This window comes from Rutilus rutilus (genome assembly GCF_951802725.1).
Source record: "Rutilus rutilus genome assembly, chromosome: 20".
Taxonomy (NCBI): Eukaryota; Metazoa; Chordata; class Actinopteri; order Cypriniformes; family Leuciscidae; genus Rutilus; species Rutilus rutilus.
In genome coordinates, this window is record NC_140225.1 from 3,296,680 (window position 1) to 3,440,858 (window position 144,179).

The 144,179-nt window shown below is 38.4% G+C and overlaps 5 protein-coding genes and 1 long non-coding RNA gene across 9 annotated transcripts in view; 3 read left to right on the plus strand and 3 right to left on the minus strand.

Moving 5' to 3' along the window:
- The first annotated feature begins 6,527 nt into the window (after nt 1-6,527).
- Nucleotides 6,528-97,393, plus strand: itga9 (integrin, alpha 9). Of its 2 annotated transcripts, none has more exons than XM_084391172.1 (28): nt 6,528-6,932; nt 9,230-9,357; nt 18,955-19,061; nt 24,132-24,255; nt 28,121-28,188; nt 32,305-32,434; nt 32,517-32,602; nt 32,721-32,783; nt 34,032-34,169; nt 34,360-34,465; nt 39,240-39,334; nt 40,617-40,707; nt 41,803-41,848; nt 41,972-42,126; nt 43,657-43,817; nt 67,569-67,721; nt 69,796-69,872; nt 70,713-70,860; nt 79,272-79,358; nt 79,466-79,545; nt 80,609-80,698; nt 82,695-82,803; nt 83,925-84,032; nt 87,741-87,866; nt 88,126-88,245; nt 88,720-88,815; nt 90,609-90,728; nt 95,464-97,393. In XM_084391172.1, the coding sequence occupies exons 1-28, from the start codon at nt 6,721-6,723 to the stop codon at nt 95,560-95,562; spliced, it is 3,123 nt and encodes a 1,040-aa protein (XP_084247298.1). In that variant the 5' UTR covers nt 6,528-6,720; the 3' UTR covers nt 95,563-97,393. The 2 variants fall into 2 exon arrangements, with proteins under 2 accessions (XP_084247298.1, XP_084247297.1); XM_084391171.1 differs by having other exon boundaries at nt 6,529-6,932; nt 43,657-43,811.
- A 9,193-nt stretch (nt 97,394-106,586) lies between these two features.
- Nucleotides 106,587-117,510, minus strand: zc3h6 (zinc finger CCCH-type containing 6). Of its 2 annotated transcripts, none has more exons than XM_084391930.1 (12): nt 117,048-117,510; nt 114,491-114,695; nt 114,286-114,408; nt 113,971-114,205; nt 113,729-113,862; nt 113,516-113,644; nt 113,296-113,410; nt 111,871-111,980; nt 111,123-111,340; nt 110,284-110,711; nt 110,006-110,185; nt 106,587-108,883 (listed from the first exon to the last, which is right to left on the minus strand). In XM_084391930.1, the coding sequence occupies exons 1-12, from the start codon at nt 117,131-117,133 to the stop codon at nt 107,400-107,402; spliced, it is 3,447 nt and encodes a 1,148-aa protein (XP_084248056.1). In that variant the 5' UTR covers nt 117,134-117,510; the 3' UTR covers nt 106,587-107,399. The 2 variants fall into 2 exon arrangements, with proteins under 2 accessions (XP_084248056.1, XP_084248055.1); XM_084391929.1 differs by having other exon boundaries at nt 113,516-113,647.
- A 263-nt stretch (nt 117,511-117,773) lies between these two features.
- Nucleotides 117,774-120,393, minus strand: LOC311280053 (H-2 class II histocompatibility antigen, E-D alpha chain). Of its 2 annotated transcripts, none has more exons than XM_084391933.1 (5): nt 120,287-120,393; nt 119,808-119,877; nt 119,109-119,378; nt 118,639-118,911; nt 117,774-118,543 (listed from the first exon to the last, which is right to left on the minus strand). In XM_084391933.1, the coding sequence occupies exons 2-5, from the start codon at nt 119,857-119,859 to the stop codon at nt 118,350-118,352; spliced, it is 789 nt and encodes a 262-aa protein (XP_084248059.1). In that variant the 5' UTR covers nt 119,860-119,877; nt 120,287-120,393; the 3' UTR covers nt 117,774-118,349. The 2 variants fall into 2 exon arrangements, with proteins under 2 accessions (XP_084248059.1, XP_084248058.1); XM_084391932.1 differs by having other exon boundaries at nt 119,808-119,914; nt 120,287-120,344.
- Nucleotides 119,880-124,021, plus strand: LOC311280054 (uncharacterized protein). Its single transcript, XM_084391934.1, has 4 exons — nt 119,880-120,102; nt 123,125-123,400; nt 123,486-123,767; nt 123,881-124,021. Exons 1-4 carry the CDS (start codon nt 120,030-120,032, stop codon nt 124,003-124,005), a joined length of 756 nt encoding a protein of 251 aa, XP_084248060.1. The 5' UTR covers nt 119,880-120,029; the 3' UTR covers nt 124,006-124,021.
- A 656-nt stretch (nt 124,022-124,677) lies between these two features.
- Nucleotides 124,678-144,179, plus strand: part of fbln7 (fibulin 7) — a 22,995-nt gene continuing 3,493 nt past the window's right edge. The window contains exons 1-7 of the mRNA XM_084391931.1: nt 124,678-124,816; nt 126,106-126,268; nt 129,873-130,049; nt 137,440-137,565; nt 138,558-138,695; nt 139,840-139,977; nt 142,633-142,771. Of these exons, the coding sequence (XP_084248057.1) occupies nt 124,745-124,816; nt 126,106-126,268; nt 129,873-130,049; nt 137,440-137,565; nt 138,558-138,695; nt 139,840-139,977; nt 142,633-142,771 (953 nt within the window). The 5' untranslated portion in view covers nt 124,678-124,744. The remainder of the gene's footprint in view (nt 124,817-126,105; nt 126,269-129,872; nt 130,050-137,439; nt 137,566-138,557; nt 138,696-139,839; nt 139,978-142,632; nt 142,772-144,179) is intronic.
- LOC311280055 overlaps nt 138,575-144,179 on the minus strand; it is a 10,677-nt gene continuing 5,072 nt past the window's right edge. The window contains exons 3-4 of the long non-coding RNA XR_014625626.1: nt 139,872-139,969; nt 138,575-138,714 (exon numbers count right to left, since the gene is read on the minus strand). This is a non-coding gene — a long non-coding RNA (uncharacterized lncRNA). The remainder of the gene's footprint in view (nt 138,715-139,871; nt 139,970-144,179) is intronic.

Here is a 144,179-nt window from a genome sequence, read left to right on the forward strand (position 1 = left end):
CTTTCTCTTTTTCTTTTTAGGCTAGACTGTTCTTTTTATAAAGCTGCGTTTCTATGATTTGAAGACTTGTGCAATAAGTTTGATTGTAAGTTTCAGTTTGTTTGATCTATTCTTCCTGAATCATTATGTTTGTATTCTTCCTTTCCTCTGTAAGGTGAGATGACCCTTTAACTGTCTGTCTGCACAGCACATGTACAGGATAAAGACACAGGCTCATAGTATGATGACTGTTTACTATGCTTTCTTTTGTTTGTTTGTTTTTGTAACTTAATACTGTATTTTCGGGGAAACTGACTAATTAGAACCATGCTTCATACTGTAAATAATCATCGATGGAAAAAAGGCTATAAATCTCTGTCATAGGGCACTTTGAGGTGGTTAATACATTTTAAGACAACTAATAAAGTTTTATTTACACTACATTCACATGCTCTTTATTCTGCATAGGTGCAGTTGTCAGGTAACCATCATCATTATTCTTACTGTAATATTTACAATCACTGTTGGCCAAATGTGCAAGGAATATCACTGTACTGAACGATTGCCATATTCATACAGTACCAGTCATAAGTTTTTTTTAATCAAAAATAACGATAATATTGCGAAATATTATTACAATTTAAAATAATGGTTTTCTATTTTAATATACTTTGATATATAATATATTTCTGTGATGCAAAGCTGAATTTTCAGCATCATTGCATTTATGCTAACTTTTCATCAATCACTTCAATCACTTTTTATCAATTTAACACATCCTTGCTGAATAAAAGTATTAATTTCTTTAAAAAACAAAACAATACTGACCCCAAATTTTCGAAAGGTAGTGTATATTGTCACACACACACACACACAATTAATGAATTATTTTAAATAAATTCTGTTATTTTTTTTACTTTTTATTCATCAAAGAATCCTGAAAAACGTATCACAGGTTATAAAAAAATATTAAGCAGCACAACTGTTTCCAGCATTGATAATAAATCAGCATATTAGAATGATTTCTGAAGGATCATGTGACACTGAAGACGGGAGTAATGGCTGATGAAAATTCAGCTTTGCATCACAGAAATATATTATATTTTACAGTGTATTACAATAGAAAACCATTATTTTAAATTGTAATAATATTTCACTATATTAATGTTGTTGTTTTTTTTGTTTTTTTTGCAAATAAATTCAGGCTTGATGGGCATAAGAGACTTATTTCAAAAGCATTAAAAATAGTAATGTTTCCAAACTTTTGATAAGTAATGGTCCTCCAAAAAAAAAAAAAAAAAAAAATGAATTACCAAAATGTTTAGTCAGCATTCAGATTTGTTCCTGAGAATGATCAAGTTTGCATAAAAAAAAAAAAAAAAAAAAGTAATATGTTATATGGTGCTCTGAGCCTATGCAACATCATGCAAAACGTCTCGGGTTACGTATGTAACCCTTGTTCCCTGAGAAAGGGAACGAGACACTGCGTCGGTGACGACACTAGGGGAACGCCCTTCAGCGTAGCGCGTCTGAATTTATGAATGAAACCGAATCCAATCCTATTGGCGTTGCGTGATGACGTAGCGTGTGACGGCATAAGCGGATGTATACAAAAGCACGCCGGCACACAGAAATGTCAGCTTTTGCTATGAAGCAAGTGCTCCAGGCGGGGTGAGGTGTGGCGAACCGACGCAGTGTCTCGTTCCCTTTCTCAGGGAACAAGGGTTACATACGTAACCCGAGACGTTCCCTTTCGAGGGAACTCGAACTGCGTCGGTGACGACACTAGGGGAACGAGATACCCACTATACCACAACGAACCCCGCTTATCCTAGTGTGAAGCTGTCTTCAGACACACTTAGGACGAAAGCACTCGTGCACCGGGTGTAGAGGGAAGGTCCAGACTGTAAAACCTCATGAATGTGTGCGGAGTGGCCCAGCCAGCCGCCTCACATATGTCATGGATAGAAACCCCTGAAAGGAGGGCTCTAGAGGACGCCATGCCTCTGGTGGAGTGAGCTCTCACGGCCATAGGTGAAGGCAATTTGCGCACCTGATAGGCCAGGGAAATAGTCTGAACGATCCAGTTGCTGATGGTCTGTTTAGAGGCGGGAAGCCCCTTCTTGGGTGACCCAAAACACACCAGCAACTGGTCTGACTTCCGCCATGAGGAGGACCTCTGAATATAACACTGCAGTGCTCTGACAGGGCAGAGCAGATGAAGTCTCTCCTCACCCGCCGTCACGTGAGGTGGAGGATAAAATGCCTGCAGAACCACAGGCCGTGCCACATTAGATGGCACCTTGGGCAAATAGCCGGGCCTGGGATGTAAGATGGCCTTAATGTTGCCTGGAGCAAACTCCAAGCACCCATTGGAAATAGAGAGCGCCTGGAGATCTCCTACCCTCCTCAGAGAAGTAATGGCCAACAGAAAGGCCACCTTAAACGAAAGGTTCTTGGCCTCAGCCGACTCCAATGGTTCGAAGGGAGCCTCGGCCAGCCCCTCGAGAACCACTGCCAGGTCCCAAGAGGGAACTCTGGTGCGAGTCGCCGGTCTCATCCTCCAAGCCCCACGTAGGAAGCGTACGACCAGGTGATGCCTCCCCAGCGGGCCATCACTCAGAGGAGCGTGGAAAGCCGCAATGGCAGCCACATAAACCTTGAGTGTGGACGGGGTAAGCCCGGCAGAAAAGCGGTCTTGGAGAAACTCCAGTACTGAAGCCACTGGGCAGTTAACTGGGTCCAAATCACGCTCTCTGCACCAAACGGAAAATACATTCCACTTAAGGCCGTACAACTTCCTCGTGGAGGGAGCTCTGGAAGATAATATGGTCTCGACCACTCCAGCTGACAGGCCGGATTCTAGGTACTGTGCCCCCTCAGGGGCCAAACCCACAGTTTCCACAGCTCGGGTCGAAGGTGGAGAACTGAGCCCTCCGCCTGAGACAGCAAGTCCCTCCTCAGAGGGCTCTGCCATGGCGGGCCTGCCAGGAGTGAAATGATGTCCGAGAACCATACTCGGGCCGGCCACAACGGGGCTACTAATAGCAGGCTGACCCCGTCTCGACGGACCCTTTCCAGAACTCCTGGGAGCAGAGCGATCGGGGGAAAGGCATACAGACGTAGCCTCGGCCACGTCTGTACCATAGCATCCAACCCCAGTGGGGCTGGATGTGTGAGGGAGAACCACAGTGGACAGTGAGTCGTCTCTCAAGACGCAAACAGGTCCACATCCACTGGGCCAAACCTCTCGCATATCAACTCCACCGTCTCGGGGTGGAGTCTCCATTCCCCGGGCCTCAGCCCCTGCCTCGACAGTATGTCTGCTCCCTGGTTCTGGTCCCCCGGGACATACATCGCCCTGAGAGACGACAGTCTCCGCTGGGACCACAGGAGGATCTGATGCACCAGTCTGCACAGAGGGCGCGACCTCAGACCCCCCTGGCGGTTCAAATAAGACACCACCGACATGTTGTCGGTTCTCACAAGGACATGGCGACCATGGAGGTCTGGCAGGAAGCTCCTCAGAGCCCGGAATACCGCCAACATTTCTAGGCAATTTATGTGCCAAGAGGAATGATGGTCCTGCCAGAGGCCTCTCGTAAAATGGCCGTCCATGACCGCGCCCCAGCCCGTGAGGGAGGCGTCTGTCGAAATAGATACCCGGCGACATAACGCTCCCAAATTGGGACCCTGGGACAAGAACCAAGGCTTCTTCCAAATTGACAGGGAACGAAGGGCATCTGCGCATAACCCTTATCAAGCGGAATGGGTTTCCCCTCAGGAAAACCCCTTGGTTCTTAACCACCACTGTAAAGCTCTCATGTGTAGCAGGCCAGAAGGTATCATGCTGGACGCTGCTGCCATGAGACCCAACACTCTCTAAAAGTGTTTGACAGTGACGGCCTGGCCTAGCCTTAACCTGGACACTGTGGTCAGGATAGACTCGATCCGAGCAGGAGACAACTGAGCCCGCATCGTGACCGAGTCCCACACCACTCCCAGGTGTCAACACGCTCTTCTTCGTGTTGAGTTTTAACCCCAGGCTCTGGATGCGGGCGAGGACGACATCTTGATGCCGAATCGCCAACTCTCGCGACTGGGCCAATATTAACCAGTCGTCGATGTAATTGAGCACCCTGATGCCCTCGAGCCTCAGGGGTGCTAGAGCTGCATCCATACACTTGGTAAATGTGCGAGGGGAGAGTGCTAGGCCAAACGGAAGAACCCGATATTGGTAAGCTTCGCCCCCGAAAGCAAACCTCAGGAACTTCCTGTGAGAAGGAAGGATGGAGATGTGGAAGTACGCGTCCTTGAGATCTGTCATGACAAACCAATCCCCGGATTGAATTTGACTCACGATGATGGAATAGTGAGCATCTTGAACCTGAACCTCCTCAGAGACCGATTCAGATGCCTCAGATCTAAAATTGGACGCAACCTTCCATCCTTCTTTGGAACTATGAAGTACCGGCTGTAGAATCCGGACTCCCTGACTGGTGGGGGAACATGCTCTATGGCCCCTTTTGCCAGCAGCGAGTAAACTTCCTGTTCTAACACCAGACCCTGCTCTGGGTCTACTGCAGTCCAAACCACCCCGTTGATACTTACCTCTTTTTTGGTGGGCAGACCTGGAACTGCAGCCTGTACACTATTTCTACAGTGCGCAAGACCCATGGAGAAATATTGGGGAGACGTTGCCATGCCTCGACAAAATTCAGCAAGGGAACCAGCCCCTAAGGGCTGGTGTCAAGTGTCTTGTGAGAGCCCTTGACGATACCCTGAAGCGGAGGACCAGCAGGGAATAATCGAAAACGACTCTCGGTGTGCGGACGCCAGCGCTGCCTGGCCGCAATTAAGCTCTTGGGGCAGACAGAGCAGCGTGCGTTCGCTGGAAACTAATGTGTCCCGAAGCGCAATTAGTGGCGGGATGCTGACACTAGTTTCCGGAGGGCCCGTGAGGGGGAGGATCTCGATCGCTCTCTTTTTTGGGGGGGGGGGGGGGCAGCCCTCCAAGGTCTCACATAAGTTAGGACCTCTCTCCCGACACCTTCCTGGCCTGAAGGACGGTCCTCAGATCCGTCTTCTCAGGAGGCTTGGGCGAGAGCGCCGCCTAGAGTCCCAAGCTCAGCTTTTGCTTTTTTTTTTTTTTTTTTGAGGGGGATTTCTAGAAGCGACACTCTCCTTCAGATATTAGGCTGAATTCAAATAACCAAGTTTAAGTCAGATAAATTTTAATTACTTTAATTCCTCAGAATTAAATGCAGCCATAAACACTGGATAGCACCAGAATACTGTTTAAATATTTATACGATCTACTACACGCTGCCTAGGCAAACGCGAGCCGTTACAAATTGGCTTTCATCCCTCGAGAAGAAAGTCAGGCGCGAGGCAGAAACACCCGAAACGCACGACTGTGTGCGGCGAGTTATTTCACAGTGAACAGCCTGCCAGTACCCTCAGGAGCTGACTGTGAATGCCTCGCACCCAAACAGTATTATTTCCCAGATCGCGTGTGTCCCTTTTATTGCAGACCCTTAACGCGCTGTCTCAACAAACGCGAGATACGAGTCGTTCACAATAAGTTTGGCTTTCATCTCTCGAGAAGAAAGTCAACAGGCGCGGCTGAGACACCCGAAACGCACTGTGTGCGGCGAGTTATTTTAATGAACACAGCCAGCACCCTTCAGGGACCCCACACATAATCTTTATTGCAAACTGCAAATAGACTCGTAATCAACGCGCGCCTCGGCAAACGCGAGATGTCAGTCATAGAATCGTATCGCAAACTGCAAAGTAGACTCGTAATCAACGCGCTGCCTCAGCAAACGCGAGATCCGAGCTACTAGATTCTGTATTACAAAGCAAACCTGAAATCTACGCGTTGCCTCGACAAACGCGAGATCCCAGCCACAGAATCTTATTGCAAAGTAGGCTACACTCGTAATCAACACGCTGCCTCGGCAAACGCGAGATCCGAGTTACTAGATTCTGTATTGAAATGCAGAGTTTAGATCTACGCGCTGCCTCGGCAAACACGAGATCCAAGCCACAGAATCTTATTGCAGAGTAGACTCGTAATCTACGCGCTGCCTCAGCAAACGCGAAATCCGAGCCCCTAGATTCTATTTTGCAATGCAGACTTTACAGGACATACAACACCAAATAGGACAGAATTGATTCACTCACACAGAGCGCTTGCTGAATAGCAAAAAGCTGACATTTCTGTGTGCCGGCGTGCTTTTGTATACATCCGCTTATGCCGTCACACGCTACGTCATCACGCAACGCCAATAGGATTGGATTCGGTTTCATTCATAAATTCAGACGCGCTACGCTGAAGGGCGTTCCCCTAGTGTCGTCACCGACGCAGTTCGAGTTCCCTCGAAAGGGAACTGCACTGCATATGAGTGTAGTGTTGCTCAGTACCGAGAGCTGCCGGCAGGGGGCGCGCGCTCTGCTTCTGCTTCTGCTGTGTGAAATGTGATGCTCGTGCGTCAGCTCGCGCGCAACACACGCTTTAACTCCAAGATAAACTCTAGAGACGCAACAGACTGAGCAGCAGAAGGGAAGAGCCACGCAATGAGACCCCTACTCTAACCTCAACCTCCGATTCACACACTTAAATCCCTCTTCGCATGCGGTAAATTCCCAAATTAGGAAAAGGACGTAGTTTTTTTTTTTTCTTTTCTTTAATTTTGAGACTCTTTATACAGATTTAATTGCTTTTATAAAGTTCTCATGAAATTGGCTTCAGCACTGAGGATGCAAAACAGAATGACGGAACTTTCTACACGGAAAGGAAGCGCTTTGGATGTTTTTGTGTATTTGTGTTTTGTTTCGTTGGCTTATTCCTTTAACATCGACTTGCAACATCCCCTGGTGTTTCGGGGTCCAGATGCGACGTTTTTTGGATATTCAGTCCTGGAGCACGTCCATGACAACTCACGCTGGTGAGTTCATCCAATACAGATTTAAATAGTTGCTTATGAGTCTGGTTTTGCAGTATGCGAATTGTACAATGCTTGTAAAGGCGTTCAACGTCTTCAAATGAACTTTATTGTTTTATTTTTTTAAGTATGGTCTCGCGCAACCCAACTTCTAGCAAAGTAAGCCAAAGCCTTTGGCCAACTGTCTTAAAGAGGTTATACAAATAAAATAATTAAATGTTGAAACTTATGTATAAATGTATAATTAAGTAGGCCCATAATAAATAACCACAGTACTTACGGTTTCCCGTTATTTTCCTAACGGAAGCGCTCGAGCGCTCTTCGGTTGCCATGGATACCTCCTCATGCAAACGTCACTTCTTCATCAGTCGCCCCAGGTGAAAATAACCGCACTTTTTAGGCTGCTAACTTCTTTTTAAGTGAACTTTTGTGGTCACTGAAGTGTTATTAATGTTATATTAATAAACTATGTTGGCCTACTTTAACAGACTCCTAGCCGTTTGTTTTAAAAGTCAAGCACAGTATGTCAGATGTAAACTACATTAAAGACATTTTAAATAAAGTTTTGTTTTAAATAAATCTCTAATAATATGATAAATAATGAGTTAAAAGTATTCACCTTTTGTCGCGGTCTTCCGTTTCGTTGTGTAACTGTTATACGAATCGTTTTAGCGCCAAAGTGAAACTCAAATAATTGACGTTTTCTGTATGAATGGTCTTGTTTATTTCGCTTTATCTTGGTTTTGGATTGTCAATTTGGCTCCAAACATTTTTGTCGACCCTTAAAGGGATAATTCATCCAAAAATGAAAATTCTGTCATAATTTATCGCCCTTATGTTGTTCCAAATCTGCATGAATTTCTCTCTTCTGCTGAACACAAAATAAGATGTCGGTAATCAAACAGTTGATGGACCCCATTGACATCCGTAGTATTATTTTATTATTTTTTTCCTACTATGGAAGTCAATGGCTACAGTAAACTGTTTGATTACCAACATTCTTTAAAATATTTTCTTTTGTGTTAAACAGAAGAAAGAAGCGCATACAGGTTTGGAACAACTTGAGGTTGAGTAAATTAGGATAGAATTTTCAGTTTTGGAATAACGTTACTTGAAATGTGAATTTTATTGCATTAGGTGATTTAAAGCAATCAATAAATAAATCAATAAAATTGACTTTCAAACCGGGTTGATTATAGTCACTGAGCAAAAATGATGATGCATTTGAGGGAGAATTACACTTGGTTTGATGTTTTGTTGTCTAATATTTTATGATTACTGATCACAAGCAGCACCACAAAATAATCACACTTAATCACATTACATTCTTAAGCATTAACAGCTCGTACCATAGTAAAATACACAGTAACATGAGCACTGCACTGCAAAAAAAAAAAAAAAAAAATTATTTTCTTACTTAGTATTTTTGTCTTGTTTCCAATGTCTAAAAATTCTTTAAAAAAAAGTGAAGATGTCTTTGCCAAAGTAGTAAAATGCCATAAGATATTATGCCTTGTTTTCTGGGAATATAAATCAAAATTAAGTAAGTTTTTGCTTAAAACAAGCAAAATTATCAAAATGATGCCAATGGGGTAAGAAAAATAATCTTAATTCAAACAAACAATATAATTTTTCTCACCCCATTGGCAGATCATTTTGCTTGTTTTAAGCAAAAACTAACAAATTTTTTTTTTTTTTTTTTTTTCAGAAAACAAGACATAATATCTCATGGCATTTTACTACTTTAGTAAATGGATCTTGATTTAAGAATTGTTTCATATTTGGACTGAAAACGAGACAAAAATACTAAGTAAGAAAAGCTTTTTTTGCAGTGTTTAAAGCACTTTGCATGTTTGCCCTTACTTTTACAGCCGACTTTTGCCAATACATTTCAAACATGCAACTTTTTTTAAATTCTCTTGTGACTGCACAGATGTTAAGCCTTTCTTCCAAAATCTGTCCTAAATTTGAAAGGGAAACACTGGCCAGCACCCAAATCATTGCCTTGTGCTTCAGTGGAGATAATGATGTAGTGCTTACATCACTGAACTGAAGAGCCAAACCATGACAGTGTGACAAGGCGAAACCACCTCCAGTCCTAATTCACTTTTTAGGCATCCTTATTAGTCATATAGGCTACATGACACTTTCAGATAAAAGAAACAAACCTACAAAGAATATTAGTTTTATTTTCCCCCAATGACCAAAAACTGTATGAATGGACTGTTGTATCCTCAGAGGTTGTGTGTGTGCAGCTGTGATGTACAATGACAGTGTGTTTCTCCTCCTGATGTTTGTAGGATTGTGGTTGGGGCTCCCAGAGCAAACTCGTCTTTCAGTAGTTCAGTTCAGTCTCCCGGAGCCGTGTACAAGTGCCGAATCCGCAACAACCCAGAGCAACGCTGCACTGAGATGGACCTCGGCAGAGGTGTGTATCTCGCATCATCTCACAAACATCCCAAACTCACACTGATATCAAAGAACAGCAGAATACAGTCACCAAAAAACTATATATATATATACATATATAGGCTATATATATACAGGTAGTATAGTGCTGTCAAATCGATTAATCACAATTAATCACATCTAACATAAAAGTTTGTATAATATATGTGTGAGTGTGTGTGTATATGATATATATATATATATATATATATAAATATATATATATATATATATATATATATATATATATATATATATATATATATATATATATACATACATACATATGTATACATGCACATGTGCACGTTCGGGTCGACAATGGAAAAGCAGTAAATATCATCACATAACGAATTAATAACTTGATAAAAGTTATCCATCCATCCATCCATCCATCCATCCATCCATCCATCCATCCATCCATCCATCCATCCATCCATCCATCCATCCATCCATCCATCCATCCATCCATCCATCCATCCATCCATCCATCCATCCATCCATCCATCCATCCATCCATCCATCCATCCATCCATCCATCCATCCATCCATCCATCCATCCATCCATCCATCCATCCATCCATCCATCCATCCATCCATCCATCCATCCATCCATCCATCCATCCATCCATCCATCCATCCATCCATCCATCCATCCATCCATCCATCCATCCATCCATCCATCCAAAGTTGGATATATACTGTATTTGCAGTGCACTGTTTTGCAGCAAATCTCACAAAATGTAACCATATTATCACTCAGCTCTTCATATAAAGGTCTATATAAGTATGTCCAACGTATAGGTATATAAGTAGTACATAAGTATATACAATATATAAATATGTCCGCATATGTACAGCACATTCACATAGGCTGATATATACTATGTAGCACATAATCTCAACTGCTTGATTGCTTGTATCGTCACAAAATGTAAACTATATTATCGCCCAGCTCTAATATGCTAAGTGTGACCAAGGCTTGAAGATATTAGGATATTATGATCATTAACATAAAGATTTTCTGTAAAGTTGCTTTGAAACAATGCGTATCATTAAAAAAAGCACTATAAATTGTATATACAAAAAACTTGTATAAGTCAGTGTTGAACGTGTATAACTTTGGAGCTTGTAAAAAGGGAAGTGAAACAGTGTTATTGTGTGTGTGTGTGTGTGTGTGTCAAAGTGTGCTTGTGTTTGACAGCACCAGCTCAAGTAAAAAAAAACAGTTAGAAGATGCCATCTGTGCAGTCAAATCACCGAGCAAACTGTTTTACGCGGGTAGTTTAACCCAAACCACTACACCACTGAAATGGCTCATGAAGTTAAACATGGAATTTGGACCGGTCAATATTTGAAAACCTGCCTGGACGAATGTTTTAGCTGCCTTGTTTTCATCAGTTTTAATAACTTTTCACAGTTATAATCAAAAACAGGGCTGTTATTTTACATCTTGTTGTTTTCACACTACCCGTGTTATGCTAACAGATATTTTCAGCACTGATAGCGGTAGATTTACACTTCTCCTTTTGCAAACATGCATCATACTATGAGCTTGTTTATGTGATAGACAGCAGTATCTTAAAAGCTTTTTCTTTGTTGAACATTATTAATATTACTGTGTGAAATCAGTTAAAATGTCTGTAGCGTTTTCTGTCTGGCTCCTGCAGTATTTTGATAGAAATGATGAATGGTTTGGCTAATATTTTCCGATCGGCCGTGCCAAGGATCCATGTGTAGAAATCTCTTGAAGCTCTTGAGTTCTTTTCTTGTGGTGGAGAGATGAGAGTGGTTTATGTGGCTTTAATGCACACACTTCTGCTTACGCTGGGTCTTACTGACGGAACACACATGAGCAAATGAGGCGTGTCAGCGGGCCTGGGGCCCCAGCTTTGAGTTTACATCAATCATGCGGGATAAGACCCCTCAGAAGCCCCCCTCGAGAAATACTGCTACTGATATGTGGTAAACTAGAGTCACTTAAAAAGGACCTATTATGCCCTTTTTGCAAAGTCTTGATTTAGTTTTTAGGCTCTTCTAGAACAGGTTTTCATGCTTGAATATTCCAAACACATTATTTTTCACATATTCTCCATTGTTGCTGCTCCTCTTTTCCCAGTCTGTCAGTAACGCTCTGTTTAGTTCCCGTCTCTATGAAGCCCCTCCTTCTGAAAAGCACGCTGTGCTCTGATTGGTCGGCTGGATCAGTGTGTTGTGATTGGTCGAGCGCTTTGAGCGTGTTTGGTAAATGTCCCGCCCCTTACCATAACCGCCAGTTTCAACACACTACTAACTAACTCAACCAGGCCCCGCCCCTTTATTCTGCATATGAATTATTTAAATGAGGAATATTGCAATAACTCATTGTAACTTTCCTGGGATTTCGAGATGGTCCTCACTGCAGAACACAAAATCCAGGGGGAGGAGTTGGATCCAGATCCAACTCCTCCCACCTTACATATACCTAAACCTACCCATCTCCACCCCCTGATCCCTAAACCCACCCCTAAACCTACCAATCTCCACCCCCTGATCCCTAAACCCACCCCTAAACCAACCCATCTCCACCCCCTGATCCCTAAACCCACCCCTAAACCTACCAATCTCCACCCCCTGATCCCTAAACCCACCCCTAAACCTACCAATCTCCACCCCCTGATCCCTAAACCCACCCCTAAACCTACCCATCTCCACCCCCTGATCCCTAAACCCACCCCTAAACCAACCCATCTCCACCCCCTGATCCCTAAACCCACCCCTAAACCTACCAATCTCCACCCCCTGATCCCTAAACCCACCCCTAAACCTACCAATCTCCACCCCCTGGGACTCGTGTACTGCAGTGAGGTGCTACTGGGGATTTATTGTGACGTGTTCGTTCCCGGAAGAAACTCAAGACTACAATGGAGGCGTTTCAGGGAGTTCGGAAACACTGATATAGAGAAGAACTCCCGCTGGAGGGACTTTGTGTAATAGCATTGATTGCTATTTTCCTGTTTATCACTGCAAAGCTGCTTTGAAACAATCAGTTTTGTGTAACGCACTATATAAAAAGGTGAATAAGAATATAATTTGTTATGTTCCACAGAAGAAGGAAATGACATAACAGTGAGTAAACTATGGCAGATTTCTTTTTTTATTTTTAGCAAACTATTTCTTTAAAACTTATTATGAATGTCTGTTGTCAATTTATGAAGAATGTTTCATGACTCTTGTGCACGGGGTCAGACGATATACGCAGTGCCATGACTAGACATTTACTCATCCGCTAGGAGACACAAAACAATTTATTGGTTCCAGAATGGTCTTGATCTTGATAATTGCAAGCATATTTAGTGCAGTTCTTCAGCCGTGCACTGAAGAGCTTCTCTCCTATTTTTACAGCATTCGTTGACGTTCATTACTGGTAAAGTGAAATACGTTCCAACTGTCCTCAGTTGTTATGGGAGGTAATTCTCCACTTTCTAGAATGACATTAGCTTCATCAAATACAGTAATTATGATATTTCCTTTTCAAGCAACACAGAGCCCATTCAAAGACATATACAGGAAGAGCAATTACGATCTTTATTTAGAGTAATAGAGTCAGTTAATTGTCTGTGTGATGAGTGAGGTATTGTATTGTACAGTGTACTGTGAACTATAAGAATAGTTCTGACTGATTGAGTGAGATGACTACCTAGACACCCTTTAAAGGCATCATAGATGTATGAAAATAACAAACCTCCTCCTAAACCTAACGGAAATTAGTGTTAAAAAAGCAAACGAGAAATAAAAATACAATTGCAGAAGCTAACATGCAGTAACTTGCGTCCACAAATCTTTACTACATCAGAATCACGAGCATATGAACTTAATTACTAGCTACTAATTACATCTTCGATACTGTACTTATTACTCTCTTTAAAAAGTATTGCATTAGTTATTACTGATTACTTTCTAAATTCCATATCAATCTCGACCAGTCAAGACATGAAATTCTTGACTCTTTTAATTCTTTCAAATAAATAATGTAAAATTGCGTATTTAAAGGGAGAAGCATAATTTTTTGTTTTATATAGAATTGTTCTGTAGTCTATATACAGTATTTAATGCAATTACATCAGAAGTAACTGTAATTAAATTACAGAAAAATTATAGAAGCATTCCTTACTTTACTTTTTCAAGGGAAAAGCAATTAAATTACAGTAATTAATTACTTAGTAATGCATTACACCCAACACTGGTTTAGAAACCGTGCACTGTGGTAAAAGTGTTGTGAGGTCATGATATACTATTGTGCAAGGAACTGTGCAAAAATACGTCTTTATTAAAAATAACAGGTAATCTTTGAATTAAAAGGAAGTTGGAAACTGCAGTGAATTGTCGTTGAAACACATTACTTAAAGCCTTTATATATAATGCCTTATAATTTAGGTATTCATAATGTACACTATAACGCATTACATCTTTTCATAAATAATTGTAATAAAAATTAAAATGCATTATAATATTCGCAGATTCATTATTACGTCGGAAATTGGTTGTTTGTCACGTATACTTTCTAAAGGTGTGTTCAATGAATAGATAAGTATTATAATGTGTTATAACTGGTTACGATTATCATGAAATCATACAAGGTGCATTAGAAGGCATAATTAATGCCCTGAAAATACTTTATGCATTTACTTTATGCATTATATACAAAGACTTTAAGTAAAGTGTCACCATACCAATATGGTTTTGGAGTTGTCTAAAATGTTGGTAGAGGCACAGTTTCCCAATGAGCCTGGGTTGTTTACGTTTCATACAATAGTGCAGTTTGTACAGAAAATAGGTCTAATGTAGTGTAATGTAGTAACTGTGTTTTAGTATTGCATTACTAGCTAAGCAACATGCTAATGCCAACGATTGGACTGAGCTATTATTTGCAGTAATTTTTATTCCACGGTGTTAAAAAGATCCTCACCTGACTAATTCTCTGTCGACCAACTCTCAAGCTTAGCTTAAAGGGTAACTCTCGCCAAAATTGAACCTAGGCTCTCTTTTTTTTTTTTTATGGAAACAAGCTTTAGGAGCTTTCCATCTTTACTTTCCTCATGTTACGTTGCATTCGGAGATCGACTACTTTTGACTGACAAAATTACAGCCACTGGAAACACTAACTGATAAAGTGAGTTGTACAAAACCTTTCTTTTTAGTGAACTCTGTGTACACAAACAATGTTCTTAATGCTCGAGTTCATGTGTAGAGCCCCTGGTGAGACTTCCAGCAAAGTTTCATGTTGTGTCGAGCCTTCTTAGTGTTTTAAGGCGAGACACTACAGGTGAATAGGGTAACATTTTTAACTAGCAGATATCACCATGAAACTTTCCCAGTTGATTACCTACATTAAGATGAGAAAAAAAATGTATTACAAGTTTTCTGTAATTTAATGTTTAAATATGCAAATTAGGCAATATCTAATTAAATATGCGCTAATTTGCATAAAAAAAAAACGAAATCTGAGTATTGGATAACGGCAGGTTAAAAAAAAAATGTTTCATTGTGTTCACATATTAGATAGGGAAAAAATTACCGAGGGATATCTACTTTTGTTATCCTGTAAATCAGAAAATACTGTCAATAGCCTTAAAAAAAAAAATTTCGCCATGTTTTTTGGAATAAAATGCTATATAAATCAGGCGAGGAATAATATATTTACAAATCCCTCTGTAAATGTCTTCATAATATAACTAGGTACAAGACTGGAAAGTTTGGTGTATATAGGTGCTACTGAAGTGGAGATTTCGGACTTGGAGTATGAGAGAAAAGTCACTTTGAGAAAACGGGCTTTAAAGATTTATGATCAGCCAATGAGATTGCGCATTCAGCCCTTTTACTTTCACGATTGGTTGCTGATAAAAAGGAAATGACCATATTTGGATCCGACAGCATTGTACAGGAGAGAGAGAGCTTTCTAACGGTGTGTGTGATGACAGGGAGCAGACAGAGATCGCGGAGCAGCATGTTGGATTAAGAACGCCAACTTTTGTTGAATTTATGAGAAATCTACAGACGCAAACAGACAAAGTGTAGTAAAATATAGACCTAAATGTGTATTTCAGACTTTTTTTCACCACAAGTCTGAAAGAAGACATGTTATTGAAAACAAATATCCAAAAATCTCAAAATTGACCAGTAAAAAAAAACGATGTTTTTGCCTGCCGTGTCTCGCCTTAAAAATAGTGATTTTGATGCTTCATAGTCGTGCCCCAAGCACTCCCATTCAAAAGGCAATTTGACCTAAAACGAAAATACGGTCAAACTTAAAAGTGGCGTCTCCATTCTAATTATGCCTTTACACGAAAGTTTGACTCGGGTAGATTAACAAAAAAGAGCCTAGGTTCAGTTTTGGCGAGAGTTATCCTTTAAGCTTAGCATGACGATCAAAGAAGAGATAGCATGCGCATTTGTTTTCCTTCAGTTATCATTTAACCAACCAGCACACTCCGGCCTCTCGCTCTGTCACTCCAGACTTCCAGATCTCATTCTGCTTCTCTTCAAAGAGAAGGCCATCCCCTCGCTGAGCGGTTCACAACCAGAAGAACACGGCCTTCAGGACCCACAGAGATGAGAAAACAAACACGTCTGTTGCGGAGATAGCCGGGGCGAACCGGGGTCGGTGATTTGATGAGATGTTTATAGTCTGAGGAACATTCCTCGCGCCCTCTCATTTGAAGCAATGGCCAAGGTTTTTTAGAAGGGAATTTCTACTTGCGGTTTTCCTGCCGTCTTGAACCCGTGAAATATATCTGTGTTCGATGAGTAGTGTTTTTTGGATGGCGCTTCGCTGCTAATTGCTGAAAATAATGTTTCGTCCATATCCCAAGCAAACTTCATCTTGGTTTTTTGACAGTTTGTATTTTCCTCCTAACTCGAGATCTGGCGCTCGTCCTTGTGTGCTTTGGATGCTTCGCAGCTTTAGGGGCAAAAGCATTAACTTCAAACAACTCAAACAAGACGTGATTAGAACCATTTGTCCCACCTTTGACAAACTGCTGTTTAGGAGGTAAAAGGTTGTTTCCTGACAAGATTTCGTGTAATAACTGCTGAAAATACTAGCTTATGAACCACCCGAGACAAAAACTTGCCTAGTCGACCATGGTCCTATATATACAGTACATTACCATTCAAAATGACAAAAAGAGTCGTGTAACTACTCGTGTAACTGTATTTAAATAGGGAAACCGTGGAGGTGTTTGGTCGCTTCTAACTTCATCTCTGTTTGGTCCCTAATGAATGAACTGGGCTAAGCTAAGTGCTATCGCCGCGCACCAGAGCGATTGAGTGCACGCACTGAGACGAGAGAGGTATGTATCAACTCGTCTTAGTTAAGGGAATAACATAGTTTAATATGAAAAAACGGTGGAGTGTTCCTTAAATATATTATATACTAGGTAATGAAATATGTTTTTTACGTAAAATCTTTAAAACCTAAAATGTTGCTACCGTATTTTTACAGTAAAGGTCTGGCAACCACAGATGCCATTTTTACCATAAATTTCACCGATTTTCTTTTTTTAAGTGTTGGTAGTAGACTAAACTACTCACCAGGTTTTGGACTGGTGTGAATCCGAGTTCAGTTGGGCATTTCGCAGCCTAAGTCTGGAAGTCTCTGAGCCGATGCTGTCAGTCTGCTGAGAAGGAAGAGAAACTAACCAGAGCCAAAGAAAACAGCCGCAGTCCCGGGAGCCATCACTCTTTTCCTGCGGACAATCACAGTTTGCCCCTCAGAGGGCCGCTGTAGCTCAACGCTCATAGATAAACATTAAAGTCGACCCTTATGCTTAGATAAACTCCCTGCAGGAATAACACGCCTGTGCTCATAAATCCTCCATTTCTGTACACTAATAAAAACCCAAAATAGACAATAGAATACCTCCAAAATAGAACATATCTTATTCAAGAAGCTGATACGTCATGGTTCATATTTCCCGAGGGTCACCTTTAATAATTTTTAATCCAAACATTTCGAGATAAATGAATCGATATCATGCTTTAACCTTGTATTTGAGAAAGGATCCTCGTATAAGAAACAATACTAAAATTCAGAGTCAGTTCATTCACATTCGGAGATCGACTATTTTTGACTGTCAAAATGCCGGCGGACACAGAGACAGAGAGTTGTTCAAAATCCTTCTTTTTAGTAAACTCTGTGTACACACACAATGTTCTCAATGCTGGAGTTCATGTGTAGAGCCCCTGGTGAGACTTCCAGCACAGTTTCATGTTGTGTCGAGCCTTCTTAGTGTTTTAAAAATAGCGATTTTTGATGCTATCATAGAAATGCCCTATTTACTCCCATTCAAAAGGCAATTTGACCGAAAATGAAAATACAGTCAAACTTAAAAGTGGCTTTTCCATTCTAATTATGCTTTTAAACGAAAGTTAGCCTCGGGTAGATTAACAAAAAGACCCTAGGTTGCATTTTGGTGAGAGTTACCCTTTAAGCCTTACATTTTAGGAAACAGACTGGGATGCGTTTCCCAAAAGCAACCATTAGTAGAAATAGTCTTCTTAGTCTTGCTTGACAGTTATTAAACGGAATTGAATGGACGTGCCTTTACAGAGAAAATGGACCTTTCATACGGATTACATAATCAGAGAGTATTTGTTTTCGAATTGAATTGGTTAGTTTAAAAGTAGACCTGCCTGTAGGCAAGTAGCCTATACGCTGAGTTTCGGTTCATTTTAGTTCACTGAGACAGAGACGGCAGAAAGTGCATCCTGTTTGTTTTCTTTATTTTACAAAAGCGCAACATTTTGTTGTTATTGTGAACATAAAAATACAGTATTGAATGATGTATTACTCTTATCTAATACATCATTTTGTATGACTAATGAGTATGTTAAGTTGTTTCCGCTGTTATCAGGAAAAAATGCAAGTGATCACGCCGACGCCTCTGTCATGCAGTAAGCATGCTAATACTTTAGCTTCCACACGCTGCACAAACATGGATATGCGCCTAATAATAGCGCAAATAGAGTGAGCAGCCAAGTAAAGTTGCTACTTCTTACATGTTTCAAATGATAAGCCATATTTGAGGTTGATGGATGATGGGCGAACCTTCGGATTTACTGCCCGACATGTAATTAACACAATGACCCGCCGGTAACGTCCTCACGTGACTTTTTTTCGTTCTTTTTTTTTTAAGCGACTAACCGACCAATGCAATTGTGGTCGACTCGAAGTTTTACGTTTAACGTTTAGTTGACTATTAGGGAGCGGCCCTAGTCTAGACTTTATGATTCCCAAGTAGAGCACACCAGCACTGTGAGCATTGGAATGAGTTCACACACTTTATGTATTCATATTTGTTGAGTTTCACCATTTCAAATATTTTGTGTTGTACTCATCTTACTAACACAAATTCTTTTGTTCCATCTGTAGCAGCATTGTCTGTATTTAAGCATATTAAACTGTCTCAAACAATTGTCTGTTTGAGTTTTGTTTCAGGCTGTCTGGTGGGTGTCTCAGCGTGGTTTTATTGTGTTTCTCTTTGCAGACAGGGATGTTTGTTTCTCTGTTGGCTAACGTTCTCATTCTTTACTCTAGGAAATAAGCAGAGGGAGTCCTGCGGGAAGACGTGTCAAGGCGACAGGAACAACGAGTGGATGGGGGTCAGTCTCGCTCGACAGGACAAAACCAACGGCAAAATTCTGGTATGTTCCGTTTAAACACTGAAAACAACCATTGTTTTCCAACTGGGAATCTAAATTCTGATTGGATGAGTTGTGTTTGAAGCAATGCAGAGATTACGTTTTTTTTGTAGACCGACCCGGAAGTTATCATCAGTTTGTTCCCTCAACAAAAAGCCAGTAGGATTTATCCATTGGCTTTTGGATTATTGCAGAAAATAAGCTCTGTGACCCCCAAAAAGTTAATTTTGTCACAAATAGTTCACAAATGAACACAACTTTTATGAATTTTGAAGCCTAATTACAATCGCATTCAGGCATTTATCAAAAAAACAAAACAAAAAAACATTGGGATGAACCAGAAGTGCAAAAATATGAACTCGTTTCTGGGTTTTAGGACTCATTTTTGCAGCACGATTGCCTTCATATTTTACAGAATAGTAACCTGTTCAAAGTTTAATGAAACATGAGGATGAAAGACTCGAGCGTTAAACAGGTAATTATGGTCAAAACGGTCTAGATTTAACGTGACGGATGTATCAGAGTAGGAAATTGATGCTTTTCGCCAACAGGGGTTTTGTTTGAATACAATAGACTTTTTTTTGTAATAATAATCTCAATCATGCTTTGCTTTATTCGTTGTTCCACTTTTTTTTCTTAACAACCTATTTTTCAACCATCTCAGCAGTTGTTTAATACAAACCACATCGACTTGTAAAACATGGGCAGAAACTAAAGCCATCATTGTTACAAATATCTTTCACGACGACCGCATTGTTAAACTCCAGCTGTTCCATACATCAAGAGAAAGCAAGAGTGTTTGAAGTGAGGGCCATTTTATCATGATGACAAACTGGAGCTCTAGAATAGATGCTCTAAATGGACAAACAAGTCAAACAAGACGTCAGCAACACCGATCTGCTCTGTTTCCAGGTTTCTTCAGGCTTGAATTGTGTCGTGGTGGTCCGATTCGAGGTCAGACTCCTCGTTACGTCTTAACTGCAGAACCCTGTCGTGGGGTTCTCTGGGTTTTGATGGGCGTCTTACAGGAAGGCAGGATCAGGGTGGTCTGACAGAGGCAAGGACACTTACAGCACTGATATGTTCAAATCAAAGAGGTTGAGGGAGAGATGGCATGTTATAGTGGAAGCTGTAATGATGGTAATTTGGTTGGTAGATTAGTATTTACAATTCAGGACCGGATTAAACATATGGGCATTGCCCAGGAGAACCACGTGCAAGAGAGACACCAACACAATCAAGGCTGTATAAATGTTTTTAATTGGCGGGAGATGTGGCACAGCAACCGAAGACGTGGCGTTAGCTCATGCAATAAGATTTTAGAGCTGTTTTATATAGTGTATTTTTTACCACGGAGGTGAGATTGCAGTCAGGGTGACGTTGAGTTTTTTGATCTCTTGATTGCACCATAAACTCGATATGCATGCTACCGTTTGGGGTCTGTTTAATTTCTTTTAGAGAAATTAATGCTTTTATTCAGCTAGGACACATTCAAACGATCAAAAGTGACAGTAAAGACATTAATAATGTTAAAGGGGTCATGACATGGTTTTTGTTTTTGTTTTATTATGTTCCCTTAGTTGCAATTATAGTATTGCTATAGTTTTTTGGACAAAAAAAAACTTTTTTTTGTGTGATTTATGACCTTTTCCCACCCTGTTTCTCATCCTCTGATTCAAACAGTCTGTTTTGGAGGTGTTTCCCTTTTAAGAGTTCAGTGTTAACGCCCACTGTTATGATTGGCTAACGTCATTGGCTAAAAGTAGAAATACACTACTTACAGTTTGCGGCGTCGTTGGGACCCAGAATAGTCGGCACGGCCTGATCTTTAAGCAAAAGTTTTCTAGCAAAGCTAGCATCATACTGCGATTTGTTCTCAAAACAATCATCCTTGAAATGTAGAGAACACACGCTTAAGTTAACACTGCCGTGACTGGGACGTCCACAAAAAATTAACAACATCCATTTTTCCCTGACGTCTGGATCGTTCGGCAGCGTATTCAAACATTTTGTTTGTCCACAGCTAGGAACAGCACGTCTGCGTGGCGTCGCGATCATCTTGTAAACAGACACTCGCTGCACGTCGACTGAACACATGCGGGCGTGACAACGATGCGATGATGCGAAATGAGGCGTAGTTGTCTTGTGCTGGAGGCGGTCATATGCAAATGACTGGTACGTCACTTCGTACCGTGACGTCACTTCTTACCATGGATCCCCAATGAGCTGTAATTAGAGCTTGATTAAATAAATGCTTCATTTATAATGGGGAGGACGCCTTAAGCTATGAAACTTGCAGGAAGTTTTAGTGGTACAAAGACCTCTTATATACCAAAAGATCAAGGCAAATTTGGTTTCTCATGTCATGACCCCTTTAATGCTGTTCTTTTAAACTTTCTATTAATCAAATAATCCTGAAAAAAAAAAAACATTAAGCTGCACAGCTGTTTTCAATATTGATAATAAGAAGAAATGTTTCTTCAAATCAGCATATTAGAGTGATTTCTGAAGGATCGTGTGACACTGAAGATTGGAGTAATGTTTTCCATTACAGGAATAAACTAAGTTTTAAAATATATTCAGATAGAAAACAGTTATTTTAATTATATTATATTGCTGTTTTACTGTATTTGTAATAAATGTAGTCTTTAAAAACATTAAGTCTTACCAATCCCAAACATTTGAATGATCAAATGTGCTTTACAATGAAAGCTGTGTGCATATGTGCGCAAATCCAAAATGTATTTTATTACCTGAAAGCACTTCAGCTTTATAGATGCATGTACATGCGTTTACAGTGTGTGTCCCACCGCAACAAATAGCTGCATTTGAAGGGAGTCACGTTTACATGTAAGGCATGTAAGAGAGCTGTTGGGCAGATGTGTTGGCCTTCCCTCAGCCAATCAGCTCTCAGCATGAGCAGAGACATGATTAGCCCGTGATCCACGGTGACTCAGAGCCTCTGAGGGGAAAAGCACATCTCAGACTCATTCCTGATTTAGTTAAGCATTACGTATTTCACTACGTCTGTCCTGTGTGTTTCCCAATGCCGGCTGCCAGGGAATAAGTTGGAGTTTGTTCCTTTGGTTGTCATCAGACGGGCTGAGGCTGTTTTATTGACATTCAGGTTGTCAAATGTGGATTGTTTTGAGTTTAGATGATAGTAAAAGTGAACTGCTTTATCCCCGGTACACATTGTGTGATTTTTGGGCTGTCCCAGACGAAAGATGACCAATAATGCGGATTTCTGTGGTCGTGGCTCCTTAACGGTGGTCCTACGTCGTACAGTGAGAGGCGTTAAAAGATGGCCGTTGTCACGATCTTGCAACCAAAGATAGCCTGTGATCATTTTCTGACAATGTCAGAAATTTGGCATGATCATCTTACAGTGTGTTTGCTGCTGACTAGCCAATAAAAATGCAACATGAAATGGCGTATTGATCAACACGATATGGTGCTAAAACTTAAAACTATTACCTCGAGCTCCATTTGCAAAATTGGCATGCCAAGTTGGCCTCTTTTCCCAATCCATATTCTCCTCTTTTGCTTCATCCTCTTTTTTTTATCGCACATAAAAACCACAATTGCCAAAATGCGATTCATCTAGCTCTATTTGTTTGCTGCTAGTGCATTCTGATGACTTTTCATTCGTCGTAGCCTACGATTCAATAGGTGTCGTCATCGTACAGTCTACATGCATGTCGCACTCAAGTTTATTCGATCCATGTCTGACAGTGTGATTTGTAATGATCTTATAGGATTGCCGAAATCACAAAGTCTGCAGCAGGCTTAAGGCTCGGACAGTCAAACAAGACGAGCAGTGTTTCTCAACACAACAAACTACTGCCAGATAGTCATCTGACATCATGTGTGAGCATTTTGTATGAATCCGTGTGGCTGTAATATCTTAAACTTGGTTGTTTATCTCAACGGAGCTGTTGTGCCGTTTCCATCACGGAGAAACAGGAAGCTGAACTGTGTTTTGGAGGGAATTTGGTTTCTCCACAATCCTGAGCTTTTCGACAAGGGATTTGACTCTAAATAAAGTGGGGAAAGGAAAGTTTGTGGCATACGATTATAGGACTGTATTAATGAGCGAAACAGAGAGGTTTTAGATTGTTGATGGCAGGGTTTGCGTGATCATTTCCATGTTGTTGTTGTTGTTATGATGACTCGTTAAAAGTTGTTAGTGGTTCGCTACTTGAAGTTGTTAGTGGTGTTTGCTAAGACAAGTATCACTGTTTCTATTTCTCATACAAACACCATTATTAGACTTTGAAGTGTGAATTGTTTGTGCTACAGACATGAATATTAATGCAATGTCAAGATCACCATAAAAAAAACATAAAAAAAAGTGTTATGTTCGGATCTTGAGGAAAATTAAGCCAAAATCAGGAGAATATTGAGAAAAATATGAATGCATGGACTCTTAGGGTTTCTGTAACAATCCTAATCTTACATAAAACTTTAACACTATCCGTCCTTGCAAGAACTTCCTTTAGGCACTTCCTTCAGGAAATGCAACTACTTTAGTTACTGTCCTCTGTCTGTGACCTTTTTGCTTTCTCTTTGTCTGTTCTCTCTCTCAGAGTCTCTCTGCTCTCTGGCTGGCTTCACAGCCTTGAGCGCTTCTGTTGTTCCAGGGATCAGAGATGTTTGAATGAAGATGCTCAGTTTTCTAAAACCAACAACCCCCTCTCAGTGGACATATTAGATCCACAGCCGTGGCCAGCTGGTTTTGTCTCAGAAGTTAATTTGGCTCTGGAATAAAGAGAAGAAGCTTTGTCTGTGTATCCTGTTTGTTTCTTGGTGCAATTACCATGCTGATGATGATGATGATGATGATGATGATGCAAATTTAGACCTGATGTGTGTGAGATATATACACGCCTTAGTCATGGTAGACACCATATTTAATTAGATGCAAATGAAAAAGAGGCTGTAAGGGATGCAGAGTCTGGTCAATGGGTTGTACTTGTGTACCTGTGATTCATGTCAAATTGAATAAGCTGTCTACACTGTCTAACTACTCCTTGTCTCTCTTCCCCCTTCCTTTTCTTTTATTGTCTGCAGGCCTGCGCTCACCGCTGGAAGAATGTATACTATGAATCGGAGTATATTCTTCCCCACGGATACTGCTCCATCATCCCAGCCAATCTCCAGGGCAAATCACAGCCTCTCATACCGTGTTATGAAGGTACTGACTCTCTCTTTATCACTTTAACTCCCTCAATAGTCATTCTTGAAATGTTATTTTTTTATATTTTTATATACTGCTATAGTATTTAATGTTTTGAATTAGATTTTATTTTCAGTTTTCGTTTCAATTTCCGTTTTAAAGTTCTAGTAATTTTATGTGCTTGTGCCAGTTTTATTAGTTGTTGTTGTTGTTGTTTTTAAGTAGTTCTATTTAGCCTTCATTTATTTTTATTTCACATTTAGTTTTGTTAATTTTGTGCTTTTTTCAGTTTAATTTCTTTCATTTGTCTATTTAATATTTTTCTTTATTTTTCTTTTTTGTAATTTTAGTACTTAAACTTGTCTAAAATCTAATATTTATATTTTATTTAGCTTTATTTCATTTAACAACTTTTTATTTTATTTTGTTTTAGTTAACAACAGCTCTGGTCTTTTAAAATGTACAAGCGATTTGAAAGTTACATTCAGTGTATCAGTTGTATCAAGATCATTGATTGTTATTGTCCTGTTATTCAGCAATGAGAGTATGTGTTAGTGGAAACTGCTGAAGCAAACATTGCTATTACTATTACGAATAATACTTAAGGTTATTCATTTAAGCAAACCTCTAACCCCAAGTATTACCATAATTGCACCACAGTTTAACTAATGTAGAAGCAGGTCGTCTAAATGAGCGTGAACTCTGAAACCGCTGTTTCTCAGTGTGGTCAGAGCCGCTTCCATGAGGCGCCATAATGGACTAAAGTGAAGTGAACCGCGCGAGAGACATTGAAACTGATCTTGCTAATACATGTCAGCTGACATTGTTCAGTTCAGTTGTGGTATGGTGATGCATTGCAATGTATATAAATCTTGGAAATGTAAGACAATGTATATTGCACCGTGAGGTAGTTGGTGCTAATTGAGCCCTATTGTAGGAGAAGTTCTTCATTAAGCCCAGCAAACACAAAACTGAAAGCAGGCTACAGCAGTGATGGCCAAGTCTGAGCCCTTGAACCCTCAGAACAAGTTGGAAAGATGACACTGTTTATTGTGGCACATGTTCTCAACGGGCTTCACAATGAGTTATGGCGCCCTGAACTTCCTCCAAAACCTCAGAGTGATGTTGTCTGGCATCAGACATCCAGAATCAAAAAGAAGCAGCACATTTCCAGACTCTGCTGGAGAGAAATATGACCAGAGCACAGCACTTGGGAATCTGGAGGACACATTCAGGGTTTTGCAGATTCAATATTTGACTTTGTACTGTCAAATCGATTCATCGCGATTAATCGCATCTAACATAAAAGTTTTTGTTTACATAATATATGTGTACATTATTATATTTATATATATATATATATATATATATATATATATATACAGACCCTTTCCAAAAAATTTGAATATCATGGAAAAGTTTATTTATTTCCATAATTCCATTCAAAACGTCAAACTTCCATAGATTATAGATTCAGGGCTTATTATTATGATTACTTGTGCATAATTTGGGCTTCCAGCTCATAAAACCCACGAAAACAGGATTTCAAAAAATTAGAATATTACATGAAATCACACAGTAATTACACAGTGATACCATGGTCATTGAACCAGGTTTTGGCTCTTTTGGCAGTGTGGGCAGGTGCAAATCCTGCTGGAAAATGAAGGAAGCATGAAGTGCTCTGGAAATGTCCTGGTAGACGGCTGCGTTGACTCTGGGTTTAATAAAGCACAGTGGACCAAAGTCCTCTTTTCTGATGAGAGCAAATTTTGCATCTCATTTGGAAACCAAGGTCCCAGAGTCTGGAGGAAGAATGGAGAGGCACACAATCCAAGATGCTTGAAGTCAAGTTTCCACAGTCTGTGTTGGTCATCGGCTGGTGTTGGTCCACTGTGCTGTCCACTCAACGCAGCCGTCTACCAGGACATGTTCAGAGCACTTCATGCTTCCTTCAGCAGACAAGCTTTATGGAGATGCTGACTTCATTTTCCAGCAGGATTTGCACCTGCCCACACTGCCAAAATAACCCAAACCTGGCTCAATGACCATGGTATCACTGTGTAATTACTGTGTGATTTCATGTAACATTCACATTTTTTTAAATCCTGTTTTCGTGGGTTTTATGAGCTGGAAGCCCAAATTATGTACAAATAAACAACAAAGTTGTGGGCCCTGAATCTATAATCTATGGAAGTTTAACGTTTTGAATGGAATTATGGAAATGAATAAACTTTTCCATGATATTCAAATTTTTTGGAAAGGGTCTGTATATATATATATATATATACACACACACACACACATATATTATGTAAACAAAAACCTTTATGTTAGATGTGATTAATCGCGATTAATCGATTTGACAGTACTACTTTTTACACATCAAGCTGAGGGATGGTTTAGACTTTATTCAGACCTGGATGCATGTCCAAAAAAACACGATGTCACCATAGCCCCTTTCACACAGCGCTTTGAACCCGGGAAATTGCCGGAAAATTGCCAGAGCGCCTTCTGTGTGAACGCAAACACGATCCGGGATCGATGCCGGGTTGGGGACCTAGTAACATTGCCGTGTTCAGTCCCGGAACGCGCGCTGTGTGAACAAAAGCCGTAATAATGCCGTGTCGTAGTGATGACGCTGAAGCCGGGATCGCTCGCCAGCTGTGAAACGGTACGTAATGTGCAAGTTTATGATCGAATCAGAGTAAAAAATGCACAAGCGTGGTTTCAGCAAACTTAAGACGCTGCTGAGACATTACAAGTCACATCGATGTCACGTGTCTTTACGGGATTTTTATGGGTTGTGTGTGAACGCACTCTCTGATTGCGGAAAATCACTGGCAGTGTGAATGAACCAAAATCGAACGAACCCGGGTCGAATCCCGGGTCACTTTATCCGTGTATTTTCCAGAATCTCTGTGTGAAAGGGGCTCATGTTACCAGATCCCCCAAAAATAATACCATAATACTATTTTAGATACTTATTTGTTTTTAGTTTTTTTTGTGTGAAAGCTGTTATATGTACCCATGAGAGATCACAAAATGTGCTTGTTAAAGAAATGTTTAGGTTTAGATTTACCTGAATTGGTGGCATTATATTAACTACTACAAAAAATAGATTCAACTTTCTCTCATTTTTTTATTTTTATTTTAATACTTGCATATTTTTACATATTTTTAACAAAAACTAAATTCACAGTTACTTTCATTAAAACACTTTTGCTTCATGTCAGTATTCCAGTATGAACCAGGAGCGTTTCTTTAAGGGTGCCAATCAACAGCTGTCATTATCAAAATTCACTTGCACTCACTGTTTATCACGCCCTGTATCGCATATTATACATTTGACAGATGTTATTGTAGTATATTAAATTCATCGCCTCCGTCAGCATTGAATTTAATCATCCCAGAAGGATTCATCGTATTTTACAAGATGTTTTGATTTGCTGCGGAAAGAGCGAGGGAGGGTGCACGAATTCTTGATCTGAATTTGTTTCCGTGTTCAGCTCCTGAGTTATTTATTTCCTTCCATATCTTTTCCTGTCTCCAATGAGTTAGCATTGGGGGCCTTCTATGTGTGTGCAGTGCATTATGGGGAGATCCAAGCCCAATATTTTCTGTAACCGGAGAGCACAGCAATCCCCCCCGTTCTCGAAGCCCTCCAGAGTGTGAGCTGTTGTTGAACGCGTTGCTGTTAGGTCGTTCTCAGTCTGTCTCGCGGCCCCCAGATTCCTCTTGGATGGAGTTGGGACTTTGACTAACTCCATATGGAATGTCGGAAGAACTCCAGTAAATGCTGGCTCAGACTTACAGCGAAATCATTTGTGGTCTGATGGGTTTTTTTTTTCTTCCTCTGTCTCTTTCCCCCTACTCACTCTCACAGACCATAAGAAGACCTATGGGGAAGAACATGGCTCGTGCCAAGCCGGGATCGCAGGCGTTTTCACTGAGGTCAGTAGAAGTACGAGCTTGTTATGTGTTTTCACATGTGTGGCGCTCAGATGACATGATTACACGTATGAACACAGACATATAACAGTGTGTGATTGATATATTCATTCTCCAGGGTTCACCCAAAGATGTCTCATTATTTACTCACCTTCGTGTCGTTCAAAACCTGTGATGTTTGGAACACAAATGAAGATGTTTAGCAGAATCCCCAATCTGCTTTTTCCATCTGTGGCTATCAAGACCAATAAAAGTAGTCTGTACACCTTGATGTGCATCTGAATATTTTCAATTTGCATTTGAATATTGTGCGTATGTGAATGATAGTCGTGTAGGATGGGAATCAGGGTTAATGTATGACTTCAGAAGTCTTAAAATTGAATTCACAAGTCATATGAACAGTCTACTTTATTGCATTTATGGTCCAATTTTGTCCTTTTTGGAGCTTGACAGCTTCTAGTCACTATATGTTTTTATTGAATGGGAAAGAGCAGTTAGAGCTTTCTTTAAAATGTTTTTTCTTAAAAATGTTAGTGTGAACTATCCCTTTAAGAGGAAGGTTGCATAAAATCCAGTCCTTGGCTCGACAGGCCTGTTAGCCTCTGTTTAACAGATCCCTGCAAGAATTTGAACAGAATTCAAACTTTTTGTGTGCGATACACACGTTTGCATGAAGGCTTGCGAGTTGTTTGTCCACTCGCTCTTCGTTTTGCACATTGACCGTTTCGGTGTTTTGTATGAAGTGCAGCCAACCTGTTAACGTGCAGCCCAGGCTTTGGAAACAATGTTTGGATCAGATACGAGAACACAGGCTGACAGATGTGATGCCCAACGGTTCATCAATATCATCACTCACTCTCTGACCCTTTTCACTTTGTTTTTCTTAAACGAGAACGAAATATGACTGGAAAATAAACTCCCTAGAGGTTCTGATTACTGAGGTGTTATTCATTTATCAGACTGTGTGTTTTAAGCGATGGCTGAGAAATGGTAGTTCACTAGATTTTGGAACAGAGCTTGTTGTCTATATAGTTTTAAAGCTGACCTGGGGTCTCATTTATAAAACTGTGCGTAGGAACCTTACTAAAAGTGTACGTGCGCCCGAAAGCCAAAAATGGCGTACGTAAAAAAAATATTCAGACTTATAAAAGCGTTTGTACGCCAGAACCTGCGCAGAATTCACTTAATAAATCCCAGTCAGCGGAAGATTGTGCGCACATGCGTCTCCTCCCCGAAATAACCATATATGGAGCTTACAACGCCTAGTTTTACTATGCAGATCCTCATCTGCATATCATTTGCATATGATTATTCATCCACGTGATAACGTTTAACGGTACAAGACACATTACATTAATAAAAATCATGTAGTTGCCTATCCTTGCCTTGTTTTTGAATACATAAATCAAAAATAGTGTCAAATACATTTCAGAGAAAGTTTTTCTCAATCTTTTCCACTGGCCAAATTGTATTTTTAATTGATTTATATTTTTAATGGAAACAGATGGGCCTTGGGCTATAACTATTTTCTCAGACAATCTGGTATTATCATGATAAGCAATTATCTCTGTGGTTAAAACATTAAAACACAGCACGCCACAGGAAAAGTGTTCAGAAGCATCGCATCCACAACAAATATTTCTATTGACTGAATAGGCTATAAAAAAAAATGTGTAACTCTCACTAATGATTTCATGTTTAAGTGTGTAACTCCATTAATTTGAATGGCATATTTAATCTAAATGTTTATACCAGAAGTAAAACATAGTTTAAATCATTATTTTATTTATTTAAACTGTTATTTGCGCCAGTTTCACTAAACGGCTCAACGCGCTCGCTGGCGCGGACATTTAAGAAGGGATGGATATTTGCTTCAAGTGACAGGCTTGGTGAGTGAAATTATATTTTGTATTATCTTTCTGTATATGTTTAATTTTCTTTAGATTTTCTGTCTAAACGTGACCAAAAAGACATTTAACTCCAGCTCACCATCGGTGTCGCCAAACTGCTCCATCTCCAAAACGTTGGTACGCATGGGTCAGAGTTTGCGTGCAGGTGCGCAAATTTTCCCGTCAAGTTTGTTTTTATAAATCACAACTTATGCGTCAGAAGTGGCGTACGGCTCTTTCAGGGCCTGTTTTATGCGTACGCAACGGTTATAAATGAGGCCCCAGATCAGTGTTGGACATTCACAGAGAGGAATTCAAAAGGCTTGACCCATAGAAGAATGGCATGGCTTTGTAGTTTGGGTGGTAATGGCTCTTTATCATTTGGAAGAATGTGACCATCTAGACCTTAAGTGGCTAAAACAGATGTCTGAAAACTCCTTGATTGAATGCTGTCGGCTCAGCTGGAGGTGGTGTTTTTACATGTTTGGCAGGACTGACCAAGTAAAACAGCATTTGTGAGTTTTTTAGCAGTCATGTGTTGTGAAATGGAAAAAGCAGTGGAGAGCGTCCATTTGTGGCTTGATGAAACTCAAAATAACTACGTAAAAGAGCCTAATTCTTCTGTCATTCGAAGCATATTCCATGTGCCCGAGCTTTTATATTTGTATCTTCAGAGATAATGGGTGTCGGAAAAAGGGAAAAGAGTTTTTTTTCCACCAAAGATTCAGAGCTAAACATTTTTGCCAAATTGTGCGTTTTTTTTAAATGTATATGTCGATTAGAGCACAACCTTTCCAGTGGCTTTGGTTCCACGGTCCAAGTATTTTTCCATTTAATTTTTTTCGTAAAGATTTTATAAGGGTTCTAAGCATTGCCAATTAAACAGTGTAAATCTATATATTCTATAAATCTATATTATATTAATATATTATATTATATTATATTAATAAAAAAATCAAGTATACTGTATGCAATAAATAAATAAAAAATATTGAGATTAAAAAACTCTGAATTTTCTAATTGTTGGATTTCTTTTCTGGATTTTAGTATAAATGTCAGGAATTAAACATTTAGTTTTTTTGTCCCGTTTTTTTCCCCCCTAGTTTATGTCATTGCTTAAAGGGGTGGTATAATGCCCTTTTCACAAGATGTAAAATAAGTCTCTGATGTCCCCAGAGTGTGTATGTGAAGTTTTAGCTCAAAATACCCCACAGATATTTGTGTATAGCATGTTAAAATTGTCACTTTTTGAGGGTGAGCAAAAACGCAGTTTTTTGTCTGTTCCTTTAAATGCAAATGAGCTGCTGCTCCCGGCACAGGGGGCGGAGCTACGACAACTTGCACTCACACAGACATGCACTGAAAATTTCTACAACTTTTAGCCTTTTATGTTCAAACCGGAGTCAGACAAAGATGGAGAGACTCAAGAAGAAGTGACAACATGTAGAAGCAACAGAGCGTTTCTGAATGGTTAGTTGATGAATTTATGTAGCTTATGTGTAAGTTATCTTCTAGTCATTGATTAAGCATATTCTGTCTTGATAATCTATAACTCACGTTCCCGGGGGCGGGGTTTATGTTAATTTTAGGGTTAGTGATGTCACTAACCCGGGAGGAATGTCGTGTAGTCTCTACCAGCCGTTTGTTGTAGTCCTTAAAAAGTGATTTCTTTAAAAGCAAATATCTCCCTTTGCTTTGAGCTTTGAGCGTCGTAACTTTGCAGATGTTGTTTATGCTCAAACAGCAACAATACACTAAAGTTAGAAAAGTGAAATCATAATCAACCACCCCTTTAACAAACTTACACTGATCTTTCACAAAAAATAAATTTCTCTATGGAGAAACAGAATGAGATGTTTGCTTCTTACCCTACTGTTGTGCTCCACTGCGGCAGTCATGTAAATAAAACAATGTCTTATTTGAAGTGTGACAATGTGGAGCAATTAAAACAGTTCAAAGGCTTGAGTTCTCCTCCAGTTTAAAGTCCCATTGAGTGATCAAAGCGAAGAACAGCAGCTGCCATTTCAGCTCACGGTTGGGTTACCAGCAGATAATACAACATGGTTTGTGGCTTACGGTTGACCAAAGCCACACCAACAGCTCTGTGTTTTTCTCCTATAATTTGAAATGTAACTTTCTTTTCAGCTGTAAGGAAATGTGCTGAAGCCTGTTGACATTTTTTTTTTGTCTTTTTGAATGGATCTCCATTGCTTTTGATATTGTTTTCTAGGAGCTGGTTATCATGGGTGCACCTGGTTCTTACTACTGGACCGGAACAGTCAAAGTGTTTAACATGACATCCAATACTCACTACAACCTTAATCAAGACGACCTGAGCGCTCATAGATACAGCTACCTTGGTAATTCCTGCTTATTTGGATGTTAATAACTACTTCAACATTGCATGCTGTAGTCAGTCCATCACAGATTTGTGTTTTTTAGGGTATGCTGTGACTGCTGGTCACTTTTCCTCTCCAAACACCATAGATGTGGCAGCTGGTGCACCTCAAGACAGTGGTGGTGGAAAAGTGGGTGGTTTTCACTTAGTTTCTTGCAGTGTTCAGAAATTGCATCATTGCTTCCAGGTTCTGTTTACATTACACCAACTTCGACATTATAAAACCACATTGTCATCCGTCATTTTAGGTTTACGTCTTCAGAATTGAGGGAACATCTCTTGTGAAGATCTTTCAAGCCTCAGGGAAAATGGTGGGTATAGTGTTCAGGTTTACTCATTTATTCCAAATGTAAGATGTTTATTTAATCACTCATAGCTGTTTAAAGGAATCGTTCTCTTTTCTGTGCAACACAGTTTTGAAGAATTTGTACAAATGCATGTGTTGATCAGGGGCTGTGGAGATCAAAAAAGGACAAAAAGCATCATAAAAATACCATTAACCCTTTAAACGCCTAGTGTATCATATTTGATATGCAAATTTCTTATGCCTCTAAATTGTCAATATGATCAACATTTTTGTTAAAATCAAATCTACTACTTGTCGGATTGATGGTTTATACTTTTTTATACTAGTAAAAGTCATTTTAGTATCTGAAGGATTTTTATAAAGTAAGCATAACTTTTATATTTTAAGATGGACACTTATTGCACTGAAGCAACTTAGGTTTACGTTACGTAATTATCCTTACATCATTTTTTTATGTTTTAAAACATTTAGAAACAATTTAAAACATTTCTTTTTTTAGAAAAAATCGTGTTAAAATGTGAATATAATATGAAACATTAGGCATTGTTGTATTGCGTTCCATTATGCCCCCCCCCCCCCCCCCCCCACACACACACTCACACACACACACATACACAATAAAAACTACAGAGATTTGATCATAAAACTAAGCATTTAAATATCATCTTACTGAGACATTATTGGGAGATATTGAGTATCCACTCATATTTATATGCAATTTCTGTAAGTAGTTGCTATACTGTTATAAAGATCTCATTTGTTTACTTTACAAGCTATTTTTACCATATATATATATTATCAACTGCATCAAATTGCATAGTTTTGCTCAGTTTGAGCCTGTGAATGAAATTGAGGAGTTTTTTCCTCCTTGAGTAAGAGATTCACTATATCATATTAGCCATAAAAGCCTGATGCATCAAACATGATACTCAACAAAAAAAACATATGCCAACTTCTTTCTTATATTGTGTCTAAATGTGTTTTACAGGGTTAAAGTCGTGCATATGACTCATGATCTATGTCCCAAGTTCTGAATGTAAGAAAAAAGGATGAAAATTGAAGTTGTTAGTTGAAAAACAGCTCTCAGATCTTATATATATATTCATGTAGAGTATATTCAAATATAGGTCAGCATAGCTTGACTTTCTTCCAAAAGGGAACAGTATGAGGTAATGCATCTTATGGAGGTGTATGTGCCCTGTGCATGGCGTTGTAACCTGACCCGTTTGCTCTTGGCTCGGCTTGGTTTCAGATGGGCTCTTACTTTGGCTCCTCATTGTGTGCAGTTGACCTAAACGCGGACGGACTGTCGGACTTGCTGGTGGGAGCACCCATGCACAGCAAAATCCGGGATGAAGGCCAAGTTTCTGTTTACCTCAGCAGTGGTAATGTGAGTTCACCATGCCTTACATATACAGAATGTGTTACTTATTAATGATGCCAATATTTGTCATAAACGACACTTAAATGCCTTTAAAGTTGATACACTAATGCCTTAAAGCTGCATTGTGACCAGGTTTTAATTTTAAGGTAAATATCTTCATGCAACTTGACAAAGTTTTTCGTTCCTGTTTGTTCAGGGAGTAATGGAGGAGGTCGCGATATTGAACGGTGACAATGCATACAACGCTCATTTTGGAGAGTGTATCACGTCTCTTGGGGACATTGATGACGATGGCTACCAAGGTCAGTGTCCAAAGTCTGCTTGAGCTCAAAATGATCACACATCAGAGCAGTGCATGAGCAACTAATAGTGAAGTCCTTCAACATAAAGGAATATTCTGTCAGATTATTTCTTTGAAATAAATTAATACTTTTATTCAGAAAGGATGCATTAAATTGATCAAAATTGACAGTAAAGACATTTATAATGTTACAAAAAAATTATATTTCAAATAAATACTGCTAATTTGAACTTTGAAAATGTTAAGAATCCTAAAAAAAAAAAGTGTATCATGGTTTTTCAACATTGATAACAATAAAAAAGATTTCTTGAGCAGCAAATCATCATATAAGAATGATTTCTGAAGGATCATATGACACTGAAGACTGGAATATTGATGCTGGAAATTCAGCTTTGATCACCGAAATAAATTACATTTTACAATATTTCACAATATTACTGTTTTTACTGTATTTTTGATCAAATAAATGCAGCCTTGGTGAGCAGAAGAGACTTCTTTTAAAAACATAAATAAAATAAAAAAACTTTTGAACGGTAGTTGATGTTTTAAATATGCAGTTATCACACAATGAATTGTAAGTGTGTTACTGTACACATATGTTTAACCTGGTATATTCCTTTAAATTCAAAATGATCACAAAAGCAAATTATGCAAAACTCATATTTCCACTGTATTGGAGACAGACAGACATCGTTTGTCAAGTAACTGGAAAAGATATTTTGATGTGAAGCAGATTCAAACCTCAGATATCTCCTCTGTGACTTGTGTTCTCACTCTTGATTTTCCTGGCACCCCACAATCCAGTCGGAGGCTTTTCTTGGCATCTGGTTTCGCTCTTTACCTGATGCATTGCTTGATTGTAGCTCTATTTTCTGCATTTCGCCTTTTTTTTTTTGTAGTTTTAGTACGGACTTTCCTCATAAGTGTTACTGAAAGTGTTTAGGGAGACTGACCATCTGATAATAAAAGACCAAACACAAATCCATTCATGTGGAAACAAGATGGTAAGAAATCAGAGCTTATGAAGCTAATTCAAATGGCCTGAGGAATATCTGAGAAGTGGAGACAGATGTGTCAGATTAAACAGGAAGTGAATCTTTCCGTTGTGGGACAGCGAGGGGGTTGGCAGCACTTTTAAAACAAGAATCTGATTCAAACAATCAAGCATCTTAGTAAAAATGTACGTGTGTATCGAGAAGCGTCTGTGATTAACTTCTTTAGGGGTCAGTGTTGTAGTAAATAGTCTTTTAGGAGGCTGTAACCATAAAGAGATTACATGAGGTTAACCTGTTTCCCTTTGACCTGCCTCTTATTGGGTATAAATTTACATCAGCTTGTGAAAAGCAGGGGGGTCTGTTCCCTAATAAAGATTTCTATTGCAAATAAATCCGGCTCTTTTGAACTTTCTGTTTGTCAAAGTTAGGGGTGTGAACCGACACTGGTCTCACGGTTCGGTTCGATTACGATTATCATGTCATCGATTCAGTTCAATTCGATATCACGATGCACCGCAGCCTCAATTTTAAATTTTACTTCAAAAGTGATGTGTGCGCGCGCGTGTGTGTGCGTGTGCTCGCCTGTTCGGGAAGTCGCAGTGACAGAAACAGTGACATTCCAGTTTAAGTTTCAAAGGAGTAAAGCTTGTTTATGCCATTAAGAAAAGGAAAATTTGTCAAATAAATTTAGTTTTAAAGAAATGTTCATTTAAAAGCAGCGCTCATTAATCAGTGTATTATGTGTTAATGTTAATGTATTAATGTTACCATTAAAGATGCGCGCATCAACCGTCGCCGAGTCCGCTGTTGAAGGTGACGATCATTCATTTATAATCACGCGTAACAACACAGAATAATTGTAATTTGACCATCGGGTGCGGATACTTAAATCAGAGAAAATTATTGGGGCGGGTGGATGATTTATTTTTGGGAATAAATGCGGATTCGGTTGGTGCTCATCCGCTTACACTAAAGCCTGTTTTATGCTTCTGCGTCGAACTGCCGCCGTAGCTACGTCGTAGGCTGTGTGTAGCGCGCGTACCCTACGGCGTACCCTGACGTGCACCTCTCCAAAAATGTAACAACGCGTCAATTCTACGCGGACACAAGCGCTGTGATTGGTCTGCCAGAACCCCTCCCTCGGGGTTTCACACGCTCCCTAGGTACGCGTCAACGCGGACAACGACACAGAAGTATAAATTAAAACCAACACGTTGCCTACGGCGTATAGGCTCCGGCGTAGGTCCGACGCAGAAGTATAATGAGGCCTTAAAGCAGACAGACTCTGCCAGGCGTTAACAGCTCAGGATGAAAACGTCTAACGTGGTTTATCAAGTTAGTGGTATTACTTCCTGCATATTCTATTTGTGCGTGACATGAGCGCACACAGCGCGTCTTCTGCAGGTCGCGCTTACTAGGTTGTTCATAAAAGCCGGAATGTGCCCAGATGTCGGCTTTTAAAGTAGTTGGAGCATTTTTTTTATTTTATTTTTTTATAATTGAAGTCTTTATTTATTTGTGACATTTTTAACAAAACAAGAGTGTGACAGAACTTTGCACCAATCTTCTTTACCAATGGCACAACTCAGATCTCTCTGCCAGATGGTCCTCAAATTTTCACATATCTCTTTTTTTAAATTGGTAAATAATTTGTAGAAAACAGCTGCTCTGTCTGCTGAACCAGACAATTCTAAAAACTCCACCACTGCATTTGTGCTTTGAGTAAATCTTCCTTTGGTAATACAATCCCTTATTTGTAAATATTTCCAAAAATTAGTTTTCCTAGTCAGACCATATTTTGGGGTTATTTCAACAAAGGACATAAACACTCCCTCTGAATAAAGATCACTTATCCTGTGTATGCCTTTGACAAGCCATTCATTCCAATATATAGTTTTTTTTCCCAATCCGTGCAGCAGAGTTGTTCCATAACGAGGCATAAGGTTGTCTTAAGTGAGATATTCCACAAATCTTGTGTACCTCTATCCAGACAGCTTTAGAATACATGAGTACCGGGTTGTGATGAAAGTCTTGTCCATTATTAGCTGATCCCTGTGAGAGAACATCCAAGGGTGTAAAAGGGCTCACTAGTTCCTGTTCAATCTTGATCCAGCCCAGTTCAGAGTCCAACCCTGTCCAGTATTTGACCAGTCTTGACATTTCAATTGCTAAATTATACAGTTTCACATTTGGAAGAGCCATTCCCCCAATGTCTCTAGAGGCCCACATTTTCTTTATATTAACTCTTGGCTTCTTCTTGTTCCACAGAAAATCTTTAATCATCTTCTCAAATTGACTAAATATTTGTAAAGGAATTCTTACCGGTAACATCATGGAAACATAATTGAACTGTGGGGCCGTAGTTGGAGCATTTTTAATTTTCTCTTGCACTCGCGTCTCACCTCCCTCTGCCATTGTATGCTACCGCAACAAAGCACTTACGCGACAAATGACGTCAGAAAAGCGTCAGTACATTATAATCGGTTATGGTCTATTACTGAACCGATACCGAATCGCCCTCGTCTGCATCGCGATGCATCGTAGAAACGATTAATTTCGACACCCCTAGTCAAAGTTCTATTCTATTTGCCACAAAAACATTAAGCATCACAACTGTTAATAAGAATAATCAGAAATGTTTCCTGAGCATCAAATCATCATATTAGACTGATTTCTGAAAGATCATGTGACACTGAAGACTGGAGTAATGATGTTGAAAATTCAGCTTTGCATCGCATGAATAAATTACGTTTTAAAATATAGTTTTCGCATAGAAAACGTCAATTTTAATAATATTTCACAATTTGACTGTATTTGTGTGTTCAAATAAATGCAGCCTTAGTGAATATAAGAGACTTTAACAAAAACATTAAATAATCTTATCTTACCAACCCCCAAACTGAACGCTAATTATTTAAAAGCTTTGCATATAAATTGTCTCAGTCTCAAGTGGCAAAAATATCTCTGCCTATAAATATAGATATTAATGGCTGGTGCTTCAGATTTAGTGTTCGCAAAAATTTCTATAATTATTTGCAGTTATACAAATGTTTTTTATTGTTTCAGAATTCCATCATATACGAAACAGATCCAGAATCACAAATCAGACGAACTATATGCCAACAGATGCCATGAAAACTGTCAACCTTAAAGCAAAGCAGTTATAAAAATGTTAAAGTTTTCAAAGCTCAGCACATTTTAAATATGTGTTAGTGAAATGTGTACTGCTGCTGTTCATGCACAAGGGTTTTTTATGACACCGTTTAAACCCCCCTGAAGTTTCACAGACCTTTACAGGCTCTCAAAAACACGTAAGTGTCCATTAAGTGACTTAGCAGAGCGTCTTTCTAACAGAGATGAGCTTAAAGCAAACAGTCATTTATTGGGGTCCTGACACACACAAATCCACTTCTAGTGTTTCTATTTCAGTCGTAAGCCGACTGCAAACTATGCTGTTTTTTCTAACATTTACGATTGTTGCTCGTCAGACTGTCCGTCATGAACCCAATAAGATCTTGAGGAAAAGCCAAAGCAGACTCAACGACGACTGTATATTAAGTCAGACTGTCTATCTCAGCTAAGACTTTGTTTTAAGATCAATTCATGTGCTATGTTCTTCCATCCATTAATGAGATGCGAAACTCTGTTTGGCCTACGAAAGAAATGTTTTAAAATTTAAATCGTGGTAAATATCATACAGTGTGCGCCCGGCTTTACTCTCTGTTTCTCCCTTGTTTCCATCTTTCTCATTGCCTTGTTCGCTGGTCTTTTGTGCTGTAGATGTTGCGATTGGAGCTCCTGAAGAGGATGACTATGGAGGAGCTGTCTACATCTACCATGGTGATGCCACAGGAATAGTTAACAAGTACTCAATGGTAATCAACCATTATTTTGCTGAAGTGATTTTTTTTTATTTTTTTTATTATATTATTTTATTTTATTTAAAATTTTATTTTGTCAACTTTCAACAGTATACGGTAAAGTCGACCATTAGTTTTTAGTTAGTTTTATGATTATAAAACTATGATTATTTTATGATTATAACCAAGCATTAGTTAGTTTTCTGTTTATTTATGATGCTATTGAGTTTGATTGGTGACTGTCTTAAAGGGGTGGTATAATGCCCTATTCACAAAATGTAAAATAAGTCTCTGATGTCCCCAGAGTGTGTATGTGAAGTTTTAGCTCAAAATACCCCACAGATATTTTTATATAGCATGTTAAAATTGTCACTTTTTGAGGGTGAGCAAAAACGCACCGTTTTGTGTCTGTCCCTTTAAATGTAAATGAGCTGCTGCTCCTGGCACAGGGGGGCGGAGCTTCAACAGCTTGTGTCCTTTTAAGTTTCAAAAACGTTTAGCCTTTTATGTTCAAACCGGAGTCAGACAATGATGGAGAGACTCTAGAAGAAGTGACAACATGTAGAAGCAACAGGACATTTCTGTATGATTGGTTGATGAATGTGTAGTTATCTTCTAGTCACTGATTAGCATATTCTGTCATGATAATCTATTAATCGTGTTCCGGGGGCGGGGTTTATGTACATTTTAGGGTTAGTGATGTCACTAACCCGGATGGAATGTTGTGTAGTCCCTACCAGCCGTTTGTTGTAGTCCTTAAAAAGCGATTTTTTAAAAAGAAAATATCTCCCTTTGCTTTGAACTTTGAGCGTCGTAACTTTGCAGAAGTTGTTTATGCTCAAACAGCAACATTACACACTAACTAAAGTTAAAAAAGTGAAATCATAATCAACCACCCCTTTTTAAAATGAATTTGATGGATTGATTTAGTTGGAAATGGGTCACTTGTTTTATTGAGAAACCTAATAGCTCATGCAGTTTAACAGTTTGATTGATGTGTAAGCAGTAGGTTCATCAGATTATATCTATCGTCTGATATTGTGGGAAAATGCCTTAAATGGAGCTGAGAGTGCTAGACGGATATTAGTAGCTGAAAGAATAATCAAATTAGCTCAAATATTTAATAAATGAACACACAAGGGAGAGGAAATGTGTAGATCTGCGTGGCATTTTGAAATCTCTAGATGTTTTATTAATGTTTTTTTTTTCTTTTCTGTGTTCACGTGTTAATTCAGATGTTATGAAACGTCTCTGATTGGTTGATGTGATTTTTCTCTCTCACCTTGATCGTATGCAGAGATTGTCTGGGCGAAGCATCAACCCCACCCTCCAAATGTTCGGCCAGTCAATTTCCGGCAATGTGGACATGGATGGAAACGGATATCCAGGTTTGGCTTTACTTTAGAAACTTGGCTAGTTCTGCTCGAATGAACATTGAGAATGTTCCGAATTAACTAGATCAAAACCGACCGCATTCAGTGAGAAACCATGACTGGTGCCAGACCACTAACATTGGCCTTTTGCGATCTCTGCGTAAAGATGGGAAACATGTAAAAATTTTAACGACCTTCAGTTAGTTTATTCCATTCTGGAAACCTCTAAGTATTAAACTTCAGTGTGTAACTCATGACATGAATGACTCGTCAAATCATGTGATTTGTCCAAAGCGATCGGGCTTATGATGTGAAAGCTGCTGTAAAAATGGCCAAAAGATGCTCCTCATCTTTTTTTTGCATCCACAGAAGAATCTGGTCCAAGACAGGATTAATTATATGATGGAGAATGTCCCATGCTTCGCTAATCCGAGGAATGTGGATTAAGTGGTGTTTGCTTAATTTTCTCAACCGCTTCTTGACACGTTGTGTCTGCTCGGCCGAGCTCGTAGTGCTGTGGCCAGCAAGCATTTTGTTTACAGCATTCCACAGTGGACGCTCTGATTAAACAGAGGCGAAAGAGAATATCAACAAAGAAGACTTCATCTTCTAAGTGATTTAAACTATTTAAAAAAAAACACTTCCTTTTATATACTGGATAGCAGTTAGCATGTACAATAATTGTGCTGTTTTGCATTAGAGTTTACTAATTAGTGGTGACCAATCATAACCATTTGCTATCACAAAATGTTTGTTTTTATTATTTATAGTATTTATTCATATTTTGATATATATATATATGTAGCTTAAGTTTTAAGAATTTTCTCATGTGCTTTTGTCATTTTTTTGTCATTTATTTTCTATATTACTCGTCTTTTTAATATTTTTTTTGTTTTAGTACTTCAATTAGTTGGCAAGGCAACTTTTCAATTTTTTTAAAGTTTTTCATCTAATATTTATGTTTCATTTTATCTCAGCAATTATGATTTTGAATAGTTTTAAGCTCTGAATTGTACCTTATGATAACATCTTATCATCCAGATAAACACGTCTTATCATTCCTGACCTTCCAGATAAACGTTTTTGTTTGTTTGTTTTCATCCATATCAGATGTGACGATAGGGGCGTTCATGGCTGACAGTGTGGTTTTGTTAAGGTAAGTTGTGCACTTCGGATCCAACAAAAGCTTAATTACATCAGTTCCTAGTTAGTGTTCTCTTATAATCATCCCATCCAGTCTGGTGTAGCTTTGACCTTTCTTTGCTGTTGCATGTGACAGATCCAGGCCAGTGATCTCGGTGGACGTCTCCATCTTTTTGCCTGTCTCAATAAACATCACAGTACCGCAGTGTCATGAGGGTCCACAGCATCTCAACTGCTTCAATGTCACCATCTGCATGAGCTTTCGAGGAAAACATGTGCCTGGCCACATAGGTGACTCACTATAGATTCATTTTTGGGAGGGTTTTTGGTTCAGTGTTTTGGGATTTTTATTTTATTTTATTGCATTGCATTGCATTTTAGATCATTTTAATTTAATTTATTTTATTGCAATGCATTTTAATTCATAGAATTTTATTTAAATTTAATATTTATTTTATTATTTAATTGTTATTATTTTTATTTTATTTTACTTGCTCAGAAAAAAAAGGCTTTTTTTCCCAATTAAATCTAGTTGTTTTGTTTCTGATATTTTTTTACTTGACTCAATGAGCCTGACTGCATGAGAATGACCTCTTGCTAAACCGTTGGGTGTGGCCACTGCTTGCTGAGTGGGTGTGGCCTTATGGGAGATGGAGTATATTAAGGGGGTGTTACATAATGGGAACGTTTCAGGGAAGTACAGAGCACTAGTGTTAGCTCCACATGGCACTCGCATTGGGAAGTGCACCTTGTGTCTGGGTAACGCCCTGGTTCTGTAGGCCGGAGTGAGCTCATAGTGCGCTCACAGCTGGATGTGTTCAAAGAACAATCCCCTGCATTGGTCCAGGAGCCCCTTCCTGCTCACAGACCTTCATTAGAGTAACACCCTGTGAGACTAGCAGAGAAATAATAGCTCTTACTCACCGTCAGGGTTGGAGCAAGGGTCCTGCAATTAAACATTTGACCTCATCACAAAAACTGTCAAGAAATTCATCAAGTTCCTACAGTCACACTCAGTGGAAAGAAAGCAGCTATTTCTGGGGTCCTGTCCAACAGTTCTGTGTTTTTGATCAATTTCTGGGTTTTGGAAAAGCCTGTAGGTGTAGATGGATGAATCTCACCAAGAGATGTCTGGATCATATTTCATCCCAAAACAAAAAGAAAAATGCAATATTATTTTTCATAAAGAACCTGAAACTTACTTTAAGAGCAAGGCCAAACTTATTTTATTTTATTTTTTTGACGTTGTATTGATGACAATTCAGCACATTTCCTCTTTACTGCAAAACATCTCATTATTGTAATGTGAAAAAATATAATATTGTTTGAATTGTATTGTATAATTTTAAGTACACATCATCATTTATTTGTTGTAATAAATTAAATGTTAAAAAAAAAATCACAATATAACAGTAATGATAATGAGATTTTATTTGCATTATATTGATGAAATGTACTTATTTGTCATTAAATATTTATTTATTCATTCAAGTTTTTATTTATTTTATTTTATTTTATTTTTAACTGATTCATCAGTACCATTTGAACCATATTTCTTCTTCAATGTCCTTGCTGTTTTCTCAAACTTCCACAAATGAAACCTTTAACTCTTGGACGTGGCCCAGGAAATGTTCTTGTACTGTTCTCTCTCTTTTCCACAACTTTGACAGTGGGAACTTGATGTCTTACTTGACTTTGTTTTTAAATCTAAAATCAGCCTGGAATGCTTCTGATAGTGTGTGTTTAACCACAGATCATGTTATGAGAGATGTTTACACATTGTTGTCTTACAGAAATGTGTGTGTCTGTTTTCCTCCTCAGAGTTGCTGTACAATCTAACAGCAGATGCAGATAAGAGACTCAAAGGTCTGCCGGCCCGGGTGTATTTTGGAAACGGTGTTGAGCAGACCGGTGCTGTAAGTCAGCGTTTCAGCCTGGAAATCAACCGACAGCAGTGCCATCAGTACACGTCCTTTGTAAGGGTGAGTTTACTCAAAGATATCCCAGCGTACCTCATGTTCCCCAGGTTCAGACTCCAGGGATTTGTTCTTGAAAATCAAAATGTACCCGTTTTACTTCCGTAATATACATTCCTGGTCTTGTTGTGCATTCATCCTTGTTATCCCAAAAGTTATCTCCTTTCATTAAAAGTTAATAACCAATAGCCAAAAAGCTAAATTTTTAGGCTGCTGTTTTAACCATGTGACGGCTACTGTTTTATATTTAACACGCAAATTTTGAATCATGTTCAAATGTGAGTTTCCGGCTCGTCAGGCTTTTGAGGAAGGTTTATTTTCTCATCTCTTAATCATCATTGTATTGCATTGCATTATATGTTTTAAAACTACAAGCTTTGATCGTAAAACTAAGCATTTAAATATCATCTTTCTTATTGGTAAATATAGAGTGATTTTAATGTTGATTAATATCAATTATGATATGTAACGCTCACTTTTAAAATGCATTCAATGCATTCAAAGTCCCAGCCTACTTTCTTTCTCGTAAAATGTCCTGTTTCACCGGGACATTCCGAAAGTAAAATGGGTTGTGAACGCCACAAATGTCTTGTAGTCCGGAGGTATCAGCACCGCAGAATTCATGCTGGTCCATGTGATGTTGTTTGCACTTGTCCTCGACTGACCCAGTGTCTTTTCTCTCCCATGACCTGTACTGTAAACAGCCCTGTGCTGGAGGTCGAGCCATGTTGTGCTGAACTTTATTTCACTCCATCAACATGCACCAAATATGTCCATGCGCAGTTTTCTGTAACTGCTTCGAAATAGTAGCTTTTGTTGGTTTTTATTTGTTGCTGGTTGTCGAATAAAACAAGCTATGAATTTGAAAACGGTGTGATTTCACACCTGCACATTAAATAAATAGTTAGTATGGCAATTTTGACTGTCAAGCTCGTAAAAACTCAAAAGAGCACACTTAAAAATGACTTGTGTGCTGTGTTCTGAAGCAATACGATAGATTTGCGTGAGGAAATGGCCAAATTGTGTTGCCATGTACTGCAATCTTCCCTTCAAAGGACTATCCATGTCTTTGGTGCTCTGATTAAATCATGTAGGAGCTTGTGTGGTTTGAGTCAAAGGAGATTTTCACTAAGTGACCTATAATAAAGTCTCACTATCAACATGAGATACCCACCATCAGGTGACAAACAACTACCTTTTGAAATGCAGCGTACTTAATGAGAGACCTTGTTTTGCGAGTGGGCCGAGAGACAGTGGTCATTGTGAGCACACAGTTAGCCTCTTGTTGTCTGTCTGCTGGTAACAGGCTGCTATCACAGCGTCAGTATCCTCAGGGCGTCCCGGCCGTGACGAGAAGGCCCACACAGAGCCCGTAAACTTCACTGGCGCTGCTTTATGAGTCACTTCTCCATAGGGGATCTTCTTACAGGAAGGGTTTGCTCCATACCAAGCTCCTGTTTTTTGCTTTACACGAAACAGCGCATGATACAAATATGCTTTAACCAACAACGTTAAGCCTGTGACAATAGAGTTTGCTGACCTGGTCTTAAGTACATTCACACATGGTTTTCCTTTGGCAGCTGTAAGACTGGTAAGGGCCATTCTACAAAATGTGCCTTTTGTGTTCTTTCATTACACGCATGACTAATGACTTTAACAACTTAACTCAACAAAAACTGAATATGTGGTATGTATTAAAAAAAAGTTGGAGATATTTTGTTAGTTTTGTCATTAGGGGACCATTTTAAAGGGTTAGTTCACCCAAATTAAATTAAAATTATCCCATAATTTACTCACCCTAAAGCCACTTCTTTTTTCAGCCGAACACAATCAGAGTTATATATAAAAAAAAATGTCCTGGTTATTCCAAGCTTTATAATGGAAGTGATTGGTACCTTTTTTTTTTTTTTAAGCCCAAAAAAGCACATCCATCCATCCATAATAAAAGTAAAAACAAGGTAGCATTCACTCCCATTATAAAGCTTGGAAGAGGCAGAATATTTTTTAATATAACTCTGATTGTGTTCGGCTGAAAGAAGAAAGTCATATACACCTTGGCTTGAGGATGAGTGCATTATGGGATCATTTTCTTTTTTGGGTGGAACAAACCCTTTAAATTGTGAACCTTGTTCCCATGATTTTGCAGACTGCGTATTTGTGGCATTAAATACCAGCATTAAATTCTCTAAGAAGCATACAGTTTCATGATGACCTTGAGTAAAAGGCTTTAAATATCAACTTTTTGAAATAGAAAAGGCTCCTTTTTTATACAATGACCCTTAAATGTCTTTGACTTTAAAGTAGCTGCTAACAAATACACATGAATACAGCTTTGCTGTAGCGAAGGGGAGACTTAATGCATCTTAATATTTCATCTTGTTTATAGGCACTGCAGATTTGTTGCTGCATCTTTCATTGTGTTTGTACTTTCAATTAAACATTGTACAATCTCCTCTCAAGGCCTAAAACAACCAGAGAGCTGCTGTTTATTGCACATTTTTCACTGATGGTCTGAGTCAGCGTGGTTTATTTTATGTTTTAAATGTTCTGGAGAAACTCTTTTGGACTAGGGAATCACAGATCGAGGGATATGTGTTTTAAAGGCTGGTTAATGAGTGAGAATTGTAACGTAATGCCTTCAAAAGTTGTCCTTGTGTTCTGGGTGGGCAGGCGGATCACCATGCCTTCTCACTGGGTGATCCTTAATGGATCAAGCAGCTTAAACACAGTTCATCTACAGTAAATACACTCATTTGTCACTCTTGTCTCGGTAGATTTGACGTGGGTCCTGTCTGTCAGTGGAGAAACTTCTGTATCTCACTTACAAGTCTGAATGTCCAACAAAGACGGCTTTACAAAGTGTTTTTTCCAGGTTGATATTTAGTAGTTCCATGTGGAGAAAACTGATATCTCCTCCGTATCTTTTGGGATTTGCTGGTGCTTTCTAAGGCCTTACTACTTCTGCTCATGTTCCACTTTGGTGTGCATCTCATCCCACAGCAGTTTGGCATCATGACGGCGAGTTTTGCATGGGCAAACTCCACTCACTTCAGAACATGTAAATCTAATCTAATATTGAATTTTCTCTACTAATTGCAGTATGAATTTGTATTATATTGCAAAGTACATAGTATACACAGCAAGAGTATAATCATAGCAAACACTTTCAACTTAGTCTGAAGTAAACTGACCCTGTTAGCGCAGCTTTAAATTACCCTGTCAGCCTAATGTAAGTGAGACGTACTTTTATTGCACTGTATTCTTTGTGCATTTGTGAGAAGTGTTTGCATTAGCAGAGCTGTTTGTGTAAGAAAAGTATCTGTGCTTATGACGTGTCTTAGGATTGTTTAAACTGATTATGCCAGGCATGGCTTTAGTGGAGTTATATTATGGATATTGTCAGGCCGTTTTCATGTGCACTGGGTGGTATAGTAGAGCAAAGGAGTTTCACAGTTCAAAAGTTTGAGGTCTGTAAGATTTTTTTTGTATTTTTGTATTTTTTTTAGCTTATACTCACCAAGGCAGAATTTATTAAATAAAAATACAGTAAACATTTTTTTTTTAAATAACTTGATGACATTTATATTTACATTTACATATTTGGCAGACGCTTTTATCCGAAGCAGCTTACATTGCATTTCAAGCTACACATTTACAGTCTTATCAGTTCTTGCTTTCCCTGGGTATCGAACCCATGACCTTGGCGTTGCAAGCGCCAACGCTCTACTGTTTGAGCTACAGCTACATGTGATGAATAGAAAGTTCAGAAGAACAACATTTTGTAGCATTGTAAATGTCTTTTCGATCAATTTAATGCATCCTTGCTGGATAGTGAAAAGTATTCATTTCTTTAAAAAATGACTTTACTATAGTCAATCCAAAAATGATGCAGATAAAAATGTACTGATTCACTCTCTAATGGATTCCCATAATTATAAGCCTCGTATCGGTTTGTCAAGCAACACTCAAATATGTTCCAAAACATGAGTGTGTTTATTCAGTCGGCGAGTTTAAAGCAGCACAAAATCCCCCGTCATCAAGTGTGATTTGGCTGCTGTCCCGAGGGCCGGGTCTGCACGGCTCTCCTCTCATTTATCCGGGTGTTAGTGTCTCCCCGCAAGAAGCCAGGACCCCCACTCTCTATCTGAGGTATGCTAATTGAAACCAGCTGGCTCTCCGCCGGGATCTCTGGAGGGAACCTTCACTAACTCTCACACGGTGAAAGCACTGTGAGGAACGTCACAGCGGTCCGGGGAGATGTTGTTTTGTCAACTGGAGCTCTTGTTCTGGCCCTCTGGCGACACCGAACTGGTTTCAGTCTGTGAATGCGTTCAGACTCACTTCACTATATATTGCAGGAGAACATTTGGATGAACCTTCATCTTGATTTAAGAGATATCTGCATATTGTTTTTCTTTGTTAAACTTGGTTTCTGAGCAAAGTAAATACCTGCTGATTTAGGTTAGTTGAGGCCAATGAATGTGATATTTGCATTGGCTGATCTTACTTTGTTTTTTGCTTTTTTTGTTCTCGCAAGTTTTTTGAAATAGTCCTTGAAATTGGATTTCACGTTTGATTGACTTTTAAGTCTTTATTGAAGTCTTATTCTTCGCCACATGACCGGGCCATTAGGATTCGGTTGCGAGAATACCTCTGACAGAGATATGAAGTGTCCAATCACAGTCTGCTTTGTTCTTATGTGCTGTTTAGAGGAGTGTTCATTTGAAAAGCCTGAATATTTTCTTTAAATGTTATTTAAAGCATAACTATTAATATATTAATGTTTACAGTTGAACAGTATCTGTTTAAAGCATTTAAAGGTACATGATGTAACTGCATGCATGCATATTAATATACTTTATGTATGTTAATATACAGTATGATGTTCTCTTTAGCATAACTGATATACTGTCAATATTGTGAATATGTTTGCAGTAGATCAATGTTTTTAAAATGGTATAAATAATATATTTTATAATATATTATAATGTTTACATTATGACTAGCTTCATTGTGGCCAAGTAGATGCATATGTTGAACCCTAGTAATATCATTTTGTTGATCTTTATTCAATTAGTTCCCCAAACAGGAACAAGCTACACCATTTCCTGTTCAGTAATGTGCATCGCAGCGCAATCCAGAATTAGTTGTGATTTAATTAGATGAAATTTGACCTGCAGGACGTACGTTTAATTGAACACATTGTTCTTTTCCAAAGGTTGCTGTGGTTGGTTTGACACAAGCATTCCTGTGCACACTGAGGTTAGAAAAACTTTGTGAAACCCCTGCATGAAGCCAAAAGAAACAAGCATCTACACGGGCTTCTCAAAATTCTAGTAAATAGTCTAGTTATAATTTCCCTCCGCTAGAATAGGAGGCATTACGTAACGGATTCATGTTGATCATTTTAAACATGTTTTTATTGGCACAGTTTTATGGAATATCATACCAGACTGCCAGATGTTCTTTGCTTGGTTATTTTTAGCCAGATAAACTGCATATGTTGTGCACTAGCACCTAAGAGCAAGCGAGCAAATGTTTTTTGATCATGATGGATGTTTTTGGATGAACTTTTGGAGTTGAGTGGAAGATTCGGCTGGTTTCTTGTCTCACCATTGCCACCCTCATGCTAACCGTTCGCTTCATCACCTCGTGACATTTTCACAATCCAATGTTTTTTTCACGCACAATGGGTCGAAAAACTGCTTGGGTGGATTTTCCATATTGCATATAGGGATCAGGGCAAGTTTAAATGTCCATGCTGAAGGATGAGGCATTAGAGGAATCAACACTCAAATGAGCAGAACCAGATGCGAGGGACAAATCTATTTCCTGTGTTATTATGGCAGCCACACACACTGTTCTCTCTAGTAGAAAGGAAATGACAATAGTATTTTCTGGACTGTTAGGCTAGATGTGGTTCACCCTGGATCCCATTGCAATAAGTAGGCCTGAATTCCTCTATGTATATTGTCAGATGATTGTCAGGGGTACCTCATATTGATTCAGTTTTTTTCCCTCATAGCAAGTCTATATAAATAGCTTAGCATAATTTATCACATATGCATTTACATTCCATCATATAGGTGGACAAAGTACACAACTTCCTTACTTGAGTGAAAGTACAGATACTACTGGTCAAATATGACTCCGTTACAAGTAAAAGTTGTAAAGACCGATTTTTACTGAAGGAAAAGTACAGAAGTACTCGTTTTTAAAAGTACTTAAGTATCAAAAGTAAATGTCAATGCAATGTTTTTATTATTGTTGCATTGTTGTATGTAATACTTATGCCTCTGAAGCAACCTAGAAAATACACCTATCAGTTAGTAGTATCTGTGGAATTTAAGAGCTTTTAGAATGTGATAAAACCTATAGAAATTAAACTGAATTGACAAAAAAAGACCATAATCATCTTTCTTTCTTTCTTTTTTTACACTCCTACCACCCAACAAAAGAAGTACACATCTATGTGTCATCTACGCACATTTGAATCAATTGTTTCTATAAAAATCCAGCCTGCTTTAAAACCCAGCTCCACAACCATGGCTGTATAACTGCCCGACAGCAAAACTGCTTTAACAAGCAGCAAAACAGAAAGACCTATTTGCCATGGATGCACGCTCTGTGCCGAGGATCTGTCTTCGTACATTTTGCCACCAGTTGAGTAGTGTTCTAGCCTGGAAATCCAGACCTAAATCTGAAAGATTAAAAGAAAGATCGGCCAGCTCGAGGGGCGGCACCAAGCATGCATTTGAAAATCTCACTGCACGCAATTGGATAACACTACGACCAATCACAACAAGCCCCATACGCTTTGCTACCAGCGGAGCTAACTGGTAGATTAGACTCTTGCCGTATCCGGTCGGCAAAACAGCAAAAACGCCCTCGAGCGCCGTCTTCTGTTCCTCTTTTAGATAAAAAGCCAAGTCTAACTCGTTCATTGTTGCGGCCAAAGCCGTTTCAAACAACTGGTGTTCATCCATAGCCATCTTGCAATGTTTACTAATGACTTCGACGTCACAGCGCTGTCGTCATCTGTTTATCTCGCCTCTGGCCCGCCTATATCAGATAACCCGATGTGATTGGTGCAGCTCGGATACAAGGGCATATTTAATGAGCATCATTACTGGACGCCAGAGTAAACTTGCTGAGCAATTTCAACTTGTGCTCTGGCGAGAACTCTGGATTTCCAGGGTAGTAGTGTTCAAAGAACATGATGGAAAATCGCTGAACTCCACGACACGTGACCCTACAAGAGTGATCACTGATAGGCTGTCTGAATGTCTGTCACCTACAAAAAACCAATCACGTTTTAGAGATGACAAAAAACGTTACTACTTTCTACTCAAGGACCTTGACAGAAATGCAGTGGAGTAAAAAGTACGATATTTGTCTTTCAAGTGAAGTGAAGTTAAAGTTAAAAGTTTCCAGAAAAAAATAATACTCAAGTAAAGTACAGATACTCAAGTAAATGTACTTTGTTACTGTCCACCTCAATCACTCGTTCAGCGATAGCAAACCCATTAGTCACGGTCCCACATGAGATAGGCTTGGGATTTGTAGCACACGCTCTATGGAGAAACTAAAGGCTGTCAGATTCCTTTAGCTGTCTGGTTGTTGTATTGTATGTCTCTCATAGTTCTCTTCACCATGTTTACATAAATGCCTCAAATCCTGCACAGGCTTTACTGATGTCTGTGGCAATGCAAGGAGCAAGTGAGGATTGTAATCAATAGCAGCCCATTTTAAAGTGTTACTTTCGTGCTCGATATACAACTGACACAGTTAAGCTCACAACACTCATCAGTTTATACTGTACTGGCATGCTGATAGAGAAACTTGTAAAGCAAGTTACATATACTTGCTTGTAAAGTTGTGGCATAAGCTCCATTCCAAAACCTGGCTGTCTACTGCTGTGTTAGGCATAATCCTAATTCAAGTGAACCTCGAAAGAGACTGATTATTGAGTCTGAAATGATAAAGATGTGATACTTCAAGCATGAACTAAACAGCATTAAAATGATTTGTTTTATCTTTCAGTGTTGAATGCATTATTCACTACCATTCAAAAGTTTGGGGTCTTTATTTTTTTGAAAAAGAAGTCTCTTAATCTTACCAAGGCTGCATTAATTTGATCAAAAAATACAGTAAAAACAGCAGTCTTGTGAAATATTATCTACAATTTAAAATAACTGTTTTCTATTTGAACATATTTTAATATGTAATTTATTCCTGTGATCCAAAGCTGAATTTTCAGCATCATTACTCCAGTCTTCAGTGTCACGTGATCCTTCAGAAATCATTCTGATATCAATGATGAAAACAGTTGTGCTGTGTAAATTTGTGGAAACCATTATTATTTTTTTTTTTCAAGATTCTTTAAAAGTTGAAAATAATTAATAAGAAAATAAAAAATATATATTTTATAACATTAAAAATGTCACTTTTGATCAATTTACTGCATGCTTGCTGATTAAAAGTATTACAAATCTTTAGAACGCTTTTTGTTCTTTTATTTATTTATAACATTTCTCTAGACTATTTCAGTTTTTTTGGATTATTTTTCCCCCCAATCTAATTTGTCTAGAAATGCTGAGTAAATTGGGCCTAAATTAGTTATCTTTGAAGGCAGCCCTGTTCAAAAGCACACCAGAAGCATTGTGCCCTAAAGTGCTGTCTAGGTACAGGCTGCTCACTAGGTTTTGGCAAAGAGCTAAGTGTCACACAACACTGATACTATTTCCCATACATGCACATACTGTGTCAGATCCTGCAGTGCTGATTTGATGGTATTCATAGTACTGACCTAGTGAGAGGACTAGGCCGTTTGCCACACTACTGGCTTTGTGTTGCCACATATAACAGTCCCGCATAACGCTGCAATTCCTCCAGTGCCATTCCACGGGCTTCATTTACGCCCGGCCAAGAAAGCTGATACAATGAATCCACACGGCAGGAAGGTAATCATATCCAGCTGTCTCCCAATAAACACGCTCACGACTCCAGCATCTATTTATAAAACATGGTGACGGAAAAATATTAAATTGCAAGAAACCCACAATACCGACCATTAATGTCGTGGAAAGAACTCTGAAACATGTCGAAATGGGAGAAAACTTCATATGAAGTGGCCAAGCGTCTGTTTAGTTGCTTGCTGAATTCAGGGAAAGTGGACAGCATGATGCTGGAGAGTTGTGTCGCTGAATGAATGTTTCAACACGGCAGTGATCATCTTGATGTGAAATTTTCTGATTTTACAAGTGGTTTTTATTGGTAAAATTCAATATCAGAATCAATATCGGGTCCCCTGACAATCATCATACTGTATAATATGACATAATCAGATTTAATAACTATATATGCCTTAATTCATCATGGCATAGATTCAACAAGGTGTTGGAAACAATCCTCAAGAGATTTTGGTCCATACTGACATGAAAGCATCACACAGTTGCTGCAGATCCATGATGCGAATCTCCCGTTCCAGCATATCCCAAATCTGCTCTGCTGGACTGAGATCTGGTGACTGGAGACCGTTTGAGTTTAGTGACTCACTGTCATGATCAAGCCAGTTTAGATGATTTGAGCTTTGTGACGGCATGTTATCCTGTCGGAAGAATCCATCAGAAGATGATGATACACTGTGGTCATAAAGAGATGGACATGGTCAGCAACAATACTCAGGTAGACTGTGGTGTTTAAATGATGCTCAACTGGTACTAAGAGTGTGCCAAGAAAATATATAACACACCATTACACCTCCAGCAGCCTGAACTGTTGATATAAGGCAGGATGGATCCATGCTTTTCACTCTTTACACCAAATTCTGACCCGACCATCTGAATGTCGCAGCAGAAATCGAGACTCATCAAACCAACGTTTTCCCGATCTTCTATTGTCCAGTTCTGGTGAGTCCGTGTGAATTGTAGCCTCAGTTTGCTGTTGTTATCTGACAGGAGTGTCACCGGTGTGTGTCTTCTTCTGCTGTAGCTCTTCTGCTTCAGTGTTGGACATGTTGAGCGTTCAGAGAAGCTCTTCTGCAGACCTCGGTTGTATCGAGTGCTTATTTGAGTTACTGTTGCCTTTCTATCAGCCGAACCAGTCTGGTCATTCTCCTCTGACCTCCGGCATCAACAAGGCATTTTCACTCACTGGATATTTCTCTTTTTCAGACCATTCTCTGTAAACCCTAGAGATGGTTGTGTGTAAGTCTACATGCCTAGAGTTGCTGCCATGTGATTGGCTGATTAGATATTTGCCTTAACAGCGAGCAGTTGAACAGTTTTACCTGTAAGTGGTGAGTGTATGAATGCTGATTGTATATGTGCACCAAGAAAACATGTTTCAAGCAACATTTCCATTGTGAGATTTGGCTTGCATAAATGTGCATTTTTTCAACCACACATTGTTCTGATAAATTAGTTTTTCTGTTCCCTAAAGCAGGACTTTAGAGGGTTTTATTTATATGGTCTGATGGACATGCTGTCATGTGTGGTGTTCAACACCTGACTTCTCTCTAGTGAATGTTTAACAACAGCCACACTAGTGACTCGGTCAACCTCATCCACACCCTGGTTGTTGTTGGAATCGTGTCTGTTTTCCTATTGGAGCGCGGTGGTGGACTTCCTTCGGTGTGTGGGGCTCAAACATATCAAGTATAGCAGTTTATTTTACAAGAGCTGAAGCGTCTCTCGGCCCACGCGCAGTAGATTTAAAGATTGTATCCAGGCTGCACCGATTAGAACAATAGACCCAGAATAACTGCACGGTAAAAGTGGACCAGTTTTATGAGCCCTGATCTCATCAGACGGAGGAAGCATCTGTCGCTGCCGTTCTGACCGTTCAGGATGAGCTGACGTCCACAGAGATGCTTCAACAGAGATAAAACTAATACAATCTCTGGTGTTGAACAGAAAACAGGCAGTTTAATCTATGAACATTCACTGGACATCTGAAGTCATGCATTGATATAAATAGGAGAGTCAGCCAGTCATTTTTCTCACAATATTGTATAGAAATGCAAAATAATTTCCTAGATGATCACTAGATGCTACTTGTATTTTTGTAGTTGCTTAATGTGTAGGTTTGCATGTTATTTTTTTAAAGATTGGATATAGGGTTTTATTATAAATGGAATATAAATGACAGCTGGAAGTCCATCCCTCACCTAAAGGAAGTCTTGTAACCTTTTTTTGTTGTAGTTATTCCTGTGTTTTTCTTAATAAAACAGAGCAAACATCGAATCTCTGGCAAAAGGCGAAGCATAAATTATTTTTAGGCTCCTGTCAGTTTTGATAAATGCAATATAGATAACTACTGCCATTAAGTCACATAGATATGATCTAATGCCTCTCAATGACTGAATGCTAGAAAAGCAGGAGGTCATAAAGTAAAATTTTCTTTTGCATTTTTGTCTTGTTTTCCAGTACAAAATTTCTAAACCTCCTTAAATCAAGATACACTTTCCAGAGAAGCAAAATGACATAAGATAACAAGTGTTTGTTTGTTTTTCTTCTGAAAAATGTATCAAAGTCAGTGACGCTTAAACCAATAAAAAATATCTGTCAATGGGGTCAGAAAAATAAACTTTTCTCTTTAAATGACACCGCTTGCAGATATGTTTTCTTGTTTTAAGCATAAACTCATAAACTAAGCATTATTTTGATCATTCTTTCAGAAAACAAGTGTAGTTTTTAAGAAGTTGTCCTGGAAAACAAGACAAAATGCTGAGGAAGACAATACTTTTTGCAGTGCAGCTTCTTAAAATACTTGATTTTTATACCTAGTCTCATTTTGTACACGATCTGTGTTCTTGAACTGGTATTTAGGGAATAACTTTGTGATGGAAGCCATATTTCCCAGCCAGCATCCCTAACTCGCATTACAACTCCATAAAAGGAACTAATCCCAATCCTCTCTTCATGACTTGTGCTTCCCGGGTGCGTATAGTGCTGGTGGGACCTTCACAGGAGTGCTCAGTTTTCAGGCAGATAAGAGGACCGTGAGCCGGAGCAGAGAGCGGGCCGGATGATTGAAGGAGGAATGGCTTGGAATTCTGGGAATGAGTAGCAGGAGTAAAGGATTTTGTTGGCTCTCCCTACACTTATCCTTGACATGACCCACCTGCTCACTAAGTGAGTTAAACTTAAGGACATATCAGTTATTCCAGGCATTTATGTTGACGGATAACAGCAAGAGAGCACGTATAAAGCTATGGAAATATTACTGTACATGTCAAGGCCAAAGGGATTGAGTTGTTGCTCTTCCAAATGAAAAGGCACTGCTGGATGTCCTTCTAAATACCAGTGTATTTTTGCACAGTGGAAAGATTTCCAGGCAGTTTAATTTTTGGTGAAGTGTTAAGAGAGTGTGTGTATCTTGGCCTGATGTCTCTGTAAGCATTTGATGAATGCTTTGTTCTCACTCTAATAACAAGTTTTTTTTTCTTTTTTTTTTGTTCTTTGCACAAAACCTGTCAAGAGCATGTGCAGGTCACTTCAACACAAAATCAAGAGGAAAAAAATGGAAATATATTTTGCAAAAAGAATATGAAGCATATTTTTCAGATAAGTGGTTTTTTTTTATTATATTGAGAAATTTTATCCTGGCAAATTTTCAAAGTATTGTATTTTTGAGTTTATTCTTTTATAATTCCTATTTCATTTCAATTGTCATAGAAATATAGGCAGTGCAACTCTATTTATTTATTTATTTATTTATTTATTTATTTATTTATTTATTAAATTAATTGAGAAAATCCCTCAAAAGAAGATGATTCAAAGACATTACTTTTACTGTGGTAGATGGAGACACTGAATAGACCAAACATGTCTTTAGATGTCACTCAATTGTTTTTGTTTTCATATAATTAAACATAAGCCGGTAACTGACCAATCATGCTTAATCATGTTGACATCCATAAAAATCTGGTCCAAAAACAGGCTTTATTTATGCATTTGGCAGATGCTTTTATCCAAAGCGACTTACACTGCAATCAAGGTACACATTTGATCAGTCCTTGCTTTCCCTAGGAATCGAACCCGTGACCTTGACGTTGCTAGCGCTGTGCGCAACTGTAATATGCTAAATCCTTAATTTGTTGGTAGATGTTCCTTAGTCCTGGATGAACAATGATTTTTTCATTGTTCAGAGAGAAAATGTTTTCCATGTGCCCATTTACGCCACGGGAGCATGGCACCTCCATTCCAGCTTTATAAATCCCAGCTGTGTTTTCAACTGAGGGTCACATGACAAATACCTTTTACATTATGTACACCAGCCCATTAAAGTTCACTATTATTGATTTTTTTTACAAGGACATTGCTCCGGTATTTCATTCTCTTATGTGTCATTGAGTATTATATCATCTCTTTCATACTGTACATTTGCTTCTTTATTCTGCAGTATGTACAGTATATACTGTGTGAGTTGCATGGAATATGCAAGGTCATGTGATAACTATGTAGCATACAACTGTTTGAAGCATGTATTGGTGCATATTCTGTATATGTTGCACAGTGTGCAGTGTATATATTCCACTACATAGCCCGTGTGTTATCAATTATCTAGAAGTGTGTGTTGTGTGTGCTGTTTTGCATACAGTAAGGGGAAAGCAGTTAGTGTGGAGGGGTTCTGCATACTAACCACAGATGGAATCAGTTTCCAGCCAGCTGAAGTGATGGGCGTCCCATATGCTCTCACTCCAGTGTGTGTTAACCGTCGTCATTCTCATGGGAAAAATGTCAGCAGTTCTCAGGGGGGTTAATAGAGAGGCTTGGAAACTATTTGTCCCTGTGATAACTCCTGCAGTTTGGGCAAACAAGCCGAAATTGTATCTGCCTTGACATCACAACATTTCAAGAGGAAAGCTTTGTTTTGAAACCTAGTGAGCTGCCTAACTAGACACCACATGACGGCATCAGACAGAGTCACTCTCACAACTTTGTTCCAACTTTGTTCCAACTTTGTTCCAACTTTGTTCCAACTTTGTTCCAACTTTGTTCCAAAAGGTATAGAGTGTAAGTTTGGTGTTTTCTAAGACTTCTAATCCCAGAATGCGTTGCAACAACAAACCAAAATTGTGTTATGCATTTTATATGAGTGTATGCAGTTTGTATATTCAGTTAGGATTAGGGTTGCCAACTTCAGAAAAGAAAAATGCGGGACAATCGTGGTTCTTTACAGGAAAATAAGGGACACTGTATCTGTATCACACAGTAGCCTATATGTCATTTCAGGTTCGTATGTGTTTAACATTTTCTCAGATATAAACACATTTGTTTTGCTTAACCTATGTATGTACAATTTAATTCTAAAACTAATTTTAAGGTCACACAAAAAAGTGACATTAGGCCTACACACAAACCATAGCTCAAAATAATAACATTTATCTGAAATAGAAAGCTTCTGTAACATTATACACTGTTTTAAAGAAATTAAAGAAAGCAATAGCATACTTTTCCCTCAGGAAGATTTCATGTTTTCTTGCGTGGCTGGATGTTGGACTCATGAACAATAATCACGTTGTTTGAATTCACCAAAACTGATTTGCCGAAATCAAAATCCGGCCGGACAGTGAAAGGGATTTGCCGTTAGCGCGAGTCCGGATTGAACCGGGAGCGACCAGACAGCAGGATTCTGTTCGCAAATCAAACAATAATTTGTCCCAAAAGAATAATTAAATCTCAATTTAGAGTTTGTTATTCTGATGCGCGTGAGTGTGGGCTGTGATTGGATGATGCGGTGTCGTGATCATTCTCAAGTGTTGTGTTACTGTTGTATCAGTCAGTGGTTAGATCAGCGTCGCAGTCTGCTTAATCGGGACAAGGGAGGTCCCGTACGGGACAAATAAATTAGACCCAAAATACGGGACGTCCCGGCTAATTCGGGACAGTTGGCTACCCTAGTTAGGATGCTAGTTAGCAAAGCTGCTTACACTAGGTTTTGGAACACAGGAAATGTGACCCTGGACCACAAAACCAGTCACATGGGTCTTTTTTTTTTTTAAATTGAGATTTATACGTCATATGAAAACTGAATAAATAATCTTTCCATTGATGTATGGTTTGTTAGGATAGGACAATGTTTGTCCGAGATAACACTATTGAAAATCTGGAATCTGAGGATGCGAAAAAATCTAAACATTGAGAAAATCTCCTTTAAAGTTGTTCATTTATGTTGGCGATTGTGCTGCATTCACTCACAAAAATAAATGTTTTATATATTTACGGTAGGAAATGTACAAAATATCTTCATGGATCATGATCTTTACTTAATATCCTAATGATTTTTGGCTTAAAAGAAAAATCGATAATTTTGACCCATACAATGTATTGTTGGCACAAATATACCCGTGCGACTTGTGACTGGTTTTGTGATCCAGGGTTACAAATGAGTAACAAAAATTGCAGCAAGCAGACACATATTGTGAAACGAGGCGACACTTTCTCTTGAACTCTTGTTCACTACCATTTGGTATAAAGTGTCGTTTATGGGTAAAGGTTGAAGTGGAAGATATAGGTATATTTTTTTAGATGCAATTGAATAAATGCTCAGAAGAGATGCTTCATTGCTGGTGTGAAATTGAGCATTTTGCCACTTGTGCATTATATAAATCTTCATATATTACTATTAGGGAAAGCGTGTTCTCTGTTGTCTGTTTATTTTGCCATCCCATCTCAGTGTTGTTTAACTAAAACTAGTAAAAAATAGTTTTTGTCACTCGAAATGAAGCAGAAAAAATATGCATAAATATTAGATGAACATTTTTAACTTAAAAAAAAAAGGTAAACGAAAATGAGAAATGCTATTTGAAGTAATTAATATAATTAAGTTGACGATTAAGTTAAAAAATAGCAAACTAAAACTGAAAAAAGCTAAATAGAAATTGCTAATTATAAAAACCCATCAAATTGACTAAAAAATTAAACAATTACTAAGGAACATTATTCAGAATTACAAAGGAAAGCTGAAAATATAACAATAAAAGCTCATTCCAAATACTATAATAATAACACTGTGACCATCTATGCTTATTTATATATCTAGAAGCATTGCTCTCGCTATCAGAACAGACCTGTGACCCATTTATGGGTTGTTGTGACACACCAGTTGTGAACCACTGAACTAAAGCTCATCATGTCTCTCTCCACTCAGTTTAATTATGATCTGTTTGACATCAGACGGCTTTCTTTTCTTTGGCTCATTTTGCAGCTGTTGGAGAGCTGCTAGTTTGATTTGTTTATGAAATAAGGCATTTCTGTACATGGACTAACACTTCAGGAATGAGTGTCTGTGATTTATCATGGGTTTTAGTTGAGCTCGTGGACTTTGGAGAGAGATCTGAGAAATATCTTCACGCTCGGGCTTTTGCTCGGTTCATGACCGTTTGTTTCATTCCGGCTTTTAATGCAGGAATCAAATGCAGATTCACCTGCTCAGCTCCAGAGAACTTGTTCTGGCGATGTATTAATTCATCTTTTATGTTAATTTGTAGTTTTCCACAGACTTAAGTGATCTATCCTGAACTTATGCAACCGAAGGTGGAACACAATTGGCGTCGTAAACGTCTAAATCTGTTTGATCTGACACTCTAATAAGTTAATCTCATTTGCGAACACATGCAGCACATAAACATGGTTATTTCAGGTGGCATGGGTTGTGTACTTCTCCACAGTTATTAATGTTCATGCCCTGAATTGCTTTTTAATTGGTTCCATATGGGATGTTGTTGTCTTGAACAATGTCTGTCAGGGACTATATTACTATGTGATATGACGTTGTTGTACTATAGCTCACCTTGTTGAAGTATCCAGCGGGAGGATCATGTTCAGATGGGTCATGTGAGTATGAATGAAATACTATATGAGGGCTTTTATACAGGAAGTACTTCAGGTTTCACTCATTCATCACTTGCAAGAAATAAAATGGCTGTGGAAAATTTAGGTTACATGATGACTTTGGGTTTTAGCGTAAATAACAGCATTGGTAAATAAAAGATACGTTGTTGTTGTTTTTTATATTAGTTGTGTGCATGTGCAAAACTATCATGTTGCTAGGGTGTTATTATGAAGTTGCTATGTTCTCAGTGGTTTTTAATGCATTATGAATGCATTAAACAAATAATGTGGGATAGATTGCATGCTGAAGTTTAATAGCTTTTCAAATATGAGCAATATAAATAGTGATGGTTTTTTTATACATCTTCGGAATTGAAGTGCATGAATTGCTGAAGTTTATATTTTTAGCATAACTCTAAATACATGTCATGCACGCATCTGGCCTTAAAAGGGAATCCTAGAGCCGAGCGTAAATTAATAGCAGGAACTGTGAGTTTAGCTCCGAGGGTCTTGATCTCGATAAAGCCCCGGTTTGTGCACTGTGTGCATGTATTTAATAACTCTTGGAACGATCTGGTGGAAGCCACGTGAGCGCGGGCAGCTCAGATCCCCTCAGCCAATCACGATCGCCGCTGCTCAGATGACATCATCCCTTCTGTCTTCCCTGGAGAACAGAAAGAAGTTGAGCTCAGCCGCCCTGCTTATCTTAAAGATAAACTGACAAGTTTTATGTGTCAAAGCCTCTGGTTCTGCAACTCTTCTCATGTTGGCACATAACTGGAGAACTTAGGCAATTAAATACAAATTACATTCTTAAGAGCATTGCATATCAGCCTCCCGGTTTCTGCCCTCGGATTTGAAGTGTGTCAAAGTTTGTCAGGGGAAAAAAAGGGTTTTACAGAAAACCTGCAAAAATTGAAAACAAGAACTTTACTTTAGAAGTAAAACTGCTTAAACAACAGTGAAAGTAAAGACATTTATTAATGTTTCTATTTCAAATAAATGCTGTTCTTTCATCAAAAAAATCCTGTTAAAATGCATCACAGTTTCCACTTAAATATGAAGCAGCACGACTATTTTCAACATTGATAATAATCAGAAATGTTTCTTGAGCAGCAAATCATCATATTAGAATGATTTCTGAAGGGTCATGTGACACTGAAGACTGGAGTAATGATGCTGAAAATTCAGCTTTGCATCGCAGAAATAAATTACATTTTAAAATACATTCACACAGAAAACAATTATTTTAAATAGTAATAATATTTCACAATATTACAGTTTTTACTGTATTTTTGACCCAATAAATGCAGCCTTGGTGAGCAGAAGAGACTTCTTTCATTGTCATTAAAACTTTCGAACGGTAATGTATATCTTGCCATCGTGTGTTTTTTTTTTTTTTTTTTTTTTAAAGTTTTTTCACAACCTATAATAGCCTCAATAGTAAGCATTTTATTTTTTATTTTATTTTCTTTAGAACTAGACTAAGATTGACCACTTATAATGACATTCAACACTTTTTTTTCTTTTTCTGATGATCATCAAGATGTCTTTGTGTGAAACTCTAAACAAGCTCTTCACAAGCTCTGATCATTCACTCAGCACTATTTTTCACCACTGTCTCCATGTTTAAAAGCGTGAGGTCAGACTCAATGATCCTCAGATGAGAGATTATATCTCTGGTGAGTTTGGGAATGGACGGCATCCAACCCTGCAATACAGTAAATTAGACACTGTATTTCCTGCACTCGCGACTATAGAGGTTTTTTAATCATACTTTCCTACAAGAGTGCTGAATGACAGCGTCAGATTACGTTCAGTAACACATAACCTACAAACACAGCCTCTTCGAGTCCATCATGCTTGTTTGGTAAGACCTTACAAAAAGTACCATGTTTTAGACACTGTTAGGACAATCAGTATGTGCTATGGTATGTATTGAATGGTTATATAACCAATGTATATCAAAACACCACTAATTACTAGCAGCTCCCCCAAATAATTACCCATTATGCACATGATGTTTATTACATTGGTGCTTGGTTTGGCAGGATGACAGCACGTACAGATCCAGCATTCATTAGTCATACTAGTTTTCAATAGTGTTGTATGATTACTAATATAAATGCAGAGTAACATGAACACTTTAGCCTAAAATGTGACCATTGCTTCTGAAAGTTTCGTTTTATTACTGTCGTTAAAAAAGGCTATTATGACTTGCGAATCCGCCTGTGGGAAACCATTCTGCAGTGCCGTCTCTTTCCGTGAAAGCCTTTACTGTGCCAATTGGGAACAATGTAAGGAAACAGATGACACTTCAGCCGTTCGTCTTGTACAATGAAGCCCTGTGGCGACTGACTGACCTGCTTGGCTCAAGTCTGTCAGTGTGTGTGAGCGGTGTGTGAGGAACAGTTGTTTGGGTTCCTTCAGATACCACCCACCCAATTAAAAGCATGAGGTCGGTCCTGAGGCCTGCTTTCTTCTGCTCTATAAATACATACCGTTTATGATGGAGTTCGGGGGGGCTGGGAAAGGAAGAAACAGAAGGCAAATGGGAACATTAATAATGATGATAAAAGCCTGGGCCAAGGCTCAGATTTGACCTCTACTACTTCCTAATGTGCAGGAGGTGCTTGTTCCTGTTGTGTCTCCTATGTGTGGTTTTCCGGTTTGCAGTGACAACTTTTTTCAAAACTTAACCCTTAAAGGGATACTTCACCGATTAGCATTAAGCTTTGTATCAGTAGAAACCCGGTAGTATTTTGGAATGACCGTGCTTCCCTCGCTCATGTCCCCCTGAGACCAGAGATTTCTGTATTGTGTGTCTGGAAAAAAAACTCAGATGACGCAAAAATCATCATTTAGCATCATCATCAGAGGCTTTTTTGTCCAGAGGCGAGAGACTACAACCCGCCCATAGGGGGATCACACGATAAAACACCATCTTTTCAGTTTCGAGTCGACTAGTAGCCTAGTTGTGTCATTTCTTCCGATACTGCCCTCTGTAACCGGTAGGCGTGGCTTGGGAGTGGCCTTGTAGGGCAGCGAAGCAAGTGCATTCTGGGAGTTGTTGTCTTTCATCCACATGAGCCAAAAATAAATTTTTCTGGCTTTTCTCAGTCTAGAAGGCACCCACTTCTAAAATAATTTCACATTTCTACTACATAAATGACCCAATTTAAATACACATTCATCTTTCCAGCGGTGAAATCCCCCTTTAAGCAAGCCTACAAGTGTCAAAATTGTAATTTGAGTTAGGTGCGCATGAATGGCAATGACGACAGAGATGCATATATAATATATAAAATTATAGTTATATATTAACTAAATGTTTGTCTACTTGGACAAATGGACCAACCTGAAACAAGCCATTTATTGTTACACTCTATTTCAATGGTCCACTTCAGACATTCTTCTAACTATAAGTAACTTTACAACTACATGTCAACTAGCAGTCATTAGAGTATTAGTAGACTAGACTGTTGGGTTAGGGTCAGTAGAATAAGTTGATGTAGTTGCTTATAGTTAGTGTTTGCAGATATTAAGCAGATGGTCTACAAATACTCCAATGACTGGTTGACATGTAGTTGCAAAATTGCTTATAAGCACAATGATATACTTTTGTTTTGCTTTATTGTTGAATTCTTGTGATTGAAATGAATGTTTGGCAAGTATTTGTTCAGCCTTTACCTGTTTAGGTTGATAGAAGCTGAACTTACATGACGATTGCCAACAAGCGTCACTAAAATCAGGGATCAATCCAAGTGAGGTTGTGATCAGTCCAGATAAGTTGGACAGTTTGAAAATAAAGTACTCCGCTTACAGTAGACATCGCTATTGGACTGGTGATTATATTTTACTATGGCATGTTTATTGTCGTAAATGAAGTTGGTACACACTTTCGTATTGGAGAACAAGAGGTCATTCATGCTCTCAATTCACATGTGTCCCAATGAAAGTGGCACATAGACTGTTGGTGAAGTCTGAACGCCTGGTCTTTACTGCTCCCCTGAGTCGGGGTCATCGGTCGGACAGGTCATAAGGCCCATTTGATACATACTGCTTTAATCCCATCTGGGACCTGAGGAGAGCACCAGCTCTTTACACAACACTGAGCTTTATGTTGTTCATTTTACGACTCAAACGTATTACTGTAACAAAACCCTCTCTCTCTGGATGCCAAAGGGCACATGAGAAGCCCTCAGCTGATGAACCAGGGCTCCGGTGATTAATGGGTAATTAGGGTTTATCACACAAGCTTTGATTCTACAGATATTTTGGACACCTAAAGCACAAAGCAGTTTTTTTTTTTGTCAGTAACAGCATCTCTTACTTTAGTTTTTTTTATATATACCTATTTTATTAGCTGTATTTTCAGTTTTCATTTTAATAACACCTTTAGTAAGGTCCGTAGCATGAGATTTATGATGATTATTATTGCTTATATCAAAGAAAGGCAAAAAAGCCCAAATGTTCTGGACCTGTTCACCCAAAAATTATATTCCAAACTTTTTTTCTTTTGTGGAAAACCAATGAAGATATTATACATGGAATCAAAAAAAATCAATAAAGTAATAAATTAAAACTAATATATTCATTTTTTTTTTAACTGTAAATAAAACAAAGATTATTGGAGTACATTTTACAAGAAAATACTATTTCAGTCTTTCTACTTCAAGTTCATGTTTAATTAAATGTGTTTCTTTCTATATCTTTATAATTTGTGAAATTTCTAGCTTTTTCTGAGTGAAAAATAGTTTCTACACCAAATATGTTTTAGTGTATTTGTTTTTTGTTTGTTTGTTGTTTTTTATTACTTTTTAACTGTCACTGTTTTTATCTCCTTTTTCAGCCTGAAAAACTTTACTTGCATTATTTATTAATATATTTATTTCCAATTTTGAGCTACAAACTAATATATGGCACATTTTTGGTGTGTTTTATTGGTAAATTCTTAAATGTTATTGAAATGAAAGCTTGGCAAACATACAGAATATCATGCAGGCTTGAAATGGGTGAGTGAATGATCACAGTGTTTTCATATTTGTGTGAACTATTTTAATTCAAATATTGTCTTAATTCTGTCATCTATAATGAACACATACGCCCCATTTGATGGTGTAAATAAGTCTAGTGGAGGCTAAAAGCTGTCCGGTCCGCCACCACTCCTCTCTTTCCTGCAGTAACTCTATCAGCATGTGAAGGTGTGGGTCGGCTGGACACCAGGACAGGATGTGCACTATCTATTTTATCATGATGTGTTAAAACATCGGTCTAGCGCCGCTGAGGAAGAGGATGGGTGGGTGGACAAACAGAAAGCATGTGATATATCTCTCGGGACGAAAGAAAGAGAAGGGGTGCTCAGTTGGCACTCTTCTATCGCATTGGTACAGATGAAAGCCAATGCGGTGCCAATGAAGTTTAATCGTCAGGGGATCGGAGAGAAGAGGGCACAGGAGAGGTCTACTTTTCCCATGTCCCTCCCTCTTTAGTGTCCTATAACAAGGATGTCGAGGTTTGATCCTGTTCAGTCTTTCGTTCGACTGTTTCCAAGTCGTGTGCCAAAGGAAACACTCCTCGGGCCGCGGCTCATATTGCCAAAATAAGGGAAGATGAAGTGTGTTGGGGCAGGGCAGTGCCAGCTTTTTCCAAATGTTCATCCGATAGCTTTTGGTGGCTCTTTAAAGGCACATAGTACTTGACTGAGCCAACAAGAGCTTTGCAAAGAGCTTCGGCTATAAAGCTTTTCACCGCAAATACGATTTTAGCCCGTGCAAAGCCAGTTACACGGCCACCAATTGGGTGAGCTACTTGTCATATGGGCCATTCATCTAAACTTTTATTAGTCTGTGCTTTTATTTTGAAACATTAGTGGATGTGATGCGCTGTCGGGGAAAGGAAAAGTGTGATTGTTGTTTCAGTATCAGGAATAACTAGATTTTTTTTGTGTGTGTGTTTGTGGCACATTTCAGGGTTAAAGGGATAGTTCACTTTGAAATTAATTTTTGATATGTTTTAGCTTACCTCAAGGGCATCCAAGATGTAGGTGTCTTTTTTTCCGCAGTAGTTTCAATTTTGATATTTTTAGGTCAAACCGTTCTTGTCTGTCAGTCATATAATGCAGGTCGATGGTCACTGTCTCAAAACACAAGCAGGCGGGTATAGATGTATACACTAGATGTCGCCTTCGCTACTGCAGTTCATTGGAACGAAACCGTAGCCAAGGCGACGTCTATGTATATATCTATACCCGCCCGCGCCGTCAGATCATTTGGACGTGTGCTGTGTTCAAGAGATAACAACGATATAAATACTGTTCGTTTTCTCACACAAACCGCTCGTTTCGTGTCTTAGGCCATCAATGTGTACTTACGATGGGGAATTGTTTAATTTGGACGACGGGGAATTGTTTTAATTTGGACTCTGTGCGTGCTCTTTGAGACAGTGACCATAGACCTGCATTATATGACTGACAGACAAGAACGGTTTGACCTAAAAATATCAAAATTGAAACTACTGCGGAAACAAAGACACCTACATCTTGGATGCCCTTGAGGTAAGCTAAAACATATCAAAAATTAATTTCAAAGTGAACTATCCCTTTAACTAAAACATAAAAGCATTTTCATAACTTATTTTATTTAAGCTAGTTGACAAGGATACAAGATTTTATTTTAAGTACTAAAATAAAAAATATAAAGACATTTTAAAAAGCAATAAAACTAATAAAAATGACAAACACAAAGAATTAGAATGAAAATAATGAAGAATTTGAATGAAAACTAAAATGGAATATATTAACAAAAACTTGAATAGTAAATCATTGATACTGACACATTTCAGCTTTTAAAGATTTTAAAGTTTTTCTTATTGTTGTTTATATGTCACATTTTCCCATGTTTGTGCTTTTCAACAGAGAGAAGTGAAGGATGTGTTCGCCGCCATCGTGTTTGAGGCAGCATACAGTTTAGGAAAGCACGTCGTGGATGGATATCAGGACCGTGACCTTCCCTCTCTGACTCCTATTCTACGCTGGAAAAAAGGAGAGAAGATCGCCGCTAAGAACGAGGTTTGTATTTGTCAGCTTTCTCTGCACCTGAAGAAACTATTTTAAACAGGATAGCACCGGAAATGAGGATAACCTTTAGGAATTAATGTCGGATAGCCCACTGCACCTTCGGCGACCCGAGCTTGACTTAAAAACTGCCATATAGATATTTTTTTGGCAGCAGGTATATTAGGCTGTTGTCACTTTAAGACTTGACACACGGATCCATTATACGGCTCAAGGTCCTTTGCCGATCCTCTTTCCCTCTCTCATGCTTTCCAGTCTGATCTGTAATATCCTATCCAATCGATTTAGATTCAATTTAAAAAAATAAATAAAGCCATGAAAGGCCAGAAATAACTTGCCTAACTTAACCTAACTAACAAAAAAAAAAAGACCATAATGCACAAATATATATATATTTAATGCATTATTATTCTTTTTTTAAATTAAATTTAGTATAATTATTTTAACTCTTTCCCCGCCATTGATGGAATTTTCCAGTTTTCCGTGTTTTCACTGTTATACGGTAAGGGATGCTGTTACTCATCTTCTGAAAGAGTACTGGATCTCCTGATCAAAACACAGACGAAGAAGTAGCAGAAACAAGTATATAAAATAACGTGATCATTAAACAGCATATAAATCAAAACTGTCTAATGTTACTGAATGAAATGTCGACCCAGGACGAGCTACAGGACTGTGAAGCATTAGGAGTGTTGATGGACTCGATCTACTCCATCTGTGTTTTGATCATCATTCTGAATCCGATCCGGGCATGCATGGTCTTTGACAAAAACACATTTTTCTCAGATTTTTGCTCATGTTGCCTTTTTATATGAGACTCTCGCACATTCAAGTGATGATAAAGAAAGAATACATGAAACTAGAATAAACTGTTATATATTGCATGTTCAGATATTCATACAACAAAATGTTCTGGGGGTCATGAAAGTTTTGTGAAAATTATCAAAAATGCTGGCGGTGGCTGGCAACTTTTTTCTGAAACGCCGGTGGGTAAAAAGGTTAAAGGGATAGTTCACCCAAAATTTTTTATAGGTTATTTATCTTATATTATTATTATTATTAATCTTATAGGTTTGAAACAACTTGAGGGTGAGTAAATGATGACAGAATTTTAATTTTTGGGTGAACTATCCCTTTAATAGTACAGTACAGTACAGTAGAGAAGAGTAGAGTATTTTTTTATATAAGTAAAAACTACTATAGTTTTTAATACAAGTAAAGAAAATGAATAATCTAAGAAACTTTAAGCATGTTAATTTTCCACGTTAATCCGATTTTCTGTCCTAATTAGCCAAGACAATTTCTGGTTGCTTTTTTGAACATGATCTTCCACAAGCACTGATAAATCATGCACAAAAAGACTACTCGTGTGTTCAGAAAGTAAAATATCACATCGAATCAAATATGTTCTGATTGCCTGTGATTTTGAATGTTTATACAAACATATCACACCTGGTTAGAACACTTATAAAACCTTATATATTGCTCGTTGTAACATTTTAACAATGATTTTATATAGTAGATTATTCTAATTTGCTCTGAGACTGTTACTCACCTCGTACTCATTTGCCGTTGGCATCACCCAGCAGCTCAGAATCCCAGAAATTACAATGCATATGTAAATGTGGTTTTAGTTAGCGCTCAATAATGGCTGTTGACTCTTTGTGAATGGAATGTGGAAGATTGATGAATTTATTTGCCAACAGCCCACTTCATATCCAACCCTCCTGTTAGTCGACATGCTTTTCCCTCTGAGCTCGAGGAAACACGGCGCTGGCATCTTTCAGCGCGGCAGGAATCCATTATGATGGAATCTGAGGCCATTAGTAACTGTGTCCACCAGTTTTGTCTGTAGCGCTAAAGCAAAGGTGTTGATGTTAAAATCTGTCCAGCACGAACACACGGCACTTTCTTCTTCATTACGCTTGAAACCACCACTCATATTAAAGCTTTTCAGGCCATCGTGAAGTCTTGCACAACAGCACCCTCTAGTATTTGCTTCCCAACTCGGGTTATACTGACAGTTTAAGTCGTGTAAACATCCTGTGCTCTGTTTGACTCTTCACAGACGTGGTTTGAGAAGAACTGTCTGTCAGACGACTGTGCCGCTGACCTGAGGCTTCATGGGAAACTGCTGCTTTCTGGGTAAAGCCCCTGGTCTTCTCCTCTCCAGGTTCTGCGCAGCGGCTCGTTTCAGTTCATTGACGTCATTAGGGTTGAGTCGCTGTGGGTGTGGACACACGCTTGGCTCTCACCGGCCCATGACGTCATTCATTAGACCGTCTTTAGGAAGTCCTAGTCTGGTTCTGAATGATCTGGACCTGGTTTCTCTGTAGTTTCCTTAAACGCTGAACCTTCACTGTTTAAAGAGCAGATGGGGATTCACTACTTACAGTATGTATTAGAGCTAGTAATTGAAAACATATTTTACTGTAATGACTACAAAACAGGCATATTCTATGCTCTATGTATTTGTATAAGGAAAATGAAGTCTATTTTAGGACTTATTAAAAAAAAATTTAATAATAAAAATTTCAATATTTTCATTATTCAAATACATTCAAATATTTTACATTTTTTATTATTAGTGCACTATAAAAACTGATTTTGTTGGTTTAACTTTTAAAAAGTAAGTATTTTAAGTTTTTAAGTAATAGTAATTTTGGTTGCACTTTATTTTTTATGTGCCTTTGTTACGCTGTAATTATGCATTTAAGTACTAAGTATTATTAAGTAACTACATGTACTTACTATAGGATTAGGATCAGGGTTTGGTTTAGGGTTAGTTGCATGTAACTATGCATAATTTATAGTAATTACTATTAGTTTTATGTTACAATGACAATGTAAAATAAAGTGTTACCGTATTTTTTTGTTATTTAAACCATCAAAATATAGAAATACAGTGATATATATGACCCAGAAATAGTTTAACAGGTTGAGATTTTCCTTGTCCCACTTTCTTTTGTTTCTCTCATTTCTCAGGCGTTACATCAGTTCTCATCTGGCTCTTGGTGGAGTGAAAAATGTGTCATTAAATTTAACCATCTCGAATGCTGGAGATGACGCCTATGACACCAACATCTACTTGAACTTCTCCAGAGAGGTTCACTACATCAACTTCTTACAAAGAGTAAGTCTGATATATTACCGTTAGTTTCTCTAAACCAGACGTTTGACTGCCAGTTTGCAGCTTATTCTTACCAAGAACTGACTGACATGTAAAGTGACACACTATTGTTAACATGACATACAGGCAGGGCTTGACATTAACAGCAGTGGAGTGTAATGCAGCTACTAGCCACTTGGCGGGTTTAAATGTATACATAATACAGCCTAACATTTTTCAATTGTAGTCTTTTAAAAAGGCATCTGAAATAATAAACTTAGTGCGATGTAGTTGTCAAAAATATAGATTTTTTTATACTAAAATATCTGAAAAGCTTCCAATACTAATTTTCCGCAGAATAGACACATGATACCAGCAGCTCTTTCTCTTTCTCTCATCTCTCCGACAGTGATTGACACAAACCCGCCTCTCCTCACTCACTCCATTAATTTGCTCCGGATGAATATTGTTGGTGTTACAGGGCTTGAATTTCGCTGTGGGGTTGCGCATAATTGTACTCATTTTCAAGTTTTGTGCTCACACCCAAAGTTTGCGCACATAAAGCCGCCTCTCAGAACTAAATTGAGTTATTTTTCGCTGCTTATTGCACTTAAACAGTCAAATACACACATATTAATGTCAAAATGCCGGTCTTGGCGAGTATTCATGTAAACACAGTCAGTTATGTCTTAAGTGAACATAAACAGTTGGGAAAGAACTGAATGTGTAACAGTATAATGGATCAGTGCGTCAGGTCTTAAAGTAACAGCAGCCTAATAAACCTGCTGCCAAATTATGAGACAATATTAATAAATATCTATATGGCAGTTTTTCCCCATGGTATCGATGTCAAAATTGTGGCCAGTGAAAATGCTGAGTGGATAGTAACTTTGGAAAACCACTAGCCAGAGAATATCAAAGTTAATGTCAAAACCTGCTTCAAACTTAATTCCCCAATGTTTTTCAAAGATTGATTGCTAAGAACTTATCCAGTAAGTAGTTCCTCAGGACTAGTACCTTCAGATGTGTTCATTATAGCAGCCTGATAAACACCAATTTGTTTCCCAGTGGAGTTATAAAAACCTACTGAAGATTGTGTAACGCCAGCCTGTTAGACAGAAGTTTGAAGTTTGCAGAGCTCTTGCCACTCTTGTTTATAATACGCACCAGGCGGCTCATGGGTGTGCCATGAACTAGGTGCCAAATACTGACAAATAGATTAAATGGAAAATGTGACCAGTTTGAATCTTCTTTATAAGGAAATGCGGTCATCATATCCATGATTTAAAGGGACACAATGGAAAAAATAGTGTCGAATTTGTCGAGATATGCGTTCAGTCAGCAGAGGAAGTTGTGGAAACAGGAGGAAGTGCACAGTTACCGATGATCGCACTTGCAGCTGGTCAGTCTATCGTTATCTCAGGCTTCTAGAACACGTCTCTCACACTGAAATCTCTGTTACAGCTCCCTCAAGGTCTGTTTCCTCTGCTGAAAAGCTTTCTGTGCTTATCAGAAGCATGAGCAAGAACATTTCCTCCTTTAGTTTGACAATAATGGAGAAACTCTTTAAGATTGCTAAGCGGACCTCTCTGTGATAAACTCAATCTTCTCAAGAGGGAAACGATGCAGCAGAATTGCGCACTTTAATGGTTGTTCTCTAATTTTAAGGGATAATTTTATATTTGGACATGTGACCTTTTTTAGATTTTTTTTAACAACTTTATTGAAAAAAAAAAAAAATGCTGCAGATGCGAGTATTGACTATCAATAACTGCGACTGAAATACTACTACTTAAAAGGATAGTACACCCAAAAATAAATGTTCTGGCATTATTTACTCACCCTCATGTCATTCCAAACCAGTATGATTTTTTTTTTATATATATAAATGAATATTTAAATAAATACATTTAGTTACACTTTATTTGGTAACTTTATTTTACAGTGTCCTTGTTACATATGTTACATGTACTTGACATAGTAATAACAGTAAATTATGCATAATTACATGCAACTAACCCTCAACCAAATCCTAATCCTACCCTAACCCTATAGTAAGTACATGTAGTTTCTTAATATTACTCAGTACTTAAATATATAATTACACTGTAACAATGACACCTTAAAATAAGGGGTAACCCTTTATCTTAAGGTGACGTAGTTACACATTACTAGGGTTTGGTTTAGGATTAGTTACTTGTAATTATGCATAATTTACAGTTATTACTATAGTAAGTACATGTAACTACGTCACCACGTTACCGTAAATCTATATAAAAAATAGTGCTGCTCTTTTCCAAAAACAATAGCATATTCAATGTTTATTTGCCCTTTTTGAAGTTTGATGGTATTCGTCTTCATTCACTTTCAATGCGTGGAAAAGGGCAGCATGAACACTCAACAAAACATCTCCTTTTATGTTCCACAGAAGATAAAAAGTCATACTGGTTTGGAAAGTTATAAGGTATGACATCATTTTTATTTTCAGGTGAAGAATTCCAAACAATTTATGTTTGGTCTAGACTTACTGGATTTAGTAGTTTGACCACCATTTGTTTTCTTCTCCGTCAGCGCTCCAAAATCCTTCTAAATTAATTTGTTTGTTTTTGAAGTGCTCAGATTTCACTCTATAAATCCTTGTGTTTTGACAGAGATGAAGCGCTTAACATTGCTTTACAGTCTTAAATTTCATTTTGATCATTTTTTTGCGGTGCTTCCTCCCTCTTCTGAGAGTAATTGGTCATGACTGTTGAATAGGATGCGTGCAGGGGTCCAGGTGGAAGTGTATTGTGAGAAGACAGTGGCCGTACTTTGTTTGCTGTTCTAGTACTGTACGCTCAGCAGGACCCGTCTAATTACCAACGCCGTGAGAAGTCGTCTGTGTTGATGTGACCCGTCTTCACTCGGTGGAGGTCAGGCCAGAATGTCTCCCTCAGGCCAGTTCAGCTTTCCATCATGCCGAGTGTGAACTTGCGCTCGCCTCTTGTTTTATAGTAGGTCCTGTTGGCCCTGTGTTTGTCTTGCAACCCACACCATCTGCAGCAGTGAATTGGTTTCAGAAGCTCCATCGCCTCATTCAGGTGGCCCCGGGGCCCCTCTTGAGAAGAAACACACTCACTGTAATAAGATAAACGGTGGATTGTCCTTTTATTAGATTGTGGCAGGTGAAGCGAAGACCTTCAAATTGGTGTCTCGGAAACAATTCGATTTATTTTAGAGTTACTGAAGCGCTAAATGACGAGGCCGAGAGAGAGACAGTGAAACAATCTGGCTGGATATGAAGTTTATTTTAGAGAGACTCTGCCAATACATACATCATTTGAGATTTGTTAATGTTTCGGTTTAATAACAAACAAACCAGAGAATGGTGACTTAATAAAAACACCTCGTTCCTTCCTGTACGCCATGGTGGAATACAATTACTGAAACAGTAGTGACGAAACACTGGACAGATTTAGAGAAGTGGCATTTCTTTGAGAGAAAGGATATAGTACAAGCACACACAAATATTTAATATAATTTCAGTCTAAAAAAATTGAATAAAATTATTTATATTATTTATAAATAATAATGATTGATACAATATATATATGTATATATATATTGATACAATCAATAAATTGTATCACAATCAATAAATTGATACAAGCATAAATAATGATACAATAAAATGAACAATAGATACAATTTTGAAAATGAGACTGTGCCACTTTGTGCTTGTGGAACATGTTCATGTACACTATTGTTAAAAAGTTGGAGTTAGTACGATTTTATTAAGAAATGAATACTTTTATTCAGCGAGGATGCATTAAATTAATCAAAGTTGAGAGTAAAGACATTAATAATGTTACAAAGATTCCTATTTCAAATAATTGCTGTTATTTTGAACTTTCTATCCATCAAAGAATCCTGAAAAAGAAGTATCACGGTTTCCATAAAAGTATTAATCAGCACAAATGTTTTCAATATTGCTACTAATGATAAATGTTTCTTGAGCATCAAATAATCATATTAGAATGATTTCTGAAGGATCATGTGACACTGAAGACTGGAGTAATGATGCTGAAAATTCAGCTTTGATCACAGGAATATATTAGCATACATTTTAATATATAAAAACTGTTAGTTTTACATTATATTTCTGTTTTTGCTGTATTTTTGATCAAATAAATGTCATAAATCTTACAGACCTACTGAATCTACTGAAATAAAGCCAGAGATAAACTTGCAAAATAAAATAATAGGATAAAACGACAAACATTTTATGTCACATGATCCGCAGGGCCCTGCTCATGCCCACCAGATACTGTCCCAGGTGGCTGATGGGTAAACACGTGCACTTCCCTGCTGCCCGCTCTTCTCCGTAGGACCACTAACTGTTTGTTTGGCGACGCTTCGCAGTTTAGGAAATAGAGGTCCTTATTGAACTCGAGTTTTCCTGTTAGTGCTTTAGAGGACGTTGTGTCAGAGAGTTGCTTATTTAAGTCGACTTGATGAAGACAAAGAGTACGTCTTCTTAATGAGAACAAACTGCAGAAAAAGTGCTGAGCAAGAGGGAGACGACTGTAATAAATAATGTTGAACAATTCTTGCCACATATCGTACGTGAGGGATCTTATACCACTTATGTTCAAGGGTCATTATGTAAATAGAAAGGGGGACAGAACATTATCCATCTATATATAACATTGTAGCATTTTGAGTCTGATATATTAATGTAATCGGGTGTTTGTTAAGGTCACCTTTAAAGTCATATCTGGCTTAGATGTCTAACAATTCCAATAGGTTTTGATAAACTGTAAACATGATCATTTTTGGGCACAAATGGAGACTGTGTAGATATTTGTGTGGAAAAATATTAGTGAATACAGAACACATTTTATGATGTTCAGGCCAGGGTTAAGAATGCATCGCTATCATATATTTTCAAGATTCACCCAACAAGATTCAATGTTGGGGTCCGTAAGACTTAGTAATATTTTTGAAAGAAGTCTCTTCTGCTCACCAAGGCTGCATTTATTTAATCAAAAATACTGTAAAAACAGTAATATTGTGAAATATTATTGCAATTTAAAATAGCTTCTTTTTTTATATATATATATATATATATATATATTTGAAAATGTAATTTATTCCTGTGTGATCAAAGCTGAATTATCAGCATCATTACTCCAGTCTTCAGTGTCACATGATCCTTTACGTGACATTTCTCTTTATTATCAATGTTGAAAACAGTTGTGCCGAATCTGTGAATCACTTTTTTCAAGATTCTTTCATGAAATGAAAGTTCCAAAGAATACAATTTATTTGAAATATAAATCTTTTGTACATTATAAATGTCTTTTCTGTCATTTTTGATCAATTTAATGCATCCTTGCTGAATAAAAGTATTCATTTATTGATTGATTGATTTATTTTATTGTACGACTCCCAACTTTTGAACGGTAGTGTACTTCAGATTGCATCAGACACATTTGAATATCTGTGCCTAATAATACTTGGGAAACTAGAGTAGCTGAACTACAGACAAAAAAATGTAAAATGCTTGATCTGGTGCGGATATGGACCACAGACCGCAAATTGAGCACCACTGAATGCTCTTGAGCTCAGAAATGATTAACAGGCCACATTTAGTCCGCGGGCCGCCAGTTGAGGTGCCCTGCTGTGCATTAGCAATACTCAAATCTACATGGGGAAACCAGGGTGTTCGTGTAAACGCTCCAAACCAGTGCAAAACGTGAGGCCAAAGCCTCAAACTCTTCCCCAGAGAGCCGCCAAGTGCGTAAAAAATGAGTTTTGCTAGGCTTTCCTGCACCCCCCTCATCTACTTTTGACTTATTTATTGATGTATTTTCTCCGGCAGCAGTTCTTGTTATTGCTGCAACCTTGCTAAGAATAGCTCCAGTATTATAAACTCAAGAATGGGGAACACGTGCAAGACCTCACGTGGAACTGAAGATCCCCGAGTTAAGCGCTCGTCCTCTGCATTGTTCCAGCAGCGAGAGGCCGTCTGGTTGATCAGCGGCCCTGATGTATTTTACCTTCTCGGCTCTGTAAAATGACAGCTTCGTGAACTCTCGCTGTAGGAACGCTCACCCCTCACAGAGTCCAATCTCAGCTGTTTACACAGACCAGCCGGTGCTCTCTGCTGTGTTTAGAAGAAGCTCTCGACTCTCACTGGCGATTGTCCCTGTTACTGTTCTCCTAGTGAGAGTACAGTTATTTATGGGTTAGTCAAGTCAAGTTAAAAAATTGTATATAGCCCTGCCTTTATACAATACACATTGTTTCAAAGAATCTTCACGTTAATAATCAGGAAACCGACAGCATTAAATGTAAAATGAATCAGTTGTGAAACCAAATCAAATTATTTATCATTATTATTAAGTTCAATTCAGTTCAAGAGATGATTTAATTCAGTTCAATAACAGTGTTAATGTTGCAAAGTTCATCAGTTATGAAATGAATACATGTTTTATCTGTGAACCAGCTCTGCAGAACACAATAGTTAATTAAAGTCGATGTTGCAAAGTTAGTATTATTATTGAGCTCACATTTCAGTTCACATTTTGTTCTCTTCCGATAGTCAGTGCCGTTAAATCACTGATATTACTGAATGTTAATTCTTTTAAACCCCAAAAAGTAAGTGCATACATTTTTTTCCTGGTGTTTATTGTATCTTAAGTTAACCATGTATATGTTAATACTGTCCCAAGACTGACTTCAAACTTTTGCCGAATGCCTTATGCACAATATCCATCTCGTGGCTTGTTCCTTTCACAACACTCTTCCAGTGTCCACATTTGCGAGACACATTTCGACTGGTTGTAGATTCTGCAAAAAATGTTAAACGTAGTGCCGTACTAAAGGCAGTCGTTACTAAAGATTTTAAGAACTCTATAAAAACTCCATAGTAACCATCTGTGACAACTACCAACCACCTAGTAACACCATAGCAACCACCAAAAATACCTTAGCAACCGCCCTGAACACCCTAGCAACCGTCTAGAAACGCTCTAGTAACCACCCAAAATACCCTAGCAACCACCCAGAACACCTTAGCAACTGCATAGCAACCACCCACAACACCCTAGCTGCATATACCATTTGCTAAAAAGAACATTTATAAAAGATCATTTGTTCCATTGGCGGTGACTGTTTTAAAGGAACACGCCGACTTTTTGGGACTTTAGCTTATTCACCGTATCCCCCAGAGTTAGATAAATCCATACATACCCTTTTCATCTCCGTGCGTGCCGTAACTCTGTCTGACGCACCCACCGCTAGCCTAGCTTAGCACAAAGACTGGAGGTAAACGGCTCCAGCTAGCATACTGCTCCCAATAAGTGACAAAATAACGCCAACATTTTACATTATACATACTGGGAACTATATTCTCAGAAGGCGAAGCACTGCTACTTCTGCGGAGTGATTTACTCCAACTCTGAGCGAACTCTCTGCTCCTCAACACGGTGCTGTGAGCAAATCACTCCGCCCAAGTAGCAGTGCTTCGCCTTCTGAGAATATAGTTCCCAGTATGTATACGGTTAGAAGATGGCTGTGTCTCATGTGACCTTGTTATTCGTACACGCTGTGACTATACAAATCACAACATGTAAATAGGAAAATGTTGGTGTTATTTTGTCACTTATTGGGAGCAGTATGCTAGCTGGAGCCGTTTACCTTCAGTCTTTGTGCTAAGCTAGGCTAGCGGTGGGTGCGTCAGACAGAGTGACGGCACTCAAGGAGATGAGAAGGGTATGTATGGACTTATCTAACTCTGGGAGATACGGTGAATAAGTCCCAAAAAGTCGGCGTGTTCCTTCAAATCAAATTTTCAATTGAGGTAGTTACTATAGGAGTATGAACGTGTGTATACATATTGTATTCATTTGTTTTAATCATGTATGCCCCATGTGTTTTATTATGTGGTATACAATGTGGTTGTACTGATGTATCTGTTTCTTATGCCAGTGTTAAAGATGAATTTCTGTCTAGTAAATCTGAACAGACAATAAAGTCTAACAAACAAACAAACTTGCCTGAAATCTAGCCGACCAGTCGAGATGTGTGTGCACTGCTCGAAATTGCAAAAGCTAAACATAAAAATTATAATTTTTTTCCCTACAACTGTCTTTATGCAGACCTAAATTGGAGATCTAAACATAATTGTAAATCATATTGAATCCAGCTTGCGAGAGTTTATTTTACTCAATGGTAAACCATTTGTATGCCTTCTGAATGTTTGCCTGGGATGGGAATCAGTGATGTCTTGTTTTTTGTGTGTGGATGTTTTGTAAGGCATGCTTTGTAGGGCGGCACTGCGGTTGCTGAGACTTTCTGCTGGGGTCCGTACCAATTAGTACAGCGTTTGAAGGGTTTGACTGGTTATTCTCACTGTCATTTGGTGTTTTCTCTGTCTGTTTCGGCTCCAGGAAGAGAAGGGCATTTCCTGTATGCTGGTAGAGCTGGACTTCCTCAAGTGCAGCGTTGGATTTCCTTTCATGAGGGCACAAACCAAGGTAGTATGACAGGAGCTTCAGTTTAACAGCTTAATGATTTACTTAGTGATCTTGTTAATTATACAGCAATTCCATTTAACCTTGTAGTTTTAACCTTTTTTTTCCAGTACCATCTATCTGTGCTTTTTGACACGAGTCATCTATCTGGTGAAAATGAGACACTGCTGTTTTTAGTACACGCTAGAAGGTGAGCTTTGAACAGATTTAATGAACTCCCTTAAAAGTTCATGGTTTGTTTCTATGATTAAAATACACATGGTTCACATCATCAGTCCACATTAGTAAATGGCATGATGTTTATATATAACTAGCTAGATTAGACATTTGGACTTTTCCCTTTTTGGCTCATTTGTGAGAAATTAAGTGGTTTTGCTTGATATTGAAGTCGTGATATGAATCTAATGCTGGCCAGATGTGTTTTCTTTGCTCAGAGATGTGCATTACACACTTAAGTGGTAAAGACTAGCACTCTGTGAGGCAAATAAAACTCTCATAATGCACATTTGGCCATCTTGCACTGTAAACCTAATAAATTACACTGTATACATAACCATATAACCACCGTATATATGGTCAGTACCAATACTACCGTTTAACGTTTGGAATCTGCAAGAATTTTTAATGTTTTTGAAAGAAACAAAATAGAGTAAAACAATAATTTTCTTAATATTTTAAAAGTATTTTTGAATATATGTTAAAATATAATTTGTTCCTGTGATCAAAGCTGAATTTTGCCTTCAGTGTCACATGATCCTTCAGAAATCATTCTAATATGATGCTCAAGAAACATTTCTTATTATTATCAATATTGAAAATAGTTGTGCTGCTTCATTTTTTTTTTTTTTGGAAACCTTGATCATTTTTTTCAGGATTCGTAGATGAATAGAAAGTTGAAAAGAACATCATTTATTTAAAAAAAGAAACCTTTTGTAACATTAGAAATATCTTTACTGTCACTTTTGATCAATTTTATGCATCCTTGTTGAATAAAAGACAAAAAAAGCATACTTACCCCAAACTAAACTACTGTATATATGAGCAATATCACACTTGTACTCATGCGATATGGCTCTATATCAGCACGGTTGTGATTCGTTCAATGAAGCGATTCAGCGCTCCTTCATCTCTTGTTCTAAAGTGACAAATTTGAATTAGAAGGAAAGGCAAGTCAACTTGAGATTTGAATCTGTGTAACTTAATAAATCAAATGTAACGGCCTTTGTTCAATATTATTGTTCTTTCTTTCTTAGTGCCAATCCAGAACATAATAGCACACTTCATGATAACACACTGGAGTTGTCCATACCGCTGGTACATGAGGTGGACACAGCAATCACTGGGTAAGATTTACGCTTCACGAGCTTAAAGGAACACGCCGACTTTTTGGGACTTTAGCTTATTCACCGTATCTCCCAGAGTTGGATAAGTCCATACATACCCTTCTCATCTAACTCTGTCTGACGCACCCATCGCTAGCCTAGCTTAGCACAAAGACTGGAGGTAAATGGCTCCAGCTAGCATACCGCTCCCAATAAGTGACAAAATAACGCCAACATTTTCCTATTTACATGTTGTGATTTTATAGTCACAGTGTGTACAAATAACAAGGTCACATGAGACACAGACATCTTCTAACCGTATACATACGGGGAACTATATTCTCAGAAGGCGAAGCACTGCTACTTCTGCGGAGTGATTTGCTCACAGCACCTGAGAAGCCCCGTGGTGAGGAGCAGAGAGTTCGCTCAGAGTTGGAGTATGTATGGACTTATCTAACTCTGGGGGATACGGTGAATAAGCTAAGGTGAATAAAAAGTTGGCGTGTTCCCTTAAAGGAAAAGTTTACTTGATTATTTATTCACCCTCATGTTGTTCAAAACCTGTATGACTCTCTTTCCTCTGTGGATTGTCAAACAAAACCTAAAATACCTAAAATTGAGTCTATAAGACTAAATATTGTACACCATATTCTGAAGCTAGATGATAACTCTGAAGAACTGCCCAAAAATATACGCACTTTCATTGAATGCATAAAACCAAATTGCGATTTCCTTTGGTGTTTTGTGGGGGGGAAATATCAGTTCATACATGCTTTTAACATGAGAGTAAGTGCATGATATAAGAGTTTTCTTTTCATTGTTTTTGGTAGCCTATTCTTGTAAGAGCTTTGAAGTCCATCACACTGCCAGACATCTGATAACACCTGAGACATATGTGGTCCGCTCAGTGTTTAGTTCTTATGTGCACATTTCTTTTTTTGGCTCCTGTTTCTTTGCACCGCTGGAGTATTTCAAAGTTAAAGGCTCACAGACACTTGTTTCACAGAGATGAATGATGCTTGAATATACAACATGTTCTTCAGCCAGATGTACAGCCTGATAATGTGAACGTCCTCCCTGTAATGTTTTAGATGAGCGCGCCAGAGACTACACTTTAATATATAAACACAAACTCCAGAGGTTCGACCTAAAACCAGATCAAAGTCTGTTTTGTGTAATTTAGCAGGTTAACTTCATATGTATAAGAGGGTTTCTGTAATCAGTTTATGAATATAAAGATTGTATTTAGTACCTATAGACAAACCTATGCAATACTCTTCTTGCATGGAGTATTTTCCAGGTGTTTGACCTATAAAAGCTGCAATGTTTTACTAAAATGAAGTAATTCTGACAGCAGCACACTTACATTATATTAAAGATCAAAGCTACCATCAAATTAATCACATTAAAGGGCTCCTATTATGCTTTTTTGCATGTCCATCTTTCTTTAGTGTGTAATGTTGCTGTTTAAGCATGAAAAAGGTTTCCTCCTGTGGGAGTTCATCTCTAAATCAGTGTCACTGTTCCTGCACTCCCTGAAACGCCTCCATTGTAGTCTTGAGTTTTCTTCCGGGAACGAACACATCGCAATATTCCTCATTTAAATAATTCATACGCAGAATAAAGGGGCGGGGCCTGGTTGAGTTAGTTAGTGTGTGTTGAAACTGGTGATTATGGTAAGGGGCAGGACATTTCCCAAACACACTCGAAGGGTTCGACCAATCACAACACACTGATCCAGCCGACCAATCAGAGCACAGTGTGCTTTTCAGAAGGAGGGGCTTCATAGAGACAGGAAGTAAACAGAGCATTACTGACAGATTGGGAAGAGACGAGCTGCAACAATGTGTAAAAAAATTATGTGTTTTGAACATTCATGCATGAAAACCTATTCTAGTAGAGCCTCTAAACAAAATCAAGACTTTGTAAAAGGGAATAATAGGTCCTCTTTAAGTGAAAGACATGATATTAATGCACAATGAAGGATTGTCGTATAACTGTGTGTCCGTTTCTGCAGTGTGGTCAACCCTACGTCTTTTGTATATGGAAACTCAGTCGACCGATCACGCTTCCTTCAGCTGGAAGACTTGGAGTGCCGCTTTCAGCCGCTCAACTTCACCTTTCAGGTATCCCATGTGTTCATTTGCTGTTCAGATGTGAAGTTTTTCTGGACATTTTATTGCAGACTCTGACTTTAGTGATCAGTAAACACTGACAGAGTGATCAGGACCCTGAACCAGCAGGGTGACGTATACTCTGAAGGGCTTTATTTTACGATAATGACTGGTTAACTGTATGCTATCACACTTATATGATCACTTCCCAAATAAATAAAGAAATTAAATGTTGCTTTGCGTTTAAATCAAAGCACTAGAGATATCAGGGGATCAATTGCCTTATAAAATGGTTAATTATACCCCCTCCCCTTTTTTCCTTTTTTCCTTTTTTCCTTTTTTATCTCAGTCTGTTTAGTTATTGATAATATCTGTTGCTTCCCCTTCCCTGTTAGTTTGTTTGAATGGATGTTATCTTGTTATATCCTAAAGACAATAAACAGACTGTGATTATGCCTTTTCACAGTTTTTAACATTGCAAATCTAGAAAAGATTTTATATATTTCATTTTCAGCTGTGCAGCAGCTCTACAGAAGACAATAGTGTCATTATTCAGCTCAATTTACAGAACTTCAATGTGATTCAGTTCTATAGTTATATTGAGGGTAACATTAAACATACTTGATACTGAATTTTTATGGAGTTTTGAGGCAAAACTTACCTGTCCAGTAAAAGTCAATTAAAACTCAGAATGAAAAGCAGAAAAAAGCACAAAAGGGTATTTTTCGGTGCTAAATGAGTGCCTAACTGTGAGAGAGCGATGGCAATTTTGACGTCTTTCTCTCTTCTGGCCAACATAATCAATCTCTCAATATGTTTTCCTCTTTTGGAAAGTCATAGCAGCGCTATCATGATTTTTTTCTTTTGCTATTGGGTCAAATGTAGCTTCCGTTCAAGTTTACCCAACTATAACAACCTCCGCCTCTGAAAACCCTGGAAAAGTGAAAAGGGTTCAGTTAGTATCATTATGCAAAATAATGTGACTTTAAAATGTCCAGTCCAGAACCAAGCTGCATTATAATGTGCTTTAAATGAATATGAAGTGTACTATTGGCTGTGATTAATTAGCAGTTAGTTGTTGTGCTGAGCATAAATCCCAGTTTAAATCCGTTTCCCATGTGCTGTTTGTGTAGGTGATAAACAATGGGCCCAGCAGACTTCCAGGCTCCACGATGGACATCAGGATACCCAACCGCCTGGCTGGGAACGGACCAGATATGTTCCATATCATTGACACACAAGTGAGTTCCTGCCACTGATGCTGTTGTTTATTTAGCTGGACTTCATTCTCAGTACCTTCTCATCTAAATTTCATTTGTTAGTGCTGTAAGCTTTTCTTCTTTGGTATTTTGTGCCACACCACGGCGTTGTTGATTTTTGATTGGCTGACCAATCTCAGAGAGTTTCATTTCACTTCACCATGTTCGTTTTAAGCTTCTAAATTCATTCATTCATCCATTATTTCTTTCTTTCTCTCATGAGGAGCAGCATTTATTGCAAACCAAAATTAACGCAAATTGCATCATATCTGCATTGCCACCTTAGGGTGCCTTGATTTGCAATAATTTCATGGCCCCGTCATCAATTATTCCTTGCATATATCATTTTGCCATGTTATTTCTGAATCCGTTTCTAAATCGGTTCCTGAATCGGACTTTGCAGCCTCGATGAGGGTTAATTGTGAGTTAAATGAGTAAGTAAGGACTTTTAGAGAGCGTTTAAGGGACAAAACAATCTCGGAAAATGTCTTGATGCAAACGTACACATGGCAATCATGGTATAAGTAGAACAACTCATCCTGGATTGTTGCATTAAGCCTATATTACATGCATACGATTTTCAATAATTCAATGGTCCATTGTCAATTATGCCTTACTTATATTACGTGTAAAACATTGTTTCTACTTAAGGTTAAGTATGAGATTACATGTACTATATTTACCTTATAAAGTACTTCATAAATGCCACAATCGTTGCATGTTTTGATTTTTCAGCTAAATATACAGAGCTAGGCTTTTTCTATACTGTATCTATAGAAATGAGGGCGGCGTGTTGATTATGTTCTTTTCACATACAGTGCAGAGGGCCGAGAGAGTTTAGAGAGGTCAACATCCTCAGGCTTATAGTTAACTCAGAGGTGATAGACGAGGTGCCATGGATAGTGCCTAAGTTAGACTCACAATAAGCTTCATATCGAGGGTAGAAATTCAAGACCAGCACCGCATTCAATGTTGATTTAACCCTTACAGCGGCCATATTACTAGATCAGGCAAGGGATCAACCTGTTGACTGTGAATGGGAGGACAGGGGAGGTTTGTATCCCACCCTGTACGCCCCATGTGGAATCACTTACGAGGGATTAGACGGCTTGCACGAAAGGGTGGAATGAGACACTTGGGGAAAAGCTTCTGTTCACCCTGACTAACCTGTAGCACAGTGGCAATGCCGGGTAACCCGACTCACAGAGGAGTGGATGTTCCCAGGCGCCCACACGGACCGCACAAACACTCGGCCTAATTAAAAATGCACACGTGGAGGAATTCCTCTGCTCACATGGCTGAAAACAAATGGGGCGTTTTTACATAAACAGTTTGGGCTGGTCCCTCGACGCTGAGGAGATGTCTTAAATTAGTGAGGGTTACGTGACATAGCTTTGTTCCAAGCCCTAGAGCTGGTTAAAGTCGTCTTCTACCTTCCAAAGCCACAAACATGCTTTAACCCTGCTTTTGTGTTCGGGTCAATTTGACCCGCATTTAAACTGCTTCAAACACTGGTTAAATTGTTTATTTATGACTGCAGGGTCATGAATGTGCAAGTTGCGACACACACACTGTAAAAAAATATGTTTTTGAAATATTTTAATATATTGTTTCTACATCAAAATGTAATGTTTAATTCACTGTGTTACTTGCCAATTCTTTTTTTTTTACTAGTAATTTCTAAGTGAAAATTGTTTCTTCACCAATTTTTTCACTGTAGATGTAATGTAGTTTTGGAAGGGCTACAGTATCCAAATGTTGTGCCTGCTATAGTGTTAAGGCCTATTTATACTTCTGCGTCGGACCTACGCCGGAGCCTCTACGCTGTAGGCAACGCGTTGATTTTCATTTATACTTCTGCGTCGTTGTCCGCGTTGACGCGCAATTACACTTGAAGAGGGAGCATGTGAAACCCGAGGGAGCGGTCCTAGCAGACCAATCACAGCGCTTGCGTCCGCGTAGAGTTGACGCGTTGTTACATTTTTGGAGAGGTGCACGTCAGGGTACGCCGAAGGGTACGCGCTACACATAGCCTACGACGTAGCTACAGCGTAAGTTCGACGCAGAAGTATAAATAGGCCTTTAGGGGTCAAATTGACCCCCACTGGTTTACATGCAATTCGCCAGAAATCGACACTTTGAAAAACAGAAAAGAGACAAAACAAAAAAAAGATATATTGTATAATTTGGATTTAATGTGACCTCTAACACCAACAGAAGACCTATTTTATTAACACAAGCAAATACTTGAATGCAAAAGTGGATGATTGGCAAGTACACAGTTTTTTTTACATACTTAGTGGTGCTTTTGCATTACAGTTTATCTTGTGTAGCTAGAAATGTTTGCATTAATTTTACTGCCTATTATTTGGAATGACATTGGTGTTGAGAGCGCACATACAGTATATAAGCTCATTGGAAAAATGTGCCTCTACCTATATTTTTGCAAATTGTAGACATACAATTCACTGCAGTAAAACACCAACAATTTCAATCCTTTTCACACAAATTATGATTACAAAGGCAGAATGTCTATTAATAAAGGCTTATTTTCGCACGGTTTCTTGCATAATACTGTTATGACCTCACAACCCTTTTACCATAGTACATGATTTGTAAACTAATACATTTTAAAGTTTGCATCACATAATCGGCTCCTTATGTATGACTTTTCTTATGAAGTCATTGTTCGATAGCTCACTTGGTACAGCAATGCACTTGCAATACGCAGTCCTGTGAAACACTAATCACAAAAAAAAGCTCAAAGGCTTGTAGAAGCAAGCTATAATGACATCGTTCCTTCAGCAAATGCATTTTTATCTCACGTTTGCTTTTGTCAACACTGTTGGTTGGGTTTATATTGTAGGTGGTACATTATTTTCAAACGCGATCGAGCAATTAATCTTTTACCATTTCATTTCCGAACTGTTGCGATGCATAATAACGTAATAAAATGTTGCCAGATTCATGTTCATCTGGTTCGGATAAAAACTAAATGCACATTTAGCAGCACTCACTGGACATTTCACAGTTCAAACGTGCAAGAAGCAATATTTTGCAGTAATGTCGCCAATTTCCAATAAGCTTGGGTTATATATTTCTTAAAGCGCTGTCTAGGGAGGCAAGTCACTAGGTTTTGTAGTGAAAATCGGCCCGGGAGTAAATGACACACTGTAAAGTAGGCTCGTTAAGTCATACATGAAACAGGCTGAGATCCTTTCCTTTGACTTGAGAGAAGACAATGTGAGGTCTTTAGATGCTTTACTCTATGGAGGTCTGACTGGAAAGGATGCGAATTAAAGGAAGAGGTGAAGTGTTCCCCGGGGCCAGAGGGGTGGAAGGGGCAGCGGGACATTAAATCACTCCAGATGGGACGCGCTGCCAGAGAAAGGCTTCTGAACTCCCACTGGGAAAGAACTTCCTTTCGTTATCTGAATTACTTACAGGTCTGAGCTCACTGGATGAATTACAATGTCAGCACATCACCTTTCAATAATCCCACCCATCCATTGGCAGTTTGCAAATGAAAAGAATTTGATTGGACATATTTTGATATGTTTATGGATATATTCTATTGATTATGGCAGCAGTAATTCAACAGTTAACAAGTACGTAAACAAGTGTGTTTATGCCTCTAACGGAACATTAAGATGAACAATGAATTTTATCTTGTTTTCTGTTTGTCTGCAGGTATCAGAAGGTCGAGGGAACTGCACGTGGCACAAGAACCCCAAACCCTGCACAATCCCACAGGACAAGGAGAGCATCTTCCACACCATTTTTGCCTTCTTCACCAAATCCGGAAGAAAAGTTCTGGTATGACAAAGGACTTATTGGGAATAGTTCACTTATTGGTGAAAAAACCTCACTGTGTGAAAATGGCATCCAAATGCATTTAGCGTTTGTAAATAAGTCATATTTGCATATTTAATGTGGTTTGACAGCCCTTTTTGTTGACGCATTTGTATTAGTGCAGTAGATCACAGCATTTAATGCCCCCCAAAAACACTCTCCTCATTTCACATCAGTTTTTGTGCTGAACGGGTGAATCTTTGATGGTATACTGTGTCAACAGGACTGCGACCGGCCTGGCAGAGCGTGTCTAACAATTTCCTGCAGTCTGGGCTCTCAGGCTAAAGAAGAGGCCACAAGTATAGATGTGCAAATACTACTGAACACTGAAATACTACAGAGGGTGAGTAACTGGCCTAATAATGCCCTAATAATGTAAAAAAAGTTATTGTAATGTCAATGCAAGTCATGAGAGTGTGGTGAAGGAAATTGTGTGATTTTAATTTACTAATCTGATTAAAATGTTAAATGTTGCAGAATTGAATACTAAATTACTCATCATTTAAAGTAGTTAAAGTCAGGCTACCATAAGAAATGTTTTTTGAGCAGCAAATCAGCATATTAGAAAGATTTCTTAATGATCATGTGACACTGAAGACTGCATTAATGATGCTGAAAATTCAGCTTTGCGTATTATACAACTAATAAAGCAGAAACCGTAATCAAAAACAGTGCTAAACAACAGTTTTAACATGATATTTTGCTACAAAAAAGACATGGTAACTGGAACAATTGAGCAGTGCCTCAACATTTATAAATTAGGCTGATGCGTCTCTATCTGTCTGTAAATGTGTCTGTCTTTATGTGTGGTTTGCAGGACAGCTCCTCTGTGATCCAGTTTGTGACACGAGGTCACGTCCAGCTGGACGACAGGGCCGTGGAGGTCTCCACCGGACTTCCAGAGGAGATTTCTGTAAGTGATCAAACCGATGAATAATCCAATCCAACAGTCAGGCATTTCTTGCCAAGCATATTTGTACCATTACTGTAAACTACACTCAAGACCCAAGCCAACATGCTAGTGGTTTTCATTGTGCGATTTGAAACCGGTGTGATTATTGTCTTTGAAACCGATCAGGACCCCTGATGCACGCAAGAGAATTAAATTGTCCGTTTGCATGATTCGGAGCTCATCAACTTGTAGATGTGGGTCGAGTTTGCTGCTCATATGGGAGTAGGAGGCTTTTTTTACTCTACAGCTGTGCTCAGGAACAGTCGCCTCTAATACTGCAGACCTCGGCGTGCCGATTGATTGGAGGAATACGGGACGTGTTTCAGTGGAGCTGATGGTGTCTGGTGCCATGGCATCTCACTCAGCCCTGCATTCAGCTGATTGGGTTTCTGACCCGGTTTCAACCAGTGTAGTGGCCAATTCCTAATAGGGATGTTTAATGGGTCTGTGCCCCTTCTGCCCTCGGCACTTAGGAAATGTATCAGTCCCAGAGCAATCTTTTATTAAGTTGCACAAGACAGTCCCTCGGGTAAATGGTGGACATGCAACTCTCATTTAGAAATTGCATTAATACCACACAGTCTTCTAGCGTGCTTCAAATGTATCATTTCCATCATGTTCACAGCCACCTAGACAAATTGGAAATGACAGACCGACTGTGATCTCTAAACCTTTATATGCTACTGTATCTTTACTTTAGTGTTCGACTGAGTCAGCTGAACTCAACAAATGCTTTAGATATATTTAGTGCGATATTTATATCCTACCCTTCAGTTTCCATTGTTAGTCAAGAATAGAAGTGATATAGTACTGTTTATCTCATAAACGACAGACAGTTGAAGATATTATTGCTCTTTCATAGCTCAGGATTGACTTCACCTTAGAAGATCCTAAAAGTAAGTAAATAATTCTGGGGGGAAAAAACTTTGGCAAATCTGAGCAGAGTTTATAGTTTCTCATAACTCATAACGAAGAGTTACATGTGAGATACTGGGGGTTCTCAGGAGAAACATCAGAGAAGCTGGAGACTTCTTCAAAGGTCTTCATTTGCATCTCATTACTGCTTAGAAGAAACAACTGAGATATTAAAGAGATCTCATTTGTGATTTTACACGACTGCAGGCCGTGAACTGTGGTGTACTTTATTTCGGCCCTCATATTCAAGGAGTGAAATTGTGTCCAGAAGCTGAAGCGAGATTTATCTGGGCTGGCATCTCTCTCCAGACTGGGATTTTCTGCTAGCTTTTCATGCAACATTTAAATCCAGATCCATTGAGGGAACTGTTGCTCTCGCTGTGTTTTTATGGAAGTGCATTATGGTTTTCAGAGGTGAAATTCTTCCACATTTTACGGTCAGCAAGCCGTATAACACATATTGTGCATAAAACTGTGTATGTATCCGTTTCGAGTGTTATTTAGAAGGATATCTCATCCTTAGATAATGATAAATGAAGTCCAGTTGTAAATAAATGATCTCTTACTGACATTTTACAATGATCTGGATAAATGAAAACCTTCACGGATGTGTGTTTGATTGATTTGTTGACTTGAAATCTCATTTCCCTTTGATTGAGTCAATGCCTAATATACTGTAGACTCAGCGCAGACATTATAACATCCAGGAAATTACACACTGATTCATACAGTCTATAAAATCAGATCTTTGGTCCCACTGAGAGTGACGTTCTCTAATATGTTTATTCAACTCAGTGAGGTTATGACTGAATGTTGTGTGTGTGTTCTCTCTCTTGCAGCTGGTGTTTGAGGCTCTTCACAGTCAGGAGCCCAGGGGTTACGTGGTGGGATGGATCATTGCCATCAGTCTGCTGGTTGGGATCCTCATCTTTCTGCTTCTCGCTGTGCTGCTCTGGAAGGTACCGCTTTAGACAACACATGCTCCTGGATCAACATCCGTGTTGGTTCTGGAGAAAACATTCGAGGTTGCTGTTGGATTTAGGGGCTTGAATAACATTCTTATCAGCCTAGCATTTCTCTCTGATTTTAGGAGTAGGTTAGGATTAGATTGGCAGGAGTGCACCACACGTTTAACATGTTTAGATATTTCACCACCCACACTTTTATGGGAAATAATCATATTTTATGAGTTCCGGTCACTGTGCAAAGGGAAGAAATAGGAGCCGTCCACACACTGTAAAACAGCGACTGTAAGACCAAGCAGAAGCATCTACTGTAGCAACCACTAGAACTGGTTAATGCATCCATATCACTATTTTTCTTTTAATTTGTAATAATATTTATTGTATTTTTGATTAAATAAATGCAGACTTGGTGAGCAGAAGAGACTTCTTTCAAAAATATTGAAACATTGAAAAAAACTAATTTTTGACAGGAAATGTAAGTTTTATGAATTTGTATTAAATCATAAAACACAGAATCCAGAAAAAATAAAACAAAAAACGCAGAATTCTGGGGAAAAATTTTACTAATTTCATTGGGCCCTAAATTAAAAGGTAGCTTACACAGTGGAGTTTACTTGTAAACAAACAAGGGTAGCACTTTATTTTACAGTGTGCTTGTTACATATGTTACATGTACTTACCATAGTAATAACAGTAAATTATGCATAATTACATGCAACTAACCCTCAACCAAACCCTAATCCTACCCTAACCCTATAGTAAGTACATGTAGTTGCTTATTATTACTCAGTACTTAAATATATAATTACACTGTAACAATGTGACACCTTAATATAAAGTGTAACCCAAACAAGTTGTGTTACCGCACACTTATCTGCTATACGGCAACTAATTAATATTCATGAGCCACGCTGAAAAGCTTTATGATTTGTGTACGCCACACATTTCAGATCGTTCCTGAGGCCTTGAGGATTAAGTTCAGCAGCTCGAGCATTATCAACCTGTTATTTCTCTCTGATTTTAGGGTTATGCTGGTATTTAAGAGTGGTTTGGGATATAAACCCAAAATCAACAGAGGATGGTGAACCATACACATGCTCCTCCCTCATTGGTCCAACACACAGAGACATCCAGTCCAAATGAGCTCGTTTGCTTGCCATGTTCACTTTGTCTTTTCACATGAGACCCAGTACAAATCAAAAGCCAGAAATGGTTCCTGTTAGACAGCAGTTTGGTTCTTTGCAAAGTAAATGTCAGCAGAGAATGTGACCCATCAGGTCACGGTGTGTTGAAAGAGTACAACCACCTGCTCATGTGCAGCATCCCATTACAGTTAAATTAGCACTGGGTTGCTTTTAATATCCTCTGACAAAAAAAGGAACAGTAAAACGGATGTGGATGATCTGTTTTTTTGTTTGAAGTACAGTAACAGTTCTTAGATAATGAAACATCAGTGAAATGATGCAGTACATGAATGACGACTTGGATTATAATTAGTGCATTGATGGTCTTGGTACTTTAGATTCAGACTCAGATTCAACTTTATTGTCACTGTGCAAAGTAAAAGTACAGAGCCACTTTAGCTAGACTTAGCGGGAGTCTTGTAGAGGGTCACATGTCCCTTAGACCCTCATTCACACACTACTGTTGTTTTTCTTGGCCTGAGGGCTCAATAGAGAGCTTTAGACCGACCGTAAAGTGAACAAAACACAGCGCTGACAATAATTTACACTTACACATAAAAGTGAATCGAACGGATTTCAAGGCTTCTCGAACAAGACCTTCTTTTCTTTTCCACTCCATTACTTTCCAGCGGGAATACTAGAGCAAATCCTGGAATGTTGGTGTAGGGATCCTTTCCCCCCCAAATCCCAAAACTGCCAAAGTAAACCTCCTCAACATGAGCTGCACATGTCCAGCTACTCCAGCTTCAGGAAATGCCTGGAGAGAGCCGAGGTCTGAATCAATAAACCACATTCAAACAAAGACAAACCTGTTGAGTCACAGGAAGAGGAACAGCACGTTTCCTGCGCTGACGCGGTTCTTTACAGTAGCGTTATCTGTGTCGCCCATCCCACTATTTATCTGATTCCCAGCCGCTCCGTTGGCTCGAACTACACAAAGAGATAGTTCACTCAAAAATGACATCATTTACTCTCTCTTGTTGCTCAGAATCTGTGATTTTCTTTCTTCTGAGAAACACAAACGAGTTTTCCATACAATAAATTGCACCATATTCCACTGTGTATATATATATATACACACAGTTGCAATCGAAATTATTCAACCCCCATTGCAAATCAGGTTTATTGGCAAAATTCATTCAAACGAGGCATTGGAAAGTTTGTAAGTACATCAGGAGTTTATTTAAATAACACTTGCCTGACGGCTCATGCTACCGCTAACACGGACGTCGAGGTTGCTTCCGTGATTTGGGGAAAGCACGTAAAAGTCCTGGCAGAAAGCCAATAAATCCAACATTTTTTTATAATTATATAAAATGTATAAAGTGTTGACAACTTAGTGTTAACTAATAATTGTTGCAAACTGGTACTACCAACAAAATATTAGTGCATTCCTGGAACTGGGCGTCGTTACACTACATCCTTATGATCGCTTTCTGCCAGGACTTTTACGGGCTTTTCCCTAATCACGGAAGTGACGTCGACGTCTGGGTTAGCGGTAGCATGAGCCGTCAGGCAAGTGTTATTTAAATAAACTCCTGATGTACTTACAAACTTTCCAATGCCTCGTTTTATGAGTACAGAACCTACAGTGCTATGCATAAGTTTAGACACCCATGCTAAAGTTGACTAAAAAGAGGATTAAAAAATCATCTTTTGGATATTGAACTTGATAAATTGATAAAGTTCCCTTGGCCTTTGGAATTAAAATAGCCCCACATCATCACATAGCCTTCACCATACCTAGAGATTGGCATGGGGTACTTTGCATAAGATCATCTCTCAATGCAAATCAAACTAGCTATTAGGCTAACTGAAATAAAACCATGCCAATCTCTAGGTATGGTGAAGGCTATGTGATGATGTGGGGCTATTTTAATTCCAAAGGCCAAGGGAATTTTATCAGGATGCATAGTATCCTGGATCCATGAAGTAACTGGCCTTTAAAAATAAAAATCTGCCTGCCTCTATGGGAATTTAACATAGGGGTGTCCAGACTTATGCACCATGTATTTTAAGGAAGAACATTTATTTATTTACGATACATTATTCATTCACAAAGAAAATTGGTGTCCTTAAAGGTTGGATTTTTCCTAATTTTTTTCATTAAGGCATTAAGTTCAGTTTCCAAAAGATGATTTTTTATTCCTCTTTTTAGTCAACTTTAGCATGGGTGTCTAAACTTATGCATAGCACTGTATTTGTACTACTGTAGAAGTTTGGTACCATTCTGGGCATTATTAGTGGGGTAATTTACCAGATACAACCTTGGATCCATTAGCGCCTGCACTAACCCATCCGGCTGATATCTCTAAATAAGCTCTAACTTTAATAATGTTCGACCGAGGGAAGAAAGGCTTCTGGAGGGGTGTTTGGCTCGAGGTCATGGTGGAAAGGACCCTAGGTTGATTTTACTCCAAACCATCCCTTTAAGGAACTGCAGAAGTCATTAAAAGTTGCATTTTCAATTGAATTTGGGGAAAACACATTTGTTGTGTTGAGCTATTTAAATTACTTTAGTTTGATCTGTTCACTGCAAACAGCTGAAAGTCTGTAAATGTTGCCAAAAAACCTGATTTGCAATGGGGGTTGAATAATTACAATTGCAACTGTGTATATATAGTTATTTAAAAACGTCCCCTCTGCTGTTGCTCAAATTTCATTAGCAATTCAAAATATCCATGTGTACACATTCAATCCAGGCATTGATGACACCTAATACCACTGCTAATGTACATTTATAGGATGTATAAATAATATTTTTGGATACCTATATGATAAAGCATTCCTCTTACAGTTTGAATATCATCAGTCATTAGGGATTTCATAATGAAACCTTATGTTAGATCAAGGCCTTCAAAATGAGTGGTATTTTCATAGACTATATTTAATTTGATTAAATACATTTTTCCATCCCCTTTCCTCTGACGGCAGGATTGCATGAGGTTGAGTGCATCTGATCTGCCAGTTAAAACAAGTAGTTGTCCTTCCTTTTTCTACTATCGATCAAAAGTTTGGGGTCGGTAATATTTTTTATGTTTTTGTAAGAAGTCTCTTCTGCTCGACAAGGCTGCGTTTATTTGAACAAATATACAGTAAAATTGTGAAATATTATTACAATAAAAAAAATTATGCTTTCTATTTAAATATGTGAAACTGTAATTTATTCCTGTGATCAAAGCTGCATCATTACTCCAGTCTTCAGTGTCACATGATCCTTCAGAAATCATTCTGATATGATGATTTGCTGCTCAAGAAACATTTATGATTATTATCAATGTTGAAAACTGTTGTGCTGATTCATATTTTTCAGAATTCTTTAATGAATAGAACAGCATTTAATTAAAATTACATTATAAATGTTTTTACTCAGTTAAATGCATCCTTGCTGAATAAAAGTATGAATGTTTTCACACTATTGAAAGGTGGTGTATTAGCATGATTTTTCTTGGGAAACGGGGTGTAATTTTGTCAGCGAGCGTCTGTACATCTGTCAACTGTCCCACCCTGAATGTTGCTGACACAATTATTTTTGTGTTTTGCAGATGGGTTTCTTCAGGAGGCATTACAGAGAAATCATAGAGGCGGAAAAGAACAGGAAGGACAGCAATGAAAGCTGGGATTGGGTCCAGAAGAGCCAATGAGAGCTTGGATTGGGTTCAGAAAATCCAATAAGCTGCTACCTTCATCACGGCTCTCTCCTAAAACCCTCCAGCCTTCCATATGTGGAAGAAAAGAATATTCTCCAGATTTTTCGGAGGTTTGACACTTTTTTTTTTTTCATTGATGGTGATCTAGCTGACGTTTAAGGGGACCGTGTGGCCTGCCAGAAAACACTCGCAGTGGAATACCATTGATCCCAATGGGACAGGCCTCTTGAAGAGACGGAAAGAGAGACTTCCTGAAAAGGAATGTGGATATTGTGTCAATACTAGCAGACAATTACAACCCTCAGGGCGCTGTTGAAAAGCAAAAAAAAAAAAATCTATTTTTTATAAAATGTATTCCATACTGTATAGAAGAGAGCTTCAAGAGTTGTTTTTTAAAGCACTGATGACTGACACATGCCAAAGAGATGATGTTATTCCTTCACAGTGTTTTCAGATGAAGGGGAGACCTTGAAGATGGATTGTATCTCTTTATCCCCACAAGTTTTCATTTACAGAGAATACATAGCAAACGTTTGTGTCCTTCATTCGGACGACTCTCGAGCTACTAAATGTCATGAACAAACGAGAATGAACCGTCATCCCAGACAAACTGCATCATTGCAAACTGCTCGAGTTGCTCATTTCAGTCCAGTTGTGCTAAGAAAACAGAAAGAGAAAAGCGTCTACGTTCTCAGTTTGTTCATGATATGTGAAATTCACAGCTTAGAGCATTGTTTGTTCTGCACTGGATATTGACCCCACTGAAAGATGCATGATATTCCAAAGGAAAAGTCTTCATAATCTTTCACCAAAAATATATGAACTTTCTCTGACTTTGTCTTATTTTCCAACCAGAAACTTTTCATTATCTAATCAATTCTTAATGGGTGCAAATGAATCAAATCCCACCCTACAAATTGAATCCTTTTTCACTCACAATGTCACAATTGTTTGACTTAAGATCTCAAGTCACGAATTACAACTCTACTGCAAGTATAATTTTGTTGGACTTGCAGCATGTCCTGTGTTATTCTTCTACAGTCAATCTAACACCGTATAGTATGTGTCTCCTGCTTTTTAACAAATCCCATGACAAGTTCAGACTGCGTATGCACGTGTTTTAACCATGTAGGACCTGCAGTGTGTAATGGCCTAAAAATAGGTGGGAATGTGCAGTACTTCATCACTGGGCACAAACTCGTACTTTGGATCTTATGAGAACAGCTTGTTTGGACTTTACGTGAGCTGTTCGCTGTCAGACTTCACATCCATTCTGCCTTTTAACCGCTCAAACAAAGCTTGTTACCAATGCACAGAGCCCAAAAAAGTTTGATAGCTTTTTTAATATAGAGATTTTAAAATATCTCATCTGAAAGACAAAAATGGAACTGATGTTGGTTTAGACGTTCATTGAACTTGGTTGCTTGTTTTGTTACATTTTCCATTTCCCTCTCATTTTGGAGGGCGTTTACCGAATGATCAATAGCTTTGCAATTGGATGTCAAATGATCTCTATATATGATCTCAAATGATATATATATAAATATCACCATGGCATGGCAAAAACACGTCTGCTTTTCATGTCCGGCCCAACACCAGGTTCTTGCATCGGTGTGTTTCAGAGAGACACATACTTGACATTGTAAGTGTGTAACATAACTGTGAGTGTTGTTGCCATTATCACCTATTTTGAGCATTTTAGAATAAACTACTGTCACTGAATTTCAGTTTTATAGATGTATTGAGAAATATGTTTGTTGTACAAGCTCAAGCTGTATATTTATCTACTGAAACTGCCATTTTAAAATTAAAAATCACAAACAGATGTTTCGTCTCTGTTTTGTTTCGGTGCCACCCAAAATATTTAGTGTGTTGCTTGTAGCACTGAGGCCCTCTAGTGTAAAACTAGCGTACTGTTTACACTTTACTGCAGTGTTCAATGTCTGCTCTTTTTTTTTTTACTTATGACCAAATTCATTATACAATGCTTTATAAAAAATAAAAAAATAAAGTAATATGCTTGAGTAGTAGGAATTTAGCAAGTGCATATGTAAGTTACATATGAAGTGGTTATCATCTTAAAAATGTGTTTAAAAATGGTTATTTTGAATTTTAGGCCAATTTTGTTTTAAATGACTTTTAGCAATGCAATCAAACGATGATATACAGATATAGAATGGCTAATTCATACTGGAAGTGGATGGAAATGCATTGTATTCTGGAATACAGTATTACAATTTATTGTTTTATTTTGTAATTATTAGGAAGTATTGCTATATTGAGTGATGGATGGAATTACAAGTTTGCATCAAAATCAGGAAAGTACTCAAATTGTTCTCGGCATCTGTTTAGACATTTAAACAAATGAAACTGCACAGAAATGTATATGTTTTAATATTCTGAATTTAATTATTGATTGTTTTAGTCATGTTATACAATTACACTAGCTCTTTATCTCACTTTGTAATTAGTTTGGGATAAATTACTTTGGTTACCATGGGACATCCGAGAGCCAAACAAACAGTGCTGCAACACTGCAAATGCACTGCATTATTCATTAGCTCGTTCATTGTGTGACAGGCAGAGCACTTGCATGGAGCTTCTACACCACCAGGTATGCTTATTTCAATATATCCATCTGCAATGTCAGTGACCTGATATCCCAGTCTCAGAGTAGCATATGTAATGTTTTGCATATGCTACTCCCCCCCCCAAGTAATGCATTTATATAGACATGTATTCAGTAAAAGTGCTTATTTCTTGTGCTAGAGGAATGACATCTGTACTGGAGGATGGCTTGATAAAAACGAGCTCAATAGAGCAGGTTGCGGCTCCTCTGTCCACTCACCTGTGTCACCTCACCCTGCTGTGCGGGAGCGAGACTGAACTCCACGAACTCATCCCACTGGAAGCTGCAGCTAAAGCCGTGGCCAAAGCATCCAAAAACATGGCAGCTGCAGCCACGAGGTCAGTTGCATGATTTTTATTTTTTTCTAACGGGGTAGAAGGTGAAGCATATAAATATTTACATTATAAAAACAAATTTCCCTCAGGCGATCTTCCACCTGATTGTTCCATATAATGTGATAATATAATTTAAATCTATACAAAAAAACTTAATCTGCTTCTGCACATTAATTCCATTTTTTATTTGCACATTCTACACTTCCATTTTGCACATAACTACATCTATATATATGTTATTCTATCAATTGTGTATTTTTTATATTTTTTATTATTGTATGAATTGTATTTAAATGTAATTTAAATTACACTTTTTTATTATTATTATGTTATATTTCTTTTTAACACCCTCACCAAGACAAATTCCGTGTGTGTGTGTAAACATACTTGGCATTAAATTTCATTCTGATTCTGAAATATTGCCTTATGAAAACAAAAGTGGGGGAATTACTATGGTACATGTAAAAAAACAAAAAAAACATTACTATACAAAAAAAAAAAAAAAAAAACAACAACATTGGGGAAAAACCAAAGAAAATACCATGCTACTTTTCTGTTCTATGGTATACCGGGGTCCACAGAGGATTGATATTCACGTTATACCTCATATCCTTGCATTCAGGCTAGTGGCAGATACTGAAGACGAGATCCTGAAAATGGAGATGGATCCACTTGTGGAATCTCTGACTGTTTCAGGTCAACATGTGCTCCTGGCCACCCAAAAGCTCAGCATACAACCAGAGGTCATCGAGCACAGAGAAGAACTCATCGAGGCCACTCAAAACGTGCTGTTAGGTGTGGTCAAGGTAACACATCTTTTGTGCTGTAAAGAAAGATAACTGTATTCTGAAATTAGAGTTATGGGTTGTGTACTGTACTGTAGGCTTATATCAGGGGTTCTCAGCTCTAGACCTCAGTGTTTACTTTCTTTAGTCCTTGATCAAACTCACCTGCCTGTAACTTTCTGTTAATCCTGAAGACTTTTGCTGTGCCCGAAATCGCCCCCTATACCCTTAAATAGGGCACAAGAGGGGACAAGCATTTGTAGGGGTGTCCGAAAGTGGTGACCATAGTGGACGATGGCCCTGTCCCAAATGGCACCCTAAGCACTCACGGTCTTCCTACGAGTCCGCACTTTCGTGACATAACGCTGAATGTATTACCGCGTCTGACCAGAAGATGGCGCCGCAGTTGAATCATCCATCCATCCATTTTCCAAACCGCTGGTCCAATGTGGCTACAGTGTAATATCATACAGGTATAAAGTCCTTTTTAATTGATTATTTAATTGTTTAATTAAGGTTTATTCATAGTTTCCATGACAGAGTTCAAGATAAATATTTCCATCTTACTACTGGAGCTGCCAGTTTGCTGTTTCAAATGATTATTAAAGGCACACTATGCAAGATTTGTACCTTAATTTAACAGCTTTGAAATCATTTCGATGGTAAACGAACTCGTAGAGGGCGAATCATCCCGATAGCAAAGCAGGGTGGGGGGACGCCGCTGGCAAAACCAGCAACGCAAGTTTGAGAGGTGGCGCCCCGACAAATTTCTTTACGGCACAACGTCACATACATCAACAACATATGAAGCATCCTTTATGACAGAGTCAACGAAGAAAACGAAGAAAGCAAGGTCGGAAGAGTGCAGAGACGGCTCTGCGCGAGTGGTATTTATGACAATAACGTTAAATATAAGTACTCCACAGCGACTTTAGGGGTCGCTGTTTGAGAAAAACAGAAACTGCATAGTGTGCTTTTAAACAGCAAGCAAAAGTGGCACTCAGTTTCCGAATTTACTCAATCGTTTTAGGGAATAGTGAATGAGGGAATAGGGGGCGATTTTGGACACAGCCCTTGTTTAGCTTATTCGTGTGTGTTTGATTAGGGATGGAGGAAGGAAAGTGAACCTTGAGGGCCAGAGTTAGGTGCCCTAGCCTAGTGGTTCTCAACCCTGCCCCTGAAGGACCCCCAACACTGCACATTTTATTTGTCTCCCTAATCAAACACACCTGATTCAACTCATCAGCTCATTAATCCATGTGATAATGAGCTAATGAGTTGAATCAGGTGTGTTTGATAAGGGAGACAAAGAAAACGTGCAGTGTTGGGGGTCCTTCAGGGGCAGGGTTGAGAACCACCTACATGTTTGTGTTGGGGAAAATTCACATGGGGAAATCATAGTTTATTTAGAGTTGTGCTGCAACCCTAGCTGTAAATCTATCCCTAACTCTTAAACATTAAACATGAACTTTCAATCAAATCTTTTGAGTTTTGCAGAAAGAGGTTTACCATCCTAAACATGATCGGCTTACATGATTGAAATGCCCCCAGTTCCGATTGTTTTTGCACTATAGATCCTCCTAGTTGAAGATGATGCAACTATAAGGAAGATCACGGCAGCTGCTGACTGGCTTCTGCAGTGTCTTTCTCAAGTTGGAGCGGCAGCGAACATCTCGTCCTTATTAAAAGCATTTCAAGTATACTCAAAGGCAATGCTGTTTCTTCACAAATTAGTGGTGGAAAGAATTCAGGAACTGCGTGACGGCAAACAGCAAGAGCATTTGAGGGCTTCTCTGGAAACCCTGAAAAAATGTGTTTCCATGCTTCACACTGCCATGTACACGACCATCAAACATCCACACAGCGAAGAGGCTCAGGGTGCAAAGCAGTACATCTTAAACCAGGTGGATTCAACTGTAAATGACATCATAATCACACTCAAGAGCAACTGTGAACCAGCTTCCACGGGTTCATGTGGATACTACACTGAAATACAGAACAAGATACTAAGACTGCTGTCTGACCCTACTTCTGTTAAAGATGGTGGGTTTGATGTTATGCTTCATGACCTAGTGTTTCACAGCATGGCGGTAGCAAACACGTCTCGGAGGGATGTTCAGTCTGAGGTTGCTGCACACTCCAAGCAAGTCCTTCAGCTCTGGTCAGAGATATCACAACACATGAAATGCTGTGAAGATCAACAGCTTGCAAAAACATGTGCTTCCCTATTGGAGCAAATCCACAAACTTGAAGATGCTGTGGTAAAAGCCAGCCAGTTGCAAGTAATGAACATATTTGTCACAAGTTCAACTCCCTTGGAACAGTTGGTGCACACCGTAGGCTATACTTTCCAGGATGAGCAAGATGATGATGGGTTGGATGTGGAAACACTTTGTGTGCAACTGGAATCCTTCACGGCTCATGCTGACAAAATATCAGAGGTGGCTGGCTTCATCTCAGCTTTAGCGTGTGATGAAAAGAGTCTTGAGGGTGTAGAGAACTCGAGGGGATGCATTATGAGACTGAAACATGCGATTGCAGCACTTGTACAAAACTTTGAGGAAGACAAGGTGCGTTCAAGTGAAGCTCTGGAAAAACTAAAAGAGATGCATCAGAGATGGTCAGAGGAGATGGAGCAGCTCTTGCATGCTTGTAGTAGCATTATAAACGTGAAGGACTTTGTCTGTGTTGCTTTGCAGGAGATGGAGAGCAACTTCAAGGGGTGCATTGAGGCACATAAAGATGAGGATACACAGTTTCTCACAAAACAGGCAAGCTTGCTCATTGGCCATATGAGCTTGGTTATCCAGCTTGTGAGAAGACATGTCAGTAGGAGTGACAATCCAATCTACCGTAATGGACTCCTGGTTCTGATAAAGCAAGCGGAAGAATCTGCTGCTGAAGTTGCAAGCTGTGTCACTGATATATATTCTCACACCAGTCTTAGCAACGAGGCTTTCTCATTGCTTTCTACTAGTGTCTCAACAGCTTTAAAACACTTTGACATTCTACGTGAAGGACTTGATGGTTTGCAGCATCCACATCTTCTTAGCCCTCTTCGGGAGGGAGCTCGCCAGTCTGCTGGTGCTGTATCATGTACTACGCCCATTTCAGAACATGAAAGATTACCTTCAGACTCTGATAAAACAGAATCTTCAGTGCAAAGTTCCACTAGTGAAGAAATTCCTTGTCAACTTGAAGTTGGTTTGGAGAATCAGGCTGTTCAAACAACAATAGACCATGTTGTGCCAATCACAGAAGAAGCATGGGTTGCACCTGTCATGGAATCTAAAGCTGTTGTACATCTCCACAATATTGAGTTGTTGCCTCTTTTGTGTGAAGTTGTCTGCATGACCAAAGGTAAAGATGTAGAGGCTCTCAACATGGCTTGCACTGGAGTTCTAGGACTCTCAAATAGCTATGCCCAAGCTACAAGAGAAGCCATAAGTGTCATAGACGCAGCCGATAATGAAGAAGTGGAAAGTCTACGGTCCAAACTTGTGTCATTGACACCCTTGCTAGTTCAGACAGCGCAGGAAACAGCCATGAGCTCAGCCATGGGTACAGATAGCATTTATAAGCACAGTACGCAATTCTCTGACCTCATAAAAAATGTGCGGAAGATACTGCTGCCAGTGGCTGGGATGTGGTACCATGCTGTATCCTCTATGTTTCAAAACTATGTACCAAATATGTTGGAGTCCATCACACAGGAACTCACTGAGGTCATGTGTTTATGTGCAGATGCCGTGCAACTCGTGACATCAGCAGATATAAAGTTGATAGGTGGGTGCCATGAGAGTATAGGGTCTTTGCAGAGCAAGCTCCAAAAAGCTCAAACCAACACTAAGAATCTCACGGACATAGTGGGTTCAAGACCAACTCGAACTGATGAGCTTGATGGTCACTGCATGCTTTGGGCCTTGTCTGTCCAAGTACTGTTGAACTCACTGGATAAGATGTTGGGAACTACTACTACTGATGGTAAGGGGCACCTAATTACACATCAAATGACACCTAAGAAATGGTTGGCAGTAATGTCCGAGAACTCACTTCGTATACAAGAAGCCGCAAGATTGTCTTCCCTGAACTGTCGAGACACCTATAAAGTTAAGCTGCTAGGAGAGCTACAAGAAGATGTGAAGACGCTTATGGACTCCTACCTACAGGCTGCTGAAGGGGTTAGTACGGTGTCCCTCTCAAGCGCCCTGATGCTGGCGAAGTCAGAGCTGCTTCAGAGACAACTTCAGATTAAAATGAAAGCACTGTGCTGTCTTTTGAGCAAAGTTAACCAAGATTATGTGATGGCCATTCAAAATACTATTGCTTTGGCATGCTCGGTCCAAACAAAAGATAGTGACATGGAAACTGAAGATAAACTTGCACAATTTGAAAGTGCTTCAGAATTGCTTATGCAGAATGTTAAAAACGCCGCAGACTCCATCCAGGACTGTTTCAACTTCATTAGAGACCCAAAGGAAAGGTCCAATCTGAGATTCATTAATGACCACTTGACATTTCAGATGTCAGACATTGTGAGTAGAGCCAGATTAATTGCAGAGACGCAAACTCTTGGAGACACTCTCACTCTTGATGTTCACTCACAGTGCTGGTCAGCAAAGGCACATTACCTTGTTGAAGAACTCAGTAAAGTGGATGGAATTCTTGTGGTCACAAAGGAACAGATCAAGTATGGCTTGCAGGGCAAAGAGTCTAGTGGATTTATCATGTCCCGGACACAAAAGGCAACACCACATCCTATTTCCACAAATATTCAAGTTCCTATTAAAAGCAAACCAAGTACCAGTGTCCCAGATGTGCCCAATCAGGAATCAAAGAAGGTAACACAATTGTTTATGATTCATGTAATTGTACACAACAATTTAGACTAAGCCATGTCAAATATAATTGATCTATCCTAGGAAGAGACATCCCAGAGGAGCCCAGGAGGTCCTGTGTTCACTTTAGTAGGTACAACTCTCTCTTACACGTCTCTCTTTCTGAAATGGGAGACTGAGAAGTGGGATGACAAGGGTAACCAGATTGTCAAGGTGACAAAAGAAATGGCAGATAAACTATATCACATGGCCCAGTACCTAAAGAAGAAAGGGCCAATCCAGGTCAGAAACTTTCAAAGTTTTGTTTTGAACCAAGGTTATGTTCCCATATTGACAAAAGTTTGTTTCCCCTGTAGACTAAAGATGCTTTTGTAACATCTGCTCAAGATCTCGTCTCAAGTGGCCAGTCGATCACCCAGTTTGTGCGTGTCATAGCGGACCACTGTTTGGACAAGCATTGCACAGATGAGCTATGTGTCATTGCAGAGCAGATTCTTACCATTTCCAACCAACTTACCATCATATCTAGGTGAGAGATAATCAATAGCATATTAATCTCCCTGAATCCCAACAATTCTGGTTGAAGGTCTTTCTTCCCTACATCACTGACAAATTCAATCTTGTTTAAACGACAGTATTACCAATAAATTAAACGTGCAACAATCTCATGTGACCCAAGGGGTGCATGGTGTCTCTCCAGTGTTAATGCAGTTACTCCTGGGTGCAAATCATCAGATGAGATCCTGGTGAAGAACGCACAGAATCTACTCCAGACGGTTATCCAAGGAGTACGAGCTGCAGAAACTGCTTGCATCAGGGTAAGAGAAGTTGAAAAAGCTTTACTCCAAAATAAGATTTAGGGAGCAAAAGGTTCACTGTGGTGAACAGACAAGGCAAAAAGGAAACCAAAGTCTGGTGCATTACACCTACCCTGGAAATCCAGAGTTCTCGCGAGAGCACAAGTTGAATTTGCTCAGCGAGTTTACTCTGGCGTCGAGTAATGATGCTCATTAAATATGCCCTTGTATCCGAGCAGCACCAATCACATCGGGTTATCTGATATAGGCGGGCCAGAGGCGAGATGACGACAGCGCTGTGACGTCGAAGTCATTAGTAAACATTGCAAGATGGCTATGGATGAACACCAGTTGTTTGAAACGGCTTTGGCCGCTACAATGAACGAGTTAGACTTGGCTTTTTATCTAAAAGAGGAACAGAAGACGGCGCTCGAATCCTTCCTTTGCAAGAAGGGCGTTTTTGCTGTTTTGCCGACCGGACACGGCAAGAGTCTAATCTACCAGTTAGCTCCACTGGTAGCGTAGCGTATGGGGCTTGTTGTGATTGGTCGTAGTGTTATCCAATTGCGTGCAGTGAGATTTTCAAATGCATGCTTGGTGCCGCCCCTCGAGCTGGCCGATCTTCATTAGTCGATGCCAGACCATTAATCTTTCAGATTTAGGTCTGGATTTCCAGGCTACATTACACCATGGAATGAGTAAAAAGTAGTGGTGTCTATCTTCTCTTGTATGTTATCTGGCATGATCAATTTTGATGTTTTCAATTTTAAATGGCTCTATCTGATTTTACAGGGTTTGAAACAACCTGAGCCAAACTCTGAAGCAGCAAAGGCAGCAGCTTTCTGTTTCCAGTGGAAAAAGAGTCTCCTTATCCACCGAGCTCAAGAACAGCTCAACCCTGAAACCGATGATTTGGGGCTACGTAGGACCTCCCAGCATTCAGCGGCTCCCAGCCTCGCTCCACCCCTCAATGTGTTAGAGAATTACAAACGAGTAAACATGAAATAAACGGTCTTAATTTTTGCCTGTAACTTTTGGTTTTATTCTGTTGTTATTGTATAGTGAGAAACCATAAAAGAAGTCAAAAAATCAAATCAAATTTGTTTTCAGAGTCCATAAAAATAATGTGCATAATGCAAAGTCTAAATAGAAATTGCATGCCTGATCACATTTATAAACCATTTACTACAATACTTATACATGTTCAGACATTTATATATTATAAAATTAATGTGTAGAAAAAATACAAAAAATATTGACTTATATTCCTGAAATCTAAAGGAAGAAAAATATGTTGAGGTATACATATTTACTCATTCAATAATTGCGAGGATTGTAATCTTACATTCAGAATGTTCTTTTTTTGTTTTGTTGCATTTAATTGTTCATTTTCAACTCATTGTCTGTTTGTTTTATATTATATGTTTCAATTACAAACATTTTTGGCGACAGATTTTCCAGCATACATACATTTCAGATATAAGATCAGGTGTACAATTTGTACTTAGAAACAAATAATGATGTGACATTGAACCCTTTTTGCACAGAGCACTTTTATGGCCTCTGAATAAACATTGACTATAAAACAAATAAAATGCAGAAGGCTACAACAATGACTGAGGTCAACATCAGAATCACATAATTTGTTTTTATTTTATTTTAGACAATGAATTAAAAAAAGGAAGAAAGTGATTGCTTTATTTAAATTCCCTTACTAGCATTTCAGTTAATGGTAAAAGAACACAAAAGCAATTCAGCATTTTCTGTGGAAAAATATACATTAACACAATAAAAAATATCTACACAAAAGAACAATGACAATAAAAAAGATGAAAAATGCCTCGAGTGTTAAAAAGAAAACCATTTACAATAGAGACTCTCTGAAAGGAATCTCATACGTTAACCTTTTTCCTCACCAAAATCACAACTGTACCTTTGATGAAAATGCACATTTTAGATAAATGAGACATAGAAGTTCTGCTATATTACAGTGTTTATATATGCTTTGTATGTAGTTATGTGATAAATACTGTGGGAATTTAGCAAAAATGTATATTTTTAATAGATTTATGTATTACACAGTACTACAAATATGAATACTATAAGCCACACATCCCTTTTAACCTTCTAAAGCAACAATGTGTCACTAATGCGCACCTGATCAGCAGACTCTGCTTACCAAAGTGTCCATATACCAGATACAAATGTACTTAAAATGCTTCTTGAGCAAATAAAGTCCTTTGCTGTGATACAACTGACTATCTAATGAGAATCTATAAACACACACAAGAGCCAAAAGAAAAATATCTCTGCTTAGACAATGATGCAGCAGTGGAGAATATGTGTACAAACAAATATAAATAAATAGAAAAGCTTCATATACATGCAGGGTGAATACAAAGTACAGAATACAGTAAATGCATGAGCTATATTCAGTACAAGTGTGTTTACTGACAGAATGGTGAGGCTGTCGGGTCAAAGGTTTTAAAGACATCCCTCAGGGGCCTGTCTTTCTTCTTACTGTCTTTGTCCTCCTCATCCTCTTGCGGAGTCCCACCGGCAGATCCCACAGGTTTGTTCTGGCGTGGGTCCGTGTAAGCAGGCCGTATCAGTCCTGCTAGTGCCTGGATGGGCAAGTTGTGCACAGCGGGAGCTGGCGCTCGGACTGGCGAACACGGAGACGCTGGCATTACTGTAGGCACAGGAGGAGGAGGAGGAGGATTTGACGTACAGCCACTCGTGTTGCTCTCAGAGTCATCAACTGGACTTTTTTCATCTTTTTCCATCCCTGTTCCCTGTGACGGCGAGGCATGTGGTGGAGAGCTTTGGAGCTTCGCAGAAGGCTTTAGGATACTCGACTTTTTAGGGTGCTCCTCGCTTTCACGTTTCGGGGAGAGTAAGCTGTGATTGCGCGGATCGTATAAACTGATCCCACCTAACAGCGTGGTTGGACTATCAAGACCTGCACCGATGGAAGATGCCAGACGGGGAGCATACGGAGGCAACTTCTCTGAATCAGGCTTAACAGAAGCGGCAACCGGTTGGTTTGAGGATCCACGCTGTAGCCGTGGATCTCCTCCTCCTGATGGACTCTCCCTCACACCTGGAGGTTTGGAGTCCAGGCTGCCAGATCGGCTGATTCTGGGATCAAGAGTCTTGTGAGTACGTGGGTCCAAGGGCTTGTCCGAATGGAGGTGGCGAGAATCTACCGTCCTACCGGGAGGGCTCCCGAGTCGACTAACACCCTCCTTAAAGCGGGCGGCTGCGAGACGTGGATCAGGAGAAGACGGAGTTGCAGATGGAGGATGATCCGGAGGGGAGGAAAGGGTACGGTTTAGTTGAGCATCTGCTATTAAAGGTGGGAGCGGCAGGTTTATGGAGTGCTCCTGTTTGGGAATCAACAGAGGAATGAGGTCTTCTGGAGCCCAAACCACGGTTTGAGCAAAGGCCGGACGCTGGAGGAGTATATCCACCCGGATGTGACTAAACGGCTTAATCTGACAGCGCGGGTCTCGCAGCGTGGCTCCAGGACTGGGATCCAATGGGATCAAGGCTGCTCTTTCCCTTAGCTCTCTCTCAAACTCATCATCATCCTCTCCAGTGGGCGGTTTGTGGGACCTGGAGGGGTTTGGGTGGCGATGAGCGTCAGGTTTGGAGGCATCCATAGGTTTCAGCTTGCGTGGGTCTCTGGCAAGCCTGGGATCCCCAACACCATCTCCAGCGTCTTTCCTGGGGTCCGGAGGTCTCTGACGCGGGTCAGTTTTTATTCGAGGATCGAAGGGCAATGCTCGCTCCTTTTGGAGTCTAGGGTCGGCTGGTGGCATGCTTGGCTGGTTTTTCAGCATATCATTCTGCTTCTTTAGAGAATTAAGGATGGCTGTTACGCTACTGCCCTCTTCCTCGTCACTGGAGTACCAATTAGGGGTTTCATCTAATAAACAAAAATTATATTAGAATATGAATTCAAACCGGAACCAAGAACTATCCATCTTTGCTAGTTCATTACTATCCAATAATAACACTGGTTTGACTATATTTTAATGTAAAAAAAAAAAAGTTCTACTTGAGTGCTGCAGGAATTATGTAATTTTGTAGGACAAGTTCTGTCTTCAAAATAATCTTCACAAATTAACCCAGTTTTAATGAATTTCGAAGGCTAAATACAATTGCCAGAATTAGAAAGTTAAAGTTAGACTATAAACAAACCTGACTTCAACTCCGTCACCAAGCTTTCGACAACTCTTTTTAAATGAGTATGTTTGCAAATTATAATGCGATTTTGGCAATATTGCCATTAAACTTTACCTCATCATGTAAACACAATAGTTTGATCAAACTAAAATCTTAATTGCACCATTGCTATGTTCATGACGGCACCGAATAATATCCAATATGTCGGTAGAAATGTGTTTTGTATTTGATGCAAGTAGTGGCCAGTAACATGCCTACACATACATGTATGCGAGTTCATAATTTGTGCTGTGGGGTGTGCAAATAATGGCGGTAGAAATAACCACACTTTTGAGCGAATAATCAGAATAACGAAAATTGGATGTAAATGGGACTGCAGAGGTTTGCTCGCGTCATTTTACTGCGATTAGGTCCTTACTCTGATTATTGGAAAAGATTGCATTATTGGTGCACATCTAAACGTAATCATTCTTTATTTAAAATCAACAAGTTGAAAAGTTTTAGAATAGTTTGTAAGAATGTGAATATAAACACAACTAGGCTGTAAAAGTAGACATTGAGTAGATGAGTTTTCCTGTTCATCATGATGATGTTAAATGTCCCCGACAACCTCTGTAGTCCCATTTAGCCACTGCCTTTTTCAAGATATGTAAAAACTTTTTTTTTTTAAATCACAAGTGGTGTATTACTGATGCATTTTGACATGTAATAAAATATCTTGAGCTTATTTCCTTATTTCAAACATTTAACCAAAAAAACTAACTTTTTTCCCATTTTCGTAACTCATTCCTGCAGCACGCCATTGTTCAAAGTTAAAGCAATATTGTTTCAAAATGTTTATTTTTCAACATCCCTCTCTAACCTTTCTCTCTGTTGGGAGGTGCAGACCCTTGTCCACATCCCTCGTCCCTATGAGAGTCAGAGTCTTGCTTGTTCTGGTTTAGATGTAAAAGCAAAACCTTCTGTACAGCTGGCAGGAAGTCCTGCATCCCACTGGAATTAGTGTTACCGTGTGGCTGGGAGTCCTGGATGGGTCCCTCATCTGTAGGTACAACAGAAATAGTGTATTTCATAAATATCAAGCTTTAGGAGCATTAATATTAATAGAAACAAACTTTTTAAAGCTAAATGAAGACGTACCCCCTTGGGCCAGAGACTGACTGCTAAACAAATTCTTGAAGAACTCGGAGGGCATCTGGCCCATGTTTGGGAAAGGCATTTTCATTTGCATGTCAGGCACAGGCTGAAATGGAGCCCCCTGGTGATTCAATGGAGGATGGTTCATGTGCTGCATGTTGACGTGGAAAGGAGGAGGCTGACCTGGAGGTGGCATTGGAGAGCACTGACCAAAGCCTTGGGGTGGAGGTTGGCCTGGAGGACTCTGGGGCATTCCTGGACCAGTGAATGGTAGGGGAGGGCTCCTTATGGAGCCTGGATGAGGGGGATGGGAAGGATTGGGTGGAGAAGACATCATATTGCCAGCCTGCATATCCTCAGGGCTACTTCCAAACTGTGGACCACCTTGAAACTGTCCAGCAGGGGGAGATGCACTGTTGTAGAAATTGGGCCTGCAATAAAATACACTACAAATCAATGCCCAAATAAAATATCAAGATATAAAATCATAACTAAGTCAAGTCAAGTCAACAATATAGATTGTTTCAAAGCAGCTTTACAGTGATAATAGGAAATCAAAGTAACAGAGATTGTTTTGGCTTTACAGAAGCTCTAAAATAAAGTTATTGTCCATCACTAAATTGATGACCGTATTTCAGTGTCACTCATTTGGACTATTGGGGAGAAAAGTTTGTGAACTTTACTTTTCTATTATTTTAAAGTAGTTTGACTTGCAAAAAATAGGTGGGAATCCACTATTTATTATGACTTTATGAAACGGATGTAAACAGGCCAATCTTGACCAAATATTCTGGATGTAAACACAGTTAAAAGGGGATTCAGTCAATAAATGCTAATAGTACCTTAGAGCAATCTTCTGTGCCAAGTCCACAGTAGGCTGAACTTTGATCTCAAACAGAGAGGGGATCTTCTTTCCTCCATCCGGGGGACTTCCAGGCCCAGGGGTGGGTAACAATCCGACTCCGGGAGGGGGTTTCGGCAGTGGAGCAATTCCTTGTTTTCTCAGATCTGCTAACTCCATCTCATCTTCATTGACAGTTTCCTCATCTGTATTTAGGATCTAAAATGTGTGACATCAATCAGGTCTCCATTGCATGCTTTATTTGTTGAATTTGACCAAATATGTCTAAGAGTTGAAAATATTTTTAAACTTAAAATTAGCTAGATATGAGATTGATATTTCCATACCTGTGGCTGGTGGCATAAATTGCTTGGACTACTCTTACAAGTTAGTCATCTAATTGTTCTCTGTTAGTTACATAAAAAAGTAAATTGATCTAATTTGAATCTGAAAAGTAAGACTTATTTCCCCTTGTGGGTCAGACTAGTTCTTAAGACACAGTCTTAACATATTGGCTGTTTATGCATCTTGCTTGCCACTGGACTGCATATAAAGTGCCAAAAAATATATATTTTGAGCCTGGAACTGGACAGTTGCTGAGAACACATTTTTTATTACCATTGCATAGCTGAGCAAAGCACATTATCCCAGGTTACTTAAAATTATCAGGAAATCAGTGCATTTTAAATATGCATAAAGTGCATGTGTTTGCAGGGAAACTGAATGTTAAGTGACAAGTTAGCCCATACCTTGTCCAAAAGTTCCTTGGTAACATCGGTTAAAGGCTCATGGGAAAACTTGCAGTTATCTCCTTGATAACACTTTGCTCCGGTGTGAAAGAACTTGCAAGGATACTCACATAAGCTTTAAGGTCAAGGTCCAAAACAAGGAAAAAATAAAGCTGCAAGCGTAAATTAAAGGGCCAAGCACAAAGAACTCACGATAAGTCATGCCAGCATCAGACCAACCGTAAACAATGATTAAGACATATTAAGATGATTTTAGGCAAAATGGCTGAAAAAGATTGTGACCAAATTGATGTGGTGTGGTCAGAGTATGGTCATAATGACACATGCAAAGTTTGGTGTCAATAAGTCAAAGCATTGCAGAAACACAGACTTGTTTTGGCATCATGCCATCAAATTTGTCTCTGCGGTATACAAAAATGTTTTCGTCTATAGACACGAAATCCATAACTTTTTGCCAACATGGTCTGAAGATGATTTGAGTCGAATTTTGAGAAAATCGGACAGATGGTGTAGAAGGAGTTCGAAAAAGTAGGTTTTAAAAGAAAATCTAAATGGCGGGACAGGAAGTTAATCCGACTATGGCAAAATTTGTATCTTTGTTTTTGGCATGACCCAAGAAATTTCATTATAATAGGGCTTAAGTTAATCGAAAACTATTAACATTTTTGGAAATTTCATTAGAATTTTTACCACAAGGTGGTGCTGTCTCGAAACTTTTTGAGTACCTTCAGGGCATGGTGCTGATGACACTTACCAAGTTTCGTAACGATACAACAATGTTTAATTAAACACAAAATAAAAAATGGCCGACACCCAATATGTGACATTTGGCCAAACCGTTCAAAAGTTATAAGCAAAAAAGAGACATTTTTCATATCTCCCGACCACTAGGTGGCTCTGTGTCGAAACTGTGCATGTACCCTTAGGTCATGGTTGTCATTACACACACCAAGTTTGGTCAGAATGCGCTAAAGCGTTGCGGAGATACAGCATCACGTCCAATTTTGCTCATCGTCGAATTCTTTCGCGCATTATTCGAGACCGGATTGACGAATCAACTTAAATTGCATAACTTTTTGTCACCATGGTCTGAAGATGAGGGATTGAGGGAAGATGACGTTAGTGGGAATGAAGATGACGTTAGTGGGATTGAGTTAAGAAACTACAAATTTGTTGTGGTTAATGTTCAGACTGTCCTCTATCTGTGTGCCAAATTTCATAACATTCCCACAAGCCGGTCTATGGGCTGCCTTAAGACTCAAGCGTGAAAGAAGAAGAAGCGGAAGAAAAAGAAGAACACAAACGATTACAATAGGTGCCTACGCACATTCAGTGCTTGGCTCCTAACAAGAGAAAGCCCTAAAGACATGTGAAGATTATCTCTTTTACAGTTAATCTCATCCAATAAAGGTTTTGAAAGGATATTGTGCATGTATATACAGATATCTCCTTTGGTACAGTATCCCTGGACATAAAATTTGCACAGTTCCTTTTTCTTCTCCGGAACAACATTATCATGTTCAAACTTGCACTGGTCCCCCTGTAAGCAATATGAATAAAAGATCTTAAAAGCATGCACACATTTTTAACAAATATTAAACGTTTGTGTGTGATGTATTTGTATCATAGATTTGTAATAGCTTACTTTGATGCATCGACCCTCAAGGAAATATTTACAAATGTGCCTCCCATTGTGTTCAACCGTATGTTGATTAATGAATTCCTGGCTCATGATTGGACGCTTCTTCTGGAAACTGGGCGGCCCTTTAGATTCCTGCTACAAGACATATGACGACATATAAGTGAGTGCTCTGAGATCCTAATGGTGATGATCCGATCAAAAATGAGAAATTCTCACCATGTCTCCTCCACCCTGCTCTCCTCCTCGACCACGGCCTCGGCCCCAGTTCTTGCCCTTTTGTTTCTTATTTTTGTTGGGCATTCCTCGCCCCCTGCCAAGGGCACCACGACCTCTACCACGTTGCCCACCAACTATATAACAAGCAAAAGAGCAAGAGATAACCACACGGTTCAGTCTGTTGGGGCTTCAAATGAATTTCCATGCAGACCTCTATAATATTTTGAAGTAAACAAACATACACTGCTGCTGTTGTTGTTGTTGTCCCTTCATAATTGGTCTCTTGGCCTGGTCCCTCGGTGGCCCTCCTCTGCCACGACCAGATGACTCCTTAGCATGTTTGTATTTCGACAACTCCTCTGAGAAATCATCCTCGTCATCATAGTCATACTTTTCTTCACTGTAGTCACTGTATTTGTCCAGATCGCTGTTCTTGTGCTGCATTGATCTCGGTGGTTTTACAGGTTCATTTTCACGCTGGCATCAAAGGTAGAGCGGGAAATTAGAGCGGGATGATAATGAAATTTAAAATTCTGTAGGGAAAACCCTGAACTCACCTGAGACAACTCGCTGTCATGGTCACGATATGTCCCTTTGCTCTTCTTGCTCTTAGGTCTTTCTTGACGCTCATGCTCAGAGTCAAAGCTGTCCGAGCTGGAGCCACTGGATGGAGAGTGATGCTGAAATTGGAAAAAATTGGTGGAAAAAAAGCATTAAAGAAAAGGTAAAAACAAAAACAAAAAAAATGCAATGATAGATTACCTTTTGCCGGTCTCGTCGTCTCCTCTTCGACCGTCGCTTTTCTTTAATTTTCCTGTGTCGCTTTCGTGAATGCCGGTGTGACTTCTCGTCTTTCACCTTCTCTTTGTCTTTCTCGGCCCCTTCAGACTCTTCCTTACTTTCCTTTACTTCTTCTATGCTTATGCCTTCATCATCTATTTCACCATCCTCCAATTCACCATCCTCCCTGTAAGAAAACATTTGGGCATAACATCATTAACAAAAACGATCAAGCCAGGAAAAGACTGATCAAATCAGTGAAATAAATAAATATTCTAGGCAAAACAGTATAGAAACACTACTATTAATGTGCATACTCAGTTAGGAGTTTGTTATGAAGTAAGAATTATGCCATCCACCCACAATGCTCTAGCAACCTCAAAGAACATCCTAGAAGCTGCATAGCAATGCACTGGCAAACACCCACAACACCATAGTATAGTGTCGTTCAGTTTTGCTTGGGCAAACAACACTCGTTTTCTTCAGTACATATACAATTCTTGTAAATCAAAAAGTAAAAATAACTAAAAAGAATATAACACAAAAAATAAGCTTCTATTCTAAAGATCATAGGCTGGATACGAACAATACAGTTTGCTTTGCTTTTCATTATAGCTTATATACATATATATATATATTTTTTTTTTTTATTAAGTTGTGTTTTGGATATGTTTAAGATTAAATAAATCTTTTTGGTAATTCCAGAGTCAAATAATCCTGGGGCATAAACTTTCTACTTAAATGCCCAATGCAACATCAATGGAAAAATCTTTTTGGATTAAAACCAAAATGGACGTGAATGTTTGTTTTGCCAGTCGTTAAATTCCCAACAGTTTCTCAGCGTTAAAGTCTGGAGCGAGAACAAGGACACGATAACACTGAGGCTCTGAAGGTCTCTCAGTTTTAGACAAAGTAGGCCATGACACTGTAGAAAGAAACCAAGATCTATTGGATTTTTTCACGTCTGGGTATTACAGCTAAATAAATGGCTTTTACATACAGTGACTTCGCATTCAACAAGCAAAAAATGGCCCTTAGTGTGTTTAATAACCCAACGAGAAAATGTTTCTACACGTCTGTAAACAGGAGGATGTGGTCACTATGTGAGATCAGTGGTTTGATGACAAACTTGGGTGTGTTGAACTTGGAGGGCAAAAACAAGGGGAAATGGAAGCAAAACTCAATGATTACAATATTTAAAACACATTACACTTCTTCAATATTAAACATACGACCAATGATCTCATGGCTAAATTTAGATTGAAACTAAATGCATGTAATGCACACGCAGATGTGAGACATTGCTGTAAAAAGCTATCTGAAAAACAGCTGGCATGTTTTGGAATTGAAATGAGACATTTTGCATGTGGATTCTGTCAAGGCCAAGCCAGCTATCTCTTTATTCAATAACGCATGCTATATCACTGTTGGTCATATTTGCAACTGAAGTGCAATTATATTAATGGGATATAAATGCATCTGAATAAGGGTCAGAAATTATTCAGGAATCAGGACAAAAAAGCCTCCAAAATGCCCTAGATAAGTAGGGAGGGGTGGAAACGTTATCTGTTACATAACTTAATATTTATTTTATTCTAGGCCGATCTAGTTATGAGTTCAAAAACATGACCATTTCGATAAATTGATTTAACATCAATTATGCCAAGGAAATTTGACAAAAATGGGCAACACAGCGTTATAAAAATTGTGATGAATAAAAATAATTCCAGAGTTACATAAACTATCCTCTTAAATGCCCATTGCAACATTAATGGAGCAACAAACTCTTGTTGGATTAAAACCAATTGGGATGTGAATGTTTGTTTCAATGAACCGATTCAACAATTTCTAACAATGCCATTTGACAAGTATGGACAACACGCAGTGTGATGTTATAAACATTGTGATGATGAATGGTGCTCAATAAAACCATGAATGCATTAAAGAAAATAAACTGGGCCAGTTTTCATGTCAAGTTAACAATGGGCAGATAAACTTCAACTTATGTCAGACTCTTGTCAACCTGACCTGGTTGACAATTACAACAGCTCAACGCATGGCTTACAAAGCCTCAACAGTCCTGCCACGAATCCCTACCAGACATGTTTTCCTTTCCCAGGTGGGCGGGGCGTTCCGATGGTACGTGAGTGGGCGGGGCATAATATTTCCATTTACATATTCAACAGCCTTGAAACGACTTATTTACATTACTGTAATAATAACCAGCTACAGCCTTCTACAAAAACCCAAATGTCCTTCAAAGTCAGCTAGATAAGAGCGCAAACCAAGTGGGGGAAAACAATGAAAACTGACAAAGATGAGCAGTGTCACTTTCTTTCCTCTTTAACAGATATTAAAATGAAAGTGCATGCAGGAAAACATGACCACTACTTAGTGAACTGGGGGAAAGGCCTGTCCAAAATCGAAAACGAAGACTTGACGTTGAATAAAAAAAACAAGATAGGTGCCAAAAGATTCACATTCACACACATGAACCTGCACAGTGAAGCATTTGCAGATAAGAACATGTTTACTCGACCTTTCTTCCCCTGTCAGCTCACAGTCTGTCATGTTTTTGTCAAGTACGGGGCTTGGGGGACTGGAGAAGAGGCTCACAAAAGCCATGATGGTTGGAAACGCAACTGGCCCTTCTCCGCAACCAGAGTTAGGAGCATCAGTCACTCGTTGGCTGAAGGTTTTGATATACTGACAGTCTGGAGAAAAACTCACGGTTTACACGTCTCAACAACACATGAGACGCTTAACAGACATTATATCCGGTCTCATGTTTAACGCTGTCTCAACACAGCTTTGATACCCTCAGCTTTGTTTATGTCCCCGGCGGTTTCACAGATGACCTGGTGCGAGACTGCAGACGCAGAATATAGTGTTTATAATCGAAGGTTTTTTCGGGATCTTCCACAGTCATGGCGGCCGCAACACTTTTCGTGAAAATGGCTGCAAGGATCTTGCAGCAGCGTGTGGTCCCGCCCAGTTTGTGTTCGGAGCCAATCACTGGCCTTTCCGCCGTCGAGAAGCTGCATTGTCTTGCTCTACTATTGGTTGAGGCACTGGCGCCTAAGTGCGAGGGCAATTTTCTGTTGATCTATTGGTTGTTGAAGATGCCAATCATTTTGCTCAGCGCGTACATGTTAGTATGACGCACTATTTATATTCTGATGTTTATGACTTTGGTAACAGTTGTTTTTATCCTTTTATTTAATCAACAATTCATTTTCTAAAGTATTCCAATATACGTAGCCCCTTTACATGTTTTGAAATTTAATCAACAAGGGAACCAAAAACACATACATTTAAAGACTAACATTTAATACGACAGTATAAGGTGCAAATCATAAGATCTGAGTTAAACAGATAGCTAAAACATGACAAAGGCTAAAAAGATTTAAACAATAATTCACATTCCTAAAGCAATAGACTACCTAAAGTACTATACAGCATTTCCCATAAATGACCTGTTTATTGTGTGCAAATAAATGACTGCAAGTGATGCTAATTCCATAGCTAATTTCAATACTGTGTTGTATGTTAGACTATGCAAAATAAACTAGTTACAGCGACAATTAAGTTCCACAACATTTACAAACTTTTTTAAAAGGGATCAACAATCTCAAGCATCACAACTTTAGTAACATATATGTACATTTCTTGCATAAACTTTTCTTGCATAAACTTTTATTGCCTATAGAGATACAGAAATTATGTGTATACTATGCTTGTGATTAAGTTCTATAGAATTATTATACATGTATGAAAATAAAGTTTTTGTCAAAATGATAATAAATAATATTTGGTTTGGAGTCACACTCGCTTTTATATTTTATGTTTCCTGAGACATATTCATTAAATTCAAAGATAAAGATGCTTCTGATCTGTCACTTGTGTCCTCAGGTGGTTTTGCTGTGTGTCGCCTTTTCAATATAAATAATAGAGTTAGGAACACCGGCAATGCAAAACCGGGAAAAAAGGCAGCCATTGCCCAAAGAACATGTTCTGTGATTTGTGATTTCTCCTCTGAAACAAAAAGACAGAGCAAGTCATTTAAGTTTTCACATAATAATTTATCACAATGCTCATATGAATTATTTATGCCCTTCTGAATCACTTACCATAGGTTTTCCTCAATATCCCATCCAGGCTTAAGTGTTCAGTCTCACAGGTAACATCGTGAGCACTCATGTTAATAAGGCTAAGATAGGAGGTCATCTGAAATGTGCCATCTCTGTGCGGGAGTATTCCAGTACTTGATACACCAAAATAGACCGGCCTTCCTTTTTGGGTCCAACGCACTCGGATGACATTCGGATAGAAGCCATGCACAACACATTTAAGATATTTCTGATCCTGTTTTCCTCCAGCAGATAAAAGCACTGCTGGTTTTGCTACATTGAAGAAGAAAAAAAGTAACAGTTTGAATAAAACTGGGTTGAAATTTTGAGATTTATAAGATCTATATAGTACAGTATAAAGTCTCAGGTGCCTACTATAGCACTATGTGTTGTTAAATAAATAAAAAAAAAATTCTAACATCCTTGTTTATTATAAATCTGGCAATGAGGGTTGCTTTGTTTAAATTTACCTGCCCTAGATAGAGAATTGTTGGACTTTAAGAAGACAGTTTTCACAGCAGAGCACACCATCTTTAGTTTTTCTTCTTTCCTCTTAATGTATTCCATATGTTTTCTCTCTTCTTCTAACATTTTACCAGGTTCACTGGTAGCAACCACAGCTTTCTTCACCAAATCCACATGCATGATGTCTTTACCATCATACCCATAGCGCCATGTATGGTCTACTTGCCCTTGACTGTCGAATGCACACTCGATGAACTGCTGGTATGCATGTTCTTCTAAAGGAAAACAATAACATCAACTCTTTTTTATTGTCAATAATTTTAAATGAAAATATGCACAGAACATTGATACTGGTTCATTCTCAGGAAATGGTATAATGGTTCTAATATAATGGTTTAATCTTTCTGACATCATATTTGGAGGAATTACATGTTGGACCAAGGTTATGCTGCTTTAAAACCTACTAGATGTCAGCGTCCTCTGATTATTGACATAGCCTATATTTATATAGCCTTGTTTACTTCCGTTCAAAAATGCATTGCACATGAATCCAAATTCAACATCCAAATAAAGTTTCCTCCTGTATTATATTTCCCCACAGTGCAATAGCCTATTAACAACTAAACGCAAGTAAATTGTGCTTTAGTTACATACACATCTATAAAATATATTGGCAAAGGGTAATCCTCTAAGGACAGTCCTACCTGCGCCAAGGATGATTTCATGAAAAGCCACAATGAGGAGAAAAGCCAGCATTTTGCTCTTTCCTCGTCTCTACATTATGTAAAATGTGAAAGCAAAACAACAAATTCTGTAAAATGATACCACAGGAAGAACAAAAGTGAAAGTGTGTACACAAACCAGTGTGATGAAACATAGGACCACCATTTATTAGACAACAGAACAACAGCAAAGAATTAGCAGACATGGAAATATTAACTGTCCGAACATCAGTGTTAACTCTTCTGCTGTATCCACAGATCATCACAATGTGGACAGGTAACGTTAAATGATTCAAAACGGTTTCTTTTACTTTTTACTCTCAGACTATGCGATCTTTGTATTCATATTAGTTTAATACGTTTTAAAAAAATATTTGTGTAGGTCCGGTTACAGTTGCTCAGGAGTTAATTCTGCCTAGTTTCCTAGATATAAATTGGATATGAATGCCAACAGCTCTTACCCAGCAAACACATTTACGTTGTGGCAACGTCTGTGGCAGGTTGCATTTCTACTATGGCAACGTCGTTGTCTACGTGCTCGCAACATTGTAACAACGTAGAATTGTAAGACGCGACAGGGCTGGAGCAATGTTGTTGCGCGACATTCAGCAACTGAGCGACAACGTTCTGACAATTTAAAAAATATATTTTTCTTTATACTAGATAGGCCTATAGATATCCCCCATTTAGCACGTTATGTTTTGAGGTTCATTTTTAATTAGTCAGATGTTAGATAATTACATAGGGTGAATACTGGCAAAGTGGGACAGTTAAGCGTCTTAATTTCTATCTTTACATGATTCCATTACTAAAAATCAACGCTGAGCTCATCATAAACAAGTATGTGATAAAAAAATATAGATTCTGTGGCTATGACATCACTTCCGGGGGTGTGGCACACCATTTTCAACAACCTTACAATGAACCGAGACGGTAAAGTAAAATGACATAGCATTCTGAGGTGAATAATGTTAAGATTATAAAAATTAAAACACTCATGGATCATTTGTAATTGTTATATATTTTGTTATAGGATGTAATGGTGAATCAGAATTTGTAAAAATCACATTCATATGAATCTTGTTTTTTAGTTTTTTATGTGATTTTTTATGCCAATAGCGTATTGTTAAACTGGGACAGGGTATTACTGGCAAACTGGGACAGCCATTTAAGTCATTCTAATGGGGGAATTACTAATGGGGCAATTCCCTTTTTGTATGCCCCTCATAAGTGTAGTTAGCTAGCTAGATATTTCAACAAAGATTGTAAACTGATTTTAAAAAACAATGCCAATAAGGGTACAAGCTTGGATGGCTGGGACATTTGCAATATTTGCAAAAATATTTTCAACAAAAAGAAATGAAACTTAGCCTGTGTGGAATAAAATGAACCTATAAGAAAAAATGTTTATGAAGATTTCTATTTTTTTAATAGCCAAAAACCAAAACCCAATACAAATTATTGAGGACAGGCGAGGGAGGGAGGGAGGGGTTTAAAGAATCTGCTGTACCTGCACCCCTCCTTAAAAAAAAAGTGTTTTTTATTATTTTTGTTGTTGTTGTTTATATTGTTATTGTGTATTTAATTCATTGGGCCTACATTTGAATAACAATTTAATGTGTTTGAAGTGTCCCAGTTTGCCAATAAAGGTGTCCCAGTTTGACAGTAGCGCCTGGAAAAATGTGGTTTGGGGTCCATGTGTGTGTTTGAGGAAGAGTCATCCATCCTGTGTTTAATGTTTCTTTCTTTTTTATTCTGTATAGTAGAGTAGAGCTCTTAAGCTATTTAGAATAGTATCATATGAGGGGCTAAGACATTTGGATCATAATAAAACATTATGCAGAAGGTACATTTTTAGAAAGTGTCCCACTTTACCAGTATTCACCCTACTTTTTAAATATTGTGTATCCTTATTATTATTTAATGGACCTATCAGTAAATTAGCCTAATTAGAATCAACACCTGCAAGTGTACACTTTGAAGAGTAAAAATGACAGAAGGTTACGTTCATTCAACTTTATTAAAACTGCATGGTAATCAAATTGCACATCCAAAAGTCATACAAATTGTGAAAATTGAACGAATATGCACATTTCTTTTAAGTATAATAAATAAAACATAAAAAGCAAAGGCAGATCAGAACATTAAATAAACAAAACCTGGTTCTGTACATGTCAGACAGGGGAGCGTATAGTCGAAAGCCGGTGATGAAGCTCGGAATCAGTCCAGGAAACATCAACAAATCCAGAGGAGCAAAGAAACGAATGAGACTAAATAGCAGACAAATCAAATGAAAAACTAAAATTTAAAATTTAAAAGGCTGATTTTCGCACTTCAGGGCAGTGACGACTGACGAGTATATATGTAGTCCAGTGGTTGTCCAGACACCCTAGGCACAACCTTAAGCAATGTCCCTGAATGGTGGTTTAATGTCAACATTGTGACAACGCTGTAACAACCTTCACCACACAATGTAGTTATAGCAACCTTTTGGCCATGTTGTTAAAACGTTGTTAGGAGGTTGGGTACGTTGTGCCAACGTTTTGTGTTTGCTGGGTACTGGCCTACGTCCATTACACTCACCCCCTAATCCTCACTCCCATCTGGGACACCAAATGTAACCAGTCTGAGCGGGATTCGAACCAAAGTCTCAGGCGGTTGCACTAACAAGAATGCTAAAGCCCACAGGCTAACATGCCTCTTGAGGCCAGGGGAGAGAGGTTTACTACATCCATTATGACTATAGATAGCGTGGTGACGGTGAATGTTTATATGGTTGCCAATGAATGGGATGCTAAATATCATTTTGCCTTTAATACGATTTTCCCAAATAGCCTAATAGACATGGTGTCAGTGGTGTCCTCCATGGTTCCTGTTCTTTCAGACACTTGAATGCAATGAGCTCATAATCACGACTTCAGAAGTGGGAAGTAGGAAATTTCCGATGGCATGTGAAGGCAGAATATTTACCCTCCTCCATCCCCAGCTCCTCCTCTCGTCCAGTCAGGACTTTGCCTTTCTCTTCAAATCAGACTGTCTTTTCACTTGATTCATGTTGTTACATTCAATTATTGTCATTAAGAACACATGATATCGGCAATACATATATGCTGGTTCTGTTTTGTTTAGCCTATGGGGGTTGTCGCTGCGCTTCCTGCTCTTCTTGCCCAGAACAGAACCATACCGCCAATCCAAACTATATTGTCAATCATCTTTGACAATAGTGGTCCTAACAGAAATGCATATTTATAAATAAAAAAAACTGACCAATTCCTTATCATTACTCTCTTTCTTTTCAGAGTACCATACAGTAAATGTCCTGGCCTATACTCGCATGATGGGAAACGGGTCCATGGATCAGGCAGTTGTTGTTTTGGTGAATGACAGCGTATTTGCATACTTTGACCAGGAAAATAAAACATTTGCCCTACGTCCCAGTGCAAGCGCCGGATTTTCTGTTTTAGAGAAGCGCGACAGCATTTTCTGCCTGGGCGAAGTGACAAAGGGATTCTATCGACAAGCTGAATACCTGGAAAAACTCAAAGAGGAAACAAACTCATCAAAGCCACTTTTGGGTAAATCTGATGATCACCACTTACAAGTAAATTGCTTCTGTTTTGCAGAATCTTTCACTAATCTAATTATATTGCTTGTCCACAGTACGCCCTTCAGTCAATGTGTATACTGAGTTTCCTGAGGAAGAAGGAAAAGCAAATGTCCTTTACTGCTATGCCACGGGGTTTTACCCTGGTGACATTGAAATAAACTTTTTTCAAAATGGCCATAAGTCAATTGTGAGGGTAAAGACCTCTGACTTAATGTACAGCAAAGACTGGACCTTCAGAGTGTTCAAGTACATGACTATCACCCCACGGACCGGAGACGAGTACACATGTGAAGTAAGACACAGTAGTATGGCTGAACCCACAATGAAAGCATGGAGTGAGTTAATTTCATTCACTTTTTTTTTAATGATGAAATACATTTTACATAAATTGCATTTAAAAAAGTAATACATTGCCTTCATAATACACACCTTCTGCTCTTTCCTCAAGGGCCTGAGTTTTCAGCTGCACACACATCACATCCCTACTGGGCTTATTCACTACCTCTCGGGATCCTGTTGGGCTTCATGACATCTGTCCTGATTTTAAGAAGAACATGGCATTCTCAATTATAATGATGCTTTTGAAAAACTGAAGTATATATGTACATCTTATACAGTAGATGAGCACAGTATAGAATTCATTGATTTAGGTAATCTAATCCATCAGAGGATCTTTAAATTATTTTTATTTCATGTTTAATTTTAATATTTATTCTGTAAATCAGTGTTTGCATACATTAGTGTCCTTTAATCATTATAAAATAAACATAACAAAAAAAAAATCTATATTTGCTGTGCAAGACTCACCCTGAACATCCGGTGGCAGCAAAACCCCAAAAATCTGACATGTCTTTCAATAAATTCAACTTCTCTACCTTTACATTTTTTGAATATTTAGGAGACAAATGGCATCAGATGTAGCAGGCTACATATGTTTTATGTCTGTATCTGCACATTATTGTTGTTATAGTTCACATAGTGACATTTTGATGCATAGATGAATGCTGCGCTCACAGAGGAATCCACGTTTAGCGAATCGGTTCAAACGAATCATTCAAAAGAATCGATCGAAAAGAACAAATCGCGAATCAGACATCACGACTCCTCATGCGCTCAGTGGAGTCTTCATGAGGAGAACAGGAGCATCTTTACTAACTTCTGCAACCGTTTATCAAACATTTCCTCTCAGGCTTGTTTCAATGACTATCAGACTGAGTCTGCACAGTTTGGAACCGTAAAGACACTTGAGGATTAAAAACAACCGACACAAGAAAACAATTCTGCGGTTTGACATTGACTCGGATACAGGAGGATGAATTTATCATACACAGTTTTTCTCCTGCTAAACCTCTTATCACTGTGCAACTGTAATGATGCAACGCAAGTAAGTATACTCGTATATTAAATTATATTAGATTCATATTTCTATAACACAATTAATTAATATTCTTTAAAATATTTATATAATATATAAATGAAGCCTAATATAATGTATGTAATGTTGCAAAAATGTTGGTAATGAAAGCAATCTCAATTAAAAACATTTGACAAGGCATATAGGCTACTGTGTGTTGGGGTGAATTCAGGTTGATTCATTTGGGACACTTTTTGCAAATGAGATTACTGGGAAAAAGTGTCCCAATCACCATGAATTCACCCCTACTTTTATCAGAATGCACATTGCATGCTATATTAGTTATCAAAAATAACAATGTTAATTTACAGAGGCCCCAAAAGCATTTGGACACTTAAATCGCGCTTAAAAATAAAAACAAAATATTAAGTATCACCTGTGCTCAAATTCTGCACTCTCTTTACTTTCCTTTATCATTGTTTGCTCAATGTCTTGAAATTTTATTTTTAGTGGATCTATGAAGTCATTACCTCTCATGTGAACCACAGGTGTAGTTCACATAATTGAATATGCAAAATAATTTCTCTAATCAAATGACATTCAGACATTTTAAGTCTGCCCAAAAAAGTTTTCGAAAACCACTACAGGAGACAAAGTTATATCATTAAATATGTCAGATGCATTTTTGTGTGTGATCCAGATTAGCACGGTCTTTGTTTACCATGGCAAATGCTTAGTGAAATTTAAAGCCAATACATTTCCTCTCTCCTCTAACGAGTCTGTATTTAACTGCCATGAATAACAGACAGGAGACCAGCCTTTTGGACAGAGGTCGCAGAGACATCTGCCTAACAGCTTTTTGTACAACTGCCATCAAGCCGCTGAAGAGAAAAAGAGTATTAGACGCTTACATGTGGTTCCTGGAGAGGACCTTAGAGGTTGCCCACTGACCGAACACACGGCCCAAACGCATCTGGGACAACATCGCTTCGATAAATCGTTGCTGGAGTAATATTTGTGTTTCTAAGGGGACTTGGTTGTGTGTTGGCACCCTAAACCCTGGCCTGAGCTTTCATGTCATGCCCCACAGGAGTCCCCATGACATCACCCACAACATCTGGCCTTGATAATTCATGTGTGCCATTTTTCATTTCCATACAAAACTAACGTTTAGTGGGAATGTTCCTTGCGATCGTTTTAGATGTCCAATATCTCCTCCATATGAGCTTGTGTTCTGTAATTTCAGGGATAACTGCTTGCCATCAAATTGTAACCAGGTGCTCGGATGGTTTCTTAACTCGTGCACTTTTGTGCCTCAGGGTTGCATGGATAAGCACAGAGTGATGGGCATCCTGCGTCAAATGGAGAAGTTTCTTAAAGGACAGGAGATCCGATTCACCGAAGGGCTTCGGATAATGAAATCCAAACTCACCAACCTTCAAAACTCAGTGTCCAAGTTCCCACAAGCAGACCAGTCCTCATGTAAGTCACGCATGGCATATTCACATATCTCATTATCTCTGTGGAATATTTTTTTTTTACATGTAGGGTTCAAGTGGGCTAAAGTACACCTTGAGAAAAAAGTGCTTTCACTTCTCCCATATATGATCACAGAAAAAATATACATGCTTTTATTGAACATTGATGGAGAAATAGATTTAGTATGAAAATAAATCATATATATGAAAAAAATGAAAAGTATGAAAAATGTAGTTTGTTCTATGAGGTCTTTTCCCCTTAGACACACTGGGTAAAACCAGCATGGGGCAAAAGGCACAAAGTGATACAAATACTTAAAATATATGTCTAAGTTCATACTTGTTCAAAACAATCACTTTAGCAAATTTGTACTATTTTTGGTTTATTTTGATAAATAAAAGAATTCATTTTTGTTCAAAAATTATAAAAAAAACTTGCTTCAATTACCTTGAAAATTATTAACAAGAGCTTTGTCACAAAATAGCCCTGTTGTACCCTATATACTTATTCTGACTTACTGATTCCACGAGGAGCAGGTGTGTGTGTGTGTGTGTGTGTGTGTGATGTCATTTAGGCATCTGGAGTTGCTCGACTCGGTTGCACCGTAAAACATACATCAAAGTAGTGTATTAAAGATGTAACCCTGCAGGCTGCTTCAGGATTTGAGGCCAGTGTTGTTATATTTTTTTACAACTAAAACTAGAAATACAACAAAAAATATCAGAAATAATTGTTGGTAACATAAAGCTGAAATAAAAATAAATGAATATTAGATCAAACGCATAATAAAAATATGCAAGCTGCCCTAAATTGGAAGATGAATAGCCTTAGTCAGGGTAGATGGTATATTTAATTTGACATCTAGGCCTATAAAAAAACGAGGCACTGAGAAATAAAAAAATGTTCAGACTGCTTAAAGGGATGGTTCGGATTCAGAGTAAAATCAACCTAGGGTCCTTTGCACCATGACCTCGAGCCAAACACCCCCCCAGAAGCCTTTACTCCCTTGGCTGAACATTATTAAAGTTAGAGCTTATTTAGAGACATCAGCCGGATGGGTTAGTGCAGGCGCTAATGGATCCAAGGATGTATCTCGTAAATTACCCCACTAATAATGCCCAGAATGGCACCAAACTTCTACAGTAGTACAAATAGGTTCTGTACTCATAAAACGAGGCATTGGAAAGTTTGTAAGTACATCAGGAGTTTATTTAAATAACACTTGCCTGACGGCTCATGCTACCGCTAACCCGGACGTCGACGTCACTTCCGTGATTTGGGAAAAGCCCGTAAAAGTCCTGGCAGAAAGCGATGCATAAGGATGTAGTGTAACAACGCCCAGTTCCAGGAATGCACTAATGTTTTGTTGGTAGTACCAGTTTGCAACAATTATTAATAATTGTTAAATAATAAATAACACTAAGTTAACTAATAATTGTTAAAAAAAAATTGGGATATATTTCTATGAAGTGTTAAATTCACTAGCTTTTCCCTTACACCTGTGAGTTTTGCAAAGGACTTTTACGGGCTTTTCCCAAATCACGGAAGTGACGTCGACGTCCGGGTTAGCGGTAGCATAAGCCATCCGGCAAGTGTTATTTAAATAAACTCCTGATGTACTTACAAACTTTCCAATGCCTTGTTTTATGAGTACAGAACCTATTTGTACTACTGTAGAAGTTTGGTACCATTCTGGGCATTATTAGTGGGGTAATTTACGAGATACAGCCTTGGATCCATTAGCGCCTGCACTAAACCATTCGGCTGATATCTCTAAATAAGTTCTAACTTTAATAATGTTCGACCAAGAGCTTATGGGGGGGGGGTGTCTGGCTCGAGGTCATGGTGCAAAGGACCCTAGGTTGAAATTACTCCGAACCATCCCTTTAAGAGGCTGCACTGCTCATTCATAATCATTCATGACAGCACGCTTGAGCTTCAGCAAGAACCAATGAGGCTTGTTCTCACGCGTCAAGCAGGTTCGGTTGAGCTTCTGTTTTATGTGAATAAAAGCCTAATTTAAATCTGTTCGTCATATAAAGCGATCGTGTCCCTTCAGAAAATTTGGACTAAACGGCTAAATTTTTTATGAAGTCGTTTTATGATCTCTTTATGAACTTTTTGAAGCGTCAAAGTGGCCTTCAATGGAGAGATGGAAATCTCTCAGATTTCATCAAAAAGATCTTCTTTTGTGCTCCGAAGATGAATGAAAGTGTTATGGGTTTGGAACGACATGAGGGTGAGTAATTAATGACAGAATTTTCATTTTTGGGTGAACTATTCCTTTAAATATGTTTTCTGGCTAAAGCCTTGTGTTTAAATCCGTTCTTCTAATCAGGAAGTTACACAGAAGGGTCTTTAATCAAACGTTTCCCCATGCAAATGTGTTTTTTGAACGAAAGAGCGTGTGTTAGTTGGCGATAAAAGTATTCAGTCAATAAAAAAATTGTTTTTGGACAGTAATTCTGGCAAAGAGGATTTATTAATCCTAATAAACGAGTTGAAAGGCCGCAGAATTCCAACAAATCCAAGATCTCTCGAAATCTATTAGTATTTTATAAGCATGAAATGACTTCCTTCCTTCCTTCAAATGAGTGGTCTGGCTGGTTCTTCAGGTTTGGAAAGGAGTCCAGGGTCTGGATTACTCTACGGATAATGTGAATGTGTCGGATGTGAGACTGTGTCGTTTGGCTCACGTTGATGCACATTTCATGATCAAGAATTACTTTGGCGTTTGTAGCAGCCAGTGCTTGACAGGACCAAATGATGTCGATTATGTGACAAACTACCGATCATCTTTTACATTTATGCGCTGATGTGACAGGATTGTGCATTTTTCTCATTCCCCTATCGGACTTCTTAAAAAACAAATCCCTTTTAAAAACATGCTTACTGTTGCTTGGATTTTTTTTATCTCCCAGTATCCTGTATTTATTCAACATAAAAAAAATAAAATAATAATAATAATCCAACATGCATTAGTTGTTTTCTCTCACATATTACACTGAAAATGCACAATGGTATTAACGTGGATTTTTAAAAAGTTGAAAACCAACAATATATTTTATTTCCGTGTTGTGACATATTTTGGAATGAAACAAAGTGTTCAATTAAAAATATTGTAGAGCAGGTTTGAGATCAGTGTTATTTTAGTTTCATTGAGATAATATTAGTTTACTATTAGTTAACTATAATAACACTGGCTTTGATGATTTGAAGTTGTTTCAGAAGCAAATTATAGCATTTTGATGTACAAAAGCAAACTATTTTTCTTTGTGCATGAATTGTGCACAATAAGGCCGACTTTAAGTCAACTTTGATTTCATGTTCACTTCAAGAAGGCATAAACAACAGACAAGCACCAGATCTTGTTTTTCTGCATGGTCCGTGTGCTATTGTTCACGTTTTCGTAAGCTGTCTGTATGAAATGAGGCATTTCCCATGAATCTTTTCCCATGACGGTTCCCACTTTCAGTAACATGTGCCTGCCTTCAGGCAAAATATCTCAACATTTCAGCATGCGTGACTCCCGTCCCTCATGTAACCCTTCTCTGCTCTGACATTCCTCCTCTCTTTATGTCTCTTTCTCCTGTGTTTTCATCTCTAGCCCAGTTCTCATGCCCAGCTCTGGTGGCTCCGGCCCACGGCAGAAAGTTTGGCTCGAAGCACCTGGTGGGTCATGAGGTTCATTTCACGTGTTCTCAGGGTTATCGCCTGATTGGACCGGGGACACGCGTGTGCCAGGAGAACGGGACCTGGAGTGGAGCCGGTGTCTTCTGTAAAGGTGCGTCAAAAACTGTCAAGCTAATAAGCATCGTACACTGTGAACGTCACTGCTGGACTGTTTCAGGTCCAAACAGACTGTCCTGTGCTTTTTATCTACCCTTTAGAGGAGGTGTAGGGTAACAAATCAACAATTCCTTCATTTTTTTTTACTTTAAGCAATCAGGCCCCAAAACAAAGGTACGTACTGAACCGTGACTTTTGTGTACCGTTACACACTATATATATATATATATATATATATATATATATATATATATATATATATATATATGGTAATATTATATGGTAATATATAAAATAATATTGATCTATTATAGTCATATTAAACTACCCAGAGACCTTGACCTGAAAAAGGTTGAAGACCCCTGCAACAGCACATTTTTAAATGATTAGGCTATGTTTTAAAGCAACACCAAAGATTATTTTGTACCTTAAAATAATGTTTCCAAAATGGTTTCAGTGGTTCAACTCGTAACAGGGTGAACGGCACTTCTGCATTCGCTTTGCGACCCTCTATCGGCTATAACCACACTGTGCAAGTTTGCCAGATCGGGTAGCAGATTTGTAGTTCGAATGAGACATAAGAAACTACAAATTTGACTTGCTTTACGGCAAGCGTTACTATAGTCGATAGGTGGAGCCGTTTCTGATGTGGCAATACATCATACTTTCATAAAATCATGCAACATACTCTACCTTGTCTGTGGACATCGTTATTTCCAAAGCCGGTGCGGGATAAACAAATAGCGTACGTGCAACGGTAAGTTATTTCCGATAGCGGTAATGGACAATTCCGTTTCCAACCTGTAGGGGGACCGAAGAGGAAAAGTGCTTTGGTGTTGCTTTAAAGTAGCTTAGAAACTACAAAAATCAGATAAAGCAGCATGTATCATCATCAGACATACCTCACACATTCTCTGCTATGTAACTATATCTGTGTTATTGAGCAGAATTCCTGGACTAAGACACACATTATATTGTGAGCTGGGTAATCTGAAATCCCATTGAGAGTGACGCTACTGAGATAGTGCCTGAATACCCGTGCTTGTGAAAGAAACTGACTGTGAACACCACAGCTAAAGCGAACACTACACACACACAGGCACAGAGATAAGAGGTGGGTGAAGAAAGAGAGGCATTCTTCGCCTCTGAGCTGCACTGAATGAAGCGCTCGTTAAAGAAGCATTAAGTGTCCCGAGACGCAGAAAAACACCTGTACTTGCATTCCTGTCCATGGTGCGTCTCAACGCCTTCATGCTTCGGGTTCGACTCAGCTGGCAGGGCAACTGTAAAAAGAGCCAGACTCATAGGTCAAGTTTCAGATACACTACCACACAAAAGTCTGGACACACTCGACTGAACTTGTGTTTCCCGTAATCTTAAAAACATTTGTGTTACAATCCCTGGTCAATGAAGATGAAGAAGTATTTCCCAATAACAGCTAGCTTTACTGAACACATGAAAACAACATGAAACTGTGTGCTACACATAAACAATACCAGACAGTGAGTGATACAAACAGGGGAACTTAAATAGAAAGATAATTAACTAAATGATAAGCAGCTGTGATGATTAATCAGTGTCCATAGAAACTAATGATCGGCGGGAAACTAAGACAAAGGAGAACAGAAAAACAGAAGTTACAGAAGTAGACAAACATAATAGCAACACTTCACAATAACGTTATCTACATTAGTTAACGTGGACTAACAATGAACTGTTGTTTTTGTATTTAACAACGTTAACAAAGATTAATAAATACTGTGACAAATTCATTGCTCATAGTCAGTGAATGCATTAACTAACATTAATGGGAGCTTACTGTAAAGTGTTACCAACATAATTTGTCTCTACATATTTCTTATAAACTAAAACTAAAGTTTCTGTGAGAATAGATTTTAATTATTTTAATAACATTTTTAATGGATGCAGGAGGAGGTATGGGAACCCATTTCCACCTGAAAGGAAAAAAAAATTAAATAAAGGAAAAATGTATACATAAATAATAAAAAATTAAAAAGTTAATTAATAAAAAAAAAAGTTTTCACATATACTAAATTGAAAGGTCCAAATGCCTAATATGAATTTAATTATCATGAAATTTTTTTAATTAAACAATTTAATAAATTAAACTATTTTAAACCTCTTTATGATAGCATTTTTATAACAATGAAGCATAATCACCCCATTCTCATTACCGTACTCTGAATATTGAATATATATATATATATATATATTCAAATTTGTGTTGTTAACTACATCTATTAAACATGATCTTGCAAGGTTTGGAAATAAGAAATGTTTCATTGAAATAAAACAAGTGTAAGTTGAGTAAAAAGTTAAGTAACTAAAATTAAATTAAATTAAATAAAAACAAATACTGTAAATAAATACCCTGGAAATCCAGAGTTCTCGCGAGAGCACAAGTTGAATTTGCTCAGCGAGTTTACTCTGGTGTCGAGTAATGATGCTCATTAAATATGCCCTTGTATCCGAGCTGCACCAATCACATCGGGTTATCTGATATAGGCGGGCCAGAGGCGAGATGACGACAGCGCTGTGACGTCGAAGTCATTAGTAAACATTGCAAGATGGCTATGGATGAACACCAGTTGTTTGAAACGGCTTTGGCCGCTACAATGAACGAGTTAGACTTGGCTTTTTATCTAAAAGAGGAACAGAAGACGGCGCTCGAATCCTTCCTTTGCAAGAAGGACGTTTTTGCTGTTTTGCCGACCGGATACGGCAAGAGTCTAATCTACCAGTTAGCTCCGCTGGTAGCTAAGCATATGGGGCTTGTTGTGATTGGTCGTAGTGTTATCCAATTGCGTGCAGTGAGATTTTCAAATGCATGCTTGGTGCCGCCCCTCGAGCTGGCCGATCTTTCATTAGTCGATGCCAGACCATTAATCTTTCAGATTTAGGTCTGGATTTCCAGGCTAGTAAATAAAAGTTGTGACTATTTCTTACAGTTGCAACTATGTTTCTTATCGTTGCATATCTCATATGTTTCCTTTATCTCACCTGTTTGATTTTTGGACTCTGAAGTGGAAACAGGATAACATGTTCCTCCTTCAACAGTGTCTGAACACATCCCATGATGCACTTCATGAGCAGAACTGGAATCGAAACATAGAAGCATAAGAATATAGAATAAGAGTTTTCATGTTTTGCTCACTAAATCATTCCCATACTTCCACTTCTCTAAAATGAGAAAATGTTAACATGATAGTCCAGCTTCAGACTGTGTGTGTGTGTGTGTGTGTGTGTGTGTAAAGTCTCAGTGGGCAGAGGTTAAGCTCATGCACACATCTCATTAAGCGGCCCATGCTCCGATGGCACGCAACTATGCTAAGCATGCTATTGATGACTTCCTTTAATATCGCTGCTGGCAGCATTCGGGACATTCCTAGTGGTACAGTGGGACGGGGCGTGCGTGCCGCAGTGTGTTTGAAAGGGGTGTGTGTGTGTTTGAGGAGAGTTTGGCTTTGAAAGGCAGCACAGACGCTGTAATGTCTATGTTTCTGCAGGTGGGAGTAAGTGAGTCTATTTTGAGAGTTTTGCTTCCGAAAGCACCTCTCAGAGTGGATGAAAACACATAAATATGTTCATAAGGAGTTTTGAAATAGTTTAGGGACTGAAGTGAACCTTTTACATCTGCAAATTCTCGTGCTTAAGCCTCCTGGGAAAGAAAATAAACAGGAGAAGGATCGTGAGCACTGTTGTCGAAGAAACATTCCTTTGGCCGGAGAGTCAAAACTTTACATTTTCAAACCTAATTTTTCTCATTCAACTTCTTCCTACTTAAATGTCCTTGTGTTTGATGTCTAACTGGACATTTTTTAACTGGACAACTGTATTTTTTTTTTTCACCCTGTAGAAATTTTTATTTATTTGTAGAAACTCGTATCGAAAGCACTTTTGGCATAATGTTGATTACCACAGACAATCATTTTGACTCGTCCCTCATGTTTGAGCCGCTAAACCCTCTCGTAAGGACACAAAATAAAGACTTTTTTTACACAGAAGAATAATAGAAATTACAAACACAAACACAAAAGGAAAGTGTCTCGATGGTAATGAGAATTTGTCTTTAATTTTCATGAAAAAGTGTCTTAAAATAGGGATATATATGGGAATTATGTTGGCTTTAACAAAAATGCATTCTTCATATTAGTGTTATTGTTATCAAAACATCTTATGGTCCAAAAATAGGCTCCATTTTTATGGCAATTTTTTTTTCTTAAATTTAATTAAACAATAATTACATTTAAATAGTGACATTATTTTCATAACAATTAAGCAAAACACCCTCATTTTCATTACTCTACTGTGAAATATATATATATATATATGGGAATTATGTTGGCTTTAACAATGTGTTATTTATTAAAATATTACAAATATTTTTTGTTCATTAAAATAAAGCCAAAATAAAACATAAATATTAGATGAAAAACTTACAGTTAAAGTCCTAAAATTATAAAGATTTACATAAAAATAGATTAAAGCTATAATTTGAAACAAAAAATAGGCACATACTGTAACAAAATGAATTTAAAATATTATAATAGTGTATATAAATACTACTAAAATAACACTGCTTCACAAATCTGCTTTTAAGTCCTGATGGTGCAAGTCTGTGTTTATTTCCCCTGTAAGAAAAGAAATCATGAAACCTTCATCATCATAATGCATTGATCTGAAATTGAGCATTTAAAACATTGATTTAAAGAGCTTTTCTTTTTATATTGTGTTTTTTTGACTATTGCACAATGAAGCAAATATGTCCTGTGGCATATTTTTGGAAATCATCTAAACCAGATACTAGACCACAGCAGTTGCACTCTTTTATTCTAGAAATAACCTCAAATCAAGTCAAAAGAAAGTGGTTTCAAGGATCATTTCATCAGCTCTTCAGGGATCTCTAACATGTGTAGCTATCTCCTCATCTTTGAGGAACATGTGTTAACGCTTCTTCTGTACAAGCATGCTCTCACTGCCCATCAATGATATTTACAGCATCGGCAGTAAATTCCCATCGAGAGCAGATGAAGTTTGCAGCCCGCAGCTGCCGTGGACAGATGTTGTGTGGCACAGAAGCTGTTGTAAACCTAACCGACCTCTCGAACGTTTACGATCAGGGACTCAAACGAACACTGTGAATGTGACAGCGGGCTTGTGAGAGAACCACAGGTTAGCTGAACTCAACTTTCCTCTGTTTCTCCACTCCGTTGTTAACATTCCAGCGGTTTCATTTTACTGTTTCATTCTGTACAGGAAATAGGGAAGAATGTGGGCTCGTTTAATTCCTTCAGCAATTCAGGTGTTTTCCATGGACACATAATCCTCAGCTCTGTACAGACAAGGAGATAAGAATCTGGGACATTTCAAGTATTTCTTTCATTCTTGCCTTAATTAGGAGTGCAAATCCATGATAAAAAGACGGTATTCCAGATTTAGTGGCTTTACAAAACATGACCATTCAGGATTAATCTCATTTTTGGGATATATTTTACCCCAAAATCAAAAGAAACTTTTTTTTTTTTTTTTTTTTTTGCATTGTGATATTATTTTCATGAGAGCATATTTACCCATTCTCATTATGTTAAACAATGCATAAAATATTATTTAAATTGTATTTAAAAAGTATGTATGTCATGGTAATCATGCCTTTATTTTATGTTGAATTAAATCACTGATTTAAGTTGCTTAAAAAAAAAATCATTGTATAATTTTTTTTACTATTCCATATTTATTTTTAATTTCATAAAAAATACTATAGAAAGAATTATTACGAATAATGAAAATTGCCAAGACGAAAAAAGAAAACAGGTCCAGATTCATTACAGTAATATATTTTTACGGTAATACTGCATGTCAATTTTTTATTTTTATTTCAATGAAATGAATGTACTATATTTTAGTTTGATTATGTTTTTTATTTAAGATTTTGTATTTTGGGGATTTTATGGTGCTAAATTATATTTACGCTGTTTTAATAATCAATTTTAAATCACTTTTTGAGCATAGACCTGAAAATTACATTTCCATCTTAAACTGTCGTAAATCTTGAATGCTTTAGAGCGACAGACTTTAGTTTGAATATCTTTTCAAAGATGACACTTGGCAGATTATTGCTGAAGTGAAAAAAGTTTAAAAAAGTGAACTTAAAAAAGTTACAGAATTTTACGTTTATTGTTATGAAAAATGCACAAAAATACTATTTTTAATTTTTATATGAAATATATATTTGCAAAACCACATTTTACTCTAAAACTGCAAGACAATCAAAGCCACAAATCTAAACAAGTTGCGTTCCAAATTTGAGCTTGACATCTCAAAAATTGAGCTTTCGGTAAGATTTAGTTTGGCCGCAGTACCAAACGCTTCCACTAGATCACTTCATCTCCCATTAATTTCCAATGCGCTCATTTTTGACCACGAGGAGTGACTATTTTTTTTTCGAATCATGTCTATTGTCTAGCGAGTGCCAACAACTTTACCAAGTTTCGTACCATTTCGATGATTCTGTAAAAAATTCTACAAAAAACGAAACGTAAATTTTGACCGAAGAGCACCAGTGGGTCAATTATCAAGAAAATAAATGTCCTAAAAATAGGATCCATTTACGATGATAAGCATTATTAGCATTCGGATGCAGCATTTATTTAGTAAACTTTAACTTAATATTCAGCAATATTTTTATGATGTAACTGTACTGACACTATTAGATGAGAACAAAACTTTAACTGAATTGAGCTGCATTAAAGTTTTCTGAATTATTGAACTTGATTATTAATCCAAATCCAAGCTGAATAATGACACGTCATCAGTATCTTCAGTAGAGATGGTTATAGTTGAACTGAACTTAATTCTTTACACAGTTATTGGACTGAACTGAACTAAACTGAGCTGAATAATGACACTTTAGTGTTTTTAGAGCTGCTTTACAGCAGAATTGGACCTTTTCTCATTTTTCAAGTTTGCATTATTTTGAAGTATTGCATTATGAAATATATATTTTCAATAACACGTTTTATTCTAGAACTGCAAGACAATCAAATCCATGAATCTAAACAAGTTGTGTTCCCAATTTGAGGTTGATATCTCAAAAAATGAGCTTTCAGTAAGAATTTGTTTGGCCGCAGTACCAAACGCTTCCACTAGATGAACTTCGTCTCTCATTCATTTTCAATGCGCTCATTTTTGACCGCAAGAAGCACAAGTGTGACTATTTTTTCAGGACCATTTAACCTTTTCGAATCATGAACCTGCTTTAAAAACAATTTCTATTGTATGAAGTGCTATAAAACTAAAGGCAACATGACTTGATTTGCCATAAGACCTGTTAATTGTCAGTACTAAAGCTGTTTTCTTTCACACAGATGTGAGTGTGTGTGCCAGTAACCCGTGTCAGAACGGTGGCACCTGTGCGGAGGCTCTGAACCAGTACAAGTGCACCTGTCCACACAACTGGAGCGGGAGTCAATGTCAATACCAGACGCAGACAGGTCTGTGTTTCTTTAATCTCTTCTAGATGTGCCAACGGCTGAGGCTCGCTCTGAGCTTTTTACAAGTGATTAATGCATTCAAAAACATAGCCTGTGTAACATAATACACCTTAATTAGGTGTCAAATCATGCGGCTTATAGAGGACACATACTAATTCACGTTAGAAACATGGGTTACACTTTATTTTAAGGTGTCATTGTTACAGTGTAATTATATATTTAAGTACTGAGTAATATCAAGCAACTACATGTACTTACTATAGGGTTAGGGCAGGATTAGGATTTGGTTATGGTGTTACTTGCATGTAATTATGCATCATTTACTGTTATTACTATGGTATGTACATGTAACATATGTAACAAGGACACTGTAAAATAAAGTGTTACCGAAACATGCTAACAACAAGAATTAGAATATAGAAGAGTATTAGAATATTATAAGAGTTGCCATACACAAATGCCATACACAAGTTCTCTCAACATTACAGGTTATATTACCTACGGTACAACTCTTATTATTAAAAGTCAAAATTACTTTTTATCTGTTACCGTGCACGGATGGAGAAGAGAATTTTAATTTAGCAGTAAAAAAAAAAAAAAAAAGCTAATTCATTACATTTAATTTATAAAAAAAAAAACTCAAATATTAATGTGTACATTTATAAAGTAATGCACTACTTCACTCGTTACATCAAAAAAAGTAATCTGATTACGTACTGCACGTTACATGTAATGCGTTACCCCAACACTGCCCACTAGGTGGCGACTTTTGCAACATATTTTCAGAAAATGTAAAAAATACTTTTGCAATTCCAAATGTGCCTGCTAGTGAAGCAGAAATTACACACTTCACCTTTAACCTGTGTTCCGGTCCATAAATGAAAGTATGCATGTGAATGTTTGTCTTCATTGCTGTATCTGCGGGTCTGAGTGTTTGTGGGAGGTTAAACCTCTTCTTTTCCATTTCCTTTTTCTCTCTCTCTCTGTCTCAGCCCCTCCGGAGTGGAGTGTCATGAATGACCCGGCCTTCAGCCGCAAGCCTCGCTGTGCGAGAGTGGACCGAGCTCAACACTGCAGCTGTGACGCCGGCTTCCACATGAGCGGCACCTCCGACAACAGCATCTGTCAGGGTATGTCCAGGATTCATAGCTTCAAACAACCACATACAAGGATTTCACTTGAGACATTTACATTACATTACATTTAATCATTTAGCAGCAATTTGAATTTGTATAATTTAGCAATAAAGAATATTTTATCATAGCCTGGAAATCCAGACCTAAATCTGAAAGATTAATGGTCTGGCATCGACTAATGAAGATCGGCCAGCTCGAGGGGCGGCACCAAGCATGCATTTGAAAATCTCACTGCACGCAATTGGATAACACTACGACCAATCACAACAAGCCCCATACGCTTAGCTACTAGCGGAGCTAACTGGTAGATTAGACTCTTGCCGTATCCGGTCGGCAAAACAGCAAAAAGCGCCGTCTTCTGTTCCTCTTTTAGATAAAAAGCCAAGTCTAACTCGTTCATTGTAGCGGCCAAAGCCGTTTCAAACAACTGGTGTTCATCCATAGCCATCTCGCAATGTTTACTAATGACTTAGACGTCACAGCGCTGTCGTCATCTCGCCTCTGGCCCGCCTATATCAGATAACCCGATGTGATTGGTGCAGCTCAGATCGAGGGGCATATTTAATGAGCATCATTACTCGACGCCAGAGTAAACTCGCTTAGCAAATTCAACTTGTGCTCTCGCGAGAACTCTGGATTTCCAGAGTAAATTTATCACACTTTAACTGTAAATCCAAATTACATTATTATGGGATAGCTTTCAGAATAATTTTTCAGTATTTTTTAAAATAAAGAGTATATTTATTGAACAAAAACAAATGATCAAAATAAACAGAAAATAGTACAAACTTTGCAGAAGTTATTGTTTTGAACAAGTATCAACTTAGATGTTATGCAAAACATTACTTTAGCTAACTGTATTTGTATCAGTACTGCGGGGCAAAAGGCCCCCCTCGCCACCTCATATATTTATATTATTATTAAACAAAACAAAAACGCTTTTATGATTTATTTTCCCTCAAAATGTTCTGCTCCATCAATGTTCAATAAAAACGTATTTTTCCTGCAATCCTGGAAGTAGTGAAACGCACATTTTCCATAAGGCATTTTATGTATTCTTTTTTTGTCTCGTTTCCTTTCCGTCACTCTCTCCTGTCATTTAATCATACGTTGAGTTATTATGTGTGCGTGTGTCCAGATGTGAATGAATGTGAGGTGTATAAGGCTGACCGTGGAGGGCCTCTGTGTGGCCATGCCTGTGTAAACGTCCCGGGATCGTACCACTGTTCCTGTCCCACCGGATACAAGCTGCTCGCCGATGGAAGAAGCTGTGAGGGTGAGTGAGAAACATACACTTACAAACAGCGCTTCAGATTAGAAGTGTTTTACACCCATAGGAAATAGTTTAATTAAAAAAAATAAACACTGACGTTATTTACTCATCCGCATGTCGTTCCAAACCTGAACGAGTTCTTTGCTGAAAGACCCTCTATTCGTAGTTGTTTGAATCTGAAAGTGCAACAGGCTGGACATACTCTGTAAAAGTCATTTGGACACCTTACAAAGACCTCCAGGGGTAAAAGAAGCTGGTAGATGAAGATAATAGTGAGGATGTGGAGGAAAATCGTTTGACTTGATTTTTTGGCTGGTGAGTTGGAGGAACATTTGGAGAGCAAAGGTGAGGGAGTTCTTCTGCTTGATATGAATCAATCCTGCAAACGATTTCAGCTCTTGGGTCTGTGTTGTCATTAACACCCTCCGACTCCAAATGCGAGTGTATTTCAGCAGTTATATATAATATATACAGTGTTTCCTCTAGGATTTTTTTCCAGCTGTGGTGGCAGGCCCATTTCCCAGGGGGAGGGGGCGTCGCCCATGAGTGATATTCCCTTAGGCCACACCCCCTTGCCCCAGGTGTTTAAACCTCCCCTAAGTATTATAATATGAAAGGCTCCAATTAAGAGCGGCAAAGCGATTATGCGCAGAATGATACACTTGAAGCAACACGAAGTCACAGCGTCCAGCGCTTCGCATTGAAAAGCACAAAGCGAAGAGATATTTGATGCTTAGTGTATTATATCTATGCAACAGTTTATTGAGCCTTTTCTTTTAACAGTTTTAAATTTCAGTTACAGTGCGCATGAAGATCAATACATAGTGCTCTCTACTCCAGTGCTGTAATCTAACAGACACCCAGGAGAAAGGAATAGGATTTAGAAAGCGCAATAAACTCCAGCAAGATAAAGTCATTTTATGCAAACCATAGAACTTTATCTACAAATAAAGTATAATAATGGGAACATTGATCTTGGAGAGAGTGTCATCGTGTTATTGTCGTAACCGAACGCGACGCGCTGTTTGAATGCTGAATGGAGAATGACTGAGGAGAGATGAGTTTCCATTAACGACTTAAATATTCATTTTTACCACACATATGCTATCGAATGACTTTAGAAGTCTTGGAATATAGTGCACGAAAACTTTATGGTGCTTTACAATGTTTTTTATGCCTTTAGTGGGGCTTAACACAATAGTATGCACAATATCAGACCTCACTGAGAAGCTGCAGCCATGGCGGGATGATTTTGATCACTGATATATATATACATTTTTCAATTGTAGTCTTTTAAAAAAGGCTTCTGAAATAATAAACTAGGTGCGATGTAGTGTTGTAAAAATATACATTTTTCAATACATATCGATACTCAAATCTGAAACGCTTCCAATACTCATTTTCCGCAGATTAGATATACGATACTGTGCTTTCTCTCTCTCTCTCTCTCATGAATCTCTCCGACAGTGATTGACACAAACCCGCCTCTCCTCACTCACTTGTTTCATTTGCTCTGGATGAATATTGTTGGTGTTACAGGGCTTGAATTTCAGCGTGGAATTGCGCAAAATTTTACTAATTCCCACAGATTTTGTGCTCACACTCAAAGTGCGCACACATAAAGCCGCATCTCAGAACTAAATTGAGTCTTTTTTGCTGCTTATTGCGCTTAAACAGTCAAATACACACAAAATAATATAAAAAGGTGAGTATTCATGTAAACACAAGCAGTTGTGTTTTAAGTGAACGTAAACAGTTGAGAAATAAAACACAGGTGTAACAGTATAATGGATCAGTGCGTCAGGCCTTAAAGTGACAGCAGTCTAATAAACCTGCTGCCAAATTATGAGATCATAAAATAAAAATATCTATATGGCAGTTTTTCCCCATGGTATCGATGTCTAAATTGTGGCCAGTGAAAATGCTGAGTTGGCTAGTAACTTTGGAAAACCACTGTGAGTAAAAACGGTAATGTCAAGCCCAGTGACGCTCAGTGTTGGGGAGTAAAGAAACAAATAAAAATAAAATAAATACATTTCAGTAGTAGCATCACTGTTAAAAAAATATCTAAAAATAAACAAAGTAGTTGACCTCACTAATCAACTAGTCATTTTTTGGATTTTATGTTATATAAATTATGGTGTCTTCTTGTTCTTGTATTACTGGTATTGTTATATACAAATAGAAAGTTCAAAAGAACAGCATTTATTTGAAATAGAAATCTTATGTAACATTATAAATGTCTTTACTGTCACTTTTTATCATTTAAATTCATCCTTGCTGAATAAAAGTACACATTTCTTTCTTTCAGAAGATGCAGAACATTTAAATATGAGATATACAGATATATAGAAAAATGAAAATAGAATTATATTGTAAGGATACATAGACTTTAGATATCACACAAGTAATTGGAAGGATCTTGTATGTCAGATGGGTTGTGGCTTTAGTATTTTAACACGGGTGACGGTGTGTTTCAAAGATGATCTCACTCAGAAATCCAGCGAGGAACACGTCTACGATCACAGACCTGTACTCAAATCAAATTTACAGTCAAAACAAGCAGTCCCGCATGTAGCAAACTCACTATTGTCCTCTATTCTTCTTCTCTTTCACTGTATTATTCCTCTGATGTCTCCCTTCCCTCCGGCGCTCCAGATGTGGATGAATGTCTTACACAACAGCACAACTGCAGCCGTGGCACCACCTGTATCAACACCGGAGGAGGTTTCCAGTGTGTGAACCCCGAGTGTCCGCGCTCGCACGGCAACGTCAGCTACGTCAAGACGTCACCGTTGTGAGTGAGCATACACACACTAAAGCTCAGTGAGCTGATTATCTGCAGCATATCTGAAGGAGAACCTGCTTCACACACAAGATTGCACCGGTGGCGAGCAGTGACTTCTTTAATATGAGTAAATAAACGGTACGGTGCATTGGCTTAGGACACACTCATAGACACAGATCTAGATCAGAGATGATGAATAAGAAACACCATGGCAGGTGTCCACTAAAATATATGCCAGATGTCACTTTGTAAAAGAAACAGTGTGTGCCTGTAGACTGAACACGTGATACGCACGGGCACCGTTTTCACAAACTCACGTTTTTGTTGTTTGCATGGAGATGATAACGGTATCATTTTCAAAAATGTACACTTTGATCCATTAGATAATGATTAGATTAGATAATTATTTGATTAGTGTTAACGAGCAGGTGTACCTAATAAAGTGGCCGATGAGTGTGTGTGAATGAATATATACACTGTATGTATATATATATATATATATATATATATATATATATATATATATATACACTACCGGTCAAAAGTTTTAGATCGGTAAGATTTTAATGTTTTTAAAAGAAGTCTCTTCTGCTCACCAAGGCTGCATTTATTTGATTAAAAATACAAACAAAAACAGTAATATTGTGAAATATTATTACAATTTAAAACAGCTGTTTTCTATGTGAATATACAGTTAAGTGTAATTTATTCCTGTGATCAAAGCTGAATTTTCAGCATCATTACTCCAGTCTTCAGTGTCACATGATCCTTCAGAAATCATTCTGATATGATGATTTGATGCTCAAGAAACATTTATGATTATGATCAATGTTGAAAACATTTTTTTACATGTTTATTTCATGATGCTATGATAGAAAGTTCAAAAGAACAGCGTTTATCTAAAATGGAAAGCTTTTGTAACATTAAACACTACCCTTCAAAAGTTTGGGGTCAGTAAGAATTTAAATTTTATTTTTGGGGGAAAGAAATCAAATAAATCAATCCTTTTATTCATCAAGGATGAGTTAAACTGGCCAAAAGTTACAGTAAAGACATTTATAATGTTAGAAAATATTCTGTTTTTCTATTCTATTCTAGAAATTATGCTACATTGAAAATAATAATGAATGTTTTTTGAACATAAAATCATCATATATGAATGATTTCTGAAGGATCATGTGACACTGAAGACTGGAGTAATGATGTTGAAAATTGATCACAGAAATAAATTACATTTTAAAATATATTAAAATAGAAAACAGTCATTTTAAATTGTCATAATATTTCACAATAATACTGTTTTTTTATTTATGGTTTTTTATCAAATAAATGCAGCCTTGGTGAGCAGAAGAGACTTCTTTTAAAAACATAAAAAATCTTACAGATCTAAAACTTTTGACCAGTAGTGTGTATATAC

What these genes read in the sequence shown, in the direction of transcription:
- LOC311280053 (XM_084391933.1), bottom strand. Translation starts at nt 119,859, where the DNA reads ATGCTGGCTTTTCTCCTCATTGTGGCTTTTCATGAAATCATCCTTGGC. An exon ending in CAATTCTCTATCTAGGGCAG is followed by an intron (nt 118,912 to 119,108) that starts GTAAATTTAAAC and finishes TCTTCAATGTAG; the next exon opens with CAAAACCAGCAGTGCTTTTA. An exon ending in GATATTGAGGAAAACCTATG is followed by an intron (nt 118,544 to 118,638) that starts GTAAGTGATTCA and finishes TTTTTGTTTCAG; the next exon opens with AGGAGAAATCACAAATCACA.
- LOC311280054 (XM_084391934.1), top strand. Translation starts at nt 120,030, where the DNA reads ATGGAAATATTAACTGTCCGAACATCAGTGTTAACTCTTCTGCTGTAT. An exon ending in CTCATCAAAGCCACTTTTGG is followed by an intron (nt 123,401 to 123,485) that starts GTAAATCTGATG and finishes GCTTGTCCACAG; the next exon opens with TACGCCCTTCAGTCAATGTG. An exon ending in ACCCACAATGAAAGCATGGA is followed by an intron (nt 123,768 to 123,880) that starts GTGAGTTAATTT and finishes TCTTTCCTCAAG; the next exon opens with GGCCTGAGTTTTCAGCTGCA.
- zc3h6 (XM_084391929.1), bottom strand. Translation starts at nt 117,133, where the DNA reads ATGGCTTTTGTGAGCCTCTTCTCCAGTCCCCCAAGCCCCGTACTTGAC. An exon ending in GCACAGAAGATTGCTCTAAG is followed by an intron (nt 110,712 to 111,122) that starts GTACTATTAGCA and finishes ATTTTATTGCAG; the next exon opens with GCCCAATTTCTACAACAGTG. An exon ending in TCAGTCTCTGGCCCAAGGGG is followed by an intron (nt 110,186 to 110,283) that starts GTACGTCTTCAT and finishes TTGTACCTACAG; the next exon opens with ATGAGGGACCCATCCAGGAC.
- itga9 (XM_084391172.1), top strand. Translation starts at nt 6,721, where the DNA reads ATGAAATTGGCTTCAGCACTGAGGATGCAAAACAGAATGACGGAACTT. An exon ending in AAACCAACGGCAAAATTCTG is followed by an intron (nt 19,062 to 24,131) that starts GTATGTTCCGTT and finishes TATTGTCTGCAG; the next exon opens with GCCTGCGCTCACCGCTGGAA. An exon ending in GTGGACACAGCAATCACTGG is followed by an intron (nt 80,699 to 82,694) that starts GTAAGATTTACG and finishes CCGTTTCTGCAG; the next exon opens with TGTGGTCAACCCTACGTCTT.